We start from the raw sequence: 134,220 nt of genomic DNA, 5'->3' as shown, positions 1-134,220 counted from the left end.
CGTCATTACCGATCACCAGAGTCTGAAATGGCTTCATTCCATCAAGAGCCCAACAGGACGTATAGCCCGGTGGAGTGTTTTTCTGCAGCAGTACGATTTTGACATCAAGTACCGAAAGGGAGTCCTGAATAAAGTGGCCGACGCCCTATCCCGAGAACCTCTGCCGGAGCCGACCAACACAATACACACCGCCAAAACCGGAAAGGAAGAGAAGGGTACACAGAACTGTTCTTGGTATGACCGGAAAATAGAGGAAGTCCAACAGCAACCCGAAAATTATCCAGACTATGCGGTCCGAGAAGGAAGACTTTTTCGCCATTTCTGGGATTTTAGCGACTTAAAAGAAGAGGAAGATACAGAACCCTGGAAATTGTGTGTACCGACCTATCAACGGGAAGCTGTCTTGAACGAAAACCATGATCAACCAACGGCAGGACACCTAGGGATCGCTAAGACCGCCGCTCGCATAGCCCGTCACTACTACTGGCCCAATATGTATCGAGAAATCAGCAAGTACGTCCGGAACTGCCCCACCTGTCAGGCGTATAAACCACTGCAACAACAACCACCAGGAAAAATGCAGCCGAACCCGGTCTCCCAACCATGGGAAACTGTGAGCACAGATCTGATAGGACCGCTACCCCGATCATCTAAAGGGAATGTTTACCTGGTTATGTTCCACGACCGTTTTACTAAATGGACTGCCTGCCGACCTATTCGCCGAGCCACCGCAGCGGCCGTAACCAAAGCACTTTATGAAGAGATCATCACTCGCTACGGGTGCCCCAAAACAGTCATCTCCGATAATGGGTCACAATACACTGGCAAGCTTTTTCGTGGAATGATGGATGAAATGGGTATTCAACATCGAGTCACACCAGTTTATACACCCCAGTGTAACCCCGTAGAGAGGACAAACCGAACCTTGAAGACCATGATAGCGCAATTTTGCGAGAACAATCATAAGCATTGGGACAGCCATCTGCATGAACTCACTTTCGCCCTCAATAGCTCCCGCCAGGAATCCACAGGCTTTACTCCCGCCTTCTTGAACTTCGGCCGAGAATTGGAAGCTCCAAAGACGATCTATCGCGAGGCCACGAAGGACTACAGAGAAACCGATGACACCGACCCTAGTCCGACCACCATACAAGAACGAACCAACCGCTTGGGTAGACTGCAAGAAATCTTCACTCTAGTACGTCGACACTTGGCCCAGGCTTTCGACAAACAGAAAAAGCACTACGACCTACGACACCGCGCTTGGAGATGCCATATCGGTGATAGGGTGATGAAGCGGGAGCATCCTCTTTCGCGCTCCGTTAACGATTTTACCGCAAAATTAGCCCCTAAATTCACCGGACCGTTTACTGTTTGCCGGGTGCTGTCACCCGTGGTTTATGATTTGCGGGATGAGCGCGGAAAGTTAGTCAGGCAGATCCACGTCAAGGATCTCAAACCCTACAATGAACCTCTCAACTATTTTCCAGAGAGAATGTCCAAGTCGACCAAACCCTTGAAGATGAGACCACCACAGAGGAAAAGGGAATGGAAACCGCTGTTCCCCGACCTTGTGGTGGTCAGGCCGATAAGCCCATTACCCCCAACTCCTCCGCCGCCTCCGCCTACCAGGGAAGAATTGATGGCCGAGTTCGGACGTTTGCTTTCCCAGACACCCCCGGGGGAGGCAAACTGGACGCCGTATATGCGGGACCTGGCCAGGAGCCTACGTCCGGTAAATTGGCCGGCCGACCGGTACTTCCGCTTGAAGCTGCTGGTGGGAGGACGACAGAGATGGATCAAAATCCCGGCCAATATTTAGCGCCTACTTTAGTTTTTTTTTATTTTGTTTTGTTGGTGCCGAATTAAAGTTAATTTGAAAGCTGCCTGTACTTGTTTTTGTAGACCTTTGACCCGTGTGCTTCCAGATATTCAATATGGGAGACGCCAACATTTTGGTACTGCAGGAGGAGGTAGAATTGGAGGGAGATGTTGCACCGCCGATTCCGGACCCCCAAAGGAAGGCCCCGGTTTACCTGCCGGTAGCGAAGTACCCGTTGTGCTGGCGCTGCGGATACCCGGACCACGACCGGCGAACCTGCAGAAGAACCTCTTTAATATTCTGCTCCAGGTGCGGACTGGTGGGAACCAGGTCCAGGGATTGTGGATGCCCGAAGGGAGCCACCGAAAGGCCCAGGAAAAAGGACATGGGAGTGCAGTGCGAATTAATCCGTGTGACCGCATCCGGGGCTCCAGCCTGGTCATCCGGAAAGTGACCGTTCTTTTGTTTTCTTTTTTTCTTATTGTGATTTTAGAATAAATTTTATTGTGTAGTAGAGATTATAAAAAAGTTTCTTTTTTTTTAGCCGAAGAAGGAGGGGGATGTAACAAAGCAAATTTTCAATTAGTTTTGTTTCCGAATTATTCATTTTCATATTTCCGTAACGTGAATTGATTAAGTCGACCGGTTTCAGGCCGCGCGGACCCATGTGTTCCCGGATCGCGATGTCTTCAACGTGAGGTCAAGGGGGGATATCGTATGCCGAATTTGTTTAATTGCGCATTTGACAATTGTATAAAAAAGGGCCGTGCCGGGTATAAATTCGAGCGATTTCTTAAATTCAGTCAATGAAGCCAGAGTGTTCCATCAACCGTCCGAGAAGTATACCAGATAGTAAGTACATTCAAGGGTTACACATGGGCAAGGTCTCAGGTATGATTATTTTAATTACTCTTTTGGTTAATTTGCCGGTTTATTTATTTTCCCACATTCCCTTCTTTCCGCCGTGGAGTTGTGTAGTAGCTTCAAATGGCCTGCACTACCCCATGGACTTTCCCAGTATGCGTAGGTGTGTACGCTAGCTTCAAATGGCGCGTACATGCTTCCGTGTCATCCTTCCACCGTACCGCCCGGGTCCCGGAGGCCATGCATTAGCTTGAAACGGCCTGCATGTCTCCTGGTCTCCTAAAAGTACAGGGGTGTACGATGTTAGCTTCAAACGGCCCATCCTACACTCTTGTCAGGTACGTTCCGCCGTCTCTAGCTCAGCCCACCCTTACCGTACCGCCAGAGTTCCTAGAGGTGATGCATTAGCTTCAAACGGCCTGCATCTCTCTTGGGATTCCGAGTGTGCGGGAGTGTACGATGTTAGCTTCAAACGGCCCATCCTACACACCTGCCAGGTATGTTCCTTTGTTACCCCTTTTTACCCCGCCTTTCCCTAACCGTACCGCCCGAGTTCTTGGAGATTATGCATTAGCTTCAAACGGCCTGCATCGCTCCTGGAATTCCGAGTGTACAGAGGTGTACGATGTTAGCTTCAAACGGCCCATCCTACACAACTGTCCGGTATGATCCCCTTCGAACTAGGCCACCCACCGGGGTTACGGGGGTGGGTACAGCCCCCGTGATTTCGGAACACCTTGGATTCCGAGGGCACCCTCGCGGGTGCGTTCGTCGTCCTTGTTCCGTGGTTTAGTTTTTCCCTCGGTTCACCAAAGTATACCGGCAAACCGCCGTCCGTCTTAACACCAGTCTTGCTTATAATAACCGACTCTGCCCATGTTACTACCCTCCGCTTGTACGCAACGTAGAGTTGACTTGCACTGTTTTCACTTACGCTCTTGCTTCATTCTAACTCCGACCGCTTCATCCCGCATTCTTACTTTGCTCACTCATCACGCTTCGACATTAAAAGCACGTTACATCCCGCTTCTGCTTCTGCACCGCTTATTCACCCTATACCCTGTACGACATCATTATGTATATAGAAGATATTGAATAGAAGTTTCATGGTTATTGTGTGTTTTATTTTTCTCCCGAATAGAGTTTCTAAGATATTTCAGAGATAGGGGACTGTCCGAACTTCATGAACATCTGACCCCTGGACATAACTTTCTCTGACTGTAGCTCCTGGTCACCTGTGGGATACCGCCTACAGGTTCCGAGTGTCCTCAACACTTTAAACTAGAGGTGGCGCCCGAGGTTTCTATCTTCGGAGAAGAAGACGGCAACAGATGGAGACAGGAGGTCGTCACAATCTACATGTCCTACTACTTGACCCAAGGCATGGTCATAATGTAAGTCGTGAGATAAAGACATTTCATCAAACATTAAACAACAAAATTTATCAAGAGTTTTTAATTTGGAAAATTTGACTGCGAATTTATTAAAAATCTGTTTATTGATGCCAGTATCAAAAGAAAAGGAGCTTAAAACTGTATTTAACGTTGATTTACTTGGCAATCGCAAAAATCTGGACAAAAATCTGTATGAACGCGGACCTCGTTTATATAAAGCTAATGCAAAAACCTTGTCTTCGGGTGTCCAACGCTCCCCATGTTTTTTTGAACCTGAATTTCTGAACTGAGAAGATATAAATTGAACCCCATTACTACTAATTGATTGTTTAAGTTGTAAGAAAAATTTAGAATAACTAATCTTCTCAGCTAATTTTCAATTTATGTTTGGACTTTTCAATTGTTTTTCTCAATCTAGACAGCTGCTCTTTTTGACGTTTACTGATATCATACAAATATTTTTCTCTATGTGACAACTGATTCCTACGCTTGATATTGATTTTATTTAAAATGCCTGACCTATTTTTTGCAAAAGAGGAAACAGTCACTGTACTTGGTGAATTCAAACTTGTTGAACTAGTACTCGGCAAACTATTGTCATCTAAATTTGGAAAATCTATTCTCTGAGCACTAGATGATTTTGAACCTCCAACTTCAAAATCATTTTCAATAATTAAATCGTCCGGATATGAATGCATTGTAAAATTTGGAAAATCCGGTAGAGCTAAAGGTAGAAGTCTAGATTTGAATGTGGTCGAAAAATTTTTGATGCTGAAATGGTCCTCACATATCCTACTATTTTTATTAAAAATATAATTGGAATATACTGACTTAATTGCATTATCCCATTCTGAAATTCTACTTGGAGGAGATCGAAAAAAGTGCTTGTTTGTTTTAGACCCCGTGAAATTTTTGTTAGCACAATTTGGGATGCAACACGAAAACTGAAATTTTAATGATGCCATACTGATCGATTATGACAAAAGGTGATAAGAAATAGGTGCTAAGAATTAAAACTTACCCTTAACTATACTTACCTTTCACGTGAACCTAACAGATAAGAGCAGTAGACGGACGGATCTTTCTATACATACTCGAACTCTTAAATGAAAGTGAAGTTCATTTCCCACAGTCACTGTTGATTTTTTTGCTCGTCTGCCCGTTGTGCCCCCCCCCCCCCCAGAAAAAATCCTGGATCCGCCCTTGGCAGTAGATGATAGAGTAGTAGATGATGTACTTCTAGACTCCACGATTGCACTACAAAATTCATATTCAAATTAAAATTTTACAAGGGAATGTGAGCTTCTACTCAAAGATGTTTGCCTTTTTAATCTGATAATAAATGAATAAAACTTTTTGATAAAATTGCTGCAGAAATTATGTGTTCACTGCAGAAAACAAACCCATGTATAATGCATTAAAAACCCAAGAAAAGTGTTGAATTTATTGAAAAATTAGAAACCTATGACAACGACTTGACTTACCATTTCTCTAAATACAACTAAAAGCGGGTAAAAATTTAGGTTATGTTTTGCTTTTCGCTAAAAAACATATTTCATCCTTTTCTAATATATCGCTATTTCAAACGATTAGTTCCATCTACTGCCGAACGGGGCGCCACCAACAACATTTTAAAGGACCAATGAGAGTTGTTTGTCTTTCCTTCCTTTGTCTCCTAGCCGCTGCCCGCTAGCGTATAGACAACCTAGCGAGTGTTCGTATTTGTTTACGTTTTGAAATCATGGCGGACAATAGTGTTCAAAATATTTTAAAAACTGATTTCGCGAGGCTTTCGCTGGCGGAAAGAAGCCGTATTAAACTGCTGGGTAGACCGACTTCCGATTTAAATTCAACCCAGGCAGATAAAACTCCAAAAACTTCTTACGCAAGACGATTCACAAGACAAGTGTATAACAAGTGATAAAGTATGGGCAAGGGCAGGATTTAGAGATTTGAAGCACCTTGATGAAAAAATTAAGAAGCATGAGCTATCTGCCAAGCATGTAAATTGTTCGACAGAATTAGCTTTTCTGGGTACGACTGATACCGCTGCTCAATTAGATTCAGCTTACCGGAATAATATTATTAAGCACAACGAGCAAGTAGATAAGAACAGATATGTTTTAAAAAGAATTATAAATTGCATCAAATTTTGCGGAAAACTGGTTTTAAAATTTCATATTTTTATTATTATTCTAAAAGTAGCCCCCTAGTGAACTAGATCACGAGCCGCCACTGCTTACGAGATTTCAATCTAGCACTTCTAGAATCTGGTGAATATGATAAAATTGGAAATAAATTTGGGAAGGAATGGAATTTATTCCAAGACTTCGAGACTGCCACCTCTATGTGAACAAAAAAGAGACAGATAAATGCCCGACGATCATTTCTCTCTTTCTATAAAAAAGACTTTTTCATGCTGACATTGCTCAGTTCATGTCTCTATGTCTATGCATCCAACAGCGTATTTCATTGATACCAATCAGTTCCAAACAATGCTCAGATGAAAACTAACATCCTGGTCACAAAACAAAACCATCCGTTTGTTTTATCGTTCAGGATGTTTGTTTTCTGGTCTCAACAAGGTCAATATTGAAATTTAATACAAGGAATAGAATTCGAATTTCGCGCCCCTCAATTATAAAAGAGAAAACTGTTATTAAACAGTTTTTCTGTATTGACAATACATTTTCAGCGCCATCTCATTGTCAAATGTGTTTTCACTGGCCAAAATGTAGTCGGTTTTCAGTACTAGCGATATGAGGGCGTTTCCTATCTTTCTACTCTATAATCTTTGCATTGCAGCAAATCGGGGATATGGGATCAGTTTCGTGGCGGCGCCACCATGTCATTTGCTTCGTTCTATCCTTGTTCTACCAGAGGAAGTCCAATGATACTCTCTCGTTTTATTTTGTTTTGCGAATGTCGATCAACGAGTTCAAAATATGAACTGGCCCATTTTGTCAGCTGTTAAGGAATATTTGTGCTTTACAGTTCAATTTTCGTTGTGAAAACAAATCTGTCAATATTTCAACACTATCGAATAAGGGTTCGAAGGAGGATTTACTGTTCTTCTTCAAGATAATTTCCGTTTGACAACTTGAATTCGTGAGGGGGGTAATTCAATATGATTTTAATAAAACATAGTTGATTGGTCAAATATCCAATATATTCAGATGACGGAAAGGGAATTTTCACTATATGTACTCAGGAAGAATATTTGAAGTAACAGACTCGAATAGATTTATGTATTTCTGATTTTCAATACATGCTCACAATTCACATTACGTATTTCCAATACAGTTTCTTTGAAATATTGCTGAAGTTTCCATAAAACTCAGCTATATCCGTCCCGAATGTTCCTTCATCTTATTTGTTTCTGCCTCAAATTCCAACAACACCGAATTATTAACTGTAGTTCTTAATTGTCCATACAGAAAACTGAAACGACGTGTTGAATGTTCTACACCCCTTTCTCGAAACTAATATATTTTCACACACCAATACTCGCTTATAAATACAGTATATTCGTAAGTCGTAGTAAAGTATTCAAATTATTTTCAAATATCAATTGACAATGCTCTGTCAAATTCTAAACAGCGCTACCTACAGTGGGAAAAAAGAAATTGATCCCATATCCCCACGAAATTAAAAACAAAATCGAATCAGTGAATACACCAGAGTTTTAGACATCTTAAATATGCCGAATGTGAAGACATTAATAGGTGAACATGGAACAGAAGACGAATCTGATGCAATCACAGAAAAATGTCAAGTTTGCTATGAAGGAAAAATGAAGAAGTGTCCGTTTCCGAAGAAGAGTCTCAATCGAGAAGACGATACCTTGAAATTAATCAACTCAGACGTAGTAGGCCCTATAAGTCCGGTTTTAAATGAAGGAAACAAATATATTGTTACATTTATAGACGATTTTTCGCGATATTGTGAAGTTGAAATGATGAAAACAAAAGATGAAGTATTAAAAAATTTCGTGGAATATAAAACCGGAGTGGAGAAAATCCAAGGAAGAAAAAGTTTTTGCATAAGAAGCGACAACGAAGCAGAATATTTATCAATTTTTTTTTTGTTGTATCAATATTATAAGCAATCAGAATATTCTATTCTTTAAGCTCATTTGTTGGCGTTAGAGCAGGCTGCTCTCAATTATCGTGATGAGGACCTGTTCATTGACAGTTCTTTCTCAAAACTCTTTCAGGTCTGTTCACAGATTACAGAGTAGGGTCTGCTGGCCATTTTCGTTTGAGTCTCCTACTGTGCTGAGGTCATTGAACTAAAGTTCTTTAGTTCAATGGCTGAGGTTCGGTCAGTGGGTGTATCAGGATGTTCCTATGTCCCTCAAGCCTTGCGTCGCTTTCAAGTCATCGTGTAAGGTCTCATTGGAAACATACCATGGTGCATCTGCTATCATCCTAAGAATTTTGGACTAACTTCTTCGAATTATTTTAATATTTGATTTGCTGCTGCAACCCCATATCTCGATTCCGTAAGTCCAAATTGGCTTTATGATGGTTGTATATATCAGTAATTTGTTGTATATTGCCAGTTTTGATCTTCTTTCCATGAGCCAGTACAATTCTTTAACTTTGAGATCTATTTGTTTACGTTTCTTGATGACATGTTCTTTCCAGGTTAGTCTCTTGTCCATGTGCATGCCCAGGTATTTTACTGTGGGGGATTCAGGTATTTGTGTATGATTTATATGCACTGGGGGACATTTGTCCTTTCTTAATGTGAAGTTCACTTGTACAGATTTCGTCTCGTTGATCTTGATTCTCAATTTACTTAACCTTTTTGTATCACGTCCTGGTGATTCTGCAGCATGTGACAAGCTTCTGCAGGGTTTTCATCGCTTGCCAGAACAGCGGTGTCGTCTGCAAATGTTTCCATTACAGTATGTGGATTGGTTGGTAGATCAGCTGAGTACAATAGATACAGTAAGGGGCCAAGAACGCTTCCCTGTGGTACTCCAGATGTTATGGGTAAATTTGTCGATATTTTTTCATTCACTCTCACTCTAAATTTTCTGCTGTTCAGATAGGATCTCAAAAGTTTAAAATACGCTATTGGAAGAAATGTTTTGATCTTGTAAAGTAGGCCAGGGTGGCAGACCTTATCAAATGCTTAGCTTACGTCCAGAAATGCGGATGTGCAGTATTTTTTCTGTTCCAATGCTTGGTTAACTACGTGGCTTAGTCTATGTGCTTGCTGCACTGTTGAGTGTTGAGTGAGCTGTTCGAAACCCAAATTGATGATCTGGTATCCTTTGCTCTGTTGTTGGATCTGAGATATGATCGAGGATATGATTCTTCCCAGTACGAGTCGTTCAAGGATTTTTGATGTGACTGAAAGCAGACTGATCGGCCGATATGAGGTAACAAGGTTTGGATCTTTACCAGGTTTGGATCTTTACCAGGTTTTGGGATGAGAATGACTTCTGCTGTTTTAAACTGCTCTGGCTAGTAGTTTTGTCTAAGTATGGCGTTGTATAAATTCTTCAGTAAGATAACCCCTCTTTCTGGCAACTCTAGCATCTCTCTTCTGGCATTTTTAGAGTAATTTCGTCAGATCCTGCTGCTTTTTTTATTTTGAGGTGTTTGATTTCGTCATGAACTTCGGCTGTTCTAAGAGGTTTGATAGGTGTTGTATAATCAGGTATATTCAAGAGTATTTGGCTGTAGGGCATGGGCCTTAAACAAAGACAGAAACAATAAATCTTCTCCAAAAGGCATTTCGTGTATATTTTTGGCTTATGACGAAAATGCCAAGGCGTATCGATTGTGGGATCCCAGAAATGAAAGGATTTTCATTAGTAGAGAAGTAAAATTCGAAGAAGATGTGTTTCCATTTGACCGAAGAAATTAAAAGCATCGATCGAAAAATTGAATCAAGATGAAGGCGGTTCAGACGATAGGTATATGAATATATTTTCCGTTAAACCTAAAGATCAAGAGACTAAGGAAAAATTTGAAATTCCAAATGAAGTTCAAAATGAAATGAGGAAAAAGAAAAAACAGAAGGAGAAAATGGAACGAGGTCTAAGAGGAAAGTTAAACATCCAAGTTGGTTAGCAGATTATCAGACGAATTTGGACAAAGTGATAGTAGGCATAAGTGGTCAAATGGCAAATAGAGAGAAAAGAGAAAAAGATCCAACGAATGTAAGTGAAGCTTTATATAGGGAAAAGAGAAAATTCTGGAAGAAAGCTCTGATGGATGAGTTTAAAAATCTTATTAACAATAACACTTGGAGAATCGGGAAGAACCCAGGAAATAGGAAGATTATCCGAACAAATGCCTCGTTCCAGAATAGCATCTTTTCCATCTGTTACGTCAATACCGTCCAATCAGAGCGTAGATCTACGTCTATCTACGAATCAGAGTGAAGTCTGCTCGCTCTCTTTCCTCCGAGATGTAATTCTGGAACTCTACTAAAATGGGTACCTATTCAAGACAAAATATAATGAGAATGGAGAAATTGAAAGGTATCGTGCCAGACTGGTAGCTTTAGGCAACACTCAGATGCCAGGCATAGATTTTGATCAAACATATGCTCCAGTGGTAGAGAAAAAGACGATGAGAATGTTATTTGCAATAGCAGCAAATAGAGATTGGACAATTCACCATATCGACATTACAGCAGCTTATCTGTATCTGTATCTATGTATATTGTATGTTGATGAGTGAACACGTATTGTTTCGGAGCTCCGTTCTGATTGATGAAATTTCGGTGAATTATTGACCGTGTGAAAGATTGAGTTTTGAAGGAAGCTGTTAAGTTCATTGAGTACGCAGGTATGTGTTTGGAATGAGTTCATTCAGTAAATTTCGTTAAGAAATCGTTGTTTGTATTCATAATACCGCTTCTTTTTTCGTCGGTATCGGCGAGCAGCGTACGTTCCCCAGGTGGAAGTCGATGTACACATCTTTCGTGTGATTCATTCGCGGAAGGAGAATCCAATAAGTCAACCTTTTATATCGCACCAGATTCCCCGATTCCTCTTATTCCGTGGCCTTCCTTGTCTGTCTTGAGTCTTCCTTAGGGGCCCAAGGAAGTGAAGTTTGTCCTCCTGATTACCATTTGTGTGTTGGATTATTATATACTGTTTTAAGTGCTATGGATGACAAACTGATCGAGCATATAAATAATGTTAAAACCGAAATAAAAAATAGCATTCAGGCTTCTGAATCCAACATATTGCTGGAGCTAGAAGATTTGAAATTCCGATTTCGTCAGCTTGAATCGGAGAACGCAATTCTGAAGCAAAAGGTTGAAGAGTTTGAAAGAAAGTCAAGAAAAAATAATATTATCGTTTTTGGATGGACCGCGCCGAATGAGGATATCGGTCTGGATTTTGTTTGTTCTGAACTCAGTAGGCTGCTGGAGATTCGGGTTGGCAGGGAAGATATAAATGATTTATTCTGTCTGGGTAAGAGATCGAACAGACCGGTGAAGATCGAATTCGTTTCGTACCTTAAGAAGGTTGAAGTTGTTAAGAACAGTAAGAAACTTAAAGGGACTGGTATCGCTATTGCAAGTGACCTAACAGAAAACCAGCGAGACGAACATCGGGTACTAAGGAAATTTTTGATTCAGGAAAGGGAGAAGGGCAAAACTTGTTACATTAGGGGAAGTGAACTCATTATCAATAATGAGAAGTTTTCTATTCGTGAACTGCAAGAGCCCCAAAAGAAAAACACCAAACCTAACAGTACTCCGGCGACACCAACTCAGGACCCTGTAGGGCGGTCTGAAAATATCGAACAACAGACTAGAGTTCTCTATACTAGAGCTAGGGAAGAAATTTCGGAAGTAGGTCCACAGCGTAACACACCGGTATCTGGTACATCGGATAAACAAACAAATGAAAAAAGACCAATAACTGATAAAGGTCTCCAGAAAAATATCGGAAAGAATACTAGACTTCGCTCTAATTTGCAGAAGGATTACTTGAAGTAACTGGCACAGATCACCCTAATTTCACCTCGTTTTTTTTTGTCAAATAAAATAAAAAATAAGAAAAAAAAAATATAGTGATAATAAAAAATAAAAAAAAAATTATATATAAAAAAAAAATACATACATATTCGCATAAAACTTTACTATTCTTTTGTCTAGTATCCATTGAGTTCTTTTTCTGTTAAAATGGATCCATACATAAGAGAGTTCCATAATATACCAATTCTTGCAAACATAGTACCTGATATAACTGACTTTTCGCCAAAACAGCAAACACCACTTAACATCTTGCACTTGAATATAAGGAGTGTAATGGAGCATATGGATGAATTGGTTTTGTTTTTGAATGGGCTCTCGCTTAAGTTTCAGATTATTGTTCTCACTGAAACATTTCTTGTCTATGATTTGCATGTAGTAAAGATTGATGGTTTCACCACATTATATAATGAAGGTGTATTAAACAAGAATGATGGAGTCATAGTTTACATACAGGAGAATATCCATTTCACACATGAAGTAAAAAAACTAGGAGACCTTAAGTTACTGGAAGTCTCAGCGGATATTGGATCACAGCCATTTACCCTTTCGGCTGTATACAGATCTCCAAGTACCTGTCCGAAAAAGTTCAACGAAGATCTACAACAATACCTACAAACCGTAAGAGGAGATGGCATGCACGTTATAACGGGAGATATAAACATAGATTTATTGTCGAATTCGGATTTCTGTGAGGAATATAAGAACATTATGAGTGCGTTTGGTTATGAGTCTTATATCAATCAGTGCACTCGACCGCGGAGCAAAACTTGTGTTGATCACTTTTACGTTAGAACAAAGATGCATAGGAAGATTCAGTCGTATATTTTCCAGTACTCCATAACTGACCACGATCCTATAGCATTGACAATAGAATTGAATCAAAAATCGGAAGAATTATCGAGGATACATGATAGAATTAGAAAGTTCATTGATTATTCCGCACTGAAGACCGCACTGAAAATGGAGAAATGGGAAAAATTCTATTTTTCACAAAATATAGATGATAAAACTGATTACTTTATTGATAAAATCAATGAATATTTAGAAGAAAGTACAAAAAGTGTGAGAACGAAAAAACAGAATACTAAAAGAAAAAAATGGATCACTAATGCACTTGTCACATCAATTAATACAAAACAACGATTGTATAAAGCCGTACAGAGGGATCCCGAAAATCAACTTTTGAAGTCGGAATATGTGGCATATAAGAACAAATTAACTAAATTAATGAATATTGCGAAGAAAACATATGCTCAAAAGTTGATAAGAGATAACGTTAACCAGTCCAAGGCTCTCTGGGGTTGTGTGGACTATATATGTAATCGATCCAGGCCTGAAACAAAAATTGATAAAATCAGATCGATGGAAGGTACAGTGTTGGAGAATGAGAAGGAAATTTCTGACAATTTTAATAAATATTTTAGCTCTTTAGGTCAAAATTACGCAGAAAAGATTATAATACCAGAGAACTATAGAGAGAATGATAAAAATGTACAGAGCTCCATGTGTCTCTTGCCTACGGACACGGAAGAAGTGCATAGGACAATAATGCAGCTAGGACTGAAAAAAACTCCCGGACATGATAACATAAGATCAGAAACTTTGAAGAAGATATCTGATGAGGTGAAAATTCCTTTAACCCACTTGATAAATTGCTGCTTTAATGAGGGATACTTTCCGAAAAGGCTGAAGATTGGAATTGTGAAACCTCTGTTCAAGAGTGGAAATAAACAAGAAATGAAGAACTACAGACCAATATCTTTAGTATCTAATATCGCGAAAGTAATGGAAAAAATATTGAAAAAGAGAATAACAGATTTTTGTGTTAAATATGGGATCATTTCGCAGCGCCAGTTTGGATTCATGGAGGGGAAGTCAGCGGAAGATGCACTCTATCACCTTACGTCTCACATCTACAGTTCACTAGACAGATGTAATCCATCATTATGTGTTTTCTTTGATCTCTCTAAAGCCTTCGATACAGTATCTCACGAAAAATTACTAAAAAGATTGGACAGTTATGGTTTTAGAGGGAAGATTTATGATTTATTAAAGAGCTATTTAACTGATCGAGAACAGAGGGTTGATGTTGATGGTGAGATGAGTGATCCCGTGTATGTGACCTACGGGGTTCCACAGGGGACTGTGCTCGGACCTTTGTTGTTCACTCTGTATGTTAACAGCTTGCTGAATCTCGGAATCAAGGGCAAAATTCTCGGCTATGCGGACGATATTGCAATGTTTTGTGAGTCTGAATCGTGGGAAAGCTTGAAAACAGAAACTGAAGCCGACATAAGAATTCTGAAGGATTGGCTGAGTTTCAGCACACTCACCCTAAACCTAGAAAAAACAAGATATATGCCCTTTTGCTCATACTCCAGTGGGTTGCCTTCTATGGGTCCTTTAACGGCAGGTACTGACTCTTACATCCTGGAGGCAGAGTCGGTCAAGTATTTGGGTGTGATCATTGACCGTCACATGAGGTGGGACCTACAAGTAAAAAATATAGTTAATAAGTTAAGAGGGGTTCTATATAAAATAAAATATTTGAAGGATTACCTTGATCTAAAACACCTCAAATTGATATATTTTGCATTAGTCCAGTCGCATCTGACATATGGAATCATCGGTTGGGGGGGTGTGAGCGATGTTCACTTGGAAAAATTGAGCGTTATTCAGAGATGGATTCTAAGGGTTATCTATAAAAAACCAATTACCTTCTCTAACGAAAGGTTGTATGAAGAGGCCGAGATACTCGATGTGAGACAGCTATTCTGTTTGAATATGCTGGTGAATATAAAGAAATCCAAAATTGCTTTTGAGCCCATTGTAAACTGTCACAACACCAGAACGGGATTAGGCTCCTTGAGTGTACCTAGATGTGGGAAGACTATAGGCCAGCGACAATGTAATTATCTTGCACCGAAACTGTTCAATCAACTTCCTGCCTACATCTTAGGGATAAATAATGTCAGTTTGTTCAAGGGAATATGCAGGAGTTGGGTACTGTGCTACGGAAGAGAAAGACTACATAATTTCGTCAACAATGTTTAGATATAGATGAGTAGAAAAAGAAGGGGAAAATTGTGATATTAGAACACTTTGAATATGTATATGATAATATTTAAAAAAAAAAAATGAATAAATAAATAAAAAATTAATAAAAAAAAAAAAAAAATTCTGGGGTGGAATGTGTGCGTTCACTTTGTTCACTCATCATCAAGGGTGAATTTTCAAGATATGACAACACGTACAAGCGATGGCTTCCAGCTGGAGCTTCTGTGATGTCGTTTCATCTTTTCATTTGTTCACATATTACTTTATATATTGTTTGTACTGTAGAAACTTTTTTTCATAGTGAATAAATTATTATTATTATTATTATTATTATTATCTATTCCCGGCCTGAATGAAGAAGTCTATATGGAGGTGCCAAAAGGATATAAAGAAGTTTTTGATAGCCTGAATGAAAAATTTGTCGATTTACCTTCAAAGGAAGAAATCAAACATGATAAATTAGTTTTCAAGCTTCATCAGTCAGGACTGATGTGGAACAAAACCTACCGCTGATCCTTCTGTTTATTATCAACATAAAAATAACAATATAATCATCACTACGTACGTCGATGATATAGAGTCATTCGGGGCAACTGTGCGCACTTTTGCCTTTCAAGCCATACCCTGTTTTAAATGTTGAAGCTAGGAAAATTAAAACATATTCATAAGATAGAGAATTTTCTAATCTATAAAAAAACACCAAAAAGCCAACAAACAAAAACGTCTTCTTTCCGCAAAAAGAAATTTAATGGTGAAAGTCGGAGTGCGTTCACATGCCCCGTAAGTGTGCGCACCCTCACGGGGTAAGTGAACGCAGTGCTTATAGTGAACCACACAATCAAAACAAATTACAAAATAATGTCATCAAAATGTTACAATATTGAAGAATTGCTGTTTATTGTCAATACAGAAGCGCCTTTTTATAAGCACTGCATTATTGTTCGTGCCACAATTCCTGGTGAACACAACACTTGATACATTCCCCTGTTGGTGGCTCTTCATATTTTTCCGAACAAATAGGACAATATTGATCGAGTCTTAACCAAGAAAATCAACAATGGCATAATTTATTCCTCATTGAACTAATGCCCATATAATGAATTCTATGCGCACACTTACCTGCGCACACTTTCCCCAGTAAGCCAAAATTTAAATTGACGTTCTTATAGAGTTGAGCAGCTAAGGGAACCTTAAATTTTTTATAATATTATATATTTAGATAAATATGCCCGTGATCGAATAAAATATTGTTTAACACTGTCGGACTCGGAACTTGGACCTGGCAGAATTTGCAGAGATGCTGAAAATTAACAAGAAAACTAGTGAATTTGATTGATTGCAAATAAAAAGTTAACGAAACGTCGCACGGCGCATTCCTATGAAAAACTAATTTGGGGATTCTGCGCCCTTGCTTCACCCAAATGAACCCCTCTTTCATACATTACATAGTCGAGATATACGCACTGCGCACACTTACCCACTGCGCTCAGTTACCCCGAATGACTCTATTATTATTTGGGAGGAGTGAAGAAGTAGAATGTGTGAAGAAGAAATTCAAAGAGCGGTTTGCAGAAAAAGATCTTGGTGAAGTCAAGAATGTTTTATCCATGAGAGTATCTAAACGAGGGGATACTATCATACTGGACCAAACAATGTACGTTGTCGAAATACTGAAGGAAATGAACATGTTAGAATGTAGAGAGGTATCTATCTACTCCTTTACCATTTGGAGATAAGTTTAAATCGTGTGAAAATGACGAAGATATGTTAGATGATTATGAAAGGGCCATGTTTCAAAGAATCATTGGAAGCATCTTATATCTATCCATCTCAACTAGGCCAGATCTAGCATTCGCAGCGACATTTATGAGTAAATTCAATCGCAAACCAAATGTCCAACATTGGAAAGGAATTAAACATATTCTTAAATATTTAAAAGGAACAATGCATTATGGATTAAAGTATTGTAAGACTGGAAAGAAAATTGAAGTTTTTTGTGATGCAGACTGGGGTGCGAACGAAGTGGACAGGAAATCATAGTGGATATGTTTTCATATTAGCAGGAGGAGCTGTGAGCTGGACCAGTCGAAAGCAGCATTGTGTAGCATTAAGCACCGTATAGTCAGAATTTATTGCACTAAATGAAGCAGCCAAAGAGTTCGCATTTTTGCAGGAGTTGGTTGAGGAAATTTCTCAAAATGAATATTTTGAAGAATGTTACATCAATATTGATAATCAAGGAGCAATAAAACTGGCAGAAAACCTAACAACTTCGGAGAGATCCAAACGTATAGATCTGAGAATGTTCTACATAAGAGACCTGATAGAAGATAAAATATTTTATCTGAAGTATACCGAATCTAAGTCAAACGTCGCTGATCTATTGACGAAGACTATACCTTTGATTTTGATGATGAACCATTTAAAAAATATGGGGATCAAAGATCCAGGGGGAGTTTTAGAATGTGGTATTTAGATCACTATGTATTGGAGTTTGAAGTTGAAGTGACATTCATTGTTAATAAAAATTTATAACTAGAAAAGACGTGGAAGATATTTTATCTGCATTTTCACTACATAACATTTTTTATACACTGCGAAATCAGTAAGAAACTGACAAAAAACACATCATTAATTTATACAAATTTGGGGATTAATCATACTGAGCCACTTCTCAAAAATTTTTTTATCGGACACAGGAAACCTATGTCGTTTTCTTCGCCTGTCTTGGCATCCGAACGCAACACTTAATTCTCAACGCTTCATTCCCCACGTTATTTATTTAATTAATAATTTTATTGCTGAATAATCAGAAAAGAACTCCAGCTTATCAAGAATTTGTTGACTTTTCGCCACAGATTACAGAAACAAAAAATTTGTATCTCCAGTCTGTGCTTTTTACAGAGACTCTAACGAGCATAGAGAAAGGTCTCTTGTCTCTGCTAACGAGACAGTGGCGACAATTGTGGTCTCGTTTTTCATCGTTTTAGCCATAGAGAAAGTCTCTGGTTTTAGCTATGGAGAGTAGCTCTCCATAGTTTTAGCACAGCCGTCTTTTTCTATAGACGGCTGTGGTTTTAGCAAGCCACTGTGTTTGATAGAGTCACTGTAAAAAGCACTACAGTGACTCTATCAAACACAGTGTCGACAATTGGAAATTTAGCAAGAATATGGCGGCTTAGAAGCACATATTTCAATGCTATGATCTCTAATTCGGAATGCGGATTGGCTTACGTCACGTCACGTGACCAAATCCGCCATATTCTTGCTGAAACGATGAAAAACGAGACCACAATTGTCCATTGAACTAAAGAAAGTTCAATGCAATTGTCGCCACTGTCTCGATAGAGTCACTGTAGTGCTTTTTACAGTGACTTCATATACCACAGTGGCGACAATAGGCGTCCGCTTTTTGATTGGTTGGACCGTTTTCGACCTTAAATGGCGGACAATGTTTACATTTGTGACAGTTTGCGTGATTCTGTGCCTGTCCCGTGCTATTCGAATCGTTCGAAAGTGTTTTGCTTGGACGAAAAATCGTCTTGATCAAATTTGAAATATTCTGTGAATGACTGGATTGTGCTTTTTCGCATTTCTGGACAATAAACTATGGGCCTGTTCCGATATTGCTGCTAGTACTGGCCCGCAATCGAATAACAATAGAACTCGAACGACTGGGCCAATAGGCATCGTTTCTGAAATACTGACAGTACTGTTCAGGAATATCGGAACAGACGGCATGTCGGTAATTTGCCAAGAATCTCTTAGTTGTTCATTCATAAATTTGTACTGTGTATTTCTCGAGGTACCAATGAAAGGTAAGGCACATGAGCAACCAGATGTACTATAAGTAACATGTAACATAATGTACTGTAGGAGCTAAGTCTTCTAGTGAAATAGATGCGTGTTACTTCATAGGATTCATCTTTGGTAGAAATAAAAATGTTAGACACTGCATTCACTTTATAATTTTGTCTCAACCTCCCTCACTTTTTCCCACATCTAAGAGGAAAAATGGACCTGAAAAAATGAAACAAATATAACCTTCAAGTTCATTTTATTTTCAAATTAACATATTATGCTCGTTTTTATACTCACAATACTCCCTTTAATCTCTTCTTAGATGAATAACTCAATGCTAAAATCAGTCTGAACTCTGAACACACTGTTTATATGATCACTATCGATATATATCGATACTGTCGAGAAATATCGACACAATATATATCGATATTTTTTTCACGTTTGCCCATCCCTAATCGGTCGCCAGGGGGGGTGAAACTCCCTCTTCTATGATCCAATCTACTACGTTCGGCCTGTAAACTCCGGTACAGAGCGAGTCGAACTAGAATTTTGATCACAGATCAGTGTTTATGGAGTCTGTACAAATTGCCCTTTTTTGAACGAACGACTGACAAGACCTGTCAACCACAAAAAACGTGGGAAAAATTTGAATTTGAAAGCGATTTATTCGAAAATGAACATGAATAGACAATTCTTAGTCCCGATCCTTAATGTAGCAAAGTATCTTTATTTTGAGGACAGTTCAGATGAAGAAAATGAAATATGTGAGAAAGTTGATCAATTCTGCGAATTCACTGTACCTCATATGAAGGATTATCAGTTTCAAACGCATTTTAGAATGGATCCGACAACGTTTGAAGATCTACTCTTGAAGATTCATCAGACCATAATTGAACTCAATATATGTAATGGGCATACTCGGGTATCTTTAGAAAAAGAAGTGATGGTTACAATTTGGTATCTGAGCAATATAGTACACGAACACTTTCACATAGTGAATATTCTTCCCTAAAATTTCCAAAGTTTCAAAACAGGACGCCGCGTAGAAACAAAAACTAAATGCAGTTTATGAGTTTTTTGTTTATTTCTTGTTTTTTTTATGGTTTGCCTCGTTTCATAACCCCACTTCTACAGAACCTCCTTTCGCGCCCCCCCTTCTATATCTCTGACCCCACCTTGGGACATTGAACTAAAGAAAGAAATGGAAGGGACCCGCAGTTCAGCAAATCGGTCGAAAGTGTGTCCAAAAGTGTGGGAGAGAGAAAGACTATTGGTGGGTATCCCTTCTCTCTCTTTTAGATGTTTTGTTTACATCAATCAGCTGACGGTTTTGTTGATTACTCAGTTTAAATTAGTTTTTGGGATGATTTCGGTTGTGTTCAATTGGAAAGAGATCTAAAAGTGTTCAGAATGCTAAAACTCACGATTAATATTCGCTTGAAACTTGAAAAAACTCAAATAAATCGGGGAATCTCCGAATCCCACTCGAAAACCTTTAAGTATCTGGATTTTCGGTTTCTGAGAAATATGGATCTAGTGAAGGGACAGATTACCTTTACCTGGCCACCCGAGGGAATTAAAAGGGTTGAAACTGTCTGAAAAGACCTCTTTCGATATTAACTGGACGGTTAAAAAAAAATCAAAGTAAGTAATCTTCAGAATTGAAGTTGTTTGTAAATTTGTGGTATAAAGTTTTAGAGAAAGTATTTCACAGGTTTTTGTGTTTCTCAAATCATTGTTGTCCCCATCAATATCAGTACTGTTTGCAGTCACGCAAAATTGGTAAATTTCAGACTCTTGTTACAACGATGGTTGTAACAAGTTGCTAAAGGATGCTCCAATGAGCCGAACAAAAATGAGCCAAAGAGTTTCCACAGGTAGGTCTATTTTAAATATTTTCATTATGAGATCCCTTTTTGCGACTTCTAAAGCATTATATGTTACCTTATTTTAGGTTTCCTTTTAAACGCCCAGATATTTTGGAACTTTGGATTACTGCTGTAGGAAGGGAAAATTGGTATCCCTCAAAGTATAGTAGAATATGTGAAGATTACCTTCATAATCCAAGTTATACAAGAAAAATATTGAAACTTGATGCTGTACCAAGTGTATTCAATAATATCCCAAGACATTCAAGGATCATGGAATACTTACAGTTCCATCACTCTTCATATACAACTCACTGTGTTATGTGCATCAGAACTGGAAGAACTTTCCGACCAATTCTATAAATCATGCATATGAAAGAAGAAATAAAGACTCCTTGCAGATTCCAGTGCACCATCTGAAGCGCATACACCAGGGCATAGACTTCTGCGGCCCCAAACTATATAATAAATTTTCTTCTGAGTTTCATGACAAGTCCTAGATGAACTTTAGGAGAGAAGTGAAAAGGTTGCTTTTAAATGAAACTATATATTCTATAGAAGTTCTTATCGAGAAAGAATATGTGATGAGATTTGTTTTTTATTTTTATTGTGTTTGTATGCATGTTGTTACCACTGTGATATTTTATATTTGTTTATTACTGTCGGCACCATTTGTAATATTAATTGCAAACGAAGATCCCTCTAACCTAATTTAATCCGATGAGAAGCAGAGCACATGTAAGTTTTCGAGTGAATTTAAATTATTTGAAATCAATAATTTTCTTTTTCATTGTAGACTATTAGATACTGAAGATATATGTAAACTATTTTATATATTGTATATAATAAAAATATAGAAAGAATTGACACTTGTTTTTTTTTGGACAACGCTCCTTAATTAACTTAAAATTCAGTATAGTAGAAGGAAAATATGTATGTTCAACATGTAGATTAAAACCTTGATGAATTTCACATGATTACATTCTTTCATAATATACTAATCTAGTTAAAATTAACAAATTTCTGTTCTTTTCATACAAAAAAAAGACTTATTAAATTCCGTCTGCACTGCTCTGAAAAATATGATCAACATCGCAAAATTAACTCAGAAAACGTCTTGAATTGATGAAAAATATGATTCCAATCATCACAGTTCGAGAAACGAGTCCAAAATTTCAGATATCCCCATCTCATTGTTGCAGATATTTGGCAAAAAAATTATTAAATTCCTTCTACACAACTATGAAAAATATAATTTACATCGCATATAGGTTATCTATGATCGCATAATCAACTCAGAAAACGTCCTGATTTGATAAAAAATACGATTCAAATCAGAAAAACGAAACGTCAAAAATTTAAATTCAAACTTTAATAGGTTATCTCTCCTTGCGCAAGTATAGAGAGAGAAAGATACACATCCAATTGTCTATTTCAGTCGGCCTCACTTTTGCTGACCCGAGAGTCCCTTCCATTTCTTTCTTTAGTTCAATGCCTTGGGAGCTGGGGCTCATAGAGTTGATTCCGAAAACTCTACTCCGTCTAGAACGAACGACACTTTTTGTTCTGAAACTGCGTGCCCGAACGACTCGGAACAAAAAGTGCTGATAGAGTCTACTGGCCGAACGCACCTATGGCCGACATGAATTTCCGGTTGAAGTGACAGTCAAAACCAAATTAACCTAATTCTTTTGATTGACAACCTGTTGACGTTTCAAAAATCATGTTTTTAATATTCACATTTCATTATTTAACTGAAAAATTACTTCCCTACTACATAACGAGGCGGATTATTTAGGAGATTCTAGTGCAGATTCAAGGAGATGTAACTTACGAACGACCGAATGTTGAATATTATTTTCATCTATTCTGATAGGTACTCGTGATTAGGTAGGTTGAGCTATTTTTGATCTCTGAATTTCTTATCATTCCAATTCTACATCAATCACTTTGTTACTATGTTATTTACTGTGCTTTCTCTTTTATTCTCTTTTTTTTTGTTTCAGATATGATTTCAATTTCAAGATGTACAAGAGAACAAGAAAATTTATCACAATGAAAGAGCCGGCCCGATAATTTAAATGGCTCATTATGTGAATAAATTCAATATAACTAAACTTATATAGGGACAGATTTTTGCTGAGGTTTTTATCTTGGTTATTTTGTATCATACATATATGTGGATGTTGCTTGATTTCCTCTGCTTATACTGAGATTTTATATGGGGAACAGGTTTTACGATCAACAATTCTATTTCTTCTCAAATACCATATTGTTTGATATATCTCATCCTAAATATGTATTTGCATTTGGCTGACTGATATATAAATGTGCTCCTCTGGAAAATACTGTTTATAGAACTTTTACAAAAAATAAATAAATTGCTGAAATTCTAACTTTCTCCTACCTTGATCTTATTTTTTATGTTATGTAAATTTACAGCTTCTATCATGAATTCCAAATTTGTTTTCAATATTAATGGTAGAAGCTGTAAATTTACAATGAAGTGAAAACAACGAAAAGTATGTATGTATAGTACGCCTGTAAATTTAAAATTCCCGCCATTCAATATCTACTTCCACAACCAAATATGGCGGCATATAAATGACATTTGGTGTTGCCACAGATTACTTAGGACTTTTTTAGTTATACGCATAGAGAAAGTCTCTGGACGATTTTTAGGGGGAGTTTCCCATCTAAACCAGAGATTTATATATATATATATTTCTGATCTAAAATTGTTTCTGTGATCTGCGGACTACTCCAGAGACAACAGGTTGTCTCTGGACTACTCTTTTTGTCCGAACATAGAAACGCCGTGAGGGGAAATTTCAGTTTAGCCACCTGCCACAACAAAAATAATTTTGTATTTGTAATGAAAGTTGGTATTTTGCAAATCACGACGTGCCTGCAGATTTTGTACGTCAAAGCGTAAAATTTTTATGGTGTTCATATCAACAGATTCGTAACATTCAATTATTCGAAGTAAATACCTAGGCTTATATCATTTTATGTTATGAATATGTGCTTGGAAAATTCAAACGCTTTTATCCATTAAAGTCGCCATTTTGTGTGCCGGTGGGTTAACTTAACTACTTGCAGTTGCCGAAGTGAACAAGTAACCAGAGACAACAACAAACCACTTATAAAAGTATTTAATGTTCCAAGAAACGTTCCCGTTTTCTCAGATATTTACATGGGTAAATATTTTCATTAGCTGCATTCGTAAATTGTCAGAACGAACGTCACTCCCATTTTATTTTCACAGTGACATTTGTCAATAATAAAAGGGTCTTTAATCTTTCAAATTCAAGAGAAATCAATCTAACTTCGGATGAAACCCTGCTTGATAGTTTGAATTTTTCTTACTATACTATATCTTATTTTGTAGTAGTATTGACAATGCCAGCTTGAATTGAATAAAATGACTGTTGCAACTAAGGGACAGAATATTAGTAATAATTCAGATCAGGTGAGGTTTATTTCAATACTGTTATCTCATTACTAATGTTGCTTTTGTATAGACACCTGCGGTGCCTGGGTCCTCTGATGATGCTCTTCAAGTTCAGAATGATATGGTTGAACCAGAGTTTCCACATGATAAATTAACATCCCTTGATGAAAAGATTTCTAACATACGATGGGTGGTTCCAGTTTTACCTGAACAAGAATTAGAATGCCTTCTCAAAGTTTCAACTGAACTTGCTAAGAAAAATTTAGATACAAAGTCGGAAGCTTGTCAGAGGTTTTTCCGTGAAAGTCTAACAATCTCTTTTAATAAAATAATACAAGATGATGCAGTATCCAGTTGGAAACCAAACATTCATTTCTGCATTCAACAGAATTGTCTGAAATTAGTTGAATTGTGTGTTGCTAAATTACCACATGACTGGTTCCCTTTACTGGACCTTCTAGCAATGATCTTCAATCCAAGTACAAAGTTCCATACTTTTAATTCAGCTAGATCTAGTGAGACAGCAGGACCAAATTGTAATTTATCAGAAGAAGAACTGTATGCTAGATCTTCGTCAGATATAAGGAATCCAAGAGGTTGGTTAGTAGACCTCATTAATAGGTTTGGAGATCTTCATGGTTTTCATATACTTTTGGAGAGATTTCAGAGTGGTAACAACCTTAGTGTATCCATTGTTTATGCACTAATAAAACCATTTGGTTTTTGTTACGAATATTTAACTCCCCATACTATCCACAAATTCATGCTTCCGATATTGGTAAGTTGAATATTATTGCTCCTTCTATGAATTTTTTATTCCCACCATTATGATATTTCAAATTCTCCATCAATTCAGCTATCTACAGCACTTGGAAGTACTTCAATAATTTGATTCAGTATTTCTACTAATGGAGTAAAAAATTTGTTCAGAAAATATAGTCCAATTCTTGTCTTTTCTTGTCCTCCCTAAAGTTGCTCGGATGGAATAATTTTTATGGATGAAAATTGAAAAAACAAATTCACTTGCCCAAAAGTATTGTTTGAAATTTGAAATATAAATTGCCACAATAATACTCAATATGATCTAACCCTCAAATGTTAATATTGAATTATTAGGGCTAATGTCACAGCGGTGATATTTTCACTTGACTTAAACTTAGATTAAAATTCAAACTGTTTCTAACAATGATATCTGCTTTGTCTATGAAGTGGAGTAAGGTGGAAAATGAAACCATACAACTCAGAGACACTCCATTTTAACTGAAATTTACAGCATCGATTTATCTTCAATCATCATTAACCCTCAACTGTGGTTAATGTTGAATTCTTAGGGCTAATTTCACACAACAGTGATATTTTCGCTTAACTTAAACTCAGATTGAAATTCAAACAAACTGTTTCTAACATTAACATCTGCTTTGTCAGCTTTGTCTGTGAATTGGAGTAAGGAAAAGAAACCATACAACACAGAGACATTCCGTTTTAATATGTTGACTGTCCCCATTCTAATTTTTTCTTCAACCCCACGTCCAACACAATTACCCAAATATAAGGGTTACTTTAGAGTGATAAATTATATATTCTATGAAAAAATTAATTCTACATCCATTTGGAAGTGTTCATTTTCAAAATTTTCAAGTCCAATGGAAGACTTGATGCTGATGTTTCTTGAATCATGTATGATTCATTATGATTGAGTTTATCAATACATACTTCTTCAAGACGTTCAGCCCATAAAAACCGACGGCACTGAAGCGTTCATGAAAATTAACCATATTTATTTTGAAAACAGACTGTTTCTAACGTTTTTTTAATCGGATAAATAAATATTTCTAATTTCTTGCAACTTTAAGTTTTGGAAAAACCACTGGAGGTCTTTCAAGTAACTCCTAGCCTGTCTAGTTTCGTTAGAAATCCAATTGACCTTACGACTAATTGGATATCGTTTCTGTTTAATCGGGCAAGTAGGGTCCAATAAAATTGTAAGGTGTTTTAGAAATGTTCAAAACTGCGTTCGATATCTGTTTTACGATAAATTTATTCGAAACAAGCGGAATCGGGGATTAAAGAGAGGTTTTATAAATTTTGTTCTGATCGACAAAGGAATGTAGGAAAAGTAGTATTTAAATTGAAAACAACTTTTTTTTTACATGTTACGGCGCAAAGAATATGTTGAAAATTTTCACGATTGTAACTCCTTTTATAACTAACACGAATATGAAAACAGAATTGAAAAATATCGAACGGTTTATTTACTGTAGCCGTTCAAATGTCTCGTTCGGAGTTTAAAAAAAAACTGCTTCGGCTTTGAGGCCATAAATTTTTCAAATAGGCTGTCGAAAGATTCCACATGGTAATATGAATTTATCATAAAATAATTTCAATGAAATTTTGTTGGAAGTCGAACTCTCGACTTTGAAGTATGATCTTTATAGTCTAAGATCCCACTGCAGAATTACTACGTTCATTACGTACAGAGACAAACACACATTTTCACATACGTTTATGGATAGCAGAATACACTGATAACACCGCAGCCTGTCAAAAGTGGCCGCAAGTAATTTTAATTAAATTAATGTTAATCAATATTCCAAGAGAAATTTCGTTCACTCCGTTTTGAAATAAAATATCATCCACATCATAACAATGCATGTAAAGAATACTAAAATCCATAGCTGCCGTTGCACACTCGGTCGCAACTACCTCGCAGCCAGGTGTAAGCAGGTAACATTTCGACGTATTTCTACGTTGATGACGTACACGGATGTTTTTGATATCAAATTAAAGCTAATTTTTTTTCTAATAGGATGATGTATGGCTGCCTGTGCAAAAATAGCCGCAAGTTAGGTCTGCCATCTGTTGAAGTAGCGTGATATCCGAAATAAAGTAAGAGAGAGTTAGACTCATTTCGCACCATCGGGTTCTTACCCGATGTTCCGAATTATATCTACTGATATGGGATCTTTCACACATGTTCCGGTTTAGTTTCGCACTGGAAAACAACCAGGGCTGCTATTCTCGAGCATTCGCAATATATGCGATCGTACGCATCGAAAAACGTTGTGATGTTTTTAACAGCAAATAGCAAAGTTTTCCAGAGTTTCACCAAAGCATTGTGTGCTTTCATATGGGCTAAACACAATGCTTTGGTGAAAGAGGTAGTTGCGGCCGAGTTTGCAACGGTAGCTATGGATTTTAGTATTATTTACATGCATTGTTATGATGTGGATGATATTTTATTTCAAAACGGAGTGAACGAAATTTCTCTTGGAATATTGATTAACATTAATTTAATTAAAATTACTTGCGGCCACTTTTGACAGGCTACGGTGTTATCAGTGTATTCTCCTATCCATAAACGTATGTGAAAATGTGTTTGTCTCTGTACGTAATGAACGTAGTAATTCTGCAGTGGGATCTCGTACTATTATCTCTGAAAAGTAAATTGAAACTGATCTGATCTGAGGATATTAACTTTCGTTATTCTAGACCATATTAGTGAGGTTAGGCATGAATTTTGAATCGCGATCGTTCTGTGGATCTGGTCGCTGAATGCCTCATGCGCTTCTTATGGGGCTAAAAATGCCGCGTACTTTTCGTCTGTTTTGGATATTTCAGTGAATTTCTTAAGATTTATTTGTGTTGGAATGAACCTTTCGTAACAAGCTTGGAACAAAATTTCGAAGTAAAATGATACATAATTTTTTTTTTATAATTGATCAATATAAAATTGGTCAGCAAGATCCAGTTTGTCTTAGCTTCATTTCGTTTCTAACCTCTAAAGCCGACATCATTCTAATGCGCAAGCGTCGCATGTCATTTGTCTTGTTACGGTTCATGATTGATGTACACCAGAAATTATCCACGACATAAGGATATCTTCCGTATAATAATGTTTTCAATTTTGCTTTTAGGACATGAAATTATATTGTGATGTAAAATATACTTGGAAACATGCTTGAATGATGAAGGCACCCAATTGTACATGTTTATATACATACCAATATTTACTTCTAACTAGCGATATTACATCCCAAAATTGAACCTGCATAAGAGTCCTATGTAAAGCAATTTGAATACGTATCTTCCGCCAAGTGAATGATTCTAACCCCAATTATTAGTGAGGTTAGAATCATTCACCATATTTGGTCTTCACGAACTGTAATTCACAGAATTTTACAGTGCACTCAAAATGCAATCCCGTTAATACCTGGAAAATTACTGAAGTAATAGCCTCAAATTCCCTTCACATTCTTCTCTAAGGAGTTCGTATAATAATTTTCTCCATAATAAAATTTTCACTCAAATTAAAATACGATTCAAGGAAATTGTGAAGTAACATGCAGTGAAATTAGGCATTTCGGTATGACGTCACTTGTAGGCAAACAAGCCATCTACGACATTTTTTATGATCGTCAAATTTCATTGTATAGGGTGATTGTTCATATTTTACGCAATAGCTATCTCAGTTAATATTGGTCGTACGAAAACGTATGGGCAAATTTGTAGTATTTTTTATGGGCATCAAATATTCAGTACTAGGAAATGCATAAAAGCATCGTAAACCTAAAAACTTTATGTGTACTCTTATTTTTTAAATGGTATACCCTGTATTTTATTTTCCTAATCGGTAAAGCTCTCTTCTGATTTCAAATATGTATACTTTATTGAGGTTATCTGTGGCAGTTTTCTGGAAATATAGATATTTTCGTCTACATCTAAGGCAGCTGTGGAACACCATACGATAACGATGCTATTAAAAATGTCAAACCTCTGAGGAAAATATATACAAAATTGAAAGATAAAATTGAGAAAAATAATAGATCAAACGTTATATACAAAATTAATTGTTTTAATTGTGATCAATGTTATATCGGCCAAACTACAACAAAATTAAAACAAAGGATTGCTCTACATAAAAGTAATATCAGGACTAACAAGAATACATGTGCTCCTGATGTTCATTCTCTAGAGGAACAACTTGAACCAAATTTTGATAATGCAGAAATATTAGATTCTGAAAGAAATCCAACAAAGAAACTTTCTTGAAATGGTTAGAATTTCACAAAATTCAAATAGTATGAACTCAGGAAATATAGGTTGTCTCAGTTCCGTGTTCATTCAACTTTTTTTTTTCGTTCTCGGTTCCAAAGGTTTTTATTGGACATAATATGTTAGTCCGTGCCCACTGAATGTAGGTGATATCGTTTTTTTATTAACAATCAAATCAAAGTACTTCAATATTTTGAGCTGCGAAAAACCTATATGAAGAAATATCATTCTGTATCGTCCATTTTGAAATTTTGTTTAATTTCCCAACTAATGTTCGTCATTTTTCTAGGAAATGATACCATCTATCCTTGATAAGATCACTGATGATGAGCTGAAAAAGGAAGCAAAAAATGAATCTAAAAGTGATAATATATCAAACATAATAAAAGCTGCTAAAAATTTAGCATCTCGTGTTCCAAACCAAGAAGAGCTCATACGAACTTTGGAAGGGTTCCGGTTAAAAATGATTTTGAGACAGCTACAAATATCAAGTTTTAATGGAAAAATGAATGCATTAAATGAGATCAATAAAGTGATTTCTAGTGTCACTTACTACCCAAATAGACACCATGGAATTGAAGACGACGATTGTCTAACATCTGAAAGAATGGCTGTAAGTAGTGAACAATATCCTCCACAACCTTATTCGACAACTATTATTTGCGCGCTTTTTCCTACCAATATAGGCGTCATCATTTTGTCAATTTTTTACTAATTTGAGCCGGAATTCGTAAATAAATTAAATCCGCGCTATGGTTTCAAAAATTTTTTTGCTTTAATATTTTTTATAATATCCTATTAAATTGAAACTCAGTTCCTAGTTGAAAGTACTAATATAAAGCTGAAAATTTTGGTATCTATTTAACTATACATACCAGTTTGTTGATGATTCATTTCGGTGACATGTAGTGGTAGAATTGCAGGAGCTGGATTAGATTGTCTCAAGTCTGATGTAAGTTAAATTAGGACTACAAATAGGGTACCGCTGGTATATCACAATCTCGCTTTTTGTGTTAAATATTCTTCGATAACATAATATATTGAATGAAAAAAGTTCGCACTTGTTTGAGCTAGTCTGTGCCGCGAAATTCAACGACTGAATGAAGTAGACCTTAGTAAATAAATCGATGTGACATCTGTCTGCACGTTCTCCATTACTCAAAGTGTAGATTTCTGCCAGTCCGATTTTTTTCAAAAATATATTGAATGGAAAAGGCCTGATGAATATCAATCATTTTATTGGAAGATGCATTAAAAACTTGTGATGATAGGTTAGGCGCCGCCGCACCTTGCCTACTCTATCGGACCGCCACTTGTATTATAACAACAAGCTGGATATCAGAATTTAGATAAATTGAATTGAATATCGAAATGAATTATTGAGTAGTAGAGGAGCCCTGGAGCGAAATTGGGATATATTCGAACGTGCAGAATTAATACACGGGGGAATACCTTGTTGAGCACTTCTAGCAAAAATAAGCCCTGTATATAAGGGCATCTGTGTAGAACAGTGCGCTGAAAAAAAAAGATCATACTCTCAAAAAAGATCATACTCAAAAAAGATCATACTCTGAACGTCTTAAGTGTTAGATTGGGATATAATTTAATATGTTTGTAGCTAATTACATGTTCAAAAGTCTACATTACGAAAATCATATAATTTAAGCGAGAAGAAAGGGAATTGAATGGGATCAGACGGGAAAAAACGCCACCTGGACATCTTTGGTTTTTTTTTAACTCGAATAGAATGATTCAAGAACAAAAAATGTAATATAAGAGTTTTCACCTACCGATTCAACACAAAATGTCTATACATGTCAGAAAAAACTGTCTATTATAGTCGGCCTGCAGATTGAAAAGCGAGGCTAGCAAGCAGGCGAGACAATATACAGTTTTTGCCGAGGTGCATTTTCCGTCGACCTCGCATATCTTTATGAAAGTAAGTTTTGCCCCGTATACGTCACCGTAGTTGCCAATTCCCTCAGCTCTGTAGGAGTGAGCTGCTATAACAATAATAATAAATCACCAACAGCAACCAACGATTCCAATTCAATTGCAAACTCGAACCGCTGAAGGTGCTGCGCAGGATATTCAGCCAGTGCCTGAAGGGGAATAGTGGAAGAACAAGACACACACAGGACGAGAGGCGAAGGATGCTACCGGTCAACACTGCCTCTACACTGTGAAGCAGATGTTAACTCTGTATGCCTGAGGAGATATAAAAGCAATTACAGCCGGAAAAAAAAGAGACATAAATTCATTCGAAAAGTCTAAAGAAACTTACCACCTGTCACTCACACAGTCTGATAGAGAACATGGAAAGTTACCATCAAAGCAAACCATTGAAAAATTCTGGTTCGAACAATTATCAACGAAATCTCAGTTCGATGGAGATACTAGATGGATATATGATGAAAAATTTGAAGCTCTGAAATATGAACCGATGCATGACATGATCACAATCGAAGAAGTAAAATCAGCTATCGGAGGACTACACAACTGGAAAACAGCTGGACCTGATTGTTTACACAACTTCTGTATCAAGAAACTTTGGATCATGCATGACAAATTAACCTCCTCAATAAATGATGTCATTGAAAATCCTGGAGGAATGGCGGTTCTAACACATGGCACAACATACCTGTTACCCAAAAACCAAAAGAATACAGAGGACCCCACCAAATATCGTCCAATCACATGCCTTCCGTCAATGTATAAATTGATCACTTCGTACATTTCAAACCGAATTCATAATCATTGTGAAAGAAATGACATCGTCGCAACGCATCAGAAGGGATGCAACAAAGACAGCTGAGGATGCAAAGAACAACTAATAATAGATTCAGTTATTTTCAATCAAGCGTTCTCTAAGAGTAGGAATCATTAATGAACTACAAAAAACATTGGATTCCATACCCCACGATTGGCCCTTGATGATCTTGAAGATTCACAAGATAGATCCCAATATTGTAAAGTTCCTGGAAAACGCCATGTCACCCTGGCGTACCAATCTACAGATGAAAGCAGCAGATCGCTAAGTCACAACTGGATACCTGACCTATTCCAATAGGACGAGGATTTTTCCAAGGAGACTCGCTCAGCCCTCTGTGGTTCTGCGTAGTCCTGAATCCCTTGTCTCATTCATTGAATTTTTCGGACTACGGATTTGCTATCAAGAGCAATTATGATGTATAATTATGATTGAAACTCCTTGCATCTACTTAGGCTCGCTTGTTCAATTCTGGTTTAAACCGAGATTAAATTTAATCTTGGATTAACGTGATAGATTTGAACGGAAATGTCAAAATAAATCAAGGATTAAATCAAATGCAACAGATGCTGAAAATGGTAGAAGAATTCTCCGGCGATATAAAAATGAAGTTTGGATTGAAAAATTGTCGTCTCATCAATATATACAGAGGCAAAATAGTAGACGATATATTGAAACTCAAGGAAGGTACGGAATCAAAAATCATTGAAGAAAGGAGATACATACAAGTATCTGGGGATCAAACAGTTTATCCAAGATTAATAAGGATAATGAGAACTAATCTACACAGCAAGAACATGGCCCAAGCAATTGATAGCTACGCTAGCTCAGCACTGAGCTACTTATTCGGTATCACCTCTCGGACCACCACCGATTTAGCAGCCGTACAGAGGAAAATAACAATGCTGACGAGACATCATAAACTTCACCCTTAATAAGGGAGATGTAGCCATGTAGGAGAAAGCTTAGGTCGTTGAACGCCAGGTGTCGGATCGATTTATTCAATACTTCGATGCCGCTGCTGGCTTTTAACAAAATGTCCTCTGCTTCATTCAGTCGGCATCGTTTGGTTGAGTTATGTGATACTGACGAGCTCAAACAAGAGCGAAACCGGTCTATCGCTACTCACCATCGAGGTCGGCACGTTCTCCGTGGTATACTGAAAGTGTAGATTTCTGCCAGTCTGAGTTATGAAAAAGAAGCTCAATAGAACGAACGGAGCTACCACGACACCTCGGGGGTAGAGGAATTGTTGATTTGTCTAACCGGATATCTCAGGAGATTGAAGGACTTCGAGAATATTTCCTGAACAAGGCTGCTTCCTCAGAATTTCATCGAGTAGTCTGTGATGCTGATAGTTCTACTCCGTTAAAGCTGCAGAAAGACCACTTGAAATCTGTCGAACACTTTGCTGAAAGCAAAATTTACAGACTGATTACAAACCTTTGCATGGAAGGCACCAGAATGATGTCAACCATGATTACGTCGACATATCTGCGTCTACTACTGGTGACCGTTCGGAAGAGTTGAGGGTGTCAGATTTTTAGAAGATATGTTAATTGGGCCTCAAGGAAGCTACTTTTCAAGAGACTGACAATTTGGACGCAAGGCCTTTCAAAAATGCAGAAAAAATCGTTACTTGTACATAGTCGAGCTTGCCAGATTTTCATACAGATGGTTAATTTCGGTGTTGCAGACGTGTTGATCCATAATTGTGACACTAATCTGTGGGGGTTTTCTTAATCTGACAGTTTGAAGATGATTACAATGTTTTTTTTTTTAAATATCTTGCCTCCTTTATCTCTAATTATCTGTATTTATTATGAAAGTTGTAGATAATAAAATTCTATACAACTTTTGCCTGAGGCAATTTTTCATACCCTTAACCTTTTTCGAGCTAGTGGGTGATAAGGGCGAGGAGCTTAGCCACCCATGGGAAAGGCCAAGGTCAAGGATATACCGATGTGGAAGATTTAAGTGGAAACATAGGAGTTTCAGTGTTAAATTCGAATATGCTCGGAGTCTAGTGGAACAGTGGAACATTGGAAGAATCGAACTCTCACAGCGATGCGATATCGTACAAACGGCTAGTCTAGTTGGTTGTGGGTATTGGTTTGGTGGGGACGCGATGGCAGAGCGCAACGATCTAGGATCGAATGAATCCGTAACATTCCAACGCGAGGGGGGTGTTATGATATCTGTTGAAAATGAGTGCGACAATTTTATTTCACTCTTACGGCAGCCATGGCAGGAAATCATTTGCCTCAATGAATGACACAAATAATTTTCTGTGAAAATTAATATTCAGGTTCTTTTTCGCCATAACTGTTTCGAAAATAGAATAAATTCTACGGAAAAAAAATTGAAAAACGAAAAAATAATTCTAAGGAAAAAACAAAGTCTTAAATATGGAAAATTGAAGAGGGCAAATTCAAATTAAATGTTCAAATAATCCACCTGGCTGTGCCAAACAGTAGCCAAATCTATTGTAAAGAGATAATCTCATATCTCTGAGAAGATTCGGCGTACTTGCTTTTTTGGCAAAGAGTTGAATTATTTTGGACCTTAATTCACTAATATTCGTCGCTCTTTCAATTTCTTGCTCATAGACCATATTTTTCAGATAACCCTAAAGAAAGAAATCATTGGGAGATAAATCTGGAGATTTATCTGGGGGGCCATTTGTTCGTGCCATCTGTAGAAATGACACGGTCAGTAAAAGTCGTCCTTAGATATTGTGTTACTGCTCTTGCGTTGTGACTCGGACAGCCATCCTGTTGAAACCAGACATCATCGAAGTTAATTGGTAGCTGTCGAACTGTCGGAATGATTTGGTTCCTTAAAAGCTCCAAATATTTTGCAGCTATGATGTAATTCATATTACATCATTACATTACATTCATTACAGTTTTCCTGTCCAAACATTAAGTTTTTCAGGATACTGGGTACGCATAGGAATACTCAGGTGCTTATTCTTCCTAGACCAATATCTTACTACGGATGGGTTGTTTTCTGTTCAAGGAAAACGATGACTCATCAGTCAATAAGATATTGCTCAGAAATGAACTACTCTCATTCTCTTTTTCCATCATCCTTTCACAGAATTCCATTCTTCTAGAAAAATCTCTTGGGAGGTTTGCACCTTGAAGCATCGGTAACCATTTCTTTTCAAAATATTCCGAACAGTTCTATCGCCCAAATCGACTTGTTCAGCAATTTTTCTGCTAGAACAAGGTGCAGTGGTTTCAACAGCAGCACACACATTCACTTCTCCCGCTAGCCGATTTTCATTGATAGTCTTTGGTGGTCTATCAATCTTGCAATGACGGCATCTTCGTAAACACCCACATTGCTCGAATTTCTTAACTATTTTAGAAATAGCCGAAGCTGAAGGTATCAGCCTACCTTCAAAGGCAACAATAAAAGAATTTACTGTCTCCGCAATAGATTGACCACCAAAGTACCATTTAATGATCTGAATTTTTTCTTCGACGGTGAACATTTTGATTTACGCGGAATCTACTTTATTTCCAACCAGTATGGTCTGCCACATCCCAAGTTTGGATTGCGACTGATTCGATCGCAGACGTAGATAGTTGCGCTCTAGTTCGATTCTTCCACTGTTCCACTAGACTCCGAGCATATTCGAATTTAACACTGAAACTCCTATGTTCCCATTTGAATCTTCCACATCAGTAAACCCAGTCTAATGAACATTAATAACGGGTGATTTTTTAAGAGGTATAGGATTTGATTTTCAAAAAAAAAACACAAAAAATTTGAGAAAATTGATGTAATCTTTATTGGACTCGGTAGAACGATCAATATAATTTAATGTTTGAAGATGATTTCATGTAAATGTTGGCCGCGGCTCCGCTTTAGATAGCCCATGCGCAAGGTCCAATTTTGGCACACTCTCTCCAACATATCGGCGGGTATTTCACGAATAAATGCTTCAATATTGGCTTCAAGTGCACCAATCGTTGCTGGCTTATCCGTGTAGACATGAGCCTTAACATGGCCCCACAAAAAATAGTCCAAAGGCGTTAGATCACACGATCTAGGCGGCCAATTGACGGGCCCCAAACGTGAGATAAACTGTTCACCGAAGGCGGCTCTCAATTTGGTCATTGTTTCGCGTGCCGTGTGGCATGTGGCACCGTCTTGTTGAAACCACATGTCAGGCATGTCCAATTCTTCCATTTTGGGCAAAAAAAATCGTCAATCATCACACGGTAGCGCTCGCCATTCACAGTAACGTTCCGCCCATCGTCGCCTTTGAAGAAGTACGGCCCGATGATGCCACCGGCCCATAATCCACACCAAACAGTGACTTTTTCAGGATGCATTGGTAGCTCTTGCAATGCTTCTGGCTGGTCTTCACTCCAGATGCGGCAATTTTGCTTGTTGACGTATCCATTCAACCAGAAATGAGCTTCGTCGCTGAACACAATTCTTCGATAAAAAAGTGGATCTTCCTCCAACTTTGCCAGCGCCCATTCACCAAATGTTAGACGTTGTGGGAAGTCGTGTGGCTTCAATTCTTGGACAAGCTGTATCTTATAAGGTTTTACACCCAAATCCTTTCGCAAAATTTTCCACGTCGTTGAGTAACAGAGGCCCAATTGCTGCGAACGGCGACGAATCGACATTTCACGGTCATCAGTAACACTGGCGGATACAGCCGCAATATTTTCTTCGGTCCTCACTCTACGTATGCGTGTTGTTGGTTTAATGTCCAATAGTGTAAACTGCGTTCGAAATTTAGTCACAAGCTTCCGAATAGCTCCCTCAGTAGGCCGACCAAACTGCCCATAAATTGGAAGAAGTGCGCGATGCACTCTCTTAACCGAGCATGAATTTTGATAGTAAAATTCAATAATTTGCAAGCGTTGTTCGTTCGTAAGTCGATTCATGATTAAATTATAGATCAAACTGAACAAGTTTTACATTGACACGATTCACGCGTGATCTGTCAAAAACAATGTTGCCAAAAAGATACCAGCAAAAAAATCACAGTTTATATATCTCAAAAACGGTCTAACGTAGAAAAAATTGCTTCCGACAAAATTGGTAGAAAATGTTGTGCTCTACAACTTTTGTAATGAATGCGAAAACAATTTGAAGCCCAGGAGAAAAGAAAATTCAAAAAAACTGATTTTTGGGACTTTTATGGCACACACACACACAATTTTTATTGTTTCGGCTTGCTGAAACTGTCAGATTATATTTTTTCCGTTATTCTTGAGCTTCAAATTAAGATGAAAAGCCACCTCGCTCGAGAATGTACGCGTGACGTTTGGCGCCCTCCCACACATTTTCGTCACGCTTAAATTGTCAAATTAAGAGAATATATACTTTTCAACATGTAATTAACCACATATATCTTAATCTGACACGCTCGAGTATGTACAATGATCTTTTTTCTTCTATTCTGACAAGCTGTCCTAGACAATTCCCCCAATATACAGATCTAATTTTTGGTAGAGGTACTCTACAGGATCCAAGGTATCTCCCCTAATCTGACACGCTCGACTAAATCCCGAATTTCCCTCTTGGGCTCCCGAACTACTAGAGCGCGCAGCAACTGGGTGATGATGATTTTAGCATCCCTATGAGGCTGCGATATACAGATAACGAAAATAATCTTCCGAACATAGGGATTGCTGTGACAAAAAACAGGACAGAAGAAATGCAATCGCCCAGAGCGAGAATAATTTCATTACATTTGATACACAAGACATCTGCCTTTGAAACTTTGTGGAACCATCTGATGTGCATTATTTGTCTTAGATGACGTTGTTGCGTTTGTTCGAGCTGTTTAATATGTAGCCTGTTGGGCGTCCAGCTTTCGCTTCCGTAAAAAAGCGTTGGGAGGACCACTGCTTTGTTAACAGCTGTCTTGATTGAGGTGGTGATTTTGAAACACTCTGTCCTTCAGCTTCCAGAATGACCGTGATGCCGAATTGATACGTTTGTTTGTTTCCGTGTCCAGATTAGCCCTAGTATTAATGAAACTTCCCAAGTATTTGAACTGCTCGACCTGTTCTACAGTTTCATCCTCCAGGTTGGTATCTGTTTGAAGGCTTTCCGGAGAATTTACCAGGATTTTGGTTTTGTCAATATTGAGTCTACAGCCTAAAGCTTCGTATATATACGTTTATAGGTGTCCAACATTATCTGTAGATCCTCTGAGCTGCTAGCGATAAGTGCGCAGTCGTCTGCATATTGAAGTTTCGTGATAAACTTTGAACGGGTTTTTGCTCTGAGGCGCTTCAGGTTAAATAGGCCTCCATCAAATCTGAATCTTATCCCAACACCTCTTACAGGCATGCTCATGTCAGCAATTATCGAGACAGCTGTGGCGAAAATATTGAACAGTAAAGGCGCTAACACGCAGCCTTGTTTTATTCCAGAGTTGATTAAGAAATAGTCGGTTGTAGAGCCATTATGCTGTATTCTAACGGTGTTGTTGGTATGAAGGCTTTTACACACTAAGAATTTTTCGTGTACTCCAAGGCGTCCCATGATTTTCCATAGCTCTCTCGGATTCACCGAGTCGAAGGCCTTACTCAAATCGATGTAGGCTGTATAGAAGATCCTTGATTGTTGTTCACGGGCCTTCTCCTGCAGCTGTCGCAGTGTAAAAGTAAAAATGTACCTCGGTTTGGTTGAAAGCCGCACTGGGATTCAGGTAAAAGTTTTTCTAAGAGTGGAATCAGACGATTAGCCATAATCTTCTAGAGAATTTGACCGGCTACGCTTAGCAACGATATGCCCCTGTAATTGTTGTAATTTGACGTATTGCCTTTGTTCCTCTATATGTTGATAACTAAAGCGTCTCTGAGGTCTTGCGGCACATCTCCTTGTTCCCAGATCTTGCGGAATAGTGTTAGGAGACTATTGACAATGTCCTCATCCAGGGCTTTGAATATCTCCGCTGAAACGCCCTCTAGACCTGGGGACTTATTATTCATATATTTTCATCTCCCTTATGATTTCCGACATTTAGATTTCGTCATTAAGCGATGTCATCGGACAATACGCGGGGAGCCGGTCTGAATTGGATGAATCCGAGTCGATATTTTGATTCAAGATCTTGCTTGGAACGTAAACAGTTCTAACAGCTTAAAAAAAACGCCTGTAATCATGGTTATCGGCGAAGTTTGTATTTCCCTAGCTTTTTCTCTACACCAGCTGTCCTTGATTTTCTTTACTTCTTGATGCACCTCTAGTTTTATATTTATAAGACTGTTTTGGGCTGCAACATCGCCAGGCTTGTTCATTGCTGTTCTCATTGCTTTGTATTTTGCCTCCAAAAGGGGTGCGATATGAGTTTCGCTGTCGGCGAACCAGTCTGAGAATTTTCGGGGTTGTGTGCCCAGTATTTCTTTGGCTGTATTTGAAATGGAAGATTTGAAGCGGAGCCAATGACTCTCAAGGTCGTCGTTATAATCCGGTGGTGTTAGACTATCTTTCACGGCAGCTGTCAATATTTCTGTTGTAGAAGGGTTTTGAAGTTTGGAGATTTGAAGGCGCTCTCTAACGGCCGTTTTCAATAAACCTTTCTATCCATCATTTCACTTACTGACGACTGGTAACCATTGGTAACCCTTCTAAAATATATCTACTGATAGATCATAGAAACGAAATTAGATGGTTTTGCTATCTTCAGTAAGTGAAACAATGGATAGATAGGTTTATTGAAAACGGCCGTTAGTAACTTTTGCTTGCGTTGGTATTTTGGGAGATCTTCATTCTCGAGATTAACTGCCTACGATCAGTCCAGCATTCCAGATCTGTTCTGGGTATAGTGACCAACACCTCTTTGAGATCTTTTCATCTCACTATTACATAGTCGAGAGTATGCCAATGCTTTGAGCGCGGGTGGTAGCAGGTCCCCCTTGAATTGGGTCCCGTATTAAAATAGGTGCTCGTTATACACAGATTGTGTATAACGTGCCAGCAGACGTTTTCCGTTCGAATTGATGCTGTCTGTGCCGTGTTTCCCTATTAATCCTGTCCACAGTTCTGAGTCTTGACATCTACCCACTCTGGCGTTGAAGTCTCCAAGGAGAATAATTCGTTCCCGTTTTGGGATTTTACTTAATGTAGCAACGAGTGTTTCGTAGATAGTGTCCCTTAAGTTGTCAGATGACTTCAAAGTGGGTGCGTATACTGCAATGATGTTCACAAACGTGTCATTTGATGCAGGAAAGCGTAGGGTCATTATACGTTCTGAAATGCCAACTGGATTTTCGGTTAGTTTGGGGCCAGGTCGTTTCATTAGAAACGACCTGCTATTAAGCAGAACCTACGCCATGTTGTCTTATTTCGCCTTCCGGCAAGCCCCTCCAGAAAAAAATATACGCTTGTTCTACCAAGCTACCTTCGACCAGAAAGCGTGTCTCGCTTTAGGCAAATATTGCAGTGGATGTTCGTTGCAGTTCCTTATCGATTAGGACGGTACGCCTCTCAGGTCGGTCGGTCTTGGGGTTATCTAACAAAGTTCGGACATTCCATGCTGCAAAAGCTATGTGCTTTTCTTTGGTGGTTGTACAATTCACTCGCTCAGGCACCCTCCCCCGGGATCCGAAAGGTAGGGTATTTTACCTCCGGATACAAATTTTATCCTGTTCTACTGATCCATCTTTTTGTAGGTGCTGCGTTATAAGGTGTTTAAAAGCTGCACTGGCAACGCTGTCAGTGCAACTTTGGTTGCGGTTTCGACTAAATTATTTTGTGGAACAGGTATCCTGAGACGACAAGGTCTAAGACGTAACTTAAGCAATGCAGAGAGCCATTTCCTGCTTAAGCTAATGTTTAGGCTAGGTAATTGTGGGAAACAGAGTTATACCGCTCATATTCGGTCGGCAGATCCTCGTTCGTAAGAACAGGGTGAACCGCGAGTAGGTGAGGTTGGCATTTGAGGGGAGAGGCTATAAAACGCATCCTTCCCCCTTACACCCCAGTTGATGAATTATTCAATATTAAACAGGATCACACCATATTTAATTCGCCCCACTTATTTTTAAGTGAGCTTTCTCATCGGTAACGAGCTACCAGTTTTTTCCTTGTGATCGGCACCAGCCTCGGCCACGAATTCATAGTAGAGTCGAAGCGTAGTAGGAACTGATTCAGAGAGTGGTCCACAAAAAATGTAAAAAATGTTGTGATATATTGGATATCATTATTCGCAGTATGTTCAATCGACCGATTCTTTCAATATTCATTCGAAAAACATTTTTCTAGAATTCCAGGTCAAATGAGTTTTGACAACAGAAACCTCAGTGAGATTGTTGATGGATTCTCTAGTTTCTTTAGAGGTGTTTATTCCAGTTCTGACGTTGTTCCAGGTGATGCGCCCAAGCTGAACTTGCCTTCTACTTCTTTCAAAAAAATAGATGAGAATGAAATATCTAGAGCTATTGGAAGTTTGAAAAATAAGATGATCTCTTGTGTGGATTTTTTTAAAAAGAATTGTGCCCAATTTTTAGTCAGACCCCTGAAATTCATATTTGAATTGTCTGCATCGACTAGAAGGTTTCCTGGAAGAAGAATAAATAAAGTATGTCCTGTCCACAAATATGGTTCACGGTCTGTTGAAAATTACAGGCCTATATCTACATTCGAGTAATTTTTCCAAGATTTTCGAGATTGTTCTATACAATAGAATTATCGGTTCTGTGAAATCCTTTATAAGATCTTTGAGTTGTGTTGATAAAGCAAAGGAAGAAATATCATAAAAGATTTAAATGGACTGGAGTGTGGCTGATAACGAACCGATTAATAGCCGAATGTGACAATCTCAGCTCGCAACTATGATAGTTTTGTGAATAATATGTATAGTTGTGCACTTGATAATCCGAAATGTTTCTGGTGAATATGTTCGCGGAATATTTATCTGGAGTTTGTATCGAGGAGCACATTATTCCTGAAGACTTTGTATTTCCTGAATGTTTGGACATAAATTACCTTTTTTGTCGAGTGTGATGGTTGATCTGATACGAAATCTTTGAGACAAGTATTCTATAGGACCTGATTCTGTTCCCCGGGCTTATTAAAGATATGTGTTTGCTCTTTAACCTCGCCTCTCACTAACTTATTCAATGCCTCACTTAAATCAGGTACATTTCCCTCAGTTTGGAAGAATAGTTTTATTGTATCAATATTCAAAAAGGGTGACGAGCATAATATGGAGTACTATGTGGATCTATGCATTGTGATTCTTTTACACTCCGAAAATTTTGTGATGGATGAACAGCATGGGTTCACGGAGGAAAAATCGACGATTACCAACTTGCTGCTTCACCTTGATAATATTCCTTCAGCTATGGATAACGTCAATAAGTTGATGCGGTTTATACTGACTTACTGAAGGCCTTCGACCGGATTGATCATACACTTTTATTGTATAAGTTAAGTAGAATGGGAGTTGGTGGTGAATTTTTGAGCTGGTTGTGCAGTTTTATAAGGTTTAGGATGCAGGCAATGAAGTTGAAAAAGTCTGACATCATTTTTTATCCCTGTCAGATCTGGTATCTCATCTTGGGGCCCACCCGGTCATTTTTTTTTTGAAAATTATTTGAATGCCTTTTTTTTTAATAGTAGGTTTTTGTTCTTACTGGTGACTTAAAATTTTACGTATAATCTCATGACATCATGACGTTGAGTTATCAGGAGAGACATGAAACGACGTGATCTGGTGTGAGACTAATCGTATGCTTTTGAATATCAGCAAATGCTCAGTAATCTCGTTTTATCGTTCGAGGCGACCACCGTCTGATACCTACCTACTATGTTGATGACTATATTTTGAAAAGAACAAGATAACCTTGTTATCCGACTTGATTAGTGATACAACCTTCAACTCTGATCTGAGCGATATCATGGGTAAAGCAATGAAAATGTCGGGTTTCATTATTAGAAATTTCAAAATGTTTTCTGAAGCTACATTAAAAGTTTTGTTCAGCTGTTATGTGAGGAGTGTTGTTGAATGCATCTATTGTTTGTTCTACTGATCGTGTGATGATTTCTAGAGCGCTTGAAAGAGTTCAGAATAGATTTTTGCATTTTATAGCCTTTAGACGTGGTAATAATATCATTTATTACGTCTCAGTTTGAATCTGACTGCTTTGGAATCTAGAAGACTCATGCATGATCTAATTTTCTTTTTCAAGACATACACATTATCTTACTGTTTCAAGATCAAGTTCAAAGTATAGAAAAAACTCTTATATGGTTAGATGTCCCACTTTTGTTAACAACATTGGTGTAAATTCAGATTTTTTTAGTTGTAGTCTTACGGCCGTTTTCAATAAACCTATACATCCATCGTTTCACTTACTGACGATTGGTAACCATTCTAAAATATATCTACAGCTAGATCATAGAAACGAAATCAGATGGTTTTGCTATCTTCAGTAAATGAAACAATGGATAGATAGGCTTATTGAAAACGGCCGTTAGTCAGTGTAAGAGAAAAACGAGATAAGTGAACTTCTGAATTGATTTGTGTTCATACTCTTCTGTTGTTTGCCATTTGCTGGGAAAGTTATAAATGTTTTTCAGTTTATTCAAGTGTTACAGGTTGATTTGTGTTTTATTGGTTTCTTTTCTTTTGTTTGCTTCCTCATATTTCATTTGTAAATGCGGATGATCCCGTAAAAAAAATTGCCTATGTAAAAGCAACTAAATAAATAAATATGCGAGGATTCTTCAAAACAACTGTATACAGGCAAATACGTCTTAACATTGAACGGCTTTTTCTTATAAGGAATTGCTTGAATATCTAGTTTTTGTCTTAAAAATTTCTCTCTATCATCAGATGCATTTAATTCTTATTTGTTATTTACAGAAATGGATAAATGAAAACCATGTTCTAGAAATTGTTCTTAGAGACTCGCTACATCAACCACAATATGTAGAGAAGTTGGAGAAAATTTTACGATTTGTTATAAAAGAAAAGGCCTTGTCTCTATCAGATTTGAATGCTGTATGGGCAGCACAAGCTGGTAAACACGAAGCCATCGTTAAAAATGTGCATGATCTGCTAGCAAAGCTAGCTTGGGATTTCAGCCCTGAGCAGTTGGATCACATATTTGAATGTTTTCAAACTAGCTGGACATCAGCGTCTAAAAAACAAAGGGAAAGACTCTTAGAACTCATAAGAAGATTGGCTGAGGATGATAAAGATGGGGTGATGGCACACAAAGTCCTCACTTTGTTCTGGAATCTAGCTCACGCAGAAGATGTGCCTACAGAGATAATGGATCAGGCACTCACAGCTCATGTGAAAATCTTAGATTACAGTTGTGCTCAAGAAAGGGATATACAGAAAACTGTGTGGCTAGATAAATGTGTAGATGAACTGAAACGAGGAGATAAATGGGTTCTTCCTGCTTTGAAACAAATTAGAGAGATCTGTATTTTATATGAACAAAGCACAAATGGTGGACACAGTCAACGAAGTCATCATATTTTTTACAGACAGGAGGTTATAGAAAGGCTTCAGAATCAGCATTCATTGGTCATTTTAGTTACCAATAGTTTAACTAGTTACATGGATCGTCTCAGAAATTTGCACAAGACAAATCCTGAATTGACCAGTGAAACATATACACCCGATGGGCGATATTCTCATACTTTGCAGGTTCAGGAACGCCTCAATTTTTTAAGGTATGTTTATGAAATTTTTATTGTGGATCTTTCATGTATTTAATTTTCATATTGCTACCCTATTTTGCTCATTTCAAGTAAGCCTCAGCGTTTTCAAATGCCACATTAAAACACACGTGTTTTAATGTTGTCATGGTTACTCATCATCACAAACATCATGAAATCTAACTTCAATCATCAACTTTTAATTATTAGTCTGTCAAAATTACCTTGAAATGTTGAATGAAATACAAATACTTGAAATACTTCATTCAAATATTCAACAATCTAATCTAAATTTTTAAAATATGAAAGAAAGATACAGTTTGTATTGTTTCAAAGGAAATGCTGTTCAAACTAATATTAACATTTTCGAATGTCAGTGAAGCAGCACTTCCACTCACAGCACTACCAATAATGTGCGAAACATTTTTCTTATTACTTACATTCTCTTCAAAATATGCAATTTTCAAGGGACATAACCCAAAAGTATTTATACCAACCACTTGATTGGTGCACTTCCCCTTATCATACCGTAAGAAAACTCGGTCTGTACTCAAATTTTAGGGGCGCAATGATAAATATTGCTCAACCAAATGCACATATCTAATCCCATCACTATCGCTAACAGTAAAATGTTTAGCTTTTACTCTCTTAGATGGTCGAATAGTAACAATTTTTCTTCTTCCTTGATATCATGTAAGCGTAAGTCACATCATTTACATCTTCTGCAAGGACCAAAAATGCCGCAAATGGCTACCACTTTCAAAAATAAATACGCTATGTCCGGTGCATCTAAGAAAAATTTTCCCAAGTCGTCTTCTTGGAATATATTTTCTTGACTACGTCATTTTTGATAATTGCCTTCATGAATGCGTAAACTTTCACAAATGATTTTATGTCAACTCCTTTGTGTATTCTCAACATTCAATATACATTGCAATTTTGAATGAAGAGCCCACATTGTTGATGTCTTGTAGTGCTCTGACATTTTTTGAAAGTAAGCAAGTAAAATTCATTCATCTATATCAGTCAAGTTGTGCTTTTCCATCCATTCAATGAACTTACCGAATTTTTTTATATGCAAGTTCTGATTTTTGGTGTATTCCTCTTTACTGTTCAAATAATCAATATCGCAACTCATTTTGAAACGAAGCATAACCAAGAACAACTGTGATGACAATGGTGAAAACAATAAATTAATCTTATGTGACAGATGGCAAATTATGTTTCTCATTGTCTTGACAACGGAATGTATAGAATTATAACTTCACGATCTCAACTATTTAATTATTAGTTCTTATTTACATCTTTTGTAATTTTTAAATCAATATCTATATTTTCAAATTCGAACAATAAAAAAAAGATAGTGTGAAGTATTATTCGTGGTCTTTAAAACACTTGTTCTACGACGGTAAATCCGAAGTACTCGAAAAATCGCGCGTGTTTTTGAGACCTCAATATCCACTTATACTTTAATATACTATTTTCGAGCAGCCTCTGCTTACATACAACCCTCCGAGGTCCGGTTGATCATTTCAGGATTCAGCCGAAATTTAAGTCGATCCTAGATTAACCCTAATAATTGTAGAGAACTGTCAAAATTAATCTAGGATTAACTTAAATAATAAGAATTAAATCAGATAAATACCACCCGCCGATATGAATATCGGTGTTAGATCTGAATGAGCTATCCAATTTGCCATCATCAGGGCTCAGGGCCACCCAATGGGTCGTGTTCGGAATCAACGTCGAACGTTGCCCAACGCGCTCTTTAACGGCACTTAACGGTCCGAGAACCAATAGAACAACCGTTTCAGACGTCGGACGCACACCGGGCGATGATTCTGAATCATGGAGTACGCTCCACCGAAGAAAAGCAGATGCTGATAATGGTTGTTTGACCTCGTCAAAGAGAGAGAGATAGACTTTATTAAACATTATTTCATACAGTATTTACAAAAAAATGTTTTTTTTTATGTTATAAAAACACCAATGATAGTTTCTAAATATATATGTATACCTATCTTTTTGGGACAATGGTACAGAACCTTGTGATATTACGGAGTATTAACATGTTTTACATTGTGATAGAATACTGTGATTGTGATTACTTTCGCAGGGAAATAAAAGTAAAAAAACCCTGCTCTTGGTTTTACAATTTCTTTAGAATTGTGTTTTCATAATTTAATTATACACTTTCAATTAATGAAAGAACTCGGATACTGCTCATATCTTTTGAAAAAGATTGGAGGATGTTCGTAAGGGAGAACATGCTTTTCATTTCGATTCTTATTTGTGGATCGAGTTATAGTTATCCGACTGACGGGATCGCTCACATAACATGATTTTTCATAAAATTTGGAAACTAATTTATCCATGTGTTCCTTAATGGTCACAATTCCAGATTAATCGCGGAGAGTGGCTATTCTTGTATATCTGTTTTCATTCAAGATCATTCTCAATATTCGGTTCTGGAATTTCTGCAAGGGACTTAAGGGTATTGGTTTTAAGTGACACCAAGCAGGTGCAGCATATGCCATAATTGGTCGAATTAACGAAGTATGAATGATTTTTTATTTTTTGGTTCCAACTGTTTTTGTACTATAGAGAATGTAGATATTTCTTTCGCCGCGTAGGCTTTTCCCAGTGAGTTTTCGATGTGTTTGTGAAAATTCAGTCGGGAATCAAGTTCCATTCCTAGATATTTAGTTTTTTATACTCATTGCGGAATGTGGCATTTTGTGTTCTTCCTTTTCTTGATTTTTTTTTCTCCTGTTGTTTTCGACGTTCCTCCCAGGGATTTACCTTCGGTGATGCTGGTACGTGTTTCTTTGGAGTTTCTTGTACATTTTTGTTGGCTGTTCTCAGTTTCCAAAATTTTCAGATATGTTTCGCATGCCATTCGCAGGGTGATTTCCATCATAATTTGCGAATTTTGCTGGTGTTTCTCTCGTTTTGTGCAGTTCATTGTTAGATGACCTTCTGCACATTTCAAGCACTTGTATGGGCTGTAGCAATTCGAGGATGCAACCAGGATTGGCATCTTCTACACAGGGTGATTTTTTTGTTTGAGTAGTGCCTTTCCCATGTCACTACAGTGAAGTTGGTGTTGTTGTCAGGAAACTTAGTTTGGTTTTCTGATCTGTGATAACCAAGTAGGATGGGTTTTTTGTTCCTTTCATTTGGTAAATATTTTTAGTGTTTATTTTGTATTCTGTCAGTTCCTCTTTCAGTTTTTCTGTGTACAGGGATATTATAGTGATTATTATTACCTATTTTCATGTCAATTGAGGCAATTTCCAATATCTTCTCAATTGAAAGTTTAACAGTATCTTTCCTTTCTTGATATTGAATACCTTTTTTTAAATAAATGGCACTTCCTCCATGTTTGTATTCGCTACGACAGGAGGCACTAGTTATTTGAAAACCTCTGATGATATGGTTCTGAAGTTGTTCAAAACTTTTTCAATGTTCAGTTACACATATTGCTTTCAAGTTATCCAAAGTTTGTGTCATGTCTTCTATGTTATCGATTACATTGGTTATAGACTGAACATTTTGGTGAAGAACAGAAATAAGAGTAATAAGACCCGTGTATTCAGTTGAATTGAGAGGCGACAGCTCCTCTACCCTCTTGTACCGGGTTTTTGAAATAAGTTCCTAAAGGAAATTCCCTCACTAAGACCCCTTCAGGCCAGATTTCAGGGCTGCAGATTGATTTAAACAACTCATCTGTTTGTACCGCAACACTGAAAGCTGAATTGCTGCCTTGTGTATTCTGCTTTTTTACTTCTATTTCCACAGATAACAGAATCATATAGATACGACACTTCCCTAATATGGTGAAAAACGCTGTTTGCCGCCGCCATCTACACGGTGCGATTTGAACTACGAATTACAGAGACCCAACTTATCGATACAAAAAATCGAATTTAGCGCGAAATTCAAATAACCGCTTTGGCGCAAATTCGAATTATTTTATTTGTTGATTTTATGCCGTGATCACACGGAAGCAACTTATGTTGCAAATCGGTCTTCTACCTGATTGGTGAGATCGCCATAAAACTCGACATTTACGCCTATATCACCAATAAGGCTATTGAAGACTGGTTTGCTACATAAGTTGCCTCCGTGAGCTCACGACCTAAAATGAAAAATTATATCGGAAATACTTTTTCAATAATAGCAGATGTATGTGAATGTTTGATACAGATTTATACAACTCCTCCATCCACTCAAAACCTTAAAAATCCAATGTTCATTAAAATCACAAGCATTGAGATAAGTTTGTAAGACATTAGAAAAATGAATGTTTATTCAATACAGTACATTTCTGTTTACATACCCCTTATTGAAATGGTAATTATATTTCAACTCCTCACATCTATTTGAGTCAACTTAATACAATAACTTATATCTTTTATCTTTGGGTTTGTGAAAACAAACTAATTTTCGAATAGGTAAATCAGCTAAAATGAGCATCACATACATAATACCTGTTGTATATCTGCTCAACAGATAAATCTTGGTAATATTTTGGCTTGATGATTTCAACCCACTTTTTAAAAGGAGCTGTCTTAGTTTTGGAAACCGATGTCTCTTACGAACAACATCCTCACATCCAAATACACAATAAGTTTTCAATACCATTTTTTGGAAGATATCTTGAACTGTCCCAAGACGTGTTCTTTTACTAATCACTCGATTTCTCTGAAGAAATTCTTCTTTCGAAGGTGAGATTTTCAGCTGATCTTTTGATAATTTTCCGCCCAATAAAAATATATTCGAATTTGTACATATCCATTGAAGACAACAGTGACATTGATATTTGACAAATTAATTTCATTTTTATTTATGATTCTGTTATCTGTTATTCTGTTATTAGAACATAAATATCTATGTTCCAAGGGTTTAAACGATCAACAGAGTCATCTTATCGATGCGATTAGAACTAAATATGCGATTTGGAGTGGGGGTAAGAGAGTGTCACGACCCTGTCTATTTCCTCATTTTGACTCATTTCTCCAAGGTAATCTTTTATTTGCTCTTCAGTAATGTCGTTGCCTTGAATCCTGCCGACATAGATCCATTTTCGTTTAGCAGCTCCTTTTATTATGTAATTTGTCGTTTTTTTAAGTCTGTGCATATTACTTCACTTTGAGGTTTGGTTTTATTTTTATTGCGTAAAATCGTTGTCCATTCCCCATCCTGTGCTGACGTTTGTTTGCTGTTTAGACTGATTTGACATTCTATGTTCACATAACCTTTTTGACTTTTTGACTTATCTGCTGCATTGGTTCTGGGAGACGGTAGTTCCAAAATACCCTCTGCAGATTTTTTTGGCATATGACATTTCATTATCTTTCGCAGCTCTTCTGTCTTGACTTTTGTCTTTATATTGTCTGTGATTTAACTTTGATTGAGTTATCAGTATTTTTTTCATCTACACTATGATTTTTCAGAAGGGCGTTATTTTCCACCGGTATTTAATTTTTTCTCGGGATTCCTTGAGTAATTCTCTGTGGTATGTTAACTCAATATTCAAAATATCATTTCCTTTTCGAAGTTCGCTAATTTGAACAGTTATTATTCATAATTTGACAAGGGAATTATGATGCCGCGAAGTATAGACTATAGACTTCTTCAAAAAACCTATGTCCGTATTAAGGTTGTAACGAGAGGGTAGTTTTCAAACCTACCCCCTCATTTTAGAATAATTATTTTAGTTTATATTTTTAAATAATTTTGTTTTGAATTAATTTTCAGAAAAATATTTTCAATTTCCAATTCAAGATTCCGACATCGTTCGGAATTGTAAACATACCGCACCGTTTTTATTCCGTTTTTATTTCCTAAAAATGATGTCGGACCGTATAAAACATCCCGAATTGGAAGATAACCGAGTTTTTTTTGTTCGCTAGCACAGATAAGTCGAAATTAAAACGTCTTCGTCGACGCAAATTTACCGAATTTCGACTGTCGGGCACATCTGATTTCCGCACCCCCCTGTGGGTATAAAATCAGATGTCCCCCCGCAGTTCACTCACTTCCAAATTAATTGCCGTCTGGAATTCCGAGTGACTATCCGCCGTGATCATTTGCTGTCAATTTGATTTTTTGGGCCTCTTGAGAATTGCTTATTTTTTTGTTTTACTTTGGGGAATTTTAGAATACGCGTTAGTTTTTTTTCTTTTTTTTTTATTATTATTGCCGTTGTGAGTGAACTACCCATTAGAACCAGAGGTAAGACGACACTCCGTTATCTTTTTTTATATAATATTGGAACTTCAGTTTCCGTCTGCATCCCTCTTATACCCGAGTATGAGTTCCACCCCTACTGTCATTAACGTACCCTGCTGGTGTGGATACCCGGGGGGTACCGAAGGCACTTTGGGGTGGCTCACCCTTTCCTGAAATTTCCCGTCTTACCTAGTTCCACCCCTACTGTCGTTAAAGTACCCTGCTGGTGTGGATACCCGGGGGTACCGATGACACTTTGGGGTGGCGCACCCTTTCCTCAGGTCCCGTCTTTTAACACGTTCCTGTGTTCACCCCTACGGTTAGGGAGGCATTCTGCTGGTGTGGATACCCGGGGAGTGCCGAACGAGCCTAAGGGTGAGCCGTCGTAATTCTGTGCCGTCTTTCATCCCCTAACCTGGCTGAAGTCCGATATCTGTCCGTCAAGTGTACGTCTCAGGTTCTGGCTGGCGAACAAGTCCGTTAACCCCCGTATAACGTTTGAGATCGGATCCCGTGTCATTCCGTCCGTTTTGCCACGTAAAGCTCACTGATTTCGAGTCACTGTAAGAATTTTGTAATAGTGCCATTTGTGTTCCCTTGTTACGAGTCGACAAATAAAAGTTGTGTACGTTGGTTCTGACTATCATTGGGCGTCGCTAACACCCTAGACACCAGGGAACCTTGTCTCCGGCTAGTAGCTGCCAGGGTAGGTTTGCTATTCTCCCTTAAGAATAGCTGGCGCTCGAGTACACCGAGGAAAACCCGTTACAAGGTTGAAAGGAAATTGAAAAATTAGAAACCATCGTTTCTATTTCGTGGAATATTTTTCACTAAAGCCAATTTTGAGTGGTGGAGAAAATATACTTCTGGTCACGGAAAAAGAATTATATCCAACTTCTGTATGTGTGATTTGAATTTGTTGAATTTGAAAAACTTAGACTCGATTTGAAAGGCAGAATTTCCTGAATAAGTGAAAATAACATTTAAGCCCAGTTTCACAATATATGGTTAACCCAAAGTTATGCAGTGACCAGTGGTTAAATCAAAAATTCTGTTTCACAAAATGTGGTTTATCGTTTGACCTAAAGTTAACTTGTGGTTGACTTAATCCCGAAAATTTCATGAGTTAACTAAGAGTTACCTGGACATAGAATTTTCGTGGCGTTTGCTTTTCTGCATAGATAAGATATTTTGAGTTCTGTCAGAGACATAGACTTATAATAACATGGACTCCGCCTGTGAGAGAGAGGTCGGTAGGTTGAATAAGATGGAGAGTTTGTGGGCAAGCTGTCAAAAGGTTATAGAACACAAGTTTATGCGAGAATTTTCCTTGATAAATTTTCAACAAGCTTCCGAGAAGACACACAGGAATTTCAAAGCATTCCTTCGAAATGAATTTTTAAAAAAATATGTGAGTTTTATTCAAGAATAGATGTAATGAGATTAATAATCAACGTATCAACACCTTGTGGGCAATGACTGCGAAAATTGTAAAAATTTTCCATAATAAATGTTCAACAAGCTTCCGAGAAGGCAAACAGGAATTCCTTAACATTCCTTCGAAATGGAAAATATAAAAATTATGTGAGTTTCATTCAAGAATAAATATAATATGAATAATAATCAACGTATGAACACCTTGTGGGCAACGTCTGCGTCACATATTTGTTTATATCCATAATATGATTTTGACATTGCCCACACGGAATCAGTTCATCTCTTTCTTATTCGATTAGAACGCATAAGCTCTTCTCTCTTTAATGCACCCAACCTCTCGATCTACTGAAAAGTCACGTGACAGTGAGTCCATGTATTATAAGTCTATGGTCAGAGACCAGCATTTCTTCGAGATTACTGGTTAGGAAGCGTTTTACATGTATTGGGTGTTTATTGGTTATTATTTACGAACATCGTGGACGATTATGATGTGAATACTCATAGTAGTGATGAGGAAACAGTGAGGCCCAGAAGAATTTGAGCTAGGAGGAATTATTTTGAGGAATATGCCGACCTGGATTTCTTCTGTGGATTCAGAAATACAGTGGAAAGGAAGGCATTTGGAAGCGAAGAATCGCAGCTCCTTCGATGAGAATAGTATAGATGCAAGCAATGATTAAGTCCACAGTTGTTTTTTTACATAACATAACTTGTAATGAAAATGAAGGACAACCTCCTTCAAGAGGAGAAGAAGAAGCAATGAATTTATATCAAAATGTTGCCCTATAGGGGATCAAGAATTATTGTCAAATAATAGAACTACGAGTAGAAGAACTAGACTGAATCTTATTAATAGTTATTATGCAAATATGTTAAATTAGAGTGATGAAATTTGAATTTTCGAAATAGATCAGAGCATTTCAATCCAAACTCAAAAAATCAATAAAAATAGGCTTTTGAAGAATTGTTGATGAAGATACCTCATAGATAAATATAAATTATTTAAGGGACTTAAGTTATAAATTTTATTTGAATTTTTCAATGAAGTAATAATTTCTATTGGCACAGATGCTCCAACATTCGAACGGTACTCATACGCTTTATTCGTTGTTTTTTCATAACAATTTCTATATTCTAAAGCTCTTATGTCACAGAAATACGAAATGTCAGTAATAAATAACCCAAAAGTAGATCTATCGTACACGAAAAACATTACCAACGCTCAGAAAAAAAAATTAACCAATGGTCAAATAACCATCACTCATTTTTTGTTGTGAAACGAGCAGCTTTTTAAACCTTGGATTAACTGACAGGTAGTGCTTAGCAAACCACCACTGGTTACCAATGATTGTGAAACTGGGCCTGAATGTTTGACCTGAATACCAATGGGCCTTATGTAACGTAACATCGTCTGATCAATTATTTAGATTTAAAAAAATTGAAACGAAAACACTTCCGCCTACGCGTATCGTCTTATCCCATTAATGAGACAAAATCCTCGGCGTATCCATCGAATTAATTTTTAGCCGTTTCGCTTCGGGTAATGTGCACATTAACCGGCTATAGATGAAATTCCTTGACGCACATGAATATTTTATCGAACTTTAGCCGGCTAATCTTAAGTTTATGCTCACACCTGCTACATCTTCAGCCGTAACATATACCGTTATTCTCACACTGAAATTTCCAGAAACTGATAGTGTCATTAACAGTACTAGTGCAGTTTCTAATTTTTTTTATTCTTTTAGTTTTTTTTTCAGATTTCTTCTCAAGGATGGTCAATTGTGGCTGTGTTCTGATCAGGCAAAACAAATATGGCAGTGCTTAGCAGAAAAAGCTGTTTTCCAGTCTGACCGAGAAGCTTGTTTCAAATGGTTTTCTAAATTGATGGGAGATGAACCAGATTTAGATCCTGGTATCAATAAAGATTTTTTTGAGAATAACATTCTTCAATTGGATCCCACTTTGGTAACAGAAAGTGGTATTAAATGTTTTGAGAGATTTTTCAAGGCAGTTAATATGAAAGAAGGAAAACTGAAAGTTAAAAGAAGGTCACATTTAACTGAAGATTTAGATTTGATAGGTTTAGATTATTTATGGAAAATTGTTACAATTTGTGGTGAAGATATAGCATTTAAAGCAATAGAAATTCTAAAAGAAGTGAGCACTAATTTGGGCCCTAAGCTTATGAGGGCTCAAATGCAGTTTCATGAGAATTTTATAACTGAATGTTATGACAGACTGAGAGCCCATTACGATACCGTGACTGTCTTACAAGAGTCCGAAAATGATAAAAAATTTGATTCGAACCAACTACAGAATCGTATCAGAGCAGAAGCTGTCAAATTGTGTCGTGTTATCAGAGTACTTCATGAGTATTTGAGCGAGTGCGACAACGCTTTCATTGGGGACAGAAAAATATTACCTTTATACAGAGCCTACAGAGGAAAACATCTTGCCCTCATTATAAGGTTTTCTAGTCCTAATAGGCCCGTGGAAGATTTGGAATTATTTACTCATTCAAATGATACTGTTGCATCACTCAGAAAGAATATATCAAGAAGAATCAAACCAGGAATTCATTGTAAATTGGAACTATCTTTGAATGGAGAATGCTTGGATTCGACCGAGGATAAGAAGCTTCTCTCTCAAATACCTCTTAGGGATAAAATGGTAAGTCAAATGTGTCTATATACTGATATGTTTTCCATGCCTTCCTCAGAAAAATTTAAGATAAATTGGCACAATCGAGTAGCACCTAACAAAACTCAGCGCATCCGTTAATGATTTTTCCAGATTTCTGTCTTCAATCGATGAAACAATTTGCGAAACCCCAAAAAGATGATACTCGTATATCAAAAAATGTCAACGAACTGCAGTGGTATCACGATCAATTGACAATCTTTCGAGAACTTATCGATCTCTGATTCGATAAGACGTTGTCGGCAAGCTGATTACACCCGATATTTTTCGTGTCAACAAATGTTCGTACAGCGGAAACCCACCATCTGTGGTACCAAATTGTACCTATTCTACTGAAGGGCAAGGTAGGGAAAACAGGGACAAGGGTATTACTGTCGAGTCGTGTGCTTGTCGTGAGCTTGTGGTGTGCTAGAAACGATCTACTTGATGAGCAAAGCTTTCAATGGATGTCACCCCGAAGTTTGTGCGAACATCTATACCACTTATATTCCACCTATTCTGGAGTTTTCCAGTCCACCTGGTACGAGATATCGAAGCTCTTGAGAGGGTACATAGTTGGGCTATAAGGATCCCATATGTTCAGTCTAGACCCACCTATGAAGAACGACTCAAACCACTCTACCTACCATCAGTTGCAGAGCGTCGCTTGAGAGTATATCTAATAATTACATATAGAGCCACACACTAAACGCTCTACGGACTCGATCATGTTAACTCCTTTTTCTTCAATTTGAATCATCTACGTGGTCATGAATACAAGCTTCTGAAACAAAATGTCAGAACAACTACAAGACAGCAGTTTTTGCCAAATGCGTATTCAGTGTTCAACGTCTGGAACAATCTGCCGGCGGATATTGTTGGAGCTCCTTCTGTCAATGCGTTCAAATCAATATACGACAGATGTCTCTGTTTCTGTTTCTGGTGTACTTCTATTTTAATATTTTTTTTCCTTCTGAGGTTTTATAGGTTCCAAACCTCAGCTCTTATTTCATTCAATAGTAAAAAATAATAATAATGATATCCCGCAAAATATTAAGGACAAGCGTAAAAGCTTCAAATATCACCTTAGGAGTTATATTCTGAATCGTCAGAAAGATGGCAAAAGAATTACCAAGTAATGCCCGAACGGACTGGTAATTTTTTTCTTGTGTGTAAAGTTTTTATCAATTGTGGTTGAATCTGACTAGTATTTTGATATAGTTTGCAATGCATATTATAATGGTCAAGCTATGGCTTGACATCGCTGAGGTTAAAATAAAGACCTATTATTATTATTATTATATATTCACCAAATGTCCAACCATAGATTAAATTAAAATTATTAGTCTATGAGCGTAACAACCTAACTTCATTGATTTTTTTCATTCGTTTGCGTAACTACACTGGAAATAATCTGATTCAAAGTGAAGTGTAGATTACACTACACCATGAAACAGACGAAAGGACTTAATATAAGATTGTATGATGCCTAATGGTGTATTCAATTGGGTTAATTTTTTCGGGATTGCGTAAATTTCGATTTAGTTTGTTGGTGCATAGTGAGAGCATAACCTTTTTTTTTCTTCACGTTTCAATTGATTATTTAGAATTTTGTGTTCATTTTTATCAAATTTATATTCTTAGTCTTTTATAGGTTCTCACTCGACTCTTTTCTGTAATGAATAAATAAGCAATCAGAATATCATTCTATGAGCTAATTTATGGAATGAAAATTTTTTTTTCAGTTGATTTCTGCTAAGATTATTCAGATGAATTCTAATATGGCATCATCTCAGGATAGCAGTTCTGATAGCTCAACTTCATCTCCTCAACATCCATATGATGGTCCTACGATTGACACAGAAAATTCAGTTCCTTCTGTTATCTCACCAGGAAAACTAGTGGAAAATTTTCTTCCTGGAGTTATGATGTCTAGTCATTACGTGTATGCTCGTTTTTTTTGTCAACTTTATCAGTTAGGAAGTGATTTGGGTTTCACACCCCTCAGAGACGGTGCATGGTCTTTACTACAGATTATACCTTGTGACAGCACCACAATGGAAAATTGGGTATCTCTGTTAATGAGCAATTCTCTGCCTGTTGAACAGAAGCTATCCCTTGATCAGGTCCTTACAAAAGGAACACCATCTGAGGTATGTACCATGATGGAAATTTATACCTATTAAAAACAACTACCTATATATCTTTGAATTTTTTGTTTTGTTTTTAGGTTTTATATAATTTGGAAGTTTTGTATGCCATGCTGATGCCGGCTCTGGATCTTACCGAGAAAACTTATGAATTCCAATACTGCTTCATGACGAGTGGCTTTGCACATTTATTTTTGGAAATGTTGACCAAAAATAACTTTATGTCGGGCGCTGACAATGCTACAAAACGTGCAGCCTATCTGGTGGTTCTTAAAATAAGCAAATTAATCCTTACCTCTATCGCTCATGTGTTAGTCAGACTAAGCGAAGATCATACACCGCAAGAAACGGAAGTAAATGGCGAGACTGTTACAACTCCTGGGATGTTCCTCAAAAACGCCCTCAGATCTGTACCTGGCCATTCTGATCATGTGAGTTATTATTTGTCATTTTGAATTGTTGCATGCCATTTTCACCAATTTTTGATATAGAATATACACAGGATGTTTCACCATAACTTGCACAAACATATACAGAGTGAGTAAAAAGTAATATACAAAATTAATATCTACTGTATTCACTATTTTGTGAAAACACATTTTATGCCAAGTTACCCTGAGGAAATTTGAAATCGAAAATTTATCCATGTCGTAGGCTAAAGAATTTTGATGGACGATATTCTGTGCTTGAGCCTTATTCTTAGTTTCTGTCGTACCATTGACCAGATTAATTGTTGTATTAAAATTATTAGCAAATCATAAAGATGGTTTTTACCGACGACGACTTAAAAAAAGCATCTATTTTTGAATCCTATTTCAGAAATGGGGAGAGAATAGAAAACGAGTAGAAATATTCTATTGGTAAATGTTTTAGCGACTTCTGGATCGAGTACCCCAAAGTTGCTGTCAATCAATCCAAAGTACAGTTTTCGCGATGCGTTAGCATTTTCCGTGATTCATGTGTTGTTCAAAGAAAAATAGCAAAGTGTTCAACCAGAGAAAAAAAAAACAGATTTAATCAACATTATTGAGAATGTGGTGACAGAACCTCCAGGAATCATGTTTTGGTATCATCTCAAATGCTGACTCTCCGTTGGAACCTGTCACACAATTTCAAAGAAAATTTGTTTCCATTAGATTGACCTGTTATTCGAAAATTGAAGATGTTGATTATCCTTGTAGGATGGCTTTCTCTTAGCGGTTTCTCAACTAATTCTATGATCACCTGGATCAAATTTCTTTTTTCTGACGAAGCCTGGTAAGTCTTTCTGGGTATGTCAACTCTCAAAATATGAGGATGTGGAGTATCCAAAAACCAGAAAATTTTGTACCATGGACTACATGCCCGATTAACCTTCTAATACATCACCATTGATAGTCGAGATTCTCCACCTGTCAAAAAATAATCATGTCTTTCAAAGCTTAATTGAATTGATAAATGGTCCAATAGTCAATAGTTATTTCCCACAAGATGGAACCAGAACATCTACTCTTCGGAATGTTTCTCAGAATCGGCTCATAAGCCTTAATACCGAACATGAATTTCCTCCAAGACCGTGTGTTTTGACACCATGCGATTTCATCCTCTGGCCTCATCTCAAGAATTCTATTTTTCAATTAACAAGCTTTAATTTGGACCAACTGAAGACTAGAATCACTGAAATAATTAATCGAATCAATGGTGATCCTTCCATTGATTTTCATCAATTATCGGCCACATCAATTCAATATTTACAGAGAATTGAACATATTGAGATTTTTACTCAAGGGAGTTATTAGGAAAAATAAATCGAGAGCCAAATCTCCTGATGTTCTGGGACAAGATTGGCCCTGTATAATCCAGTTTTCAAAAAAACATAATCACACCATCCTTAGCGCTGCTGCACTCATTCGACGCCCTATAGCCGAAAGCAAGAAATATTAGAATATTTTGAAAGAGATCACTTGGTGTCTTCAGCGTATCATAGTTTCTGCTTAAAAAAAATGGAAGAATGAGGAGAAGAATATAATACGTTTTCAGCGGATCGTCATTATTTTCCCAATAAAAGGGATTTTCAGAATTTGTGGGTAAAAAAATTCAAAAATAATTATTGTGAGAGAACAGGTTCTGAAATGTTCAATAAATTGAAAGAAAATTTGACGAACAGTAAAGTTTCCTACAAAATCTGTACCATCGACTATCATTATGCCATATCTTTATGCACTTCCATAATGACACGCGCAATAACTTCATTGATACAAGCCTCAGAAATTATTTTCGTTGATGCCACAAGCAATTGCGACGTACAAAACCACAAAATTTATTTTTTTGCTACGCAATCTGCTATAGGTGGTATTCCGTTGAATAAGTATAAAGACCCTGTACTTGTGCACCCCAAATTTACCGAATAAGAATCAAAGTATCAAGAAGTTATTATTACCTTATTAGATAAGAGTAATCTCAATGCATATTTCACGACTGCTATTGCCACATTAGATGCGATCACGCACGTGGTTTATAGAATGTGCTTCGGGTGAATCCGAGCTGCGATACGCTACGTTGGATATGAATATGCTTACGGGGTACCATTCAATTTGGAGTATGATACAAGAGCTTAAGTAAAAAAACCCTGTCTCCCCGTGAGTAGTTTAGTGATGGCAAAATTGTTTACAGAATAAGCTTTTAATACTGAAGGGCTTCTTTTCCATTGATATAAAAATTTCTTCATCCTCTTTCTATTTCGAAATAATATCTGAAAACAAAGAAACAGAACAGAAAACGAGAAAAAAAAGTTAATTATAAAGCTTTCATGAAAACTTATCCAAAGACTTGATGATGAATGAAGAATAAAATAAATAATCATAGGTACTTCAATTGCACTGGGAGAAATATCATCTCTGCGTCAAAAATCTTCTGCTGATCTTGGTGGAGGATCACCCTCGTCGTTAGAAATGCCTTCAGTACTCAAACTAATAATATCCAAATCTTGCTTTCGACTGGGAGGGTCTATCGACCAGGTCCAGTCTTCAAAGTGATGATTCTTCAGTTGTTCGAGGAACGCTACAGAACCCTTATGTTGGGCAATCATCTCCCATACCCCGAGATGGAGGGACGACTCTTGGCAATCCAGGATCAGGTGATGCCGACAAGAATGTACCTGAAGCACATAGCTCAGCAAAACATCCCCACCGACCGATGCCGTAAGTGCTCCCAAGGACCAGAGTCAATACAACATCTTACCTCTTCGTGCCCGATTCTGGCCCCAAAGGACTATCTCGTGAGACACAACTCAATGACGAAGATTTTCCATCAGCAAATGGCGCTAAAACTCGGCCTCCTCCAGTGTGAAACCCAGCAGCACTTATATGTTCCAAAAACACTGTTGCAGAGTGCCACTTACAAACTGTACTGGGACGCCACAATGGTAACGGATAGATCAGTTGCTCATAATAGGCCTGATATCACTCTGTTCGACAATGTGAGGAAAACGTGTCTCTTTAACCATACCCGCAGACGACAATATCACAAAGGCCTACTTGGAAAAGATCACAAAGTACACAGATCTGGCCTTTCAACTCCGGGAGATTTACTCTCTTGAGGCGGTCAGTGTTCTGCCCATAATCATCTCGGTAAATGGAATTGTGTAGAGGCACTTGCTTGAGAATACCCAAAGACTCTGCTTGGACAAGGACATCATCTCCGCTTCCCAGAAGCAGGTTATCCTATACACGACTAGAATAGTTCGAAAGGTATTGCAGGGACCCTAGCTGCAGCCTCTGCCTCGGCAATTCGCCCGGCAGCTGCTGGTTGTTTCCCGCGATTTGGGCGGTGGAAAGGGAAAAAAAATTTATATAGTTGAAAGAAACTAGTCTGCTCGCAACTTTTGCTGAAAAAGCGCCTCTCCATACAAAATGAGTATTTATATTTTGGGAACATGAAGGAATTCAAGAAAAGTATTACGTTCAGTCACATAATAAAAACCTTCAAAATTCTATAGCCTACCTGACGACGAATTTTTTGAACGCATCTTAGTTATTGAACCAGACAATATAATTTTTCATAATTTCGACTTTGACTTTCCACAGGGTAATTTTGCATAAAATTTAAAATCACCTAAAATATAACCGATTTCAAGCGGATAACCGGTTACCGCAGTTATTGCTGGTTTTGCTCTTGGTTATGTCCCTTCAAAACTTCTAACCTCACTTCAAAAACCAGAAGTTTAACCCAGCTCTCAGTTATGGTTATCTTCGGTAATCGGCAGTCCAAAATGATGATGTTGAATGGCTATACTTCATTCAATTTTATTTTAGCACTCGGTTGGCCATGGAAATTTGACACATTTCACTCTGTATAGTACGAAAATGTGAGGTTATGAAGCTTGTCAAAACATTTTTGGGTTTTAAATCAACGCTATGTTGACGGTTCTACGTTAAAGTTTCAGTTATTACGTATTTTATCACTATGTCGAATCTCTTCAAAAATATGTGACGAACCTAATTAATAATAAAGTTTATACAAACTGATTGAAGGCATACCAAATCCAGTTATTTGCATGGAAAATACAAGAAATCAGTATAATATCATAATATGCACTAGCTTGAGGAGAATTAATGCTCGTTATCATCTTTGGCTAAAATTTGAATACGTTACATCAGTTGTAGATTTCAAAAATATTAACCCGAAGATGAAATGCATGTGATGCAGTGTTTGGGAACGGGTATCTACCGAAGGAATTAACAGATAATTACAAGAATGATAAATTCTTCAACAAAAATCATCTTGCATCAATATAAGTAAAAGGAATTGAACGAAGTTTCAAGTTAAGATGCAACTTCACCTTTGAACAAAAATTTCACATGAATAAACAATTAACAGGGCAACTTGCGCGTATTTGTGGCTATTCATCTTAATACATTGATGTTATAATAATAAACTTGTATAGGACAAGTCAAATGAAAAATAGAAAAATCCATTTTAGGGAACTTATTCTCCGATGACATTTATCGAAAATCCTGTAGTAAACTTTTCGCATTAATTCACAAAAACATAAAATTCTCAAATGCCACCACTTTTTTGGGTCTCCCAATGGAAGGAAATTCTTTGTCATCCTCTCCATTCACAATCTTTCTAATTGTGAAAATATTCAGCTGAAATATAAGTCGTTTAGATTCAGATGAAACATTTTATAAATTCTCTTACTTTGAATATGTTTGCTACCGTCTGACGTATTGTGGATTTCAGAATATCAGGGTATAACTATTTGAATGAGCGGACCTGAATTCTAAATAGCACTTCTGAAACCCTGTTTCATTTTCGCAATAAAAATTGATATAGTTGTGGCAACGGCGTTATGACATTTACGACATTTCATGAGTGCCAACCTCACTTCGTTCTAGTTACAAAAACTTGAGAAAATTATTTCATGGCCAACCGACTGCTAAAATAAATTTGAATGAAGTATAGTTCATGAAGTCACGATATTATAACCAACAATGACCAAAAGCGCTTGAATGCAGTTGGTGATTACCAATGATGACCAGCTTGAAATCGATTTATATTTATATGAACCTAATTTATTCGAATTCAAAATTGATTGAGCATTCAGAAAAAAACAAAGAGATATTTTTGATGAAAATAACCGGAGTCAGAAATTATTTCTATGGAGCTTTTCAAAAAAAGTTATCTCTAGGATGAGCAGAAAACTGAAAAATTATTGGGGTTTGCTTAGTAAAATATTTCGTGACGCCATTCGCCATCCAAGATAAGGTTGATGAAAAAAACATTATACACAAGAAAGAATTCCAATAATTTTCACGGATCTGATAAAATATACAAGGTGGGCTATTTAAAACGAAGCAGACGAGATAACGGGCGGAATAAATTTATTTAGAAAAAAATGCTCGGACACATCGATTTTTGTTTCGAGGGGGACGACTTTTAAGGTAAAATTCACAACTATATCACTTCAACCGTTAGTGTTAGAACAACAACCCCTAAATTCTCAATAAGGATGATGGGGTTAATTTCAGCTCATTTAGAAGGTCTTTTCATCCTGAGTTCAGCATATTGGTTTTTTCTTCATTTGATTCAATGATTCTTGAAATATTGACATTTGAATTTGAAACAACGATGGTATTATCGTCAAGCAAGCGGTCTGAATCAAGCGAATTTATTATTCACTAGCTGACCCGGCAAACCTAGTTTTGCCATTTAAATTATTTCTAGGGTAGATAATAATAACTAACTCATCGTGATTGCTCGATTGGTCGTAAGAAAAAGGAATGCCTTTTTTTCTGTTCTGTACAATTTTTTGTGTGAATATTTTGTTATACAGGGTGGCCATTTGAAAACGAAACAGACGAGATTACAGACGAAATAAATTTTTTCGATAGAAATGCTCGGACAGGTCGATTTCTGTTTCGAGGGGGACAACTTAAGATGTAGGTTACGGACGCATAGCGCTTCAACCCTTTCTACTACAACCCTCACCCCCAATTTTTGAATAGGGAAGATGGGGTGAGTGATACCTCATTTGAAAGGTATTTTTATACTGATTTCAGCACAGTAATTGTTTTTTCATTTTATGCATTAGTTCTCGAAATATTCTTAACTAAGTATTGGAAAATAAGTGGTGTTTTCATGGCACTTGTAGTGTTGTTTTGTGAAAAATCGACATTTTGAGCTTCAAAACAACCATGACTGTGGCTTCCTTCCTCCAATCCACTGACATAGAAATCTTTAATCAAGATGTCGAACAAACAAAGCGTATTGCGAAGGAGCTCAATCTTGCTGAAACTCAATCTAAATTATCTTCGATATAATTTGCAGTATTTCCAATAACATGCGGTAACACTTGATCGATAGAAATCTCCAAAAAGTCCAAATACGTACATATCTCTAATCAGATTACCAGGTAAGAAAATCAAATCATTAATGATGCCACAGAAATATTCCAGTCCCAATTTGTGAAACGATTTCCGACTTAATTATGAAGTGTTTTCTCAGTTGGCTTCAATAATGTTTTCATTTTGTTGATTATTGAATTCATATCTTTTTCAAAAAAATGAGAATCGATAATTTTTTATTTATTACGAACAGATCATTAAGTTGGCTTACTGGTTCTTTGACATGTGAATTATTCTTAGTTTTGAATCGAGACTTGTATGTGTTCTAATTCATTGCTCGACATGGTTTATTCAATTGCAGAGCGGGTGGAAATAATTTCACTTTTTTTTGCAAAAAATCAATGTGCGAATAGAGCCGCAGAATTCTTCAATCAACGACATTTAGATAAACATGTTAATAGGAAGTATGTTTTGTCGATTTTTCAAAAAAAAAAAAAACACTACAAGTGCCATGAAAACACCACTTCATTTTCAAATACTTAGTTGAGAATATTTCGAGAACTAATGCATAAAATGAAAAACAATTACTGTGCTGAAATCAGTATAAAATGAGGTATCACTCACCCCATCTTCCCTATTCAAAAATTGGGGGTGAGGGTTGTAGTAGCAAGGGTTGAAGCGCTATGCGTCCGTAACCTACATCTTAAGTTGTCCCCCTCGAAACAGAAATCGACCTGTCCGAGCATTTCTATCGAAAAAATTTATTTCGTCTGTCATCTCGTCTGTTTCGTTTTCAAATGGCCACCCTGTATAAACCTTGCCCTAACAATAATGAACACAACAAAAAAAGAATTGTCCAATTTGGTGCGATCGTTTGAACAATAAAGCATTTTGAAGTAAACCATAGATCCTCTTTTATTAATATATATAGATTTATTCTGTAGATTTGATGAAACTCCATAACTGCCATACACCAGAGGTCAAAATAAGGTTCGTTTCTCTCACCAACAATGAGGGTAGAAAGGTTTACGGATTTTAATTTTATGTTAGAAACAGTGAAAGAAAACAAAGTGAATATGAAGTAAAAATTTTAACAATGAATATTAGTCAATTAAAAATATCAAAATGAATGTTCAAACGGTCCTCCTCCCTCGCCCATACACATGTAGAGATTATGCTCGAATCTAGTCCTCACGTTTTGTAGCATTATTGGGTCTATTCGTCCACATTCCTCTATAATTCGTCGCCTTAACTCCTCCGATGATGATACCTGTGTAGCGTAGATTTTGCTCTTCAAATGACCCCAGGCGCCCCATCTTGTCGGATCAGCCGTAACTTGTCCTATAATTTCAGTAACATCATCTTTATTACTTACACGGTTCTCACATTTCTTAATAAACTTTTTAGGGTTTTCACTCCCAATCTCTGAAACAAAATCAATTAAAAATGAAATCGACGATTTGCTCCTGCGTAAATTCTTGCACTAATTTGTCGGGAGAAAATTAACTAGAAAAAATTGTTGCCTGACAATGAACTGAAATAAATAACGTTGAAATTATAATTTTAAGTGTTAACGTTTCGTCTATATCAGTCTATAACAGACTCCTTCATCAGACGAAAAATCTATTTTCGGAAATCTTCTGAATTGTGGCTTTTGTTTGACATTAATTGTCAATACATAGAAACAGAGACTGCATAGAAACGTTGATTCATTTAATTTTGAAATTACCGGATGACAGTTCCTTCTTCAGTAAATTGATCCAAATATGATCCATCCTACCGAACAATTTGCCAAATTATTATCTTGATCTAATAGAATACACGTAGACTCTTTAATCTTTCGTTTATAATAATAATAATAATAATAATAATAATATATTGAATCCTTTCTGACATATAGATATGTATAGGATACGTCATTATACAATTACAAACAATAAAAATAATACAAATATACAATAGCACACAATTAATAGTAAAAAACGTTAATCAATAAAAAATAAAATTTCTAGGACAATTTGTCATTTAAATATTCCGCCACACTATAATATCCTTTATTCAACAATAAGGATTTGACAGCCTTTTTGAACCGACGACAGTCAAGGCATCTCATTTCTACAGGAAGGTGGTTGAACAATTTGGAACCCTGATAATACGGGGAACTTTCAAATTTTGTGGTTCTATGCTTAGTGGTGCACAGAATGTCACCATTCCTTGTTCCATAATCATGGTAATCGGAAGACTTAGTTAATTTGTGCATATTTTCCTTAATCAATAACACACAATTATATATATAAATACAAGGTACTGGTAGGATTCTATATTTAATAAATGAGGGTCTACACGAGTCCAGCGGCCCCAGACCGAGCATCATGCGAACAATACGCTTTTGCGTGATAAAAATGCGATTCGTACATGTTGAATTTCCCCACAATACAATGTTGTAGCTAATATTACTATAAACTAGTCTATAGTATATACTGAAAATGGTGACCAATGGGAGAGAGTGCTTAACTCTGCTTATAGCAAAAAAAGACCTATTCAATTTTTTACTGAGACTAATGGTCTGGTTCCGTCATTAAAATTTTAGTGTTGTTCCAATCCATCATGTGGTCTCCCGTATTAGAACAAATATGATCTGCCATCTGACCAAGTAAGTGTCAAAAGAGGTATCATTAAAACACTTTATGATAGAGCTAATTTAATTTCATCTACACCCGAAATTAGAAATAATGAAGTTGACTTCATTAAACATTTTCTTAGGGATAATCAATACCCGGAAAATTTTATTGAAAAAAAAATATTAAATTTGGAGAGAAAAATGACTAACCAAAATCGTAATAATGATCAGGAACAACCAACAAACCGTCAAGAACAATTAAATTTATTGAATGTAATTCCTTATGTTAATGGCCTTTCAGAAAAAATAAGAAGAATCGGTTCGAAATTCAACATACGAACTGTTTTTAAAACGCAAAATGATTTAAGATCTATATTAACAAAAACTAAACCTTTGAAAGAAAAACAAAAATCAAAAAATTGTATTTACAACATACCCTGTATTTGTGGTAAAACTTATACAGGTGAAACGTCCAGACCTCTAGAAATAAAAAACGCGAACATAAAAATAATATTAAAATTAGAGAAATTAATCGATCACAGATCGCAGATCATATTTGTTCTAATACGGGAGACCACATGATGGATTGGAACAACACTAAAATTTTAATGACGGAACCAGACCATTATAAACGAAAGATTAAAGAGTCTACGTGTATTCTATTAGATCAAGATAATAATTTGGCAAATTGTTCTATAGGAATAGATCATATTTGGATCAATTTACTGAAGAAGGAACTGTCATCCGTGAAAATTAAATGAATCAACGTTTCTATGCAGTCTCTGTTTCTATGTATTGACAATTAATGTCAAACAAAAGCCACAATTCAGAAGATTTTCGAAAATAGATTTTTCGTCTGATGAAGGAGTCCATAGAAATAACAAACGAGAAGAAGTCCGACTCCCGCACTAAATTTGTTGACACTGTTTTTAATCTATGGTTCTAGGCTCTAGAACAGCGCTGCTCTAAAATCGCACCGGTGGAAATCGGAACTACTGCTCTGCGGCATCGGTCGTAGGTGGCGGGCCAAAACCTATTCATTCGATTTGAAATTTCGAACCCCAGTAGACTTTGCGTCGTCTTACTTGTAATTCACAAATGAAACTATTTCATTCATTTGCAACAAAACTAAAGATACTACATTAGGTACAGATAAATCGATGACAAACTTGTTGATTGAAAAATGAATCGTGATTTTTTTTCAACTGTTGAATTGTAGGTACAGAAACAATTAAAATTGAAGACTGAAATTACCCACCATGGAACTAAAAAGGTATACCACCTAATAAAACGACTGCACTGCAGGGGGTGTTGTAAAAGTATTCAAGTACAAATTATTGGAAAATAAAATAAGAGCAGTTTAGGAAGGAGCGGAATTTTTTTTAACTTACTCAGAGCAAGCTCTGAGTAAGCTCTGATTACCCGACTTTTAGTTCCTCAGAGTATGCTCTCTGAGCATGACCATACTCATACTCTACTCTCGGAGTAAGTTTATGAACACACCCTTGATATTTATATCAGCGGGCGGTATGCATTATTGTACTCATTGCCCCTTCAAGAATAATTCTGGCTTTTGTTCGCATAACGTTTGCCATATCTTTTGTATTTTCATATAATTCATATATCACAGTGTTATAAGGATTTTATTATCACATGAATATCGATCTCTGCTATCAATGCGATATCATTTTTTTCTATAGAGTAGATATCGATCAATTATATGACGCGGATGTCGAAAATCGACAACTATGTGTTTCAATTCAAAAAATGAATCGGAATTAAAAAAATAAACGATTATTTCTGATAACTCATCAACCTGTTTTAGTTCTTTGATCTAGAATTCAGAAAGTTTATTGTATGAAGTTTATCACTGTACTACCTCTTTTGGGATTCGAAACTGAAGTTTCTCTCTATTTCATCCACTCTCAGTTTCCTCTGCTCCGCTTTGGCTGTGAATTATTTTCTCAAAAACATTCACTTTGTAGTGAATGTTGTCTCCAGTTAAAGAATTCTTTCATATCTGTAATTAACTTTCAAACATGCGTTTTTATATACGTTTGGACACATATTTCTCAGTGGTGAAATTCACGTTCAAACTCTGACCTTGATCTGGTATACAGGGTGTCCCACGGTGAGTGACCGGTTAGAATTGAAGAATTGTTACTAACCATTATTAACTCGATATAGGCGTTTCCGGATTATGAAAATGACGTAGAATTATTTTAAAAAATCCGAATTTTCGTAAGTGAATACCGACAAAATGCAACTTTGCTATATTTTCGTTTGAGTAAAATTAATTTGAAAAAATCTGTATCACGATAGCGATCAACCAGATTAAAAAAATATTCGGAAGCAGTACGAAATGATAATTTGCCGGTAATGGGGGCTACCGCGTGTGAATTCGCCGCTAGATGTGCTAGTGTAGCGTGAGGTCCACATCATAGACTCAACTATATGATTAATATTAAGTTTATGGTCTCCATATATCTATAATACTTATATTCATATTTCGTGTTTTATGCTATAAAAGAAGTGAAGCCAAATGGTTGTCAGAAAGGGACTTACACACATGCGCGAACTAAAAATAAAAAAATGACGAACAAGATCTTGATTAGTAACCAAATATTTCTATATTCAATTTCTTCAATATTATGATCTGTGAAATGGCAAGTCCCCGTCATCGTAGACAAACACATCTTGCATTAGTTTGTCTATGTTCAGGACCTTACTCTACAGAGGCGCCAACTGGTGAGCACAAAAACGGTAGCCCTCATTGCATATTGAAGAAATACAATTCAACAATTTGAACAGGCTGACCGATTCATAATGTGTTCATTTTTTCCAGATAGTGCGACAAGTTTCAATAAAACTCAGTCAAGGATTGGCTCAACTGATAGTAGCTGAATCAGAAGAAGGAACTGCCCAAGCTGATGCCCTCTTCAATCAGGCCTTGAATTGGGAGCTTCCAGACTTGGCCACAACATTAGCACTGGTGAGATTGATCTGGGCTGCAAGCAGTAACAATCTATCTGAATTGAATGCATCCCCTGAGATACTTCATTCTTTGTCTGATCCCAATAAGCAAAATGTTCCTATATCCTTGCAACAAGAAGACATACTTTTATGCAGGGAAGCATTAGAACTTCTCAGTATAGCATTGGTTTTAAATCCTAGTAGTTTAGAACATCTTTGTAATGATAAAAGGTGGCCGTACTTCGTTACTGATTTAGTACTTCTAAATCCTAGTTCTTCGATCAGAATAGCGGCTGCTGAACAGTTGATCACCATATGCACCTGTGGTGCAAGCAGCCGCTTGGCCCTCCAATTGATTCTACCATTATTGTTTGATCTACTTGATAACTTAGTTATTGAGAATGCAGACACCTGTCACGAATTTTTCCAGCTTTTGTGTCAGTTGGTTAATGTAGCCCATATAACAGGATGCCCCCTTGATTATGCTGATACTCTTCTTGGAAATGAAGTAGCTTGGCTACGGAAAGCAAGAAACAAACATGAAGTTCTTATAGAAGGACATCTTGGGTTAGCCAAAGAACTTTTGTGTTTCATGAATCCAGAACAAAAATGTGAATTGGGAAGTGACGAATCAGGAAGTCTTATAAGAGAACTGCTTGAAGATTTCTTGTTCCCCGCAAGCAAACTTATGTTACAATTGATAAAAACAGGCCAACTTGGAGAGGACCCTGCAACTCCAATATGCGAAACCCCTCAAACACAAGCAGCCGCCTTCGAGTTACTGATAGCCTTGTGCTCTAACTGTGTTCCCAATTATCAACAGTTGGTGGAAATGTTGACAGAGATGTTTTATTCTGGTAGGTACATTATATCCTTCAATTTTCTTTTTTCTCTTGAATTTCGGGAGATGTATATGTCGAAGAGTTAGTGTTGAATTAATGTGGACAGTACTTGATGTGGAAATCCATAATTGAACTACACTGCTAAAAAATAGAAGTGGATATTCGAGAGAAAAAACATGCACACGCGCGTGCACACACAGCAAGGAATTTTCCTGTACAACTTGATGAAATAATAAATTGTTTGTTTGCTGTCTTTTTATCCATCGTAGTTGAAATTACTGAATAAAATTACAGAAAAACAGAAAGGAATGAAGGATAGACCCGACACGTTCTCCGCTAATGAAAAATATCCGCCGATTATGAACGAAATCTCGACACACTGTCGGTTTAGAACGAGAACCGGATGAACCGTCGCGTCGTTCCAAAACTCAAGCTCCGACAGATATTTTGACCGACAATTCGGCACAACGGTTCTTTACCACACACGTCGGTTTTTGGCACGACGGTTCCTTACCGAATCGCGGCGATACGAACGGATGAGAAAGGAGGAAGTCTGTGGCCGGCTTAACGCTCTTCTCACCGTTCGGACCGATCCATCGGGGTGTCGGATTTTCTCGTGAATACAAAGACGCTTGCAGTTATCGTTTGGAGGCGTTTCTTTCACGGTTCGCACGGTCCTTTTATCGAGATGTGGAGTGATGAACAATCTCTTGAATTGAATTGACTTGTACAAGCAGAACTCCCTAATTTGGGACCCAAAAAACCCAAATTCTATATATCTTGCTGTGATATTGTACAGGGTGGGCAAATTTCGATGTTTTAGCACTACAGCTTTTAAACCAGAGGAGATAGACAAAATCTGATACCCCATTCTCGTTCTCTTTTTCTGTAAAACTAACAAGAGTAGTAGTCATTTTTGGCCATTTTCTTTTGTTTTCGAGTTATAAGCAAAAATTGGAAAAATGGCGATATCGAAATAAATTTATATCTCCGCTAATACTGATGATAGAGCTCTGAAATTGAAACATTATACAGGCACTTTTTTACGTAGAATCCAGTGGCGTGATCGACTTTTTAGCAGGATTTTTAATTACGAAGCTATAACCCACAGTTATGTTCTTTTAAATGAGAACACTAGTTTTCTGTGCAATATTTTGAAAGCTTAATTTTTACTGATTTCAAAAATATATAACATGATATGGTTTGTATTAATATAAATAATAAAAAATGGTCAAAAACCTTATTTCTCAATATTTCTATGGTTTCAACTTTTGATGAGTGAGTGAGTAGTGAGGTGTATACACTTTTATCTATGGAGAAAATACTGTAAATTCCCTGACCCAAGATTCATGGCTCTATTTGAAGGGCATTCAAAGTGAATTTCAGAAACAGATGTCACATCCATTTACACGGTGTAAATGAATAGTTGGGAATGAATTTGATGGGTAATTCCTTGTTAAAATATAATGTGGGTCATTCACATGAATTTTTTTAGTAGCCCCTGCTCAGATACAGCTCCTACAAGATGGCAGCTGAAAAGCAGTTTTTCTTTTCGTAGAAATCAGAAAGCTGCCAAATTAAATAGAGCGAGAAGGCAAGAAGTGTGTGGCGATTGCAACCATCACCATTGAATGTTTCGCCTTGTGGACATTTGTATGTGAAACCAATAAGTTCACTGAACGTTCAACTTTGAAAATGTGTTCAAATAACGTTCAATGTGAACGGGCCATTACGCGCGACTATGAGAACCAGTGCCTGTTTATCCGCTGGGCGCTTGGGGCGGGCTCTAAAGTGCCTGGGCCTAAAAAAAATTTCAGGTCATTACTTTTGATAGCTGAAAATTTAAAAAAATAATGATCTGCATATTTGACGTCTACGCCCTTGTATCGACGAAGATAGTCGATACAAGGTAGGCGGTGGTCAAGATTTAAAAACTATTTATGCTCATAAAAAAATCCATATGTGTAATTTGAAGTACGGAATGATAATTTTATAATGTCAGGAACAAGAAAAGTAGTGTCAAATTCAACCGTGTCAAAAGAAATGAACAGAGGTTCCGCACTCTCATCTTAAATATGCCAGCCGATATGCGATTCCCTGTACATCGCGTCAAGACTTTTTTTCGTGTGTTCTTTAAGCTATAAATCAGTTAAATTGTCAGCAAACTTTTTACAAACCTCACCGAATGCTGTACAGTTTTTGGGTCATCTTCTTTGTATTTCAAAAACCATTTTAATAAATTACGGTCAATTAACTACGGCCACTCCAGGAAAAACGGTTATTACGGTTCAGTCAAATCAAAATTGGAAAGTTTGGCAGGTAACTCCACCTCTCGGCATGGGTCGGTAACAGCTGTTGGTACCTTAGTTTAGTCAAATTTCAGGGCGCCCTGTCTCTCTCGGTGGCCTTCAAAATGGCTGCCTGTCAGACAGTGACCATAAAGTCCGGTGGTCGGAAGAAGCTGTCACAGACTTCTGTGGTCGGATAACCTAACACCTAACCGGTAAAGTAGCGGGAAAACAAAGATTAAGTCGGTAATGGCCCCAAAAGTCCCCCTGGAACCTAACTACCACCTTACGGTATCGGAAACTGGCAATCTAAGACAATATGAAATGACTAGATCACTTTGAACGGTAGGTCTGAATTATCAGCTAGCTGAACAGTGCAGAGAAGAGGGAAAATATTACCCCAGGGGTGCACTGAGAAACCAAAAGGACAGAAGTACCTTGATTAATTAATTCTCGGTAACGATCTCTGACAATTCCAAAACTCTCGAGAGACCTTTTTCAGAGCAGATAAAGTACTGTGGAAAGAAAAGAACTGCAAAATAAACGTATTCTGAAAACATAAGAGGTACGGTACCTCCTAATATCACGGATTGATCGGTGGCAAGCTATGAACAAATAGATATCTGTAAGGTCCCCTCTTCAACCTATCATTTAAACACCGATATTGTTGCACCTCATATGATAATATTACGATAATATTTCGGTTGTCAGGGGTTATTATACGAGTTTCGGTGAGACAATTTCCTTTTTAGACGAAGCAAAAATTTGCTTCGTCACAATTAGTTAAATCACCTTTCGTGATGTTACATTTTTAATAGGCATAGTTGGATGATTCGGTCTTGGTCTCTGAAATATTTGATTCCCGTTATGAGGTCTATCGCCGCTACAGGGGACAAACTCCATGTGCAAAGAGTAGGGGAGGTGGTGTTCTGATAGTAGTTTCTGGTGACCTCAAAAGTTACCCTGAGAGGTCCAGGTGCTCTGAGTCCGAGGACGTGTGGATGACAGTTGTTCTGGGGGACGGGTGCAAGATTCATCTGGGATGCGTTTATATTCCACCTAGGGATAGGTGGGCGTTTTCAGTCTTTTCTGAGAAAGTGGTTGAGATTGTTGATGGTAACCAGAATGAGACGTTTGTGGTATGCGGTGATTCCAACCTTCCAGGCATCAAGTGGGATATTGATGAGGTGAACTCTCGTTGCAAACCAAAAAATTTTAGAGACCCCAGTGCGAGACTGTGTCAATTTGATGTCCCTGTCGGGATTGACTGAGTTCAATGGCTTCGCCGGTGTTTCGAGCAATGTGCACGAAATGATCCTCAGTAATAATTACCTGATAGAAGGTTTGAAAGTTTCTGATCACCACCTGGTGCCGGAGGACCCTTGTCACAGCACACTTGAGTGTGCTTATAGAACAGGATTACAGAAAAAGTATGGAAACTGTCTTGAAAATTGACCCAATATCTTTTTGGTGAGAGCCAAGAGGAACTCTTCTTGTGTGCCTGATTGTATAAGGACTCCAGATGGCATTGTAGCCGATCGTCAAAAGATTTGTGACCTATTTTCGGAGTACTTCGGATCTGTATTCTTACCTGCTAGTGTTGACAGCTTGGCTGAGTATCCTGAGGCACCTTTAAATGTGGGAAGCTACACCATTAGTCGAGACAAAATAAGAGAGAAGATCAAGGATTTGAAGAATGTGGGCCCTGATCCTGATGGGATTCCCCCTTCATTTTTGAAGAACTGCCTGGAATGCTTGGTGCAGCCTTTACTTATCCTCTTTAACAGATCTTTATTAGAGGGCTGTTTTCCTCAAAGATGGAAATTGGTACCTGTTTTTAAATCTGGCGATAAAATTCTCCTAGAAAATTATAGACCTATCTCTTAACTTTGTGTGATTGGGAAGCTCTTTGAGGGAATCGTGACAGATTTCTTGTTGTTCGATGTAAAGAACATATTGAACACTGAACAGCATGGATTTGTATAATATAGTATAAATTTAAAATGTCATCAACACTATGGATGACTGGGTTCGCTTGAGTCGATGCTTCGGTGCCACGAAATTGTTGCCCGATCTACTTCGGTGATCATGAAGGCCCGAGTGTTTGGTGTAATCTCCCTTAGGAAGCTCGTTTCATCTGCAAAATTCTCCTGGTCATCGGACTCAACACTATGGTCCAACTCATTTATGTAATTAACGAACAGTATTGGGCCGAGAATAGAGCCCTGAAATATTCCTCGAGTTACTGCCCTCTTTCGTGACCTTTTTCTATTCCAGTCCACAACTGGATCTGAGATTTGCGACCTTGGAGTGATCGTTGCGGATGACCTCTCTTGGACTTCTCACATCGGGAGTATTGTCAAAAAGGCGAACCAGGTCTACTATATGATTCGAAAAGCCTTTCCTGGTTGCTCTATCAGTGTTTGTAAAGTGCTCTATTCTATACCACGTATATCCGCCCAATTCTTGAACATGCTGGCCCGGTGTGGTGCCCACAGTTGATTAGAGACCAAAACCTCTTGGAGTCGGTTCAACGTCGTGTGACGAGGCTACCCTACGCCTGGCCAGCGTCCCTCTTACGAGGAGAGACTCAAACTGTTCGATTTGGAGACTTTTCTGTCGCGACGTACTCGAGGTGACTTAAAAGTCACATATCGTGCACTGCACAGCTTGTTCGGCTGTGACTTATCGAACCTATTTCGATTAAACATTAACAACTTGCGAGGACACCAATACAAACTTTATCGCGAGAACTTCAAGTCTTCTGCTAGGGAATTCCTCCTTAGCAATCGCGTTTTTACTTTGTGGAACTCTCTGCCGGAAAGTATTGTTTGTGCTCCGTCGGTCAACTCGTTCAAGAACAGTTATGATCAATTCATTGCGCGACGTTGATATGTGTTATGGTATTATTGGCTTTTTTTTTTTCAGAACATTTTTTGTTTGATTTTTTTTTTTTGTGACACCCTAATTGTAAGGATTTTTTGCTGCAGTCACACATTACTTTATATTGTTTTCTGAGATTTATAGGCTACGGCCTCTTCTCTTTTTGTATTTATAATAATAAATAATAACTTGAAATCTGTTCTGGAGATAAGATCTTATCAGACACAGAAAGGGACACCTAACACCGTAATACTCCAGTTTCATGAGCAGCTTTTCATGGTCGGTGCAGTCGAACGCCTTGGTCTATAATTGCCTCTTCCGACCCATCAAATGCATTGAAAACAAAATCTACTACTTCTATCAGTGCCGACTTTTATCAGTGCGGCATCGCTACTTTCTTTCGACTTTGCAAGTTTCTCATGTATGCTGATGACCTAAAAAGATTCCTCTATCTTCGCAATTCTGCGAATAGATTAAACATGCAAGAGGACTTGAATAGGTTCGCCTTATATTGCGAGAGAAATCAATTATTCCTGAACATTTCCAAATGTTGCTCCATCACTTTAACTAGAAGTCTGATAGTTTTGCCCTCCTAAACTATTTCCAACCATATAATTTCAAATGTTGATTCCTTGCGTGATCTTGAGATTACACTGGATTCTAAGCTGCTTTTTTATCAACACATACAGCATTACGAAAAAAGCGAATAGCATGCTTGGATTCATCTTCAGAACCTCATATGAGTTCGGGAGTTCCATGGTATTGCGTACATTCTATTTATTCTATGTCAATAGCATCCTGAGTTTCGGTTCGGTTATCTGGAATCCACGGTACGGAATATACAGGGTCTTTCACGAGGAACCTCACCCATATTTATACGGGAAACTACTGAACGTAGTTTCATGAAATTCAGCACTTATAAGTATTTCACGATGCTGATGAAATCTAAAATATTTTCAAGGCATGAGCACCTCCGGTTTTTCCGGAAATGACGTTAACTTCCGTTTTTCAAATTAAAATACCATTTTTTTATTGCAGAAATAGATTCCTTAGAAAATTTCAAGTTATTTTGATGTAACATTTTTCAGTTTTGGTTGGAAAATTCTCTCTGAGCGGGAAAATTCGAAAAAAAAATCGAAAATAGAGCTCTGCTGAAACAAGAATAACTTCGAGGTTTTTGGATGGAAAATTTTTATTTTTGGGATTTTTCAAGATGTAAGATTGATGTATCCACTTAATCGAAATCGCGATTCATGATACAGGGGTGAAAAAATCGCTTTCAAAGTTAGGGATGACAAAATCGTGAAAAATCAATTTTTTCAAATTAGAACCCCATTTTTTTATGGCAGATATTGAATCTACGTTAAAAAATAATGTGAGTGTATGCATCACACCCTTGCCCTAAAATGGATATTCACCAAAAACTGTTTTTCGTCTTGAATTTTCAGCTATTTCTTTTCCCTTCACGCCAAAAAGATGAAATTTTCGGGAACTGTTATTTGAACCATGCTGTAGATTTTTCACCCCTTCTTGAAACTGACTTCAAGTTACTATTGGGAGAACCATGGCAAACTCTCGCAATTATAACTAGTTAAATCTAAACAAACCTGAACGCATTTCTGACTCGTTCTATGCAGTCCTCTTTATCAGTCAGGGGAGTTGAGTAGACAATATTTTTTATCCTACCCCAAACATAATAGTCTAAAGAAGTTAAATCGGGAGAACGTGGTAGCAAAAGATGTGTACCATTGTTCGCCAACCATCGATCTTCAAATAGCCTGTAGAGGATATTTGACACATTGAGTGAATTGTGTGGAGGCGCGCCATCTTGTTGATACCATAAGTCATTATGGTTCTGTACTAGCGGCTCAATTATTTGAGTCAATATGTCAGAATATCTATCTCCTAAGGGAGAACATTCTTTGAATAATGCAAACATGTGTAGTGTTCTATCTTACCAGTTGAAGTCCCATCATAAATGTGAACATCGAGAATTGCATTATTTTTGATGGCGCAAAAAACATTGAAACTCCAGGTCTCTTGAAAGTTCCATTGTCTGAAGTGGTGGTTGTTCTCTTCATCCCAATAATGACTGTTATGCCTATTGAAAGAACCATTCTTTGTGAATTTAGATTCATCTGTCCAAATTATACAGTCCAAAAAGTTTTCATTCTCTTGAAATCGAATCATCATAGCTTCGCAAAACTCTGTTCTCCTGACGAAAACAGTTTCCTTCAAATGCTGTACCCTTTTGAATTTATATTGGTGCATTTTATGTTTTTTTAATATTCTCCACCTCTCAATGAACAGTCGAATCGTTCTATCTACAACTTTATTACATTCTCCATGGAGTAGAATGAGATTTAAATAATCTTCATTGGTAAAATTAGGCATAGTGATCGATTTTATAACTTAATACGAATTATCACCAAATTAATAGTAAACACAAAATGCTACTGAATAAAGTGGAATTTGGCAGATGTAATTAATGATATCTATCATTAAAAAAAAAGAATGTAGAACATGGTAAGTTTTTGCATATGGTTCATAAGGAATTATTTATTTATCACTGGAGAGAAAACCGATGGCCGATTAGTTGAAATAAAGAGGTTTCCGATACAAATTCGAATCAAAATTCGCCATCTATTTGGAAAGAACCTGTAACTTTTTTCTCTTGCATATTAGGGTAGTAAAATCTAAAACATGGTGTAAGTAACAGTTCCTGAAAATTTCATCTTTTTGGCGTTTTGGGAAAAGAAATAGCTGAAAATTCAAGACGAAAAACAGTTTTTTGTGAATAACTCAGAAAATATCCACTTTAGGGCGAGGGTGTGATGCATACACTCACATTATTTTTTAACGTAGATTCGATATCTGCCATAAAAAAATGGGGTTCTAATTTGAAAAAATTGATTTTTCACGATTTTGTCATCCCTAACTTTGAAAGCGATTTTTTCACCCCCTGTATCATCAATCGCGATTTCGATTTTTAAAGTGGATACATCAATCTTACATCTTGAAAAATCCCAAAAATGAAAATTTTCCATCCAAAAACCTCGAAGTTATTCTTGTTTCAGCGGAGCTCTATTTTCGATTTTTTTTTCGAATTTTCCCGCTCAGAGAGAATTTTCCAACCAAAACTGAAAAATGTTACATCAAAATAACTAATTTTCTAAGGAATCTATTTCTGCAATAAAAAAATGGTGTTCTAATTTGAAAAACGGAAGTTGACGTCATTTCCGGAAAAACCGGAGGTGCTCATGCCTTGAAAATATTTTAGATTTCATCAGCATCGTGAAATACTTATAAGTGCTGAATTTCATGAAAATACGTTCAGTAGTTTCCCGTATAAATATGGGTGAGGTTCCTCGTGAAAGACCCTGTATATCGATAAATTGGAGAGTGTTCAGAAAAGATTTCTCAGATGCTGTCGTACTCGTTTCTTCCACTTTGTATTGGATTCAACGGAGATGTACCGCAGGATGAATTTGATACTACTTGAAGATCGCAGAAGAATGGCTGATGTAATGTTTGTTGTTTTCGCTATTTGTATTTCTTCATCAAGGTACACATTCGAGAGAGGCGTGAGTACCACAACACAAGCTGTCATATGCTTAGGTGTTACTCTGCGTGTTCCGTTTGTGATGAGTTGAGTGTGTGCTGGAACATTATTACCACTAAATTGTATACTCAGTATGGAGGATTCTCAATTAAGGTTAGTAGTAGATTTATAATTTCGTATGAATATTCACTGTAGAGATTGTAGAAATGTATAAACAAAAAAAAAAATAATATATTCAGTGTCAAATATTTGATTTTAGATATTCTTTTCAGTATTTTTTAATCATGGTCCATATTCCATCTAAATTCAGGTAAATATATGAAACACCAATGATAATTATCACGTTGAAAGGAAATATTCTTTCAGTGAATACAAAAAGTGCCTATTTCATTGAAATTCCCAAAACAAATCAAAAAGTAGCTGAACGTTACTCCCACAAAATAAACAAGATTGGAGGTTTTGATCCATACACCATTTAAGCAAGAGATATACGAGGTTACACTCCTGATGGAATATGATGATATTGTGGTTTTTCTAGTTTCTAAAACCAGTTTTTACACAAATCAGCAAATGAAAGCATTCAAGCGCATATCAGCCTACAAATGCTCGCATTATATCTGGGTTTTGCTGTTTGAAACAAAATATTCTGTGAGAAGTTTTTCACAAAAGGGTCAGTACAGATGAATTGGTGTACGTGTAAAGAAGGGAATAATGACCATTTTATGATGAAATGCTGCTATGAGGATTAAGAAATATATTGGATCCGATCCATGCGGAAAGTGTTGGGCTGACCATTGTTCCTGACCATTCGTTCAGCAGCGTTTGTAAAAGCAATTTACACATGGATCGAATATTTTTTTTAAATGTATATACATAATATTATGTAATGTGGTTGTATTAAATTTTCTCGAAAAGATGCACTGTTCTATACAAAAGGTGTATTTACTTCAAATATAAAACAGAAACAATATGAAAATATAATTGGTTCAAAAAGAGGAACAGTATAAAATTATATCCAGTAGAAAAATATACAGCATAAATATAATGAGGATAGAATATCACCCATATAATATATTTGAATAGCTCTTTCAATAGCATCCAATAATTTTAGTCGTCTCTTGTCTCGAGTCATTTGAGTAAAACTTCTTATCTTATACTGTCTCTATTTCTTCGGCCGAAATATGCAAGGGGATGGCATAATTATTCATTTCCTCCCAAAATACTGCTTGACTTGCCCAAGTTATTGAATACTTTCATGGCCTCTGTACTAATGTAAATTTATTCAACACTCTTAGTGGAAAAACCACTGAGACACAATTTTAGTTCGAACTCCATGTTTATTTCGGACATTATGGTATCAGCAACTCGAAAATTCACTTTTGAAAAGATAGAACAAAATAGAATAGAATTTTTCAATCGTTTTTGACAATCAGCTGTTTATGACAGCGGAGAGCACAACACGTCATGTGAGAATGTAGGAAGGAGTGGGGATTGTCGCTGGCGACACTACGAAGCTCTGAGAACTAGGCTTAAGATTTACATGGATAATTCGCGCCTTATTATTGTCGTAGTCAGTTTCTTCTTGAAATCCGAACATGTTTTCAAAATCACTCATCACTGAAGTGGATTGTATGAATTAAAACTGATTACGAAATTGGCCGAAATATTTCATATTGGAGGGCACCACGCTTTGCAGAAATCTATTTTTTTCTGTATTATAAGTCTACTATGCTACTGATCCAGGCAAAATCATGTAAATTTGTTGAACATTGCATTGAATGTTTTTGTTTATCTATAATTTTATGAATAAAAAAAATTAATTAAAATTCTGTATATTTTAAGATCCTGATACGGCACTACTTGAATGGGACTATCTGCCAACCATCGGCCCTCGACCGCTCCAAGGTTTCGTGGGGTTGAAAAATGCGTGCGCTACATGCTACATGAATTCAGTTCTTCAACAGTTGTACATGGTTGATAGTATAAGACAAGGAATATTATCTGCAGAAGGAGCTGCAACTGATCCAAATGAAGATTTCAGTGGCGAAGAGAGATTGGATCTGGATGCAGATTGTACAGATTCCCGTTGTTATGTAGACGATGACAGAAAAGACTATAATGTTGGGATATTGAAGCAGGTACAGGCTATTTTTGGTAACCTTGCGTACTCTCGCGTTCAGTATTATGTACCCAAAGGACTTTGGAGACATTTCAAACTTCAAGGTTAGGATCGATTAATATTTTCAATTAATCTTCATACTATTATGTATGTTTCTTCAAGGTGAACCTGTAAACTTAAGGGAACAACAAGATGCCGTGGAGTTTTTTATGTCACTTGTGGAAAGTTTAGATGAAGCATTGAAAACTTTGGGTCATGAACAAATAATGTCAAAAATTTTAGGTGGATCTTATTCTGACCAAAAAATTTGCAAGGAATGTCCTCACAGATATTCCAAAGAAGAACCATTTAGTGTAATAAGTGTAGACATAAGAAATCACAGTAGTTTACAAGATTCAATGGAACAGTATGTGAAAGGTTTGTGGCTTGAAATTTTATGAATGAAATTTGTTTATAATTATGTTTCTTTCTCATGGTATACATTCTAGGGGAAATATTAGAAGGCGCAGATGCCTATCACTGTGAAAAATGTGCTAGAAAAGTAGTAACAGTAAAAAGACTTTGTGTTAAAAAGTTACCTCCTGTCTTGGCTATTCAGTTGAAAAGGTTCGAATATGATTTTGAACGAGTGTGTGCCATTAAGTTTAACGACTATTTTGAGTTTCCAAGAGACCTTGATATGGAACCATATACTGTTCAAGGCTTAGCCAAAATTGAGGGGGAAATGATCGACTGTGATTTAGATTCTAGTGGTAGTGAAGTGTGCACCAAATATAGATTGTCTGGAATTGTTGTTCATTCTGGTCAAGCTTCAGGAGGCCATTATTATTCTTACATCCGTCATAGAAATCCATCTGGAGAGGTATATTTGTGTTTCAACCATTCAATGTTACTTAATTATGTGGTAATTTTCAGATACGATGGTACAAATTTGATGATGGTGATGTAAGTGAATGTCGAATGGGAGAAGATGAAGAGATGAAAGTTCAATGTTTTGGTGGGGAATATATGGCAGAAGTTTTTGATCCGATGATGAAAAGAACTACTTATCGTCGCCAAAAGCGATGGTGGAATGCCTATATGTTATTTTACACCAGACAAGATTTGGTTAAGGAAAATTTTGTAAAAAGCTTAGAGGATTTGAGCTTATCAGAAAAAAAATGTAGTCGTTTGAAAATGCCAGTTGCTATTGAAAATAGTATAAGAAAGCAAAATATAAAATTCCTACATCACCGTAGTCAATTTTCAGTGGAATATTTTCAATTTATAAAAAAAATGGCTGCAAATAATGCTCATTTAGTGCCCAGATCAAGTCAAGGTGTTTCCAATGAAATGGAACAGCAAAGTCTCCTCAGTTTGCAACTAGTCAGTAATTTCCTTTTTCATTCTGGATGGCATACAAAAAAAAATCTGAGGGGTCCAGCCTTAGAATGGTAAGTAAAGCATTTTTTTTTGGCAGAAACCAATTTTTTTTTTCATCACCTATGAATTTTTTAACTCATTTCTTATCGTTTATTATTCGTAATGAGCAAAACATTCCATGAAATTAGCGAATAATACCAAACAGTTAAATGTTGTCAATTTACACGGCTCTCTTTTTATTACCTTTGTACTCGGTTCGATTCTAGAGCCGTTCTGATCTCAGTAATAATTTCGAATTACCACCGATTCAAAAATAACCAAAAAATCCGTTATCTCCTGCAAACATAGGATTATTTTTTGCGTATTATAAAATACATATATAGATATATTTTCGCTACTCGTCACGTCACGTTTCTAAAAAAAATCTTAGGAATTCTGTGAATTGATTTTCTTGTGAAATAGTTACATTGAGCCTAAATTTGGATTGATTATGTAATTTTGATTTGGGGACGTTGAAGTTATTGACGCTTTTAATGATAATTTGGTATTGAAATGCATTAATTGCTCGTTCGGTGTACGGAATTTCTTCGTTAGAATATACTTCTTCCGCATCTGAATTTTCATCTGGGTTAATTGCAATTAATTCGTCGAAATCTTCTTTTCTTAGGTTTATATCTTCATGTGATATTTGTGACATTATTGATTCTAAATGTGTTTACAATTGTTGTTCTTTTTCTGTAATATTAAATTCATCGATTTTAATCCTGGAAAGAGCATCCGCGTTATTATTGACACCTTTTCGATATTTGATCCAACGCATTAATCTCGAAGAGGCCTCTTTCAGTGAAAATAACCAAGTAAGAGGTCGATGATCTGTATATATGGTGAATTTTCTACCTAATAAATATGGTCGAAAATGTTTGGTTGCCCATTGTATAGAAAGCAATTCTTTTTCGATAGTTGAATAATTAATTTCGGCATTATTTAGAGTTCTACTCGCGAAGGCTATTGTTAAATCATTGGGTGGATTTCCTTGTGATAAAATTGCACCACCGTCGTATGTTTTCGTTTCTCATTTCACAGATTTTTCACTTACTACTACTAACTGCCGCCCACTACGCCTATGGTTATTTTGTTTCAGATCATCCTGCTGTCGGCATATCTAACAATATGTTAGTAGTTGAGATGTTTATATTCTATCTTTCTCGGGTTTCTCGAGGCTAGGATATTTTTGTCATTCTAAATTGTGTGTTTTCTTGTAATTGTCTGTGATCCCCTTAGTTACGCCGTTGAGAGAATTTTATATTTCTGTTCGATTTTACTATTTTATTATTTTGGATGTGCTGTTTCGATGCCTGTACTTGCTCGCTGACAATTGTGATAATTTCCTGGACGGGTAATACATTATTTTATTTATTTGTTGTTATGATACATCCCCTTTAACCCTTTCAGAAAAATCCAGATGATGGTAAGCACAGCCATCCCCATAGCATTTTATAATATTCATTTATGTTCTTTTTACTAACGTGTTATTGTGTTATACAAATCATATATATATATATATATATATATATATATATATATATATATATATATATATATATATATATATATATATATATATATATATATATATATATATATATATATATATATCCTCCTATCATTACGGCTTCATGTAACATGCAAGGACCATTCATTGTGGCTTCAGGCGAATTATGACTTCAGTATATGTGAAGCCATAATGTAATTCACGTTTTCCGCTCAATGAAGCTACCGATTTGACTCTGGTTTACGTGATTCGAAGCACTGAGTGATGTGGAAGAACCTTGAATACAGATATCTGCTTAAATTGTAAAGATGACATCACTATTACGTAATGAAAATTTCTTCTCGTGAAGCCCTAATGGTCGGAGAATGGTAAATATTGTATATTTTAGTTTGAGACATTGCCACCGGGGGCGTGACTGTAATATACATGTCCTGTATATTGTAAACTACACCTTGTACTTTATGGACTCAGAGATGTGGCAACATCTCCTTCCCGTTTTTATCTATAGTGAATAGAGAGAATTCTCATCCAGCGGTTGAATTTCGAATATCTCTTGGGGATGCAGAATTATTATTGCGCGTCAGAGTTACTCATCTTGTGGTCTTTCAAAACTTCTATGAAGGAAAACGTCATATATGGATGTTAATATTCTAATCAGTGATGAAAATTCGTGGTTCAATTTTTTATCAGTCAAACGCATATTCTAGTTGAATACTGAAGAATAACTGATATGTTAATTCAGTCCAAATGCTATCTTAAGCCGAAACCATGTGATAGGCCAAAACATAATGGCTTTCAGAATTTTTTTAAGTGTTCTGATGATTCGAAGAAAATCAGGAACTTCTTTACATTAACTGAAAAAAAAAATGAAATGCTTGAATTGCAAACTTATTTCCAAAATTAATAAAATTTTTTTCGCTTCATATAAAAAATTTTAATCTGATGGAAAAAACAACTTTCCATAAAAAACAAAAAACCTGTTCTTTTCATTTCATAATGAACTTGCAGTTCGAATGTCGTCGAAGTTAGTAAGAAGACCTTCGAAATAAAAGAATTTTACCAACGACATAGAGCTCAAGAAGATATTCCTAAAAAATGTTGCAATGAAATGAGTTTAATATAACAAATACCTAGTTGGTTTAGTTGGTTTTAGTAGAACACAACTACATAATAATTTTCCCACATTTGATTCCGACCTCGAATGATATAAAATTATTTATTAGCATAGTAGTCTATCAGCATACTGCAAAAGTATTATCATTTTGTGGTTAAATATTGAAAAAAATCCCAAATGAAGATTCAGTTCATTATTTAAACAATAATATGAAGTCAAGGATAACAGAACGAAAGTAGGTTATACATAGTGTTTGTTCATGAAAATTTTGAGTCAGTATAAAAACCAACATATTCTGAACCTTAGGAAGTCTTTATTTACAGCTCATGAGAATAAACGTTGAGATATCGTCACAAACTCGATTATCTGCTAAATTACATCAAAAGTCAACGATTTGAAAATTTTTACAGTCGAATTTCAGTTAAGATTGTATCAATATTCTCTAAAAGCCCTTATTATAATTCGATATTCAATCTTAATCTTACTCTATATCAGTATTATTATTTGGTAATGAAAAATAGTAGGTAAAGCTAGGATTTTTAGCGTATATGGTAAACTCGGTCAACCGTTTTCAACATCTCTTCACTTAATTTGATGAAAAATAGTGAGTTTGATCAATATTGATATTATTGATGATAATTGATAAGAATGAAGGCTTTTAGAGTAATGGAAAACTCTGTCATATTGGAATACTTGTGGCGTTTTTTCACTCCTGATGAGAGTCTTCAATTCTCTTATTTTTTTTCGTGTTGAGTAATACTGAATAATGATTCTACTATGGCCTTAAATTTAGAGCCAGCTCGTCCAGCATGGAAGAAAATGACACTAAAAATAAAATACATACTGTGCGAGTTTGGCAAATCAAAAACGGTATGAGATTTTCTAAATTATTATTCTTTAAATGGTGGAAAATTTCATATTCTGCAAAAAAACAGGCTTCTTCAAGGTTGATTCGTGTTTGACTGAGGTAGGAAGAATCACTTCACGATGTGGGAGCGAGACCGATGATGACACCATTATAAAATTCATTTAATATGTTTCATTTAGATAATAAGGTTTATAACAGATGTTCGAATTGTTTTCCTCAGTCGCAATGCAAGCTTGATATCTCCTTAGGGGGGTCTACACCGTTCTAGTGGCCAGTTCAAAAAGAAAAAATGAATATCTCACGTCAGAAACTGCTAATTTATATGGGGTATTCATTATAATTCAATTCAATCAGTTCGTCACCTAGAAAATTCAGAAATTTTTTTATTCGTCAAACGAAAAATTTTTTTTTTATCGAAGAACAAATATTCATTCATGTTATTAACTTTTCGATGTGGAATTATCTCTTCTATGAAATTCCACATGAAAAATTCCTCCAAATGTCTCGCCATTGGCTACAATTCGTATCCTGGTGAAATTGAAAAAAGACGTTCGTCTTTTCGACGAAAGTGGAAACTATTGTAATATTCGTAACTTCTACTGATCGTTTAAATGTTCTGGAAAGACCCCACATTCTGGTAGTTTTTTCCCCTTTACGCCTTATACGGATGGCGAGGAATTCCCGTGGTATAAACTCCTCTATAAGATCGTGTTATCAAACGTTTGTTTCTTCCATTGTTAACAAATTCAGCTGCCTCCATTTATCTGTGCAGTAATTCAGATATTTTCGATTGGCTAAATTAACCTTTACTTTCTCCGCTCCCAATAAGATAAATCTTGCAGATTTGAATCTGGTGAACGAGATAGTAACCAATCGCTAGAGTATACCTCATCAAGATACTTTCCAACTGCCACTCGTGCAAGTTATGCGTGCTCAGGTAACCATATTTTTCCAATGTGGACTCATCTGTCCATAAATTTTTCTCTGCGAATCACGGATTTTCCTGATGCTGTTATTCGACAAAAGCTACACTGGGTTGATGGTTCCGGGACAGCAAACATTTGTACTCGCGCGCGTACTCGAGTCTAATTTAATTGCGTCATTCTCAGTCTCGCTCCCACATCGTAAAATACTACTTTCTGTTCAACTCAAACTACAATAAGCCCCAAAGAAGGCCTTGGGCACACAAGAATTATTTTCAAATAACTAAGAAAAATGTCTTGGATACTATTTTTTGCAAAGAATCAAATCGTCCACTATTCAAGGAATGATCTAGTATTTTTTCAAGAAGAGTCAGATGGTCGATGAATCGATCTCCCGGTTACAGCTTGCCGTCGACATCTGGGACACCCTGTGTATATAGTGCTTACTTTATTATGACTATCATTTTTAACAAGAACCGTCCAAAATTGAATAAACAACCCCTTCATGGTGGAAGCTATGCCAGAATTTGATTTCGTTGAATTTGCAGCCCTCGCAAAACTCTTTAGATACAATCAAACTTTAAATCACAAAAGCAACATGGATCCGAATAAGAAGAAGAAACCACATATAATACCTACCAACCGCACTAGCATTTGGAGATATCCATAATCGTTTGTGGATGAAAACAGTTAAAACAGATGATTCAAAGAAAAACGCCAGCCTAGCAAAACTTCCCTGACATTCTGATCTACCAAAATAAATTTTCAGTGTGAAATTTCTAAAGAAAAAAAAAGAGACCTCCAACAAATGCTCATATATCTCGGGAATGAATACTGCTGATTTCATGAGAATCTTCTCACTGTTCCAAGAAACGCAGGGAATAAGCAGTTGATGTTGATATCGCAGGTTGAGAATATGAATAACTATCCATGGTTAGGTACAGTTTTCCCATTCGACTTTCAGAATTTAGTTTACTCATTGAAACTTCTTTCTTATTATTCAGTATATTTTCTTATCGGGCTGTTGACTGAGCATATTCTCGTTGTTTTAGTTAACATTGTTTCTCCAGGGACAGATGTCCCTGCAGTTAAAACAAATTTCCGATACTTCTTGTTGTGTTAATATTCATTACACAAATTTTGAGTATTAAGTCAACAGTAGTTTGAATCGTGACAGCATAGTAAACATGGCAAGCAAAATTGAAAAATAGTAAATTTTCTTGTGCAGATAAAAAGATTCACACGGTGCATGAATTTCTGGGTTTATGGGTTGAAGCTTGCATGGGTATATTATATTGCCATCACAATGAAAAAATTGATCAGATGCGTTTCGGTATATTGAATTCTCACTGAAATAACCTAATGTGATTTGGTTGACAACGAGAGGTTATAATTGTTTCGATTCAATTCCATATACAATTCGAGTATTTCCGACATCTCACTTGGTAGACAGTTGAATAGAGTAGAAATTGGAACAAAACTGTCATCAGCAGTACCTACTATCTTTCAGACGAAACAGTCAAATTCCATGAGATGGGTCTTTCCTCTGATTGAACTATCGTAAACTAGTTGTAGGAAACTAACGGCCGTTTTCGATAAAACTATTTATCCATCGTTTCACTTACTGACGATTAGTAACCATTGGTAACCATTCTAAAAAATATCTACAGATAGATCAAAGAAACGAAATCAGATGTATTGCCTATCTTCAGTAGCTGAAACAATGGATATACGTTTATTGAAAACGGCCGTTAGTATATCGACACAAATAAAAAGCAGACTTCATATTTCAAAAACTTATGGCTTTGAAAAAATCAGAACGAATTTTGGATGTGGACAAATCATGAATATCCACAAAGAAATCTCTTTAATCTTGAATCTTCATAAAAACGCACTTTCGAGTTTTTACATACAGTGTTTTTCATATCCGGTACATTAATACATACGACACGAAAACTGTGAAAATGGACTCTTAAGAAAATAAATCAGCAGAAATATGCTTATCTCATACCGAAAATATTCCTATTAATTCAGAACTGAATTTAAACTCAGATTTTGTTTGCTTTTTATCGAAATCATTTATTTAGCAGCTTTTTCCATTTACACTCCAGAATAGTTGTATTATGCAAACTTTATAGGTATTTTAAGTAGATAATTTTTTCATAAAATGATCAGCACCGGCTTTCGAAAAAATATCAGTTGAATATTTCAGGTCGAGTAGTTTTCACAAAATTAATTATTTTGGATAACAAAGTAGAAAAAGTTCAAAAATTCGATTCTATATTCCAGTAACCATAGATTTTTATACTGAAGTACTAGAGGATTCTTTCTGGTCCATTTTTAAAATGGATAAGATCGCGATCCTGACCAGATGGATAACGAACTCAACTAGACACGTGAATATTCAATTCGAACTGGAAACGAAGCTGTAAAATCTACCTCATAATTTATTGTCGGAATAGCAATCTCTCTGGCAACGCTGTGAGGGAATTAAACGCCACTTACATGAGTCCGTAATGTTATTTTTTTGTACAAAAAGCGTATATTTGACGCCACAATGTTATGAACCTATACTGAAGCCATAACATACGCCAGATGTTGAAAATTCGTATATTCATTTTTCATCGTACGCTATTCTTCGTAGACAGGGAGTATAATTGGTCGTTTCGGTTGAATATACACGAATCAAACCGAACATAGGTCGTCTCTTTCTAGGTGACGCCATAATGGTTGGTCTATGGTCTGAAGCCATAATGTTCGGAGATGTAAATATATATATATATATATATATATATATATATATATATATATATATATATTCTTTTGATACAGAGCATTGCAATCTTCAACAGCAAACAATAATTATTAAACCTTATCCGTACCTCCTGTAGCCGATCTTTATGATAATCTACGTGAAGGCCAATTCATTCCCACGTATACCCACCTCCTCCAAACTCTCCAACAACTCTGAATGGCACACCGTGTCGAAGGCTTTGGCGAAATCAAGAAACACATAGAGAGTTGGAGTGGCCTTGTCAACCGATTTAGAAACTGTCTCCAGAAGGCTAGCCATTGCATCGTTTGTTGACAGTCCATCGCGAAAAACGAAATGTTTATCAGAAATTATTCCATATTTATTGAGGTATTTGGTCAGTCTGATGTTCATCGCCTTCTCAATTATTTTTGCCACTGAGCTAATGATGGAAATTGGTCTATGATTGCTCACTTCAGTTCTCGTGCCTGTCTTGTATATTGGTGTGATGACAGTCTTCTTCAGTACCTGTGGAAATATTCCAGCATGAAATATACAATTAATTATGGCCCAGTTGCAGGAAAGTCTATTAAAATTTGATGCCCTATCAAAATTTAAAACTGTCATTTTTGAAGGGGAAAATGGAGGATTAAGATTTTAATGAAGTATTAAATTTTAATTTGCTTTCCTGCAACTGGACGTAGATGTGTCAATGGTTCTACAAATTTTGTAATGTGTTTAGTTTTCAAGGGTTTAATCTCGAGCGCCAGATTTTTTCAATAAGGGAGAAATAGCAAGCCCGCCCAGGTATCTACTAGTCGGAGACAGAGTTCGGGGGTCATCTAAGGTGGTAGCGATAACAAGCCGAGTTTATTACAATAAGGCTAGGCGCAAATAGAAACGCAGGTTGGTGAGGTGACGCAGGGTGAGACGCAGCTTTTTCCTGCGCTGCACGTACTATCTGAAAAGTCACTATCACGCTCTATTTGCGATTAGTTTGCTGACGTAGTCTTTAAAAGGACAGGCCCAAAGGAAAATTTTAAATCGGAAACCTACAATATCAGATGAATTTTTCAAATCGCTTCAGTTGACCTAGTAAATGTCCAACATATTCTGTTAAATAGTTGTGTTCAAAAAATTCAATAAAAAACGTACGAACCCAAGCTTTTATGTATCTTCTCGTAGCGTCACTATCATGCTCTATTTGCGATTAGTTTGCTGACGTAGTCTTTAAAAGGACAGGCATAAAGGAAAATTTTAAATCGGAAACCTACAATATCAGATGAATTTTTCAAATCGCTTCAGTTGACCTAGTAAATGTCCAACATATTCTGTTAAATAGTTGTGTTCAAAAAATTCAATAAAAAACGTACGAACCCAAGCTTTTATGTATCTTCTCGTAGCGTCACTATCATGCTCTATTTGCGATTAGTTTGCTGACGTAGTCTTTAAAAGGACAGGCATAAAGGAAAATTTTAAATCGGAAACCTACAATATCAGATGAATTTTTCAAATCGCTTCAGTTGACCTAGTAAATGTCCAACATATTCTGTTAAATAGTTGTGTTCAAAAAATTCAATAAAAAACGTACGAACCCAAGCTTTTATGTATCTTCTCGTAGCGTCACTATCATGCTCTATTCGCGATTAGTTTGCTGACGTAGTCTTTAAAAGGACAGGCATAAAGGAAAATTTTAAATCGGAAACCTACAATATCAGATGAATTTTTCAAATCGCTTCAGTTGATCTAGTAAATGTCCAACATATTCTGTTAAATAGTTGTGTTCAAAAAATTCAATAAAAAACGTACGAACCCAAGTTTTTATGTATGTTCTCCTAGCGTCACTATCACGCTCTATTTGCGATTAGTTTCCTGACGTAGTCTTTAAAAGGACAGGCATAAAGGAAAATTTTAAATCGGAAACCTACAATATCAGATGAATTTTTCGAATCGCTCAGTTGACCTAGTAAATGTCCAACGTATTCTGTTAAATAGTTCTGTTCAAAAAATTCAATAAAAAACATACGAACCCAAGTTTTCATGTATCTTCTCGTAGCGTAGCGTCTGTGGCTTGGTGGTTAAAGCGTCGGCTCAGTATATCGGAACCGCAAGGTACTGAGTTCGATCCCGGGCTAGAGAAGAAATTCGAATTTCTTTCATTTATTCATGGAATAATAACGATGAAATGTTCTCTGAGGTGTTTTGAAGTATATTTCAATAAAAAAATTAATTGAGCATGATGCGAATGGACTATATCACTGGTTTTCTATATTTCAGGGGAGATGTAGTGTGCCTTCATCTTAGAATAAGTCCAACTATCAGATCATGGTTTGCTACCAATATATTATTCAACAATCCACAAAGATTCTGTGAATACCTTCTCAGCTGTCCAAGTAATGAAGTTCGAACAGCTTTCATGAAAATTGTGGTGTTACTGGCTCACTTTTCCATCAATGACGGTCCTTGTCCACCACCACTGGGTTTCAACAATCAGGACCCTAATGCATCTCTTAGTGACCACATTTTATGGGCAATATTAGCATTGCTGCAACGGGAAGTGAGTGAGCATGGCCGGCATCTACCACATTACTGCAACGTGTTCCACATGTATGCTAACCAAGGTGAGTGATTTGATTGAGTTAATCACATTTTATATTCCATCATCAAATTGAACGAGTGATATAATTCGTATCAGATAGTAATCAGATATTGGATAAATTGAAATGAGCACAAACACAACATACATTTTCACACACGCTCATCGAATTTTTCTTTTCTTCCTACTCCACATGAACTCGATATTTGTTCATAATTGGTGATTCTGGGTTATACATATTCCATTGAAGAAAGAGGACGAGAAAAAATTTTTGGTGATATTCAGGAATTAATCAAAATCTTGAAAAATATCGAAAAGAAAACTTGTAGTATGTATTATATCACATCGAGCTGTTTCCTAAACTGTTTGTAGTAATAACCTGTTTAGATATATTCTTAGGTCGAGACATTGAGTATTAAAGGGTTTAATACTTCGGCTTTTACCACGTGCTCCGACGTCTTCCGATACCTAGTCTCCATTCGGCACGGTCCATCCATTGATTCTCCTCCATTCCTCTTTCCTACATTTCTTTATTGATGCCTCCCTCCATCTTTTCCATGGTCTTCCTCTCCTCCTTCTTCCCTCGGGTACCCAGTCTAATATTCGGATAACGGATTCTCTCGTTTCTGTTATATTATATTTTACAATGCTCTTTACTATTGTATTGTATATTCGGTGTTTATTTTCTTTGCTGATTTTCTGATCCGATAATATGTTATTGAGAGGTTTGATGGCTTTTCTGCCCGTGATTTCTTTCTTTTATGGCGTTATCGAGAGTTCCGTTCTGGGTAATATAAACACCAAGTTATTTTTAGTTGCCACTAAACTGGAGTTGTAGGCGAAGCGTCAGGTGAAATAGCGAAAAGACCAAGGCTTGAAGCTCGCAAAGTTCCAATATTCGATTAGTAGTTGACGTGAAATAATTAAAGATGGAAAATGTTTAGTAGTATTTATGGGGCTTTTTCCATCGTATGGGTAAATTATATTCAACGTTTACGCTAGCGGAGAAGGTTTCCGTTTCAGTTACATCAACCCCTACCAACTCATACAAGCAGCCGGTGCTAATCGGCAGAGGCGCTAGAATCGAGTTGCGTTAGCATAGAAATCAAAGATTATACCTTTGATAGAAATCCTGCATATACTAAATGATTTATAACAGAGTTAGGAAAATAGGAAACGAAGCGACAAAACACAGTGACTCTTGTTAAATTTCGCTGTACGATTAAAGTGATGTGAGCGCCATCTCGTGTTTCAAATGTGTTACTAAGGGTACGTTCATACCGAAGATGCATGGATGGTGGAGTTCGAGATCGCGGTCGTGGTTTACATCGACGTCTGGCAATACATGTCGAAGATGCTTTCCTTTCAGTCAAAGCTCACAAACGAACTGAAAAATAAATTCGTTACCCTGGTGAATGTCACGTGATTTGAAGAGCGCCAATAAGCTTGCAAGGTACTTCGCGGCAACAGCTCGATCGCCATATAAAATCAAACTATTTTGTTCTGCGATCGACATCGCTGTAAACCGCGATGATAAGCGGCGAGGGTGAACGGGTGCAACATCCTTGGTATGTACGGTCTCATTAGAATATGAAGGTTTGTTTTGACATCGATGTAACGATCGCGACCGCGACCTCCACCGCGTTCACCCATGCATCTTCGGTATGTACGTACCCTAAGGGTACGTTCATACCGAAGATGCATGGATGAGCGCGGTGGAGGTCGCGGTCGCGATCGTTACATCGATGTCAAAACAAACCTTCATATTCTAATGAGACCGTACATACCAAGGATGTTTCACCCGTTCACCCTCGCCGCTTATCATCGCGGTTTACAGCGATGTCGATCGCAGAACAAAATAGTTTGATTTTATATGGCGATCGAGCTGTTGCCGCGAGGTACCTTGCACGCTTATTGGCGCTCTTCAAATCACGTGACATTCACCAGGGTAACGTATTTATTTTTCAGTTCGTTTGTGAGCTTTGACTGAAAGGAAAGCATCTTCGACATGTATTGCCAGACATCGATGTAAACCTCGACCGCGATCGCGACCTCCACCGCGCTCATCCATGCATCTTCGATATGTACGTACCCTAAGACTGGTGAAAATATTAATTTGACGACTATATGCAGAAATATGAAATTTTGTAAGATTTCAGATGGTCATTTTGATAAAGAGGGTTTGATTCTCGTGCCGCTTTTTGTTTATCTAGCCACTTCTAGTGGCTGATTATTAAATTTTTTTGTGCATTTTATCGGTGGAAAATTATTGCATGGTTTAGAACTGTGGCTCAATTGAATTGAATTTTCCGAAATTAAGTTTTTCACTTTACTCAGGAAAATGGAAATGTAAGTACTCGTACCATGTGACTCGATTATACATTGGTTTTCATTTTCAGTGGACAAAATTTTCGGGGCAGAAAGACAATTACACCATGTGTGGTGAACATTTTACTGCAAGTCAAATGAGAACTGTTCATACACGTAAATTGTTGTATGCAGGAAGCATCTCTTGTATGAAGGGCATATTTTGGGGAAATTATGATTTATAGTCCATTCAAGAATGATTGACATCTCAGGAGACTATGAAAAATCGAATTCAAATTGGTAATAGTCCATTAGTTGTTGCGGAATTCAGGTTGGTATTGAGAATAAACAGTGATGTATAGAGCTATTAAATGTGAATCAATGCACTGACCGAAGATAATTTGAATTTTGAACTGCTGTTTATGTCCTTAATTCAATCAAACAAATTGGAAATATAATTGTATCAATTTTGAATGCTGATTCATAAGCTCCGAATCTGAATATACAGTCTTTCCAAATACTTTTCTAGGTTATATTTATATATTCCAGTTTTGTGATTGAAACTATGGAAATTATTGAAGAACTTCTGTGACCAGATATCAAGCTAGTCTGTACTTTCAAGGCATACTCGGGTGTCAATCATTCTTGAATGTGAGGTACAGGGTGTATGTATCTGAATAACATCCCGAAAAAATTTAAGGGGTGATTAGGTGGTGGAAATTGAGGTGGTATTTGGTATAACATTTTTTTAAAAACCCCCCTGGAAATGGAAAATTACACCCTTACGTAGATTAACAAAGAAAGTTTTTTATTTCCCCTTTATATTACACTAAAGATATTGTTTGTTCCCTATTGTTTTAGTTGTAAGAGTCTTATCGTTGTAGAATTATAATTTTATCATTATTTATTATTATTAGACTACAATAAGAGTGGAGGTAAAACCAATGCACACAGTACAGAAATAAAAAAGATATACAATGTAGTGAATAAGTCAATTTAAGCACTTCTTCTCTATCGGTCGTGCATGTTCTTGAACTCGTTTACAGTTGGTGCGTTCACTTCTTCGTTCGGGGGACGATTCTAAGTGTCGAAAATTCTGTTAGACAAAAAGTCCATTCGGTAGGTGGTTCTAAGCGATTCCATGGCAAGTTTGAAATTATGTTCGCGAAGGTGACTGGTATTTGAAAGGAATAGATAATAGATATCATATCACCCCCGGCACGCCGGTCTTCAAAGCTGGTTAGTTCAAATGTTCCAAGCTGCAAAGCTGCAGCAAGAATGCTTTGCAGCTTGGTCGAGAGAAACCGACCGACTGAGGGTTGAAATAATTCCAAAAATGTAATTTCTTTCACTGTTTTGGCAGGCGATAGTCCTCCATTCTTCGCACACGTCCATACCATCTGAGTTGATTGATCTTGATATCTTGTGTTATTATATGAGTAATAATTTCCCTTATTCTGTTGTTCGTAAATCTCTCCAACCTTGATCTTCCTGCTTCGGGCCTCCAGAAATCCATTCCTGTTACTTCGAGGGTTCTTTCTGCTGATTAGATTAGATTAGATTAGCTTTATTGGTGATATTGCAAAACGAGTTGTTGCTTTCACAAATTATAAATACAGAAGTTGAAATAAATATGAATAAGATAGATATAAAATATATAAGATAGATATAAAATATATAGAGAACATAGAACAGTTAAAAGTTACTAAAATTAAATAATAAATAATAATGAAGACATGTATACTTGAAAATAATTTAAAATAAACAAGTAGTGTTCAGAAAACCTCAAATTAACTCACAGACAAAGAATTCGTTCACTGAATATAACACATTTCTGATTAATTCCTCTTTCACTTTATTTTTGAAATGTTTAATTGGTAAATTTTTGTAAGAACTAGGTAAAACATTGTACATGGATGTTGCACAGAAGGCGGGAGAGTGTTGGAATCTACTTAGTCTTAGAAAATCCTTTCTAATGTGAGATTTATTTCGTGCGTCGTAATTATGTACATCAGATTGTAGCTGAAATAAGTTTTTATTTTTGTGTACATATAGTAAATTTTCCAAAATGAATGAGCTAGGAAATGTTAAAAGTTTGAGCTCACGAAATGTTTGCTTACAGCAATCTCTGTAGCAAAGACTCCCTAAGATCCTTACTGCACGCCTCTGCAATCTGAATATCGTTTCCCTCTGAGCACAGTTGCCCCAGATTAATACTCCATATCTCAACCTTGATTCTATCATGGCGAAATATACAGATCGGAGTACATCTCGGGACAGTGAGAATGAGACACCTGAGAGCATATATATTTTTACTTAGCGTAGATGACAGGCCATCCACGTGGGCACCCCAAGTGAGGGAAGCATCAAGTTGCAGCCACAGGAATCCCACAGTTGGAACCCGGCTGAGATGTTCACCCGTATCTCTCAAGCTGAATATCATGTTTTCTGTTTTTTCGGGGTTCACACTTAACCCGTTAGCGCTGAACCACTCCAGGGCCCTCGACTGTGACGCACGAGACAGCTCGGGTATACATTCAATGTCATGCGAGTCGATTTCGATGGTAGTATCATCCACAGACTGTATGATTTTCACTTCTGGCAAGTAATCTGGTAGATCGTTGACAAAAATGAGAAACAGTATAGGCCCCAAGTTTGATCCCTGCGCCACTCCAACATTCATCCGCCTAATACCGGAACACGCACCATTCACAAAGACCGTTTGAAATCGATCATTTAGAAAAGAATTGACCAAGTTCAGCGCCGATTCATCGAACCCATATTTTTTCAACTTAAAAATGAGCTTGTCCCGAGAGATACAGTCGAAGGCCCTAGACAGATCAACAAAAGAAGCGTAACAGTGCCTTCCACGTTCGAAACTACTCATCGCTAAATTTATGAAATTATGAACGGCCTCAGTTGTATTTTTGCCCCTTCGATATGCGAATTGAGATGGTGAAAAGAGAGCATTCGCTTCGAAAAATGTTCTAATCTGCTCCGTCATTATGGTTTCAATGATTTTGGGAAAGACAGGTACCAGAGAAATTGGCCTATAATTCGCTTTGTCCTTTCGATCTCCTTTTTTGAAAACTGGAACTACCTTAGACACCTTTAAGCACTTCGGATAATGGCCCGTCACCGAACATTGATTTATGAGCTTGGTGAGTGGGGAGATTATAGAACTTATATTCGCCTTAATCACTTGTCTGGAAAGACCATAATTATCAGTCGCCCTACTGTTACTGAGTTTTTTGACATCTCGCACAAGAATAGGACTTACCTCTTGGAATTGGAATGATAAATTATTTGGTAGACTTTTCCTGAACGTATCAGCTGAGATGGTATTCATCTTAGGAATCTCGGGTATGATTCTCTCTGCGATGGTGGAATAATACAAATTAAATTCATCGGGAGAAACATCGATAGCCGAGCAGGCACCGTTACCCGCCCGTGTGTGGTCTCTCACCAACCCCCAAGCAGTTTTAGATTTATTTGATGACTCCATGATGATATGATCGAAATAATCCTTCTTTGCCTATTTTAAAGTTCTGCGATAGTCATGAGATAGCTTATTTTTCAAAGTTCGCTTTCAGTTAACTTACTTCCATATGTTATATCCTGTGTTTGTTCGACTTTGATATGTGTTGGTCCCATATTATACTGTTCAGTCGCCTGATAGCTCTTCTTCCCAGTGTATTCCCCTTCCTGATAGCTTGCTCCAATCTACCATCATCTGAGATTTCTAAACCTAAATATTTATAATTGTCGCAGTATTTTATCTGTTCTCCATTATTTAATATCAGATCTTGCCGGTTACCTCCGATGTTCATGAATCTTGTTTTCTCAATGTTGACTTCGAAATCCCATTTCTTATATTCTTCGGTTAATTTGCAAGCCATGTCAGCAAAGGTCGTCAGCAAAGCAGAGTGTAAACAAGTTGTTATTTGAAGTTTGTTTTTGAATAGGGTGGGTGAAAGGCAGCATCCTTTTTTCAGGCCTTTAGTTGTTAGGAAGTCTTTAGAAGTTGATCCTTTTATTTTTATTTAATCGATGTTGATTTCATGTAAAGCTTTCCATAGCAATTTTTGGGGGATGCAGAGGAAGGAAGTTCCGAATTCTTTTGGGATATCTTGTCCACTAATACAGTATTGAAATAAATTCCTGAGTTCTTCGTATAGTTTTTCTGTGCCGTTTTTTATGAGTTCTGCTGGGATACCACCCGGTTCTGGTGCTCTACCGTTCCTTAACGAGAGACATATATCCTTCACTTCTTTTTTTTTTATATTCTTATGGGGGAGGCTTCGACTCGCACATACGGGGATGAATCTTCGATTTCGAATTCAGCTCGCTTTTCTTTTAGGAGTTGGCTGAAATATTATGAATCCCAATTTTCTAATGTAATTGGTGTTATTATTAGATATTTTTTTTCTATCCGTTCTTATTGATTTTATTATTTTCCAGCTTTCAGTTGCCCGCTTTCCTTCTATATAGCTATCGATTCTTAGATATTTTTGTTCCCAGGGTTCGTTCCCCTTGCTTGCTGATTCCTGTAACTTGTCCAGTCGTTCTCTCTTTTCGTGTTCAAGTACTGTTGATATTTTTCCCTCTGCATTTTTATTTCGTCCTCTTTTTCTTCATTCCACCAGTAAGGAGTTGGTATATCATCATTTTCCACAAAACCTAGAGCTTCTTTTGCTGCGGCATGAATGCTTTCTTTGATGTGATTATAAAGGTCTTCGGGGGTATTGTGGTGGACATGTCCCAGCTTCTCATCAAGTCTCTGTTTATAATATACTATTAATGAATATTGATTCGTATTAATTTCTGATATAAATTGGACATTTTCAACTAATTTCATCAATTCAATACAATGTATTGCAAAGAAACACTTTTGACGTATAACAGATCACCATATACTTCTGTGTCCTATATTTAAAGCTCTATTCGTTGTCCATAATCTTGAACTTTTCTCATAGTTTTTATAAATTGCGAATAAAAATATAGCAAATCCGACAGCGTATTTCATTGATATCAATTGATTTCAAACTAGGTTCAGATGAAAACTAATATCCTGATCCCCAAAAAAAAACATACTTTTGTTTTGTCGCTCAGTATGTTTTTTTTTGGACTCAACAAAGTCGGTGTTGGAATGCAATACAAGAAATAGAATTCGAATTTCGCGCCCTTCAATTATAAAAAAAAATGTTATTGAACAGTTTTTCCGTATTGACCGTACGTTTTCAGCACCATCTTTTCAAATGTCGCAAAACGACCAAAATGTAGCCGGTTATAATATTACAGATGATTCCTTTCTTTCTCCTCTAAAATCTTTGGATTTTAAAATATATTTATAAAATCCTGTTCTGACGACAGATTTTTTTGGGGTGAAAATGTTCTTATTTTTCAATAATTTGTAGTGGGAATTATATAGGATTTTCCAGTTCCGTTTCTTCCTTTCTTCTTCTTCTTCTCAAAGTGCCTATCCGCTGTGGATGTTTGCTATTACATTGGACCATATAACTTTGTTCACTGCCGCCCTGAACATACCTGTAAAGTTATTGATTTTTTTCATAATTATATTTATGTACTCATGAATCTTGGTATTTGTCCGCTAACCGATGTTTTGAGAAAGTATGAGTTTTTCAAAGAAAAGCAGTTCAATGGGACCGCTGTCTCGGAATTCACTCCACTTATTCTTTAGATTTCATTGCTTTAGACTGGCCGCTTGGCCACACGAAGTGCTATTTAGCTTGTCGAGAAAGTTGGAAAATATTAGTATATATGTACCAGCAATGTGTACAATTGTATAGAATGTCTGAAAAAGTCGGGCAATGTATGAATTATTATTCATTCCATACATTTCCTATACTTCATTCACATTTATTTTAGCAGTCGGCTGGCCATGAAATAATTTTCTCAAGTTTTTGTAACTAGAACGAAGTTAGGTTGGCACTCATGAAATGTCGTTAATGTCATAACGCCGTTGCCACAACTAATTTCAATTTTTATTATGAAAATGATTTAAAAAAGAGACAGGGTTTCAGGAAGTGCTATTTAGAATTCAGGTCCGCTCATTCAAATAGTTATACCCTGATATTCTAAAATCCACAATACGTCAGACGGTAGCGAATATATTCAATGTAAGAGAATTTAAATTCATAATGTTTCATCTGAATCTGAACGACTTATATTTCAGCTGAATATTTCCACAATCAGAAAGATTGTGAATGAAGAGGATGACAAAGAATTTCCTGGTCCGCCTACACTTTAGCGGAAGTCAATTTTTTGTAATTTTTTGATTTTATTGTGTATATTTTGACGAGCTGAGTTCAGAAAAAGCGGTTTCAACTTAGGGAAACCAGTGGCTCAAAAGTTACGCAACTTTGAAGGTCCAATGTTAAGACTGATCTGAATGACATTTGACAAAATAATGATCGAATGAATTTAAAAACTTACAATTGAGTTATTGGGTGTCTTTGTAATTAAGGTCTATAATATTTCACAACTGGACATACAGTTGAAATTCTTCACTCACTTAGTATACGACGAATCCGAAGCTCAATGATTAACCAATTCCTATCACTACATTCACGTTACTTTTTCGATACAACATTACAGTATAATTCTTTTCACTTTTTCATGAACGAAAATAATCATGAATTCTTCTTGTCCGAGAGCTGGCAGCAAAAACAACGACCTCATAAGTTACCAAAGGTTTGGTTTGGCACTTTGGTTCAACTTTATTACGAAAACTTGAAACTGCCCGTCTGCCGGGCGTGAGTGGTCGCCTTATGGGATAAAAAAAAATTGAAAAGATGAGAAAAAATCGATTGGAACTTCCTAATAGTTACCAAGATGAATGTTGTGTCAAAATGGTCTAGGATCTTAACTGAACTGAAATCGTAAGCGTCTGCCAACAGGGGTGGTCGCTATTCATAATTGAAGTAAATTTGCTCTATTCTTTCCAAATTGTGTTCGAACTTCTGAATAAGTTTTGACATGAATCAAAGTGACAGAGACTAACTCGAATTCATGTTATCTATTGATATATTTTTTGACATATTTGGAACGAAAAAAAAATCATATTGGTTGATATAGTTCATGCAAAATTGAATTTTCATGTAAAATATCAGGACTTGACTCTATAGCACAATCGTAATACATACTGTTTTTACCGTGCTTTCCCTATTCATTGGGTTTGTTCCTCAATTTTATCTTGTGTAAGAGCTCTAAGGTACCTAGTAAATTCCCCGAGAATTGAGATTGGAATGCGGATCATTTGATACTGAACGTTTATTGTATAATTTTTTTAAATAAATATAATCTAGATAAATATACAATCTATGACGCTAAGATGTGATAGCTTAAGAATGGTGGTTTAAAATGCAATTTACGACACGAGCACTCATATAAATTGCTATAAACTTAACCCTAAAAAAACGACAAGTTTACCCAATCATAATAAAATAATTGGTTTTTGCTCTTACATTCTTACATATATGGCGAACCTAAACTAGCCTAACGTAATCTAACCTAAACTAATCTAAAAAAAAAACAATTATGAGAATGAAGAATTGAATTAAAATAAATAAAAGTATCTAACCTAAGCTTTTTTTTTGTGCCCTAGAGGTAAGGGAAAACCGATACCGGCTTCTCCGCGGTGCAATGCTGCGAATTCGTGTGGGCCTCTCAACCACCAAAACTCCCTCCTTTACTCTAAAGTCGGAAACTCAAGGACGCCGATTCCAACTAAAGTGTGTCGTCGCTTCGAGCACTAACCGGTTCACCAAGGCGATTGGTATTTCACGGTATGGCCCCATCGAAGCCGCTTACTCCTTACCTACTTGGATGTTGGGGATGTAGGAGAAGCTTGCGCCTCGATCCGCGGTCCCACAGTCTTCTGCCCTCGCAGAGGGCTTGTGACTGGTTTGACCTCCGTTCCGTATTTCCCCCTAGCCTTGATTAGGGTTGGTTGTTTTGTTCATCCCGAGTAACAATATTAGCTTCCACGGCTCGGGGTCCCCGTAGGGCTACGCAGTCGCTTGATTTCGATCGGAGGGTGCCTGCGCTGCACACTCCACCTACTCCTACGCTCTGTCGTTCTGTTGCATCATCATCATCACTCATTGTTTTTTTTTTTTTTGGGCAGTGCGAGGAACACATCCCGTTTGGGTTGGGGATGGGAGGGTGGTTTGGGATTTGGGGTATTGTGGTGTGGAACACTAACATTACTCCTTGGGTCTACTCAGAGTCCTTGACTCCAAGGGCCAAGTAAGTCATAGTTACTCCTCTATCAGCTTCGGCTTTGTTTGAAGTACTAATGTTAATCCTTGGGTCTACCCCGACTCCTGGAATCGAGGGGCCAGTCATAGTTACTTCCTGTTGATCCTTCTTGTTTTACTCCTGGCTATGGTCCTGGTCCTTGTCCTCCGCTTCCGTTATCGTTGTTCCCTGTAACATACAAATCTTTGTATTTGGGAATACAGTGATCATGGGGATACAACAGTGAAGTACTAACATAACTCTTTGGGTCTACCCCTAGCCCATGAATTCATGCACTCGAGGAGTCAAAGAATCATAGTTACTTCACGTTGTTGTTGGTCATTCTGCTCCCCTCAAAGCAAACCTTGAGATTCCTTGCAACAAGTTAAGCCCGTGCACCACGACAAGGTGATGACCAATCTCATGGGATCTATGTATTTCATATTCGGGTTATTATTTTTGAAATCTACAACTAATGTAACGTATTCAAACTTTAGCCTGAGAAGATAACGGACATTAACTCTCCTCAAGCTAGTGTATTATTATTAGCATCTCTACGGAATTATCTGCTTTGTGGGTTTTGATCAATCCGTACAATCGTAGGATCCAGTTATAGTAAGGTGAAAGCATGTGTGCTGTCCTAGGGTCAATTAGAAAATATTAAGAATACTTTTATTTTACAAAACTGTCAAATATTCATCAGATAACGTCCAACTTAGTTTCAAGAGTTTCCTTGAATTTTTGGTATTTTTATGGTACGTATTGGTCATAATGAGAATACTGGAAAACGTGGGTGATACCTTGTGTTCGAAAAAGGTTCTTCAAATGAATGAAAAACTATATTCCGAAATTCATTTAATTCGATGAAACCGTTGATGAAATAGAACCCAAAATAATATTTTTTTAATGGTTTTTCAACAGCCTGTATCTTTCAAACCGAGCCGATTCGAAAAAAATGGTTAAGGAAAAAAGTGTTTCTTTTGACCTCAAAAATCTAGTGTTTAAATATTTGTACGAGTCAAAGACTGACCCGGTTTAATTTTTAGGCAGCGTACTTGAGTACTTGTGTTGATGATTCAGAATGATAAATAATTGAAAAGAGGGTAAAATCTTGGCAAGTGGCATTGAAAATTATAACTTAGAAATTGAAAACAGGAGTATATTCTCAAAAATAAACCTGAAATATGATTTCGTTCGTTCGTGTCTCTCAGGGGGGGTTAACTCCCTTGAAATGATTTAGTTCGGGCAGAAGTAGTGCCATCTATCGAGTTTTTTCCTTTTAACTATCGACGAATAGATATCTTAGAGTAGATTTCTTCACGAATATCTATCCAATACTAATAACCAGCAACTTTGATCAAGAAAGAAAAAAAAATAAAAACAACAACAATGTGATAGAAGTCAAAACTTTTGACGTAAGAATGTAAAAAATTATTTGAGGAAACCGTATGTGGCGGGATATTTAGCCAGAAAAACGATGAAAGATATTATATTGAATGTTCTGATTGCTTGGAAGTAATTATGGCAAAAGTATAGCTATAAACCCACTACATAATTCTTTAAATGAAGACAAACACAAAATTGGTGAGACCCTCCTGAACATTTAATACTATTTTTCATCGCTCAACTCTAAATATCCTCGCCAAAATAACTCTTTTTAATAACCCATTGCAAAATTAAGGAAGAACTCAGGGGGCCAGTAGATGTTGAGGAGTATCAAGCCCAATATGAGGAGGAATTATCATGGAGAGTTTTAAATCTGCTGCGCATCATTACTAATTTATGTCGGAAATTAGATTATTTTCGGCATAAATTTGTGATGATACGCGGCCGAAATTTCAATCTTGAGGTATTAAAATTCAAAACAAATGCGTTGGCAGTTCAGTAGGCATCTGTAATTCTGGTAGCAACGCTGTCAAAATCATGCCGGCGAAAAAGGAAAAAACTCAATAGATGTCGCTCTATAAGGAAACAAATTCAGACAGAGAGTTGCGCATCTATAGGTTATCTATGGTTTCTCTTTCGGAAAAAATGTGTCATGCGATGTGAAAATTGAATTTGATTGAAAAATCATTTAGGAGCGGGTGTCAGGCACTGGTCTTTTTGAAATATACACATGTCATTATGACTTTCTTAAGGTAAATCGGCTCGAAAAGGTGGATATCCTTCCCTAGTAATTCATATTTATGGTGGTATCGGCCAATAATTGTATAAATGGTCCATTTTTCTAAGTTTTAAGTTTTTCTAATTTTGAGTAAATACATGTAGTGAGTCATCTCCGGTTAATACCCTTTTTTCTATAAACTAGATACATGCGTAATAAGAACTTATTTAGTTTTGGAAACCGTTCATTCCTTCATCAAGGACGCAAACCGACGAAATGCATACGATCTCGCGGATTCCATTCAAGAGATCACCTGTATGAGTTTCTAGCATTTCCATAAGGATATCATCGAACTGTAGAATCGCTTTTACATACATGGTCTTTATAAATTATCGCTACATTGCTTCTTACTACATTTCGAATATAATATAGATTTTCTACATTGACCCCCATTGTGATGTTATAATGTATTATTATACATATACATTATATTTTAGGATAATTTGAATTCTCTTATATTTATGCAGGTAATCAAGAAAAAGCTCAATTATTGAAAATGAACGTTCCTGCGACCTTCATGCTGGTGGCCTTAGATGAGGGTCCTGGTCCTGCCATCAAATACCAATATACGGAATTAGGTAGACTTAACCAACTGGTTTCTTGTCTTATACGCTGCTGTGATGTTAGTTCAAAATGTCAGTCAAGTACCGGTGCTCCAATTTTACCTAATCCTTATGGTGAACTTGGTGTTAACGAGTATATTATGCCAATTTCTGTACAAGCTTCGGAAATACTCTACAATAATAATAGGTAAGAATGCTTTTGAGATACTTTTTTGAATTAAATATTAAGTTGTCGTAATCAAATTACCTTTGATTAAGAAAATCTATTAGGATATCTGCAATCATGCTAAGAGAATGGTTGGCTACCTCTCTTTTATCATAACATAATATAGACCATCTTGATGAACAGACGTGTTTACGGTTGCTCCTGTTATACTTTATTGCTTTAGTGTTTTGGTTTGCATTTTCTCTGTAAAGAGTAGTGTGGCAGAAACGGCAAGTAGAGGAAACTTTTATTTTTGATATTATCCTTATTTTTTACTTGGGTTATTATTTTTACTGGGTTAATTTTGGTTATTTTGATCGAGTTCGCGGGAGGTGATATACGTGGATTATCGGTACACGTGCTGCGTTTCCACATGCGATATCGTTATCGGAGAAGCAGATTTGATTTCTATGTGTACGGGGTGTATTAGTTTTGAGTTCTGACTAACCCGATTGCTACTTGTTGTTGTACTGGTGAAATCCTATCCAACACTTTTATTTTTGTTTTCCGCGGCCCTCTGTTTGTCTGTTAGTCACCGGCTATAGGCCCGGCCGTTGTGAAAAGTATCCCTGTTTATCATCCTTTATCACCAGTACACGAGCAACCACTTCGGAATACATTCATTAAATCATGTCTTGCATCAGATGCAACACTGCAGTTAACGAAAGTTCTGATAAGTTAATCCGTTGTGATGGTTGCAGCAGGTTCGTGCATGTGGCTTGCTCAGACTTGACAGGCGCAGAACTTAAATGTTTTGAACTGCGTCCCAACAGTAAGCGTAGAATTAAATATATATGTATTGAGTGTGAGCAGGGACTTCATCAGATCCCAAAAATTTTGAAGCTGATAAACGATTTGAGAGATGAAATACGCGAACTAAAACAGGCTCGAACCAATGACATCGGTGTTTCTATGTCTGTTGATCCTCCGCCCCAACAGATAATGACTAATGAAGAAGTAATTTGTGAGATGTTCGAAAGGACCAAACGTTCTCAGAATATAATCATTTATGGAAGTGTGGAGGAGGGTGAGAGCAGGCTGGAGCAGGTGAGACAGGACACGTCCTTGGTGAAGGCTGTGCTGGCGGAATGTGAGATTTCGGATGAGGACGTGAGGCCTCTTAGACTCGGGAAGTTTGATCCGACGAAGAACGTACGTTCTCGACCCATACGGATGCGTTTGTCCACCGCCGAGTATGTTCCACTTATTATGCGTAAGTTCAAAAGGATCAAAATCAAGGAAGAATTCGCACATTTGTCGGTTTCCCCCGATAGAACACGTCAGCAGATATCAGTTTTTAAAACTGTTAAATCGGAACTAGATCGCCGCCGGTCCGAGGGCGAGTCGAACTTGAGAATAAAATATGTGGGTGGCGTACCAACAATCGTTGGCTCGGCATCGGAAAACTGAAGCTTACCAACAGGTCTGCCCCAGCTGATCTTGCCTCTTGTCGTGCTCAAGATCAATCTCAGTTTATATCTTTGTATTATCAAAATACTAGGGGACTCAATACCAAAATACCACTGTTCTTCAAATCATTGTGAGTGTTCATATGAAGTAGTTTGTGTTAGTGAAACATGGCTTGGTGAGTCTGTCCTTGATGGAGAGGTTTGTCCACCGGGCTACAGCATTGTTCGTGGTGATAGACAATTTTTAAAAGTTAATAGATCTCGTGGTGGTGGTGTCCTGCTTGCATTTGCAGACAGTGTAAAGTTTGAAGAACTCGATAGTAAGTTTCTGAGGGATCTCGTGCCACTTATAGATGTTGTGCTGTGCCGGTGTTCTGTTTCGTCTCCCTTCATTATTTGTGCGGTCTATGTACCACCTGACGTATCGGCTTTTCAACTCGAAACTTTCACATCAGCTCTGGAACTACGGTTTCTGAGTGAGACTCTTCTAATCGTGGGTGATTTTAACGTTCCAAATTTTAGACAGGGTGGCTGCGTCTGTCCCAAAGATATGATTTTGTGTCATTTCTGTGACATTCTGAGGCTAAGACAAGTAGATGAGGTGCGGAACGGAGATGGCAGGCTGCTGGACTTGGTGCTGGCTTCGGATACTCTCAATGTGTTTGTCGACCGCTGCGATGCTCCCTTTGTCCCTGAGGATCCATATCACCCTGCATTGAATGTTTTATTGAAGCATCCTACCCAGCAGAGTCAAATTAATTTTCAGAAGGAAGATCACATTTCTTATGACTTCAAAAAAGCTAATTTTGAGGGATTGTTATCGTCAATTGGTGAATTTGACTGGAGAGTGTTAGATGAGTTCGATCAGGTCGACATTGCTTTGGATTGTTTCTATAACCAATTGTACCAATTTTTTGATGAATATGTGCCTCGTAGGAAGGTCACTTCTGGTGGCCGTCGTTATCCTGTGTGGTTTTCTTCGGAAATTAAACGTCATATTCAACTAAAGAGCTTTTATCGTTCGAAATGGCTGTCAACTCGAGACTCGAGATACCGGGATGAGTTCGGACGTCTACGATCATTAGTGAAAACGGAAATATCCTCAGCGTACAATCAATACCTAACCAACATACAGGCTAATCTTAGGTCCAGTCCATCTGACCTCTGGAAGTTCATTAACCAGAAACAGGGAACCACCAGGATTCCAGGAATAATGTATGATAACGGAACCTCCCACGAGCGTCCACAGAATATTGTTAATCTATTTGCAGAACATTTTTCCGGCATGGTACCTACGGCGCCTGTTGAGGAGGAGAGTGAACTTGACGAATTCACTCAGTTACCACCAGTTCCGAAGCCTTTAATTTCTGAGGAAGATATCTACAATGCCATGTCCAAGTTTCCCCACAAGTCAACGGCCGGAGATGATGCTATACCGTCATTTGTAGTGAAGGTCTGTAGTGAGGTGTTGGCCGTACCATTGCATCGTATAATAAACCTGAGTTTGAGGACCTCCACATTTCCTAACCGATGGAAGAGAGCTCGTGTGGTACCTATATTCAAGAAGGGAGACAAATCACAAGTTAATAATTACAGACCAATTTCCATTTTGTCTAATTTCGCCAAGGTGTACGAGGAGTTACTTCACGGGCATATTTATTTCAATGTCAGCTCATATATATCCACTCGACAGCATGGATTTGTAAAGGGAAGATCTACTGTGACCAATTTGGCTGCGATTTCTCAATATATCGCGGAATGTTTGGATGTTGGGGGTCAGGTTGATGTGGTATATACTGATTTGTCACGAGCTTTCGATTCGGTTGATCATGGTATTCTCCTGAAGAAGCTGTCATCTTTTGGTCTGAGTCCTGGATATGTGAGACTTCTGAGGTCATATTTGAAGGGAAGAGTCAATTATGTGTTTTACAACGGTTTTAAATCATTTGAGTATATTCTCTCTTGTGGCGTACAGCAGGGATCCAACTTGGGACCACTGTTGTTCATAATCTATATGAATGATCTTCTAACTTCCCTGAAGTGTCCAGTGTTAGCGTTCGCAGATGACTTCAAACTCTACCTAAGAATACTTAATGCTTTGGATCAATTACTCCTTCAATCAAGCCTGGAATATATGCACGAGTGGTGTTTGCGTAACAAGTTGATACTAAATATGGAAAAATGTTTCAGCATCACATTCACGAGGAAATCGCAACCACTTACTTTCGGCTATCATATGGCAGGACAGCTGATAAATGTAAAGGATCAGATTCATGATCTTGGAGTCTTATTCGACTCTACGCTAAGTTTCATTCCCCATATCGAAGAAATATGTACTAGGGCTAGCAGAACATTGGGATTTGTGCTCAGATCAACTGCAGAATTTGAAGATCTATCGATTCTCAGAAGCTTGTACTTTACATACGTGATCAGTAAACTAGAATATGCCAGTTTGATCTGGTTTCCCATCTACAATTGTCACCTTGTACCACTGGAGCGCATACATAGAAAGTTTTTCAAATATGTAACATTTAGGAGTACTGGAAGGTTTCCTGAGCGTGGGGCGGATTTGTCAATTATTATGAGTGAAATGAGGATATCATCCCTTCTTGCGAGGCGTGAGGAGCAATGTGCCAGGTTTGCTCAAAGACTTTTAAATTACAGAATAGACTGCCCATATTTGCTCTCCAAAATGAGTTTGAACGTTCCAAGATTGGTAACGAGATCTAGAGAGGTGTTTTATCTACCTACGGCTCGTACAAATATATTCGAACGGTGCCCTGTTTATAGTATATGTCGAAGTGCTGACAGACTGGAGTTGAATATGTTTAGTTAGTTTGAGGACTTGAGTTTGTGTTGAGTGGAATGTTGGAATTTCATATCGCGTGTATCGGTTTCGGGTCTTTTCCGAGCAAAGGCTGCATATGTTTATATATATTATAATTATAATTCCTTTCTTATATTTTTATGGTGTAAATTTTTGAACTGTAACACGTAACATATATTTCTTTGCCCTATAATTGGGATTTTCCTGTTGGGTAAAATAAAGCTTTATTATTATTATTATTATTATTATTATCATACATGTGTATGATATTGATTTTGTACGACTACCTGCTTCTATTTTTGTTTTTATCATATCTGTACTTTATTCCTCGAAGAGCGAAGGCAAAAAGACAAAATTACCCCGTGATGAGCTTTCGTTCATTAGGAGTAATATTCATCTATACAGGGCTTATTCAAAGGTGAGGTTTTTTTCTTGACAGAAGGTAGAAGACATCAAAATAAGTCATTTCACCAAAAATTGTCCTTATGAAATATCCAAGATGACTGAGCTACAACCCCTAGATGTTCGACAAAACTGAATTTCAAGTACGGGACTGAGGAAGGCGACTCCGGCATCGGAAAAACAAAACAAAACATAAACATATGGCTAGACAATGAATTAATGGTTCTGTACTTGCAAGTCAGTCTGATTAGTTGCGTGAGGTCACATGAAAAAAATGGTTGTATCGTGCGATTTAGGGTGAAGAAAATTAACAGACAGTTTATTGAAAGTGCTTATGTCGACTAACGGCCGTTTTCAATAACCTATCCAAGTTAAGGGATAGATCGCTATCTCCAGTTTGTCTGCTTATCTATCCTTGTAGTTATCTATCTATGGTTTGCATTTCACAATTATGGTTTGACGTTATCTATCTCAAGGCAAGGATAGATAAAGATCTACTCAGCTCAGACCACAGAACACTAATATAAGACCTCACATTATTAATTCATTTCTAGTGTTTGAGATATTGGAGTGTGTTAGAAACTAGAAAGTGTAAATATTTGAAGATTATGTATAAAAGGTTAATCGTGTGTATGACTACATACCCGTATGCACTGTTTCATTAAACGAGCTTAATTCCTTAATGTCTTTTTTCCCATAGAGATTCTATGCTTAAACGTCGTTCAATGAAAGGTGCATACGGCAATAAATACATCACAATAATTGTTGGTCGAGATCCTGAACCACGCAATACTTGAAAATGAATTCCTCAACCGTAAGTACCTTCAAATAAAAGCGCCGTTGTTATCGATATTCATTGTTCATTAATTTCAAGTTCTGAAGGCAATGATTTTTTCAGCCTAAATCAAAACCAATGACTAAAGAAAGGCCAAGCGTTTGGTAGAATTTGTATCAGCTGATGGGGTTATTACCAGCAGAGCTATTAATGCTACCAACAATAAATTGAAAGAGGAGAGTTGTAGACGATTGACCGAATCCTTCAACTCTTCGGTTTCAATTTTTCCACATTGCGCCCTCAAATATGGATTAATTAAATCCAATAATTCACTCACAGCACCTTTTCTCAGTTGAATTCTACATGTGAACTCGTAATCATTCAAAATAATCATGTAATCAACTCGTGCTTTATAAACTTTTTGTATTATGGTCTCTTCCGATTCACTTTCTTCTCATCAACCATCTCTAATAATTTCATGTCGCTACTCAAATAATCCATTTTTCAAAGTTAATTACAATTCAATTGTCAAGAAAACAGCACTGAAATGCACCCTGATAACAATTTCCAATGCTTATCTCTACCCCTTACTGCTCGAACTCGACAGATCAAAAAACTGAACTACCGGAGATAATTTTTACAATCGATGGTTTACTTCAAATTTCTTTGAAACGCAGATAGGCGCATATATAATGAAAGTTCCTACCTTTGCTGTCAATCTGACCTCATTTCAGAGGAAGGGATAGATCGCTGGGGCCAGTAAGAATCGCTATCTGCAGATAGAATATTGAAACGTAAACAAGCACAAAAGGACAGATCGGTATAACCCTACAGGCCCGGATCTACGATTTTTTCTGACCGGGGCAAAAATTCATGATGGCGCCCCCCCCCTCCTCTAAGGTTCATAGGAAACATATAATTGCATATTCGTCATCGCGATTTCAACCCGAGATATTTTTTTCACTAATTCGAGGTCGTTGATTACGAATATGCATTTAGATTTTTCCTAAAATGAGTACTTTAGGAAAAAAATATCTCTTATTTTTTTCCCATTGTTCCATTAAAAGTTATTTTTTTCCCACAGTACTCATCTTAGGAAAAATCTAATTGCTTATTCGTAATCTTCGACCACGAATTAGTAGAAAAAATGACTCGGGTTGAAATCGTTACAAAAATAAAAAAGTTTGTTTTTACAAGAATGTCGTTTGCAACCCTCGCTCACCTTTCGTTTTTACCCGCGCTTTACGAACGAAATTATTCCGAACGAAAATTAATTTTTTCAGCGACATATATCGACCCGGGTCATTTTACTTATTAATTCGAGGTCGTAGATCACGAATATGCAATTTGATTTTTTTTAGGATCAGTATTTTGATATAAATCACTTTAAGTGCAAAATTTCGAAGAAATTGGTCAACTTTGAGGAGGTGTAGCAGCCAGAAAAAAGCACTAGTCATATGCTGATTTTTTTGTGATAGATTGGTTCCTTGCGAATAGAAAAAACCACACTTCATTTATCTACCGCTAACAGTTTAGATTTTATAATTTTTTCCGCGAAGGTCCAAAATTTCCGATTTTCCATCGACCATAACTTGAAAACTAAATTTTTAAAAAATATCTGTTTGCATATTCGTGTTCTACGCCCTCGTTTTAGTGTACAGTACGAATTTGGTTTTGATCGGAGACCAAAAATATTTTTCAAAAAATCCATACAGTATGGAAAATTTGAAAAATTTCCGATCTCTACGATTTCCACCAATATTGTTGTATTTACTAAATCGAGGGCGTAGATTATGAATATGCGAACAGAATTTTGCTGAAAGGATTAGTTTTTAAGTTATGGTCCATAAAAAATCGGAAATTTCAGACCTTAGTTCCAGATGAAATGGGGATGAGTCGGTAATTCCCCAGGCAAAGAAATTACTGGCTCTATACTTGCGACACATTGTAGACATATCCCATCTTTTAACCTATTTCACCCAAGTGTGGAGGTCATTCCTAGATGACTGAATAATACATATACAGTTAATTGATCCATCCCTCATTGATTTTGAAGATTTATGGCATAGTGATGGTTTATCATGTTTCCATTCTACAGTTTCGATTTCAGCTCTAGGAAGTTAATTTTTTCCGAGAAACTAAAAAAAAATTCAACCTCTAGTTGATTTTGACGCCCCCTTAAGCTGACGCCCGGGGCAAGCGCCTCGCTTGCCCCCCCCTAGATCCGGGCCTGTACCCCTAGTATCTATCTATCCACCGTTTTGATGGATAGATAGGTTATTGAGAACGGCCGTAAGTGCTATTATTGTTACCCTATTGCATCCCATTTTTACGACGATTGTTGGAGTGGTTGGTATGTTCAACGTGTGAACACAATTGAATATTGTGCTCTCTAGAATATTGCTAATTCAGTGGGAGAATTGCTCTACTTTGCCCATAGTGGAAAGTCAGAAAGTTCACCTTTCATTCAGCATCGTTTTGAATGTTGATTCAGTACACAACAAGTATTATTTGTTAGTATCGTGTTATGACTCATTTCTTTTCCGCTCTTATGGGCATATGTAGCGTAGATAGAATTGGATTCGCCGATCCTTATAACATATAAACAAAGAATACAGAATCTTTTACGAGGGCCACTGAAAAACTTCTCTGTTCTTTCCAACTGCGTCTCCTATTCTTATTCTCGGCCTCCTGTGTTTTATCGCTAAAGTCTCTCTGACTGGCCACAGTAGAGTGAAGATTTGTAATCTCCGTGTCTCATATACATTCCTTGCGAAATTGTTTAAATTCATAATAATAACAAAACCATTCGAACAATCACCTTGTTTTGAAACTGATAACATAAACAAGCGTGAGAAATGCCTTAAAAAAAGCATTATCATGCCAAGCATGTAAAAATACTTGGGAAAGAAGTAGGATAGGGTGAAATGTATGGAAACATGTGGACTCTGGTTTCATGGAACTGAAATTTGCACCGACCTTAACTTTTGAGAGATCTCAAAAAAGGAATTTGACAAGAAACAAAACTTTACATGCAGTAGCTACACCCAAAAAGATGTAAAAAGTACATCGGAGGGGGAAAAGAAAGATGGATCTTCATATGGGACACGTCTGATTTTGAGGATGAAATAAGCGATTCTAAGAAAAGTCAAGCGGACCCAAGCAAAAAGGTGCTGAAGTCAAGGAATACTCCGTCCGCAATGTTATGATGATACTGGAAAATATGCAGGCGGAGAATCGAAGATTGTTTGAGAAATCGGAAAAACAATAACAGTAAACGAAACAGGATAAAAAGAAGAAGGAAGAGATCAAACAAGAACAAGAAAAAATGCGTCATGAAATAGATTTGCTCAAAACTGATAAACAGCGAAACGTAGAGAATAGTTTGAAAAATAACATAGTTATAAGTGAATCGGGACCAATTGAAAGAGAGAAAAACGAACAGCTGAAATCAAAGGTTCATAAAATTGCTGAAAAGCTTGAAGTATCCTAGGAAAATGAGAATATTCAATGTGTGGTAATAGGAAAAGAACATAGGAAAAATTTGAAAGTGATATTCCAAGTTATAAAGAAAAAAGAAGAGATTATGAAAGCAAATAATAGGAAATTACCATAAAACTCAACGATATTCATTCATTCATTGCCGTATCCCGTTACTGGGAATAAATCTACAAGAAGACAAAAAAAGATCAAATGTGCGAACAGACTTGTAATTTCTTAGTGCTAATTACGACTGTGTGCCCTCCTGTGACTGAAGAGACCCAAAGGTGACCTGCAGATCCTTCCACACTCGGGGCATGGATAGTCACCAACCAGATCTGGCCGCTGCTGTATCCTTCTCGAGTCTCCATTATAACTGTGTCCAAAGACCTCCACTGTGACCTGTCCAACACTAGTTGTTCCCAGTTATGATTGGCATTATCTTATTTTAGGGATTGATGTAGTATATCCTTAAACCGCTTATACTCAACGATATAGGCTACAACGAAAGAACAAATGTATATATTAATCATGATATGAGTTATGAAAACCAGGAATTATTTAAAAAAGTACGTGATATCAAAAAAAAAAAAACGTCAAATACGCATGGTATTCACATGGAAAAAAATACCTGAGGGAACAGGAGAATAGCAAAGCCATTCATGTCAAGCCACTGAAAAACTCTTGAAGACTTAAAAAACTAAATGAAAACAATACGAGTGGTCTCTCAGATTTGTACATAAATGTCAGGTCAATTCGTAAAAAATTCAAAATAGATAATATCTGTTTATGCGTGAAGAAATACAACAATCCAGACTTGTTATTTTCAACTGAAAGTTGGTTGAGTGAAAATGAACCTAAATATTATTCATTACATAATTATGAAACATACCATAACTGTAGGCAAACTAGGGAAGGAGGTGTGAGTCTATACGTCAGGAAATATATCAAACATGAGGAAATGATATTAAGTGTATCTGCTAAAATAAACGCAGTAGGTATAAGGCTAAAGAAAATTAATTTTAGTATCTATTGCATCTATCGAGCCCCAAAGAATAATTTGAAATTGTTCGAAAATTTCTTGGAGCAATATTGGTCCAATAATAACATGATAATAATTATAGGCGACATTAATTTTAATCTTCTTGAGAATAGTAGACAAATAAATGATTATAAAGATATTTTGTATATGAATGATTGTGTCTTACAAAATATTAAAAATAAATTGAAATTTATCAAACTAACTACAGCAGACACTGGAACAGTTATAGACCACATAATTAGTTAAAAACAAATAAATTGCAAAGTGAAGACAATTGATTTCCCTATATCTGATAAAATGATGAATTGCTCATTCAAAACTGATTACAACAAACTTAACAACTATTTAAAAGGCAGGCTGGAGAGGTTAGATCATTTTTCCGACGTAATGGACATCAGTAAGAACGGTCAACATATATGCTAAATATTCTCACTGAAATTAACAAGCGAGATGAATACTATTAAAAATCCTAACCTAACAACCACACTCTGAAAGAAAAATTCAAATCACTAAAGAATGCAACAAATTCACTAATCAATAAAGAAAAGATTAAATTCTTTCAGAAAAGTCTAATTGAATCTGGAAACAATATACGAAGAATTTGGAAAACTGAATGTACAGGCGAATAAAAATGAGTAAAAATTACAGAATTATGTATTAACGGAGAAAAAATCACTTCCGAAGATATGATATCAAATCATATGAACAACTATTTCACTAATGTCGCAAGTGAACTGTATAAAAAATAGACCGTACTATTACCACCAGGAATAAACGAACATTCAGAAATGAATCTGTATACTTAAAAAAAAAAAAAAAATGTATGGAAGATCTAAAAGAACTAATTTTTTCTTTCAACGAAAAACGTACTCAAGGTGATTTCAATGGAGGACTTTCAAAACCTCTATGAAACAATAAACATCAAGTTGCTGGAGTTGATAAATAAGATGCTCAAGGAGGAGAATCTTCCTATCTGTACAAAAACTGCAAAAGTGTTTCCTATCTACAAAAAAGGGAGAAAAGATGAACCAGGAAATTATCGCCCCATAACAGTAACAAATACCCTATACCCCCTCAAGTATCTTAGATACTTGATATGGTTATCAAAATTAGATTTGAAATTTTTTTTCCAATCCATTAAAATCCATATGGATTCCAAAAAAGTAGTGCAACCTTAGGAGCTGCTTGTTACTTAATAAAAGCAGTAATAAAAAATATAGAAAAGGGAAGACATGCAGTAGCTTGTTTGCTAATACAGTGCATTAGTGTGACGTATTATAGTAAGTTGACATAGGTCAGTGTCTGGGTTCCAAACAAAGCGGTTTTAGTGAGAGTTGTTCAAGATTGTGTCCAATATTTCATACAGTTTCCAAAATTAAGAGATTTTAGGTGAGTAAACGAAATTTTATTATGAAGCCCTATTGGGCGAAATCAACATTATTTCATAGACATAGGCCGAAAACAGCCAGTTTAAATAACTTAACCTCAAAATATTTAATTTACCTCTATTTACATGAGCATATGTAGGGTACCATTTGCTCTACCCTCAATACATGAGCCTTATAGAAGTCGTCAGTAAATTTTGCCATTGAAAATTGCTAATCATTATTCTGTTAACAATACTTTCATTTCAGATTTTTATGTGTTGGGCTCCTGACTGTAAACATTACAGTGAAAGGGAAACATGTAAATTTCCTAAAGATCCTGAACTGCGGAATAAATGGATGAAACTTGTAAGTTATGTACATACATTTACAGTAGGTATGTGTACATCTCAATTAAGGTTATCGATAATTTTATTTACTCTGCAGGCGGGATATTGAGGCAGGACCATATGCACGCTTGTGCTCATGTCATTTCAAAGATGAAGAGAAAGGAAATTTACCCACATTATTCATTCATAATATGAATAAACATTTTACTTTCTCTTCACCGGAGAAGAAGAAGAGATCAATTGCTATATGCACCGCTTCCTCTCAAACTGTGGTTCAAGATGTGGAATCTGTTGAAAGGTTTGTCTGGTTGTGAGCTAATATTTTTAGATCAAGTACTGATAATTTTGCAATTACAGAGTTTCACCCGCACACATTCAAGAGGATAACCAAACAGCTGATTATGTTGGTACATCTACTTCTAACTGTCCTACTGGAGACAGAAAATTATTTCCTGCAGAAACGAATTACATAATTGGAAAATTTATTCATTTATTTATTCATTTATTCAAAATTAGGGACATCAACAGGAAAATATCCCAAGACAATATCCACAAATTACATTAAAAAAAATAATCTAAAGAATAACAAATCATGCACAGATAGGCGCTTATACTACAATAGTTTGTAGTATAATGTATGCTAGTGCATACAATATCAACTCAATGAGATGCGATCATATCGAAATCAAAAAGAGAAAAAAATGATCATTCTTCTAAATGAAAACAAACTCATAAAAAATGGATCAAAATTACCACAGTTCTTGCCAATATTTGTTCGAAAATTCGAAGCAGCCAGCAACTGCCTGCTTCTGGTACACCTCATAGGAATATGATTACCAATCAGCGATATCAACTCAGGAGAATTATAATAGTTTGTAATGATCTTGTATACAAAAACTGTCAGTTAAAATTCTACGCTGCTCCAATGTCCGCAGGTGGTAGAGATAACGGACACTACTGATACCTACAGTGACATAAACCCTGGTCAACATAAAATGGAGGAATCTTAAAAACCTGTTCTGTACTCTTTCTAAACTCAGTTTATTACAACTATAAAGGGGAGTCCATACTAGGCAAGCAAAGTTCAACGTACTGAAGACAAATGAATAATACACTGCCTTAATTGCAGTCTCATCATAAAAATCTCTGCAAGTCCTGCATCACATTATTAATAAAATCATATCAACCATCTCACGTCCTTAGCAATGTACATCATATGTACATCATTAATAAATATCAAGAATAACAAGGGACCCAGATGCGAACGAAATAACAACAAATGACGTAGACTTGTATCCATTTACGCAAATTAATTGACTTCTATTATATATATAACAGGCAAACCATCTTGATAAATCCTCGTGCACACCAACCCGAGCCAGAGAAGAGAAGGAGGTTGTGGTTAACTTTGTCGAACACCTTACTGAAATCGGTGTACAGTGAATCAACCTGTACACCCTTATCCATAGCTTTCGATATAACCTCAACAACAGAATACAAAATTAAATTAGTTTCAATGCAGCGTCCCGAGAAAAATCCATGCTGACACTCAATGATTGAAGATTTTAAACTATGAAATAAGCTATCCAAAACAATACTTTCGAACAATTTGCTGAAGACAGACAGTTTGCTGACTCCTCGATAGTTTTCAACTAAGGTTGAAACAAACAAACAAAATTAAATTAGTTTCAATGCAGCGTCCCGAGAAAAATCCATGCTGACACTCAATGATTGAAGATTTTAAACTATGAAATAAGCTATCCAAGCTATCCAGCTGAAGACAGACAGTTTGCTGTCTCCTCGATAGTTTTCAACTGAGGTTCTACTACCTGAAATCTTATATATTGGGACCAACAGAGCAGTTTTCCACCTATTCGGAAATTCACCAATCTTGATGGACTTATTGAACATTTTTGACAGTGGATAACATGGGCTTAAGCTACAGTTCTTTACGAAATATGATGGGTATCCATCAAATCCAGCACCTTTATTTACATCTAGTAAATTAATCTTATTCAAGACCATTTCTGGTGTGAAATATAAAGAATTGATAACATATGCATTATTCAACTGATTGTACCTGTTGTTGATACGGTTCATATACACTTTTAAAAAATGATGCGAACAATTCACATATGTCCTCTCCATTATGAGCGACTGTATTATTATATGACATTTTGCTGGGAATGGCACCCTCATTTTCACAGTTCTTAATGTATTTACAAAAGCTCTTAGGACAAGTTTTCACTTTATCTTGAACATTATTACCTTTTATAATCAGTTATTATGATGTGTCTACTTTTCTTTCGCAAAAATCTAAATTTATCAAATGAATATTTTATTCCAAATTGTTTCCACTTCTTATGGATCCGTTTCTTTTGTTTTATATAATTCACAGTTGAAATAGACAGAAATGAGGGAAATTTTTCATTTTTTATCAACACCCTTGGAATATATAAACGCGTACCCTCCTCCAAAATTTCATAAAAAGCAGCTGTTGCTTGATCAATAGACATACAATCTTGAAAAATATCATCCCAACGCTTTCCGTTAAAATGTAAATTGAGTTTATCGTAATCTCCACCCTTGAAATTGAGGAAAGATGAGGCATCAGATTTCAACTTACTTACATCTGAACAACCGATATAAAATTCGATTTCGAATCAGGATGCACTAAATAAACATCATATTTTTTCAAGTTCTTTAAATTTACCCGTGAAGCAAATACCAGATCAAGTACCCTATCATCTACATTCTTAATGGAGTTATACTGAGAGAACTCCCCGAAAGAGTAAAGTAGAGTGAATCTACTAGTGGAGCATTAAGTTTCAAAGTTATTGAGAAGGATAATAACTTATGTAAACTATTTACAGGCATTCCTACCATCTCTATTTTCCTCGCAACATTTGAGCTCTTTGAAGATATTCCATTGAACTATTATTTGGGTTGGAATGTTGTAGGATTGTCCTTGATTGCACTGAAATTGCTGTGACTGTTCCCCGTAAATCAATGAGCACATAAAAAGCTACTTATAGTAGCTATAAACATAAAAATACGTGGAAGGCACTTATAGGAGTGACGCCAAATAGTTACATATGTAAGCACATTATACCCAGGAGCCTCATCGGATAAAAAAATTGTGCAAAATTGTGGTATTTTGGGAAATCTCGAAGCAGGTGATTTGATATTGGCTGATAAAGGGTTTTTAATTAGGGATTTACTACCTAATGGAGTGAATGTGAATATTCCTCCATTTCTTGTAACTGCTCAGTTCACACCCACTCAGGTTAAGCAAACAGAATCTATTGCCAGAGCAAGAATCCATGTTGAGAGAGCAATTCAACGAATGAAGACCTATAAAATCCTAAATTTCATTCCACGTTCGTTCTTTGAACAAGCTGGAGTTATTGTTCAAGAGATTGGGGCACTCACAAATTTACAGCGTCCCTTAATTGATGAGGTGAAAAGTAATTATTTCTCAGAGGGTGAATAATATATGTGTATGATTTATATTGTCACATGATATACAAATTTTATAATTCACAGTGAATTAAAATTTGTTTCTGATTTAATGACTTATGGATTCAACACGTTGACTGTCCCCATTCTAATTTTTTCTTCAATCCCCACGTCCAACACATTTATCCAAAAAGAAGGGTTACTTTTGAGTGATAAAATATAAGGCTTCTTCGTAGAGTGGTTCACAACGGTTGTGAACTACTCTACGAACAAACCTATTTATTCTATGAAAAAATTAATTCTGCGGCCATTTAAGTAAGTGTTCATGTTCACAATTTTCAAGTCCAATGGAAGGCTTGATGCTGATGTTTCTTGAATCATGTTTGATTAATTATGATTGAGGTTATCAACACATACTTCTACAAGAAGTTCAGCCCATATAAACCGACCACACTGCAACATTCATGAAAAGTAACCATATTTATCTTGAACGTTAAATGAATCAATGAATCACATACGAGTCATGGACTCCTGGCAAAAGTATTTATGCATCATATGTGATGCATGGGACAGTCGACGTGTTAAATACTAAGATATGGAAAATAAATAATATAAAATTGCCTGAAGATTAGATAATCATCAACCTACCCCAGAATCCTTAAACGATCTGAGAGAGCTTCTGCCCCGTTTATGGAACCAAATTCCTCATGAAATGTTCAACAACCTCGTGTGTAGTATGCAAAGAAGATGTCAAGCTGTTATTGATGCCTGTGGAGGCCATACATTGTATTGATAGTCTTAAAATGCTTGAATTCTCTGGGAATAAAATTTCGTTATTTAACTCGATTTTTCTTAATCACCCTGTATACGCTGCAGACCTACTGATTACAATTAATTTACAACTTGAAATTATACCAATATGAATTTTCATCACAAAAATCTTATTTTAACTATATTTTTTTGCAATTTAAGTCAATATCATTAACTCATGTGGAGCAGTTTAGTTTTGACTGGTCGCCAAAATCTGCTCCAAATCCCCTTCTCTATAGCTATACGGACATTTAATTTCCAATAAAGCTAGCCCCTAAATACCCACATTCATCTAGCCACAATCCTGTGGATCTTACTTCCATTTCCATACCAAATTGAAACATTTTTAATGCCTCTTTTTCATTTTGTCGTCCCCACTGTATTGCCTTAGCATGGTCCAAGTTATATCCTCCAAGAAGGGTCTTAAAAAGTGATGGCGGGTATTTTTCCTTAGCGCATGCTGAAAATACAGCGCCAAAGTGGCTTGCAGTCAACCTATGTTTTCTGACAACTGGCCAGTTTTCATTTCTGTGCCGATCCTTTGTAGCTTCAGCTATAGTCAGGAAGGTATCTGGGCTTATTTTTGTCTTCAATGCGAAAAAGGTATTTTAATCTGTCGTTTCCACGTATTCTTTGGAAAATACAATGTCCTCAATTGGTGCAATGAGGTTTAAGCACTCATCCTTCGGCTCTGGTTTTAATCACCAACTGAAGTAAACAGGCTCTTCCAATATACTTACAAAATTCTGTATTTCAGTCTCTGTTGCCATTGATTTTTTTGCGGGTAGAGGTCGTTGTTGCTTAAAATTTTTTCCTCTCCTGTTTGTGTTTTTGGTGCGTTCCATGAGCATGCCTTATCAATCACACTGATATTGTAATGCCCAGAAAAGCAAACAGCTGCCATGTGATGACAGATCACTTGGCCTCTGGGACAGGTACAAGATGCAGCAACAATTCCATCTTCTACATCATAAGATATCTGAAATTTTTTTTCCATGTGATTGAAATCCCATTTTAACGTATTAGAAATTTTGATGAAGTAAATATGATGTACATTGAATAAGTTCTATTCTTCATACTTGCTCTGACCTCTCCTTTCAGCAGAGCTGGCTGGACAACATTCCCACTAAAGTAGGAATTTTCCCCCCTTTGCATTTGACTCATATTTTCTTCGAAAAAAATCGCAATGCTTGTCATCGATATAACTCTTTTGTCAGCCATCTGAACATAAAACAATGAATGTTATTACATACATAAGAAAATAATAATGAATAACAAATCAAGCACATGGGTTGATTGTAATATGTTCACTGAGGATAAGATTTTGTCTCATTATCTACCTATCAAATACTTTTCTGATACAGCTTCTGCTAAGGAAATATGAGCCTTTTATATATGAATATTTTGATGGGATACTGATGCTTTTTAAATTTTCTCATTGAATTTAGAGAAAATATATAATTACAATCATATCTATAATAAATCTATATTTATTTTAATCATCTAATCAGGTGCATACCACCCCACTTTATTCAATATTGTTGTTACTAGGGTTCTACTGGGTACTAAACATTTACCCAGAGCGCCACCCAATATGAAACAGTGTCCGATTCAATCCCCTCCAGATAGAAACCAAGACGAAGACAATAGCATATGTCCCATATTTTCCCTTGTATTCATTGCCTACCTGTTATTAGGCGTGATCATTCTTTATCATTTAATCAGGGTTTCGAGGAATGACAAACATAACCTACATTGGACTCGATTACCTCTATTTTTTTCAATAAATAATAATAGTATCATAAATACTTACTTTGGTTTTTTCTATAAAGGATAATGCTTCACAAACACTTTTTTTTTTTACTTAAAAATGCCTTCACAAATATGTAGACTCTACAAATAATACTGAAATGATGTTTGTTTGGAACCCGAACATAAATAGAGATGTGACATCACCACCAATGCGCCGTATTTACAGAGGGCGTTTGACACAGTTGACCATCAAACACTATTGTAGAGACTGTGCTGTATGGGTGCACGAAGACCAGCATTTAACCTCATAAAATCCTATCTTGAGGGCAGATATCAGTATGCATATGTAAAGGGAATAAAAAGCGATAAAAAATTGTAAAATTTAGTGTTCTACAAGGGTCAGTCTTTAGACCAATGTTATATCTATTGTATGTGGAGAATATTTCGGACTCACACATTGGCACGCAGTACTCCATGTTTGCATACGACACAGTTTTATTATTCTCTAGCAAATCCGAAGCAGAACTGGAAAATACAATTAACAATACATTGAAGTAATTTCACGAATAGCTGTGCACAAATAAACTAGTGTTGAACGAGGACAAAACTGTACACCCTACAAGATTTAACACCAAATATAAGATGAAATTGTGGTTGAATTAAACAGGGCCTGTTCCGATATTGCTGGTCGTCTCTGAAATACTGACAGTACTGTTCAGGAATATCGGAACAGACGGACAATAATACGATACGAAGGATTAAAACATAAGTGCCTGGGTCTGGTGGTAGATGAAGACTTAAATCGGGACTCACGCACTGATGAAATAATAAAGAAGCTCTCGGGTCTGATTAGCGCAGCGAAGAATGCCAGTGCGTATATGTCACAAAACTGCAAATTGATCTTTTACAATGCATGTGTACACTCCATCTTCACATATTTGGGAAAATGCAACAGAATTAAATCTAAGCAGACTTCAGAAACTCCAAAATAGGGCAATTAAGAACATACATAAAATCTTCCATATGAGACCAGCACCAGCTACTTGTATAAAAGATTCCAGTGCTACCGATCTCTAAGAGTGTGAAACAAGAACAATGTAAGTTGATCTATCAGATAAATGCGGGTCAGCTAAAATCAATGATGAATCTTAGGAAGCATTCTGACGAACACAAGAAGCGCCAATAATCTGTACATTGATTTCATTTTCAAGTCAAAAAGAGGGTCATAACATATTCTGCACAAAATCATATAATGAGTTACCCAATCACTTGAAAAAAGAAGAATACCATAATTTTAAAAATGGGTTAAAGAATATATTATGCGAAATCAAATATATCAAGTATTAGTTGTACTCTGTGTTAACAAACTTTGTTTGATTTACAGTTTAAGATTATAATAAATAAATAAATAGTGTGGGCAGTTATGTAAAAACCTAAAAGTCACATCCGAGTATTTTTGAGTGCTAAATTCTGAAAAGATGAGGAACTCTGAAAAACATTTTTTTTTTCAATAGCGGAAACCCCGCAATGTTCGTGAACTCTTTTCTCGGTTTCCAAATTGAATTTCATTTTCTGAATGAACGCAATTTTCGAAGAATTTCCGTGAAGAAATTTTTCCATAAATCGAAGACAACTTTTTTTTACGTGCCTACAGAGAAAAAAAAATTCACCCCAAAATTATTGAAAGGTTTCTCCATTATACTTCTTTTTATACCTAACATGAATATGAAAACAGAATCGAAAAATATCAAAGCGTTTCTTTATTTCTTCTTCTTCACGTGCCATCTCCGCGACGGAGGTCAGCAATCATCAAAACTATCTGCTTTCTTTACTTTAGAGGCGGCTGCTCTAAACAGTTCGGTTGATGTGCATTCCTACCATTCACGCAAGTTGCGCAGCCATGATATTCTTCTCCTTCCTACACTTCTTTTGCCTTGTATAATCAACTGCCAAAGCCTGTCCTAGGCCAGGTTGAAAAAGGGTGAAGGGGAGGAGTAACAACCTCGTTAAAAAACCAGGGTTCATCTGATTCGGATGATAACACCCTGCAAGGGTTCCAAGCCAGGGTACGGCGAACCTGCTGCTTTGTAAGAATGATGTTGGCCCATAAAGGGAGGGCTAAAGGAAGATAACCTTGAATAAAAATGTCTGCTCCTCCAAGTAGGGGGTTTTGGCAATACACAAAATTGTATTATGACTGAAACTGAAGACAAGTACCGGCTTTAAGAACAAACACTAATCTGAAAGAGGGCACAAAACCGATCATTCTTTCTGACCCAAAGGAATGAGGAATAAGAGAAGCTTTATAATTTGATTCTGACGAGTATAAATTTCTAACTCTCTAACAATTGTTGAGGTTGACTATTTGAGGATGTCATAAATTATTTGAATCTACATACAATCATATTAATTGTATCTTTCCATAACTATCTTCTGATTTTCAAAGTAAATTCCAATAATTTCTCCCCGATATCCGAGTAAAAACAGCTACTTCGACAAAAATTTAATTTCAAGCTCTAATAACTTTTCGAAAAGCCGTTTCATGGAAAAATTTTATGGGGCAGTTTTTGTAGAGCACCTATAATTCCCTACATAAAAATATATCGCTCAATGGAATCGGTCCATTGGTTTGCGAACTGGAATTTTTTAACTAAAAATAAATTTTTTTCGCCTGCTATTAGTAGGGAAAATAGAAATCCTCGATGAGCGACCTCTAAATAATAATATTTTCGGCCAATATTTTCACAGACGCCTTTTTTCAATGCCCTGAAGATAATAAGGGGTGTGTTTCTCAAAACAAGAGAAAGTCGATTTTTTTGAATCAGTCTAATATATATATATATATATATATATATATATATATATATTAGACTGATTCAAAAAAATCGACTTTCTTTTTTTTCGAGAAACACACCCCTTATTATCTTCAGGGTACTGAAAAATGACGTCTGTGAAAATATTAGTCAAAAATCTTATTATTTAGAGGTCGCTCATCGAGGATTTCTATTTTCCCTACTAATAGCAGGGGAAAAAAATTTATTTCTAGTTAAAAAATTCCAGTTCGCAAACCAATGGACGGATTCTATTGAGCGATATATTTTTTTGTAGGGAGTTAGGTGCTCTACAAAAACTGCCACTTACAATTTTTCCATAAAACGGCTTTTCGAAAAGTTATTAGAGCTTGAAATTAAATTTTTGTCGAAGTAGCTCTTTTTACTCGGATATCGGGGAGAAATTATTGGAATTTACTTTGAAAATAAGGAAATCGTTCTCGAAAAATACAATTGATATGATTTTATTTAGATTTAAATCATTTATGACATCCCCAAATTGTCAACCTCAAAAATTGTTAGGGAGTTAGTGTTTCATACTCTTCAGAATCAAATTATTTAGCATCTCTTATTTCTCATTCACTTGGGTCAGAAAGAATGATTGGTTTTGTGCCCTCTTTCAGATTAGTGTTTGATCTTAAACTCGGTACTTGATTTCAGTTTCATCCATAATACAATTTTGTGTATTCATTATTTTTGCAAACCCAAAATGGCCGCATTCACAAAATTCTCGATATATGATTTCATTGGAGAAGACATTATGTAGTGAAAGTAACATATAGATGATAGGATCTTTCTGTTGTTAACAATTCAGCGGAGCGAGTTATTGGTTTAATTGAAGAATGCAATAACTCCTAAAAGAAGAATGAAGAATAAACAGTTACAGTTTCTTTTACAATTGATAAACGAACATCATCATCGTTTTCCGGATTGCAACAAAAAAAAATTGAAATTATCTGTTTAGAACATATTATGTATTATAGATGTTGAATATACCAACACCAATATTATTTTCCACAATCGAATGAATGCTTTCTATATGCGACTTATTTCTAATATCATTAAACCTACCAATCCCACAAATATCGAGACATTTGTTGAAAAATTGATAGTTCACTACCTATTTTGTGACAGCGGCTATTTTGGATTTATAAAAATAATGAATACACAAAATTGTATTATGACTGAAACTGAAGACAAGTACTGGGTTTAACAACAAACACTAATCTGAAAGAGGACACAAAACCAATCATTCCTTCTGACCCAAGTGAATGAGAAATAATAGATGCTGAATAATTTGATTCTGAAGAGTATAAATTTCTGACTCTCTAACAATTGTTGAGATTGACTATTTTAGGATGTCATAAATTATTTGAATCTACATAGAATCATATTAATTGTATCTTTCCAGAGCTATATTCTGATTTTCAAAGTAAATTCCAATAATTTCTCCCCAATATCCGATTAAAAACAGCTACTTCGACAGAAATTTCATTTCAAGCTCTAATAACTTTTCGAAAAGCCGTTTTATGGAAAAACTATATGAGACAGTTTTGTAGAGCACCTAACTCCCTACATAAAAATATATCGCTCAATGGAATCCGTCCATTGGTTTGCGAACTGGAATTTTTTAACTAGAAATAAATTTTTTTCCCCTGCTATTAGTAGGGAAAATAGAAATCCTCGATGAGCGACCTCTAAATAATAAGATTTTTGACTAATATTTTCACAGACGTCATTTTTCAGTGCCCTAAAGATAATAAGGGGTGTGTTTCTCGAAAAAAAGGAAAGTCGATTTTCTTGAATCAGTCTAATATATATATATATATATAGATTTAAATTAAGGGCATTTCGACTATTTTTCAGGGCAAAATTCCAATGAGAGTCAAATTGTATTAAAGCTCTATATATTTCGTCAACTATCGTTGACTTCTTCAGGAGCAACTGGAAAATACAAAGATCTCATAACAAAAGTCCAAACGACTAGTATCCTATAACTTCAATCTATATATATATTTATATACTTTCTTTTTTCCCTGAAACACACCCCTTATTATCTTCAGGGCATTGAAAAATGACGTCTGTGAAAATATTAGCAGAAAATATTATTATTTAGAGGTCGCTCATCGAGGATTTCTATTTTCCCTACTAATAGCAAGGGAAAAAAAATATTTCTAGTTGAAAAATTCCAGTTCGCAAACCAATGGACGGATGCCGTTGAGCGATATATTTTTATGTAGGGAATTAGGTGTTCCACAAAAACTGTCCCATACAACAGCTTTTCGAAAAGTTATTAGAGCTTGAAATTAAATATTTGTCGAAGTAGCTGTTTTAACTCTGATATTAGGAAGAAATTATTGGAATTTACTTTGAAAATCAGGAAATCGTTCTCGAAAGTTACAATTAATATGATTTTATTTAGATTTCAATCATTTATGGCATCCCCAAATTGTCAATCTCAACAATTGTTAGAGAGTTAGAGTTTGATACTCTTCAGAATCAAATTATTTAGTATATCTTATTTCTCACTTGGGTCAGAAAGAATGATTGGTTTTGTGCCCTCTTTCAGATTAGTGTTTGATCTCAAACTCGGTACTCGTCTTCAGCTTCAGTCATAATACAATTTTGTGTTTTCAGTATTTTTTCAAACCCAAAAAAATCAATAGTTTGGGACGAATATTTAATTTATCATAAGTGATCTTGTGATAGGGTGAATAAAAAAAATGATTGAAGGATTTTATTGAACTAATTGAATATTAATTGCATCCATTCCAGAAAAACCTGACTATAATTCACATGACATTTGCTTTGCATCTCAATTTATTCAAAGAGTTTCCGTTCACTTTGAAGCATTAAAACGATGTTTGTATTTTTATTTCAGAAAATTAGTATGAAAAAACATACACTTGTTGAAGTGATATAATTTCTTTGGTAATTTATTGCCGATTTTCGATTGTCCCACGACCACCATTATGAGATAAACTCTGTTTCCCATGTTATGTAACAAAGATTTGGACAAATCCGACCCTGCTGCGGAGTCGAAGTACCGGAGGGTTGTAAATAGTCTTACAGATTGCTGTACATGAATTGCAACCAAATCGAAGCAGACTGGCATGGCAGTTTTTAGTTCCGTATTTAGCTGCTTTGTACCGCCACTTTACGGCCTACAATTTCGGCTTAATTTCGTTGAACCGCGTTGTTCCTCTAGGTGGGTTTAATACTCAATAACTCAATGATAGTATCCAATATTTTCCTGAATTTAGTAATAATATTCTATTTTTCTACACTTGGTCCTAAGTATTTTTCTGTCAGTTGGAATCGAAATGAGCCATTTCATAAAATGGTTTAATTTTATGAATAATGAGAAAAATTCCGCAATCCTCAGTTTCCATTTTCATTCCCATCTAACGGGTCAATATCCTAAACGAAACCATATGTTTGAGTCAGTAATCACGAGATAAGTTTTTCCCATTGCTTTGCGATAATTCAGATGACGAATGATCAGGGATCGTATTAGGATCTGTTTCAGTTATCATTTTCAATTATTTTTTCAACTTTGTCATTTTGAAAGCTTTTTATAGGTGATTTTTGGTGGAACGCTTCATTTTGACCAGTTCTACTTATTAAAAAAACCTCACCTTTAAATACACCCTGTATTTTATATCTATTATGAACACTAGTTAGAATCAAATTTATGTATTGAATGTCGATTTCAATAACTCTCTTTTTTCAGTTATATAAAGAAGATGATAGAGGACAACAATCCAACTGATGAGACAGTGAAATTATTGCAGTTTTGTTGCTGGGAAAATCCTCACTTCTCTAGAATCGTCCTATCAGAACTTCTTTGGCAAATAGCTTTTGCTTATTGCCAAGAGCTCAGGCCACATATAGAGATCTTACTAAATATATTAATTATTGAGGATTCCTGGCAGACTCATCGAATTCATAACGCTTTGAAAGGGGTTCCGGAAGATAGAGACGGATTGTTGGATACTATAAACAGAGCAAAAAATCATTATCAGAAACGCGCTTATCAGTGTATAAAATGTATGGTAGCATTATTTAGCAAATGTGCCGCCGCCCAGAAAATGCTGCATTCCCATGCGGATTTAAAAAGGCAATGGATTGTGGCAGTTACTTGGTTACAAGAAGAATTGGAAAGAAAATATCCACAAAATAGTCAATACAATTATAGTACGTGGTCCCCACCAACACAAAGTAATGAAAGTTCAAGTGGATACTACTTGGAAAGATCCAACAGCGCTAGAAAAACACTCGAAAGAGCATTAGAATTACTGCCAGAAAGTGAGAGAGAAGATGAGTATTTGAGTGAAAGGGAAGAAGAGTACCTCAGTGAAAAGGAAGGCCAAGATGATACTGGGGACATACAGGTAGAGGCTGGACCTGATATGCCAGACGTTACCCAGAGCTGCGAAACCACATCAAATCCTTAGTGAGGGAGCTAGTTAAGGACACTTTCTTTTTGCTAGGTTCAAGTTGATAAACATGTAAAACAGTACAAAGTTCGCATTCATCAAAATAACTAATTTATTGCAATGAATGCAATTTCTTGAAAAACAGACTTTACGAAAAGTGAATTTTGTACTGATTCTAGCATTAATTTATCATTATTTATTCGACAGAAATGAGGGACATGTGATAATTATTTGTATATAAATCGTGAACTGATGCATTTCCAAACCTTTATATTGAATGCATTTTCTTCTGCCTGAAGGAGTTTGTTAAATGCTAGCGTCCCTTGTCTCCAATAAAACGCCCTTCTGATATGTTTGATTAAACAGAAGGTAGATTAGATTTAGATTTTAAAAAAGTTCATATTAATCGTAAACCTCATCTTTGGTTTCCTATTGTATCCTCAAATTTTCTTTTGTTATTTCAGTTGTTTAGTGAATATTCTATCATGCTTCTTCTGAAAATTGAAATTATCAAATGTAAAAACATTGAAATTAAGAAAAAAAAAATGAAATTATATATTTAATATGAACTATTCAGAAATGAATTGTTACTTTTGAATTCATTCAATGGTTTGCAAAATGTTTGTGACAGCAGTGTAAAGGATTAATTTTAAGTCGCTCGAAATGTGTAAATACTATTACTGTCGCCTAGAGTTTTTATTGTTTTTACTTGTTATTATATTATTTTTACTAAACTTCTCTTGTGATAAAATAACTGTTTATAATGAACAGGACGCCGTAATTCTGTTGATATACTTCGAGTGATTTTCAAAGTAGTTGCAAGAAATAAACAGTTAATATCTTCAAGAATGTTCAAGTGTATGTAAATATTTAGCCAAATCGAAGTTGTTTGTACGACACCTATTTTATTATTTTTTTTTGTGATGATATCATTTTGTTTGAAATTTTCCATTTGAAGTTATAACAGATATTGATTGTTATTGATATGGTATTGAAAGGCTTTTCTCATACTCGACAAATGAGAATTTTCAATTTTCTGGAAGGAATGTTGAGTTCTGGTTACTGGAAACTTTAATATTTTGAAGAAAATTCCTGTTTTTTATACATCAATTTTTTATAATGCTCGAAATTTTCATTCAGGATTATACTGAAAAATGAAGTTAATTTCAATTGTCTCTTCAACTTAGTATCATCAAATAAATCGAAAATATTTGCAAATAAATGCATCAATTCCATTCTTCTGGGGAATATGACGAACATCAAATTTTAATCCTGGCCTGCAATATTACCAAACTTCAAATCAATATAATTCGAAGAAAGCGATTATGCATGTAACAATTCATTAAAATTCAGATTTTCTTGAAATGATTAATTCTCGTTATGACTTCATGAATTATTGTTGATCCAATGGGTTCTTTTTCTTTGTATGTGACTTCTGCACATTTAGGGATAAAATTTATCTGAAAATTTAAGTTTGATTCCTACAGTTCAATATCATATTTTTTTTATATTTCCCACTTTCTGCCGAATCCGTTGAATATTCACATCAAACATATTTAATATGAGAAAGAAAAATTACAATACTAATTTATCAATAATGTATTTTACTGTTTTTATTGTTTCTCATTTAATAACTTCCCACTTTCACCCAAATAAACAAGTTTCAGACTGATTGATGAACCCCAATTTCAACTGCTTTTTTTTATTTCAATTTTATTCAATTGATATCACCAGATATCGATTGAAATTCATTCTGGGAGGAATTAAAAAATTGAAATAAACGATTTGCTCCTGCGTAAATTCTTGCACTAATTTGCAAATCAACTAGAAAAAATTGTTGCCTGACACAGTGAACTGAAAATGAAGAACTTTGAAATTATAATTTTATATTGTAACGTTTCGGAGTATATATCAGAAGATTTTTCGAAAACTGGTTTTCGTCTGATATAGAAACGTTACAATATAAAATTATAATTTCAAAGTTCTTTATTTTCAGTTCATTGTCAGGCAACAATTTTTTCTAGTTGATTTGCTCTTGAAAAATTAGTGCAAGAATTTACGCAGGAGCAATCGTTTATTTCAATTTATCAATTGATTTTTGTTCTAGAGATTGGGAGTGAAAACCCTAAAAATGATATCAACAGACCTATACCTAGGTCCGATTATATCTTACAATCTAAATAGAAAGAACAATACAATTTAGCAGTGGCGGCTTGTGGTCATGAGAGCTGAGAAGGCTAAAAGTTTTCAAGGAGTGTTTGAACAAACTCTTATCAGCCAGTATAGTAAATTTCTTCAATATAATGAAAAGTTGCCGGTTGTAAGACTAATTATATCAATGCAAGAGGATGCTATATGCTCCTTTGACTTGTTTTGCGTTTCGATAGAACGCGGTAAATTTTTCAAATCTGAGAACCCCATTTCAGACCATGAAGTATATTCTGTTTGATGAGAAAATAGTAAACATGGCCAGCAAAATAATTTTTCCCGTTAGATCGATCCAGTTAACCATCACATTCATCGTATCAAACAACACTGAAACCTCTATTTTGACGATTTTCGGTCGACTTTAGTGTAATTAAATTTGGTCAAGGTTTTATCGACATACAGTTCATTCTCAATATTCAATTCCATCCTTATTTTTTTATCCGTATCAGTACTTACCCCTTACAAAACAACCTAACTTAATAAGACTATATCACAATCTTCCCGAAGTTCGAGTTCTCCACTGTTGCGTTCACAAACCTACTCCGAGAGTAGAGTATGAGTAGGGCCATGCTCGGAGAGCATACTCTGAGGAACTAAAAGTACGTTTGTGAACGCTTCGAGTAATCAGAGCTTACTCAGAGTAAGTTTGTGAACGCAACCCACGAAGCCGTTCAGCTACATTCACAATCAATTCACGGGCCGAAGTGCACTTCGGCACGGAAGCTTAGCAGATGGCGTTCTCCGTTACCATTCACAATGAAATTTAAGACAAAATTTCTAGCAAGTTGCAAACTACTATCACTATCACTTCGGCCAGGAATTTCGTGCTGGCTATGGATGATGCACTTCGGCCCGCGAATTGATTGTGAATGCTGCTTTCCATTACATTGAAATTGAAACTACGCCGGACAACGCCCCTACCGCCGGAGATCATGCGAATATAGTCCATAGATTACTGTAATCTGTGATATAGTCGAAGACGGCACGAGAGAATCCATGGAGAACAGGGGAGCTGTGCCT

General features: G+C 36.4%; 3 protein-coding genes and 2 long non-coding RNA genes across 6 annotated transcripts; 4 read left to right on the top strand and 1 right to left on the bottom strand.

Annotated features, from left to right (window-relative positions):
* Nucleotides 1-20,143: 20,143 nt before the first annotated feature.
* On the top strand, nucleotides 20,144-21,517 carry LOC123311462. Its single transcript, XR_006537490.1, has 3 exons — nucleotides 20,144-20,601; nucleotides 20,672-20,834; nucleotides 20,912-21,517. It is a non-coding gene; the product is annotated as an uncharacterized LOC123311462 (long non-coding RNA).
* A 950-nt stretch (nucleotides 21,518-22,467) lies between these two features.
* On the top strand, nucleotides 22,468-23,215 carry LOC123312110. Its single transcript, XR_006537574.1, has 2 exons — nucleotides 22,468-22,715; nucleotides 22,832-23,215. It is a non-coding gene; the product is annotated as an uncharacterized LOC123312110 (long non-coding RNA).
* A 470-nt stretch (nucleotides 23,216-23,685) lies between these two features.
* LOC123312176 (probable ubiquitin carboxyl-terminal hydrolase FAF-X) lies at nucleotides 23,686-132,604 on the top strand. 2 transcript variants are annotated; one of them, XM_044896439.1, is made up of 16 exons: nucleotides 23,686-24,025; nucleotides 24,220-24,297; nucleotides 24,350-25,057; nucleotides 29,621-29,944; nucleotides 43,959-44,779; nucleotides 54,199-55,111; nucleotides 56,866-57,273; nucleotides 57,351-57,701; nucleotides 69,563-70,547; nucleotides 81,108-81,488; nucleotides 81,547-81,801; nucleotides 81,873-82,246; nucleotides 82,300-82,817; nucleotides 92,233-92,576; nucleotides 105,752-106,034; nucleotides 130,287-132,604. In XM_044896439.1, exons 2-16 carry the CDS (start codon nucleotides 24,250-24,252, stop codon nucleotides 131,008-131,010), a joined length of 7,437 nt encoding a protein of 2,478 aa, XP_044752374.1. In that variant the 5' UTR covers nucleotides 23,686-24,025; nucleotides 24,220-24,249; the 3' UTR covers nucleotides 131,011-132,604. The 2 variants fall into 2 exon arrangements, with proteins under 2 accessions (XP_044752374.1, XP_044752373.1); XM_044896438.1 differs by having other exon boundaries at nucleotides 24,217-24,297.
* LOC123312178 lies at nucleotides 35,871-37,045 on the bottom strand. Its single transcript, XM_044896441.1, has 2 exons — nucleotides 36,822-37,045; nucleotides 35,871-36,394 (listed from the first exon to the last, which is right to left on the bottom strand). The coding sequence occupies exon 2, from the start codon at nucleotides 36,302-36,304 to the stop codon at nucleotides 35,933-35,935; it is 372 nt and encodes a 123-aa protein (XP_044752376.1). The 5' UTR covers nucleotides 36,305-36,394; nucleotides 36,822-37,045; the 3' UTR covers nucleotides 35,871-35,932.
* Nucleotides 109,443-110,522, top strand: LOC123312177. Its single transcript, XM_044896440.1, has 2 exons — nucleotides 109,443-109,748; nucleotides 109,878-110,522. The coding sequence occupies exons 1-2, from the start codon at nucleotides 109,476-109,478 to the stop codon at nucleotides 110,295-110,297; spliced, it is 693 nt and encodes a 230-aa protein (XP_044752375.1). The 5' UTR covers nucleotides 109,443-109,475; the 3' UTR covers nucleotides 110,298-110,522.
* Nucleotides 132,605-134,220: the final 1,616 nt, after the last annotated feature.

This window comes from Coccinella septempunctata, chromosome 4 (assembly GCF_907165205.1).
Source record: "Coccinella septempunctata chromosome 4, icCocSept1.1, whole genome shotgun sequence".
NCBI lineage: Eukaryota > Metazoa > Arthropoda > Insecta > Coleoptera > Coccinellidae > Coccinella > Coccinella septempunctata.
The sequence above is the reverse complement of the archived record's forward strand: the minus strand, read 5'-3'. Positions and strand labels throughout refer to the sequence as shown.

What these genes read in the sequence shown, in the direction of transcription:
- LOC123312177 (XM_044896440.1), top strand. Translation starts at nt 109,476, where the DNA reads ATGAATGATCTTCTAACTTCCCTGAAGTGTCCAGTGTTAGCGTTCGCA. An exon ending in AGATTCATGATCTTGGAGTC is followed by an intron (nt 109,749 to 109,877) that starts TTATTCGACTCT and finishes AGAAGCTTGTAC; the next exon opens with TTTACATACGTGATCAGTAA.
- LOC123312178 (XM_044896441.1), bottom strand. Translation starts at nt 36,304, where the DNA reads ATGGAAGAATTGGACATGCCTGACATGTGGTTTCAACAAGACGGTGCC.
- LOC123312176 (XM_044896439.1), top strand. Translation starts at nt 24,250, where the DNA reads ATGACTGTTGCAACTAAGGGACAGAATATTAGTAATAATTCAGATCAG. An exon ending in TACCTCTTAGGGATAAAATG is followed by an intron (nt 55,112 to 56,865) that starts GTAAGTCAAATG and finishes TTTTTTTTTCAG; the next exon opens with TTGATTTCTGCTAAGATTAT. An exon ending in AGGGGTCCAGCCTTAGAATG is followed by an intron (nt 82,818 to 92,232) that starts GTAAGTAAAGCA and finishes TCTATATTTCAG; the next exon opens with GGGAGATGTAGTGTGCCTTC.